The sequence below is a fragment of the Syngnathus scovelli genome, chromosome 11, assembly GCF_024217435.2.
Source record: "Syngnathus scovelli strain Florida chromosome 11, RoL_Ssco_1.2, whole genome shotgun sequence".
Taxonomy (NCBI): Eukaryota; Metazoa; Chordata; class Actinopteri; order Syngnathiformes; family Syngnathidae; genus Syngnathus; species Syngnathus scovelli.
Window position 1 is genome coordinate 2662245 of NC_090857.1, and position 144179 is coordinate 2806423.

Here is a 144179-nt window from a genome sequence, read left to right on the forward strand (position 1 = left end):
CCATCCCAAATGATGTTCCCTGACACGGTAGCATGCAAGAAAATGGCCGAGCATGCTTCTAAAATGAACCGGAATGAAGTCAAAAGGGAGCGGCGAGAAAACCACACCGTTTCATCCGTGTCCGACCTTGCGATGCGGCAGAGCCGTGAATCTATTTAGAGCGTATGGATCATCACGCAGCAAGAAAATAGCGGATAGTTACGAAAAGAAACAGAGCGACAAAGCATCCCTGCTTTCCAATTCTTCAGAAAGTCACCGATAAATTTATTGCGCAACTCTACTCTTTGAAGTGTTGATATAGGGCTAAAGACCAGGATCACGTCTCGTAACGTTGGGAATATACAAAACTAAACACTTTGAACAAATGAACGCCAAAGTCCAAAGGCTTTCGTGGTGCCTTTCAATTAGCATTGTGTGTTTGGGCGCCTTAAGACATGACATTTTCCATCCGCAAAAACACGGGATAATGACTTCCTCAAGCCACAACTGTTCTTCTTCCATCATCACTCAATCATGCGTCCACTCCTGCACGGAATGCGCCAAGCCGAACAAAGCAAATTCCTTCAATCTATTATTTCTCGACTTTAATCTTCTACATTTCCACTGCGGAAATTCCTCCCCCTCCCCGTCCCCCTCAACAAGCCCCCTCTTATCGTACATGTTTGTGAAGAAATTAGGCTCAGAAACTAATTATAAAAATTACAACACTGAATTGTATTTTTAAAACGATGAAGTAATCACTCTAACAGAATTAAACTCAGAAAGGTTTAATTATCGCTTGACTCGGACTACCGACTGTCACTGTGAAATTCAAGACCCGAAGCTTTCCCCGTGAAATGGATCGACAAAAGGACTCCTTGTGCGTGTGTGTTTGCGGGGTGTTTCGCAACACTCGCTTCTTGGTTGTGTATGGAATGTTTGGACTTAATTACCCGAGTAGAAGCGGGCTCACCTCTCTGGGCGAGATGCACCTGGGATCAAATTAGCCAATTTAATTAGCGACTCTCATGGGTTTAATGGAGAGCGTGTGCGTGTGGGCACGTGTGTGGGCCTCTGGCACTGTGCAGTGGTATTTGGCTAATTTGAGGCACGGGATGAAAGGTACTGTCGGAATATTGATTTGGTTCTATTTTTAGACAGTAGTGAGTGTCGTTAAGTCGTGATCGCCGGTCAGTTGTTTCTGGTACAGGTACATTTCTTCATGACAAATGTTAATGCAGTCTAATTGGCATTCAATGTCATAAAAAAAATTAAAAAAATCATGCTTTGGAAAGTTAGGGTGGAAAAAAAATGCTCCTGGCATGAGTTTGACTGAATCCCAAGGGGCGCCCCGGGGAAATTCAGCCAAATGAGCTGCAATCAGATGTCACGATTCAAGACAGATGGGTGACAATAAATGCCATTTTATTTAGCTAAAGGCCAACATTTGATGATCATTTTGAGGATTTGCCATAAAAAAGCTCTGCATCACTTTTTGCAGATTTAATTGACCTGTTTTCTATTCAAATAAAATGGCAATCAATATTGAAGGTATTACCAAATGAGCTTTCTTTTTCTTGCTGATCATAAATGAATCACTCATACACTGTTCATCTATTTATTTACAATTAGCCTAATAATCACGTTAATATGATTAGATGTTGAGTTTGCAGAGTGAGTCTCATTCCTGCGTGATAGCGGTGGCGTGTGCGTTTCACCTGGAAAATCAGCTGCGGGCGACATTCATCGCAGCTTCATTAAAGCTACTTTGTCAGTCGTGGAGGATTAAAAAGGTATACATGATTCAGCTTTTGTTTGGCTTGATCATTTATCAGTAGAGCATGATCCGTTGCTAGCACGGCAGTGGGGGAATTGGTTTCACTGGTTGTGGCAGCGCACAAGAATATCAATGATGATATCAAATGAGTGACGACCGATGAAACGGTTCACGGCTGTTTGTCGGCAAGCCTTAGCTACCAATCAAATTTCTAGCCAAGCGTACGTGATGTTTATGCCACAACATGATTAGTGATTAATCGTATACCTGTCAGTGCAGAGGTACGAGGTGTCGACTCCTAGCTTTCTTCTTACTTTCCTTATTTCATTTCAGACAAGTCAAATTTACAAATCAACCTCCCATTTAAGATTTGAGTGGTTAGTAATAGAAGCAAAATGGCTTCTAAAAAAGGTAAACAAATGTCCGGTGGCAGCCATCCGCCAGCGGGATTTGACCAGGTCAACCTTGCAGGCTTACAGCCATCTGCCTCCAAATTTCATCCCCAATCCGCTGATTAACTTGCGCCATGTCGACTAAGTGACAGACGGAGGCATCTGAGTGAACATCTGACCTCTTTTTGGGACGTGGATAAATGTTTATCTCTCATAGTCTGGTGGTTGTGGCCACGTTTTCACCGGGACCACCTTGCCGACATCTGGGTCAATCGAGAATATCTCAATATGCACTTGATTGAAGCCCACCGGTCGGCTTTTGTCTCATTGTGCAGAAAATTGCGGCTAATCCCAGGCCTCACTGCAATGTGCTCCCCACTGGCACATGTGTGAGTCTTGAACCCAGCTAACCATCGCCCAAACACAAGCCCCCCCCTCCCCCATGCATAATATCCTTGCACTTCTGCTTCTGATAGATATGTCTTGTAATCTCTTTGAAAATGAGCATTTGCAACATGTAAGAACCTCAAAGCTGCAGGCCTCAGGAAAGCCACTGAGAAAATGACTCACCCCTGACAAAAAAAAAAACAAAACATGCCTTTATTGCAGGTTTAACACCAATTGGTATTAATTTCTTTAAAAGCAATTATGTAAACATTCGTGACGTAAAACGAGCACTTTCTCTATGATCACATTCTGAAGATGATGCTCAGACATCCAAATTGTCTCAGCCCCTCCTCTTTGTTGAACTGCTCACCCCTCCCCTCTCTGTACAGTTGTGCTGACCTCTCCATTGCCGATGACTTTTTGGGGCAAAAGCAGCGTTCACAGATGCTCGTCACGTTCCGCAGCCGCAACGGTACATTTTCTTTCTGCTTAAACCTTTCTTGGCGGCCAAATGAAAGCCATTTGGATGGCCTAACGAGGAGAATTAGAAAGGGCTCCGATTACCTGAGAAATTAAACGTCTTTAGATTACGGGGAGGTCATTTGCATTCTCTGCAAAAGACACATTTACATTGATATTCCGAACGACGCAGCTGCCGATAAGAGCCAATTTCAATGCTGCACATTTGTCTAGTAATTCACTCAGAGCTGTCCGTGGCTTCTTCGACGCCCGTGGAGTGCATTGAAAAGAGACGCACGCGGCGACGTGCTGACGTCACACACATCACTCACACGAGCAAAATGCTCTCTTCTGCACCACTCATAGAAATTACTAAAAGGCTTTTGTGCACTCTGGTCAAAAATAGCCCAGGTTGGGTTAAAAAGACGGACGGGCCCTCTACTCAGGTCTCGTTGACCAATTTTTTGGGGTTGTGTTAATGGAAGAATCCGATTTGACACAATAAGCCTTAGGACTAGTCTTGGTTCCTGAAAAGATTTTTTTCTTCCCTAAATAAAAACATAGAGGACATTATGCCGTCATCTATTTTTTACATGATGTCTTTTCTCTACAGTTTTTAGGGGTGTCAATCTGCAATATGAGTGGAAAGCTCTCTCCCACAAACTCAAAATGTTTGGGACGCCCGATTCTACAAAGTAGCGGAATCCCCGTGGAGCAGCCATAAATGCGTGCTTCGGCAGTCCAAGGACAAACCTATGATGACAAAAAAGACAAAGTTGTGCGACATGTCATTTCCTTGGATCAAAAAATAAAAAAGCCAGCGGCTATTTCAAGTTTATTGATTGCTGCTCACGGTGGAGGAGGAAGCGCACGGAAGCCATTTCTGCCACGGCGGCATGTACAGGTCCGTTACCCCAGAAAATTGCTGTTGACACTACCCACCGGGGATGTGTGACGGCACGTTAGTACCGACCGACCCCGGCCAATTGGCGAGGGGAGGGCGGGTCACGTGGGAGTCCTTTGGGTTCTTGTTGGTGCCAATACACCCGTGCATCAAACAGCCGCTGCCTCTGGTGAAATTCACTTCTTGTTGACAAGCTTCCAATGGCTAGAGCGGCCGAAAACAGCATTTGGTGGGGGGGAGGGGGGGGGGGGGGGGTTGACGTGTACTTGAAGGTCTCTTTGGGTCACACCTTTGCCAATCAATATATCTTTATTACCTTGATATATTGACTCAGCTTCCCTAAGAATGGAAATCCAAAGGCTTTATTCGTTCGTCTTCATACTTTGGATGCAGAAATTGGATTTTAGAGGCAGATGGCTGACTCGATACCTCATTACCTTGACGCTTTCGAGAAATGCGTCTATTGCAAAATAGAGGAGCAAACATTGCTCGCCTGGGTCTTGCTACAGTAGGCTTTGAAATCTTCTCTATGACAACGTTGATTTAAAAGGCACCGTATAGAAATCAAGGTCAAAAGAACCAAGACTGGAAGGACGTGAGCTTTCCAAAAGATTTCTTTTGACACTTATTTCACCATTTTTTAGATGCAAGTGCATGCAAAAGAATGTGTCAGCGCTTGCATTTTTCATATTCAATTGAAAAAAAATTGCCGATGGTCATTTTTCCTCCTAATACTGCCGAGATGCCAGAATTGAGAGAATTTGGAGAGGACATTACTGCCTGTGGCGCCTCACTTCATTCTGTTCAGGACCACAAAATAATAAATTTGGAGTTCAGTTTCAACATCAGCTGCCTCGTTTCAACAAAAGGCAAAAGAAAAAAAAGGCAGCAGAAGGTGAGGTTCCCAGAAAAACAGCCTCAAGTGCAAGTCCACCACTCCAATCGATGTGGTTGATGTAAAAAGCATACCTTCAAATTTTTCATTTAAAATTTCAATTCTCTGGCAACCTGTTTAACCAGCTGGGCTTGAATTAATCACCCGCCTTGATCGGAGATTGAAGGTCACTCGAATCCGGAATGGCGTCGGACCTCCGCTTACAATTCCATTCATTTGATTCTTTTGCCATTGAATGGGCGTGTCTTCGGCCTGGAGCGTCACAGCTGCAAGCCAGCCTCATATAACTAATTGGTCAAATATGTAAATGTCAGAACTTTTTCTTGGATATACGAACAGGTGGCATTTGAAAACGTGAGTGGCATTCACATGACAATCTTTGCTGCTCAGCCTTTCAAGCTTGATTGCGCATTACAGGAACTGTTGCTTGGAGCCAAAGAGGTTTGCCGCATGACGTCAGCTTGGCGGTATTTCTTGGAAAGTCCTGGCATGGTGAAAGCACCGTCGGACCATTAGTGACACATGCTCTTCCAGTCATTTCTATTATGCCGTCACCAAGATGACTAAAATGTGTTTTGTGAAATATTGCAGATGATTTCTAAGGCTTTATGAAACATCTATTGCAGCAGGTAATCACTCTCTAAAGTGCTTTGTTGCAGCTACAGCTCTTGTGAAAGCAAGATTCAAAGAAAGTGTAGAGTAATTAATAATATTTATCGAGCCCTTTTTTACTCAGAAATGAGTTGGTTCTGGGTTCTGTCAACGTCTACCTAATAATTTGGAAGGCACAGGTAAGAACTACCTGCTTGGCGTTTCAACGGGGTGACTGCAGGGTCATCAGCCGGGAGTGGTGGAGTATCGCAAAAGAATAGAAGACCCAAAGGCAGGGAGGCAAATAGGGAAAGCAAAATGAATCTCTCCCTCAAACTATTTATTTTGAAAAACAAAAAGACAAAATACTAAATAAACCAAGTCCCAAAATCATCCCATTTCAAAATAATCAAACATCAGGAAGCCAAACACTCAAGATGACAAGACAGACAAAGATGGACAGCCAAATTGAAAAAAGCAGGGAAATAAATGCAAGTAAGCTGACAACGAGGCGCACATGGACAAGACACGCCTCCCCCCAGTTTTTTTGTTTTCAATTGTCAAAGTGATATAAGGCCAAATACTTACTGACTGTTTTGCATATGTACTACGTATATTTAAATGATCCTGCATTGTTGCAGTTTTTGTTTTGTCCCCTTCGGGCAACACTAAATCGTTTTAATGGACAGAATTAGAGCGGGTCCAATCCAGGCTGGCGATTACCAACGCAAATGTGTGAAATAAAAGGGAAACGACGGTGCGTCTGTGTGAAGGGGCGGAGAAGGAACGGGAGGAGGAGGAGGAGGAGCGGGATGGAGAGGAGGAGGGTTGGGATGAGAGAGAGAGAGAGAGAGAGAGAGAGAGAGCGGCTGCTCCATCCGAACCTCTTGTGTTGTCACTGCTGCGCGGCTCCGCTCGCCTCGGCCGCCTTTTGTTTGAAGCGGACTCACACCGGGGACCACAACCAGTTCTTTTTTTGCCCCCCTTCTCTTTTCCGTCGTTTCCCCCCTCCTCCCCGCGACACCGTGCGTGCTCGCATCCGTGCGCAACTTGTGCGCGCTCTCATCCTCCCGCCTGCCTGCCTGCCTGCCTGCACTTGGACTTGCATCATGACCATTAGTTCGAGTTCGGGGGCACCTTGCAGCCGCGTACCTCTGGAATGGTGGGCACTGCACGGCCGCGTCATCCAGGGGAGCATGTAAACGCCAGAGGAGTTTGGGATTTAACGCAACAAAGGAGCAATGATGAGCGTCTTCTCGCTGTGCTTGCTCCTGTGCGCGGATCTACTGGATTTAGCCGTGGGTAAGTGACAAGCCCCCATGTTCCCCAACCCACACACATGGATGCATGAATTATAAAAAAATGCCGGTCCAAGCTGCACAAAAGCTTAACTGTGCACGAGGGGGGTGGGGTGGGGGGGGGGGGGCACAGTGGAGGTCAACTTTTCCGGACCCACCTAACTCCCTCTGCAGGTGCACTTGGGAAATTAAAAAAATGTTGCAGCATCACCTTACAGGCTAAAAAATTAGATGCAGTTCCAGCAATAAGAAAATCACGAATTTGGAGTGTGACGCTATGCAGCTCCCCCTTCCTGTCACTGTCATGCATCAGTTCATGCCCAAAAATATTAAGGCATTTGCCTTATGGCAGATGGAGCCGAATACATCATTTGTATCTTTTTTTTTTTTTTTTTTTATGGGGGGGAAGGGGCGAGGTTGCTGTGATTTGTCACTGAGGCTTGTCATGGCAGTCAAGCAATGACGTTGGCATGAAGACTTTAGACATGAGCAGTGGAGCAAAAGCGAAACAGTCAGTGAAACAGTCCTATTTTTATTCACGATAAGCTGTGGTAGGCTATCTGCATAAAAGTGTCTTTCTGCAGCACAAAAAGATCAACTTGTGTTGTCAAGACAAGCACAACAAGAATGCTGTGTCCGACTTGACATGATATGAAGCGTTCTGACCTTTGCATCTTCGGAGCTTATTCAAGCGCATGAAATGATTTTTTTTTTGGCATCACACAAGTGGCTGGGTGATTGGAAAAAAAAAGCTTCAGGATTGAATGGCTTATTCACGTCCAGCTCCGGTTTCCGAGCTGTCACTCACATCAGCACACATGTTGACTCATAATGTCCGTGCATGGCGCTGGGCAAGAAAAAACACCACACTGGGCCTCGTCCAGCGCTATTTTTGAATGGTTTAACAAATATATGAAAACAAACAAAACAAGCAAGAGCCTTTTATAAATATATTCTGACAACACACACTGACAATTTGGGCCCAATTTTGATGTTTTCTCAGAGGGGTGTGCAAGCTCACTTTTGTTACCTGCAGTTTCGATATAATTGGCTGTGAGTTTAGTTCTTTTGAGGGGACGCTACAGTTTCTTCTGTTCCAAGGTTTGCACAGATTGCAAATCACCCCTTTACCGTATTTTGTGTTTTAGTAGTGCTGACGTGTTTCTGTTGTGATGTATCGGCACACCGGGGCTGTTTTCAGTCTTTTTTTTTTTTTCCTTTTGTCCAATTGACTTCTTCAGCAAGAGCCAAGTAGGCGTTATGATGAGGATTGATCTCAGCTCTTCCGCTGTAGGTCAAATGTTCATTAAGAGGAACCCGATTCTATTCAGGTTGACAGATGGATTATATCGGCTGTGGTGGAGTTTTTTTCTTGAGTTGCCCAGGGCATCTTTGGGAACTTGAAGCCACGAGAGCACGAATTAAACGTGTTTGGTGAAGAGATGCACAGCAAAACTACCTGGAGGACCTGAGACTCGATGTCGCTGTTATGTGATCTTTAATTAGCAATCTTGTTGAGTGGCTCAAGAGCAACCACCGGTGGTTGCAGCCATGGAGTGCGCTCAACTACATCTGCAACCACCATCCGATGAATCTTTATTTTTTCTTTCTGACCTTGCTCGCATTCTCTCCAAGCAATGACAAAGCTCCATTTTTTTCTTAGTTTTTTTCTCAAGAGATGTATTGAATGGTAAAATTGAAATTTAAAGAAGACAATTACAACAGGTTGTTTTTGTACTTGATTTTCCAGAGAGTCCTACTTGAGTTATCTCAACAACCAATCATTTATTAAATGTGGCGACCTTGTAAATTCATATGAAATCTTTTGAGAATGTTCTCAAATGTCTATTGTGGTCATTCCCTCACACATTGTTGAGACTCTTTGTTTCTTGAGGGTCAAATTGGAATGACTGGATGGCTTAGCGAGGGCTTTCCAGTGTTCAATATGTCAATTTCCGCGGCAGAAAACCTGTGACCACGCGAGTGAGTCACGGATGCCCGAGGCTCAGCGGTGCGCGAGAGGGAGTAAAGGCTGAGGCGTCCGGTTCGATGCCGCAGAAAAAACTGCCGTGGCAGAATGAAGTCGAGGCGAGCTGGCAGAGGTTGAGTGATGCTCTCGGCCGGCGTTGTTCTTACTCGGGTACCTCGCCCTTCCTAAACAACGTCCCCGACGAGCCCGGTGTGCCAAAGGGATTCCCCTATTAAATTGATTTCTCTCGGCAGGATGAGGCTGAATTGCTTCGTCATGATTTGTGAGCAGTTGACTTTGGCAGCGTTTGGAAAACTCTTGTTTGTGCAGTCATCAATCAGAACCATGCAAGAGGGATTCAAGCAACTGCAGGTCCAGAATAGATCTTTGAACTTTTCTCGCAACAAAAAAAAAAGAATAATTTGCCAATGAGCATGTGATTTTTCTTCAGCCAACAAACGTTACATCTACCAGGGATTGAAGTTTGACTCGAGTCACAATCAGAAGAGTAAATGTGCAATGAAGACATTTAATTGAAAAGATCCAAGATTTGCAAAGTTGATCCCAAACCCCTTCAGTCCAGCAGATAAAAACGTAAAAAGAAATAATCTGGCACACGTGAAGGTTTGCTTCGAAGATGGATGATACGTGGAAGCAAGCCGGCGGATCTCTTTGGGCTCTGATGGTTGGCGTCGCAGCGTGACTGTCTGCTGCTGACACACTGACAAGATAGCGGCTGACGGGAAGGGCTTGCACTGGTGATGCTACTATCTAGCAAAGCACCTCCAGGCTTTGCTTCAGTGCTCTTCACATCATTTCAACCTGTCGCTTTGGGCTCCGGTGGCCTCACCCACAGACACGAAGCAGACTCCGGCATTTACGGCTAAATGCTAAAAAGATGGCAGACTGATGGCTGGAGGAGTCGGCTGGCCTTTCGTCTGACATCCAAACACTCTTGGAAATGAAGTGTTCAAAACAACACAATTTGGGTGAAAATTGGAAAGTTGGGTCAAATTGGTTTGGACAAAACAGTCAATATTTTGGACAATTATTTTTTTTTTTGCAAAACTTGGGTCAAACTTCTTGGGTCGGTCCAATTTTTAACCCAGTAGTTTTAAGGGTCAACAGAAAAAAAACACGGCACGATTTTTAGATTCATAAAGTGAAGCAGCACTGCTTTATCACTCTTGACTCTGTATCATCAAAAGACATTTGATGTTTTGTGTAAATAAAAATAAGAATTCCACAGGTTAGCGAGATGGTATAGTTTACCTGGTGTATGTGCGGCTCGGAACATTTATGTTTTCTTCATTTCTTGCCGAACTGAACGCTAGTATGCTGACATGATGGCGGCTCGAACATTTAAGACACTTTTTAAGCAGTACAAGTGCACCTTTTCATGCTGTCTGGCAGTCTGTTCAAATGAGGATGATATCCTATGCACAAGCCTTTCGGGAGCTAGACTAGTTATGCAAGAAACCTTTTACACGCCCCCCCGCAAGCACTTTTGCCAAAGCTCCTGCGAGGCATTTTTACATCCACACCCCACAATCTAGTTTGAGAAAAGCGAGTATGCCGCACAGCTCAGCAATGCCCATTAGTCCTTCACTCTATTATGTATTCTACTGATAGCTCTAATGCGACAGTCTAACGCCGTGGCTGTGTGCTTGGGAGAAATACACAACGTTTAACCTTGTAATAGCAAGTGATTTAATCAAAGAATAGAGGCGTCGTCGTGGAGCAACCTAAAAGCACTCAATGGTTGACCCAGGTGGACTGGAATGAAATCGAGCAGCATTTGATGGGGGGAAAAAAAGAAGTACTTTTCTTTACGCAGAGATCTCCTGAAATAAAGGATTATTTGTGCCTTTCTGAGTAAACTCTTGTGGCTCAAACTCCCACTTAATGAAATGAGATAAGAGTGCATGAAAACCCGAATCAGGTTGGCGATCGAAAAAAGGATGGCTTTTGTTGAACAGCCGCGGCAGCTCTGCGCACTTTGGCCCACGTGCTAATAGCCTCTGGGAAAGCCTCAAAAAAGTTCAGTCGCCGTGCTTAACGGCGCGTAGGCCGCGCATGCGCGACGTGAGGCCATTTGTCGCTTCTTGATGTGACTGTTAGGGGCTTTGCTCTAACGACTTCAAGCGAAGCTCAACTGTAAGCAAGCAAATCTGTGGGCGTGATTTGAGCGAGGGAGGGATTGTCTTAAATCCGGCAGATTTTATTGGATTGCTCAAAAGTAGGACAAAAAGCAAAGGTGATTCTAAGAGGCTTATACCAAGCAAGCTTTGGCCCACCTGAAAGTTAAAGTCTGCTGCGACTGGGAGCACTCACATTTTTTTCTCAAGTGGTGGACCTGACATGATTGGTTGCACATGTACAAAAATGATTTTGTATATATATGTATATAGATATAAATTTGTGGATAATTTCACATATAAGTCGCCCCCCACCCAAACTATGAAAAAAACGCGACTTATAGTCCGAAAAATACGATACCTACTATATATCAATGTAGCATAAAACATACATGACTTGGAAAAAGACTCAACTCGACTTGGACAGTGAACACAAAACAACAAAGCGACAAGGGCAGAAACCAAAAGACTTGTACAAGCAAGCGATGAGGCAATAAGGAACACTTGTGCAAAACACAAGATGGCTGCTGGTTTAGTAGAAGAGTCATGAACAAAAAAAAAAAAAAGTCACTCAAGGAAAACAGGAGAAAACAACAATTTGCAAAAAGGATTATTTGGTTTATTTTATTGGCATGTCGGTTCCCATTTTTTCCTAAACTCATTTTGACTACAGGGCCTCTTTAATTCCGTCAAAGAACAGTGGGCTGAGCACACAATGGCAAAACGGTGTGTTTTTAATAGCTTCAAAGAAAAGGGCACCAACGAGCAGCGCAAAATGTCTTTGACGGCATTAAGCTGCAGGTTGGAGGATATGGCCGCATTAGCATTGGTGGCGGCGGCTAGGAGCCTGTCAGGCAAAACGCGCAAAACGCAATCATGCAGTTGACATTTGCGACACAACAAAGTGGCATGTTTGCACTCAGCTCGACGCCGGGAAACAATGAAGATATTTTCAGCGTGGTATTTGCATTCAAGAGGATGCGATGCCCTCAGTGTGAGCCGTGGGGGGATAGTTGGGGGGGGTAGTGGGGGTCCGCAATGCAAACAATGCAAAAGAATAGGTAAACCCGATGACAATTCTTTCCACTGTGCCTGCATGTAAAAGAGGAGCATGAAGAAAACAGATTTTTTTTTTTTATTATCCCAAATCCCCCCACTTCCCACCCCCACCCAAGTTCTAAGCACGCTTAGAATGATCAAATAAGACAGTTTGTGATGAGCCGAGACAACTCGGGGCAAAATCAGTGAAGTAACTTACGTTTCTCCAAGTCCTCCATTGGCAGATGTAAGGCTTCCCGCTTGGCTGGCGTGGGAGTTAGAAGTAAGTCGGGTTCCCCATGCAGCCACGGAACGAGAGCCTGCCCCCTCGCCACACTTGAGACCACCTGTCATCTTCAGTGGCACAATTGGATCACTGACTCTTTTCCCTTTTCGCACACAAAAGATGGATAAGCTGCATTTTTACGTTTGAATTGATCTCATTTAAGATAGGCGGCCGCTTTTTCTGGGTCAATTTTACAATATTTACGTTGCCTGCATTTCATCGTAACGTTTAGTGAATATTCTCTACTTGACTCGCCGCTGTGCCAGACAATTTAGCAGCCCCACAAATCACATCTGACAACACCTGGAGATTTATTATGTCTTCTTTCTCCACTCTCAAAAATTGCTTTCATGCAATTTGCAATGTGATCAATAACTGGCTAAGAATGTCATTTTGTTACATAGTCACCCCTACGTGCTAATCGGAAGTTGGATTGCTCCGTAAACGCAGCATGGCAGCAGTTTGAGATTAAACGCAAAAACACGGAAGGCCCGGACGGAAAAGGGAATGAGATGGGAGAGGAAGCCCGGGGGGGGGGCTGACGTGGGGGGAGGGCGGGTTGATAATCTGCGTACTTGACGTCACTGGATGCTGTGCAGATAGTCCAGGAAGGGAGGAGAGGATTGTGTGGCTTGTGCATGCATGCTGGCAGATTATTCCCACTTTATGCATGCTGACTTGCTCCATTTGTGCCATTGGGGATTTTGATTTTGTTGCCCCGGGGCACAACATCCCTCGCATTAAAAATACTCGCCTACTACTAATAAAAGCCATCAATCTGTCACGGCACAAGCAGGTCCTGCCAACGAGGATGGGACATTCCAGAACGTACGTCTGCCTCCCGCGATAACATTCATCAGCAAACCTTTGAGTCACTTGATGCAAATTGGGAATTCACCCCCTCCCCATCCCCAACATTCAAAAGTCAAATGACGGCCGCGGATGTTTTCACATCAGTCAATGATGCTAAGGTAACGCAGAGGTTGTTAGGCCGCATCTTTACACAAGCGAAAAATGATATAATTTATTCCCGCCTAGTCAAACTGTCAGTGTTGATTGCGGGCTAAAGTGAAGATGGCGGAAACCTTCCACAGCTGCATCTCGCTCACTTTTTGACTGTTGTCCGAACACATCTTGCGAAGGGTCATGGCTGTAATCTTTGGTAGGCACGTCAGCGCAAACTTTTTCAAGAAGGCCAGGACGTCCAATGACACTGTGGAAACTACAGCAGTCCTTTTTTTTGTCTTGAAGGATGTTTGTCAAAACCCAACAAGCCCTTTTGTTGTTACCACACAAATGTATTCAGCCAGCATCCAAAGCAGACGCTAGCACATCACTGAAGATTTAAAGACTTCCAAAACAGCCACTTTCTATCTGTCGTTGAAAGTCATGCATTATTCACATCAAGCCCTTGCCAAAATGAAAAAAAAAAAAAAATCTTCGCTTTTAACAGGACTGAAAAGACATTTTTGAATATGCACCAAAATGTATTTTTTGTGCCTTGGCGCTGTCAGCCTGCTAAATGAATGTGTTCTTCTCTCCATTGTTTGCGTGTGCCGCCAGGGCACGTAAGGGGAGCAGAACCACTCGACATGCTGATGCTTCACTATCGCCGGGCAAAGAACGTTTTTACATTATTGGCCTCTACATGTCGTCGCCCAACATGCATATTAACAAAACACGAGCACGCACACGGAACTGTACTTAGCAAACATACGTCTTTTTTAATTGCGTCTCCTCCGTTGAGACTTTTAATGGGGGCCTCGTTGCGGCCGCCTCCATTTTGCTTCACTTTTATGCGAGTCGCTATTTCCTTCCCTGAGCACAATCTCCGATATGAAACGGCCATGCCTCGCGTCTGAAATGACTCACAATTAATTTTAGTGCTGCTTGAGAAGCCGTTCTATTAAATACAGTGTGAGCCAACGCAAGCGGCTGGGCGGTCACCCGCAGGATGTTACGGCGAGATGATATTAAGCAATTAATAAACAGTGTGGAAACATTGTGGTCGTAAAGATTCATTCAGGTGTCGTTGCAATGAGCGTTTGTTCAGCGCCGAGCGCTTTACGGCTCACCGCTTTGGACGTTTTGATATTATGGCGTCGCACTTGGGATTAGAATGGCGTTCGCCGATTGAAACCTAAAATTAACAATTCTTGGTGATCGCGTTCCACATTTGGAGACTGGGTCGACCAAATTTTAACACCAGATCTTCCATATCCTTGTCCGGACTATTCATACTTCACAAACAACAGTGTCGACATCCTCTTTCCATGAATGATACAATAAATATGAGTCGACAAATCACTTTTGTCAGCGCAAGATTGATCGATTCCATCACGGCGATCCATTTAGAACACAACAGGCCAAATGTATCTGACGTATTTTAGCTAGTTTCACTTATTGTCCAACCAACTTCAAGAATTCCAATCTTGAGGCAACATAATTCGAACAATGTATTGTCAAAGATTATATTTTGCAGTTGCGATGATAAAAAAAAAAACGAGATTAGTTTGAAAATAGCAGCTCTCAGCAACAATCGCTCCGGTGACACTTTTCCCGCAAAGTTTGGAAAACCGCATGCTTCAGCCGCCTCCGTTATTGTTGTCGCCGTCATATGCCATCTTCATCTCTCCGTTGCGAATGAAAGTGTAAATCCTGTAATCTTGCATCTCTCGTGTTGATTACGATCCCGGGGTGACCGTGCCGTCGGAGCTCAGAAACTCATCCGTCCCGCGTGATATTAGACCTTTCGACGCAGGCCGGATCCAATCCCGTTTGCAATGAATGTGATTAGCGGCAAACAATGAAGTCGTGTCGGGGGGAAGTGGAGGGGAATGATGCCATTTGAATGAAGTGTTGATTCAAAACAGAGTCACAATATTGACACTGGCATTGGAACCAAAGTCACAATTCTTAACCAATCTTCAAACTGTGATGAATTTTCAAAGCTCGTCGCTGTTAAATGAGATTTTAGGGATAAACGCGGCACGTCATCGTGATGACCTCACCGTCGGACATTATTTTCATCAGATCTTCTGCAAGATTATTGTTCTTTCACCGCCGTGGCTACACAAGAGCAATTATGGATACATAAAAGCAAAAGTCGTGAGTGGAGTGTCGCTTGGTGTAACAGCGATCCAAATAATATTTAGTATGTTGCAATAAATATTTCGACCAGCATCATTATGCCCAAAGTTGTTTTGTTAAATATAACGGAGAAAATGTATTGCGTTACTGCCCACTTCTGGTCTGAGCTGAGCACAAAATGTTTTTTTTTTTTTAATGTGTTTGCTTTTACTCTTGAAGATAAACATTTTGGAATGTCCCGGAGAAGAAATAAACTACGGATGTGCTGTGTTTCTTTTCCTCCATAGATTTATGTATGGCAATAATGTGACTTTCTATTCATCGTCACCTTTTTTGCTCCCAAGGCAGCCCAGGAAGTGAAAGCATCTAAACTGCTTATCTTGGAACTCAGATTTGCATCTTGCTCAACCTTCTTTTTTTATTCTAGTTATTTCCACAGTTTTTTAAATCACCTCATGATAACAACATGATGACTTCCACACACACAGACTAGATGCTTGAATTTCCTGTTTTTGTTGTTCAGAAAAACAATTACACTACTTTTTGTTACACTCATAAAATTTTGTCCCAACACCGGCTGTTTAATGCCTCAATCGATGGCTTGGGCTCATGACTGCGTGAAACTCATTTATTGTATTCATCATTTATGCTCAGTCAAGTCATCTGCTGACTTTAAAGAAACCTTGGCAGCAACATTGGCAGAAGTTGCAAATCTATGACAACATTTGAAAGAAAACTTTTTTAGGTGCAGTATATTTGCTGATGCAACGGCAAATGCCCAAATGCGTCTCGACTTTTCCGTCTGTTGTGTTCACATTAAAGAAAATGGCTGGCCATCACCTTGCATTTGTATAGCCATTTGCAGCCTGCGTTGCCACGGCGCCCGTTTGGCAAAAGAGGCCTCCCTGTTAAATTGAAATACTTTGCTGTCATTTTATTCGCCTCGATAAATGCCCCTACCCGGCCGCCGTCATTTCCTCATCCGAGGCATTTGTGTAAAGATCCTCTGCCATTATCCAAGGTGCTTCCAACTCCACGCAAATCTGCAAGACGCCGCCGATAGCTATCAGCATGCTAATCTCCCAGTTGTCAGCACAGAGGACTGCATAATTCCAGCCCTTTCACCATTTCATCTCAAGCTACACACGAGTTTCTATTAATCCCATTGTCAGAGCTGCACTTGCAAGCAGACGACGGGAGGATTAGAAGACAGCCGGCCGGGAAGGAAGACTTTGAAAGCCCCGCGTTGGTTTTCTTTGATTGAGGGCGCAGTGGAAACCGCAAGGCCACCAGGCCTCGGTGGGGTGCCGTGTGCCGACGCCTTGCCGCTTAATAAACAAAGCAGCACGCTTAGGATAAAAAAAAAAAAAAAACTGACAACATTGCTTGCAGGTGTGTGAGCCTGATACACGGGGGCATTTTGCACAATCACTAGCTAGGAAAAAGCAGCCTGTTGTTTCTCAAAACACCCACTTGATGAATTCACTTGAGCATTTCCTTTCTGATACAATCAAAATAATGCCAAGCATGGTCAGAATATCAACATGTGACCAAAAGCGTTTACTCGCCACAAATCCCTCAGCAGATTAAATGCATTTAGAAAATGGCGGCTGTCGTCATAAAGGCAGGCTCGGATGAGTTTGTTTTTGTTTCACGGGATTCGAGTTTGAAGTCTTTCTTTACCTTGGCGGCTTTTGCTCCGTCTTTGTTGGCTCTTTGCTTCTGTAAACTTTACTTTTCATTTTGTTACCGTCAGGACTGTTTATACTTTAATCTACTTGCTGACAGCTTTGTAGTTGACTCCATTTTAAGTGATAGCTGTTTGGTTTCCTGCAAGATGCTTTGGCCTTGAAGCGTGGAAGAAACATTGTCGATTCTTTACGTCTTGGCCGCTTGGATGTCAGAAAATAAAGCAAAGCCGTACTGGCATAGCCAAGGCGAGCCCCACAGTCGAGGACAGTGTGGTCCACAACACTGCCTGCTTTCACCAGAGTGGTGCTGCAATTCTTCATCTTTAGAATATGTTGCATATGATATCAATGCACCTGGGAACTGTTTTTATTTCTGGGAAATGGCATACACATGTCTCCTTTCAGAATAAACCATCTCCTCTGGCTAGCACAAAAAGTGGCACATGAGAGAGCTGCGAGCTATTTGATATTCTCAAAGGCTCGGCGGCCGCTCCGGATGGAACTCTCTGAGTCGCCGTTGTCCTTTGTCAGTGAGGGCGGGACATTGACAACACACTTCAGAAACTGAGTGTTAGCTTGCTGGCTTTTGCACAAAACACATATCTACTCAAAGTGCTTCCCTGGAGTTTATACTTTGTGACTTGATTTGGACAGAAGTGGCGAATGTAGAGCGTAAAAGGTCATCGGAAAAACAATACAGCATTTTGATATCATTTGGAAGCATTCAATTATTATCTACGCAGTGTGTTCAATCTAAATATGTTATTTGCCCAAACATTTCAAAATAACACATTTTAGATCTGTAATTGCAATACCGTGAATCCAGAATATTTTGTGCTCACGGTTATGACATCATCAGAATCTGATACCAGAGCAGGCCTACTCTGGAACTATCTGTTCCGATACTGTCACGCTCAGAGGTTTGCAGTCCACTCGTCCGTGCCTTTGAAAGGCTCCTCCATCACCACGTGTATTTGTGCTTTGGGCAGCACTCTGACAGAATCAAGCGCTTGCCAAACGCTCAGCTGCAAAGCGTCAGCAAAAGGTAATCAATAGAGATTTGCAGGGGGAACTTTTCCCCGCCATCAGCTGCGACACGGAGGCCCGCCCGCCGCTCGATTGTACAAACAACGAGGCTCAGCTGCAGGCCTTGTGTCGTTTTCAAGGGTTTGGCCACGTTTGGAATCACAACAGGGGGGGTCGCTCGCTGAGCACCTGTGCCGGGTCAACTCCAAAGGTTCTGCTCATGTACCGTCCTTTTCATACTGTCCTTTGGCGGAGAACTAAAATCTAATTTCTGCAATATGGGGCATGTGTTCATACAGATTCACCTAAGAGCGTGAAATTTGGTAGGCATATCTATCATTAGTAGACCCTCGAAAAAAAAAAAGTCTTCATGCCCACAAAAACAAGAATTTGAATTCTGTCTCACACTCAGACATCCTGTCACAAGCTTGGCGACTCTGCCTTGCCAAAATGTGAGTAAGACATAAGTTAAGTCTCAGCAGTGCTTGCGCCCTGAAATGTTTTAAAACGGCAACCCCCGAAGGCAATTTGATTTTGGCGTGTAAAATTTGTTTGACATGAGTAAACCCGCCCCAACAAAATTCTCAAGAAGCCATGCCCAAAAAGATCCAGCAAGTGAGTCTACCACGGAACAGACAGGCTTGTCGAGAATCGAGTAACCTACAAAGTCTTGCTATCCGCCTTGAAATGTCTTCAGCACCTCACGCCAGCTTCACTTAGAAGTGCAAAATATGCTCAACTTGTTTATCAAGTGTAAAAAAAAAAATCTCAAAGAGCTTTGCCTAAAAAGGCACAGGAAGTTAGCCATTTTGATTTATTGTTGTTATTTTGGAATCACTCATATATATCATAATAGACGTAAAATGTGTATGTTTATTCAAAATGAGAGCAAGGATACTTGTTTTTATTTATCGAAAGGCTCAAGGATAATTTGGGATTCTTTTTTTTCCGCACCGCTGTATGCAGTGAGTTGATGAAACGCTTGATTAAACGCAAGGCGGAGGAGGAGTGCACACGTGTCTTCCAAAACATATGCAAATATTTTTTTCCTTTTCCACATTCTTGCCTTTCATGCATTTTCACACGCAAGGCTTGCTCATGCATATTCACACGAACACTGGGTCGGGCCGGGCTAGGCTGGCCACAACAAGAATGCAGGAGCCATGTGAGCCAGAAGAATTGCGTCGGCACATTTTGAGTCGAGTGAGTTGTGTTCAAAGCCACATTTGGAGCCGAGCCTTCCACAGTCAACTGAACACACATTTTCAGCCTAACGGCTTCATGTACGAGATTCGGCAAGTTGACAGTTTCATGATTTCCAGGAGCAGATTCATATGTGTAGCAGTCTAAGGTTTCAAATCTCCATTCTTCATGTTGACTATAAAAAAATGAATTACACATAAGCCTACTTGTGCCTTGAATAAAAAAAAAAACATGCCAGTTTCATTATGGCCTCATGGTGGGTATTACAAGTGGATCCTTTATAAGGAGTCTGCATTTCACGCCGAGAGGGCTGATTTATCCCTCTTGATGACCATTCATTGCTAATTTTGTCGTGAAGCTTGCAAACAAAATAATTTCAATGCGTCGTTTAGTGATTTGTTTGAGAAATGTGTTTTCTTTTCACAGCATTTGGGGGCGAAACTTAATTAAAATAAATTATTTTACAATGGAAAATACTCGATAGATTTTAGACAGCACTTGGCAAAAAGGTCGAAAAAAACCTAAATATGCTTGTGCGGACAAAACTGCAAAGAAGATGCTGCTTTAAAATGCGCATGAATACTTTGAACAAATGATACTCTCCCGTGAAGGTCCAATTGTTCCATGAGAAAGTTGGCTTGGTAAAGGAGGTTTTTCATCAAAGTCCCAGAGCACGTACACAACACGTAATGCTTTCTGAGAAAGATATACATACATATTTTGTGCCATGCACTAGATGAGAGCCACAATAAAGTGCAACATCTCCCAGGAGGCTTCCGAATAACAATCTGTCCTGCTGCGTCAGCCGTCAAACGCGTCTCATGTTTATCCGGGCAGGAATGCTTTTTTCCCACCAGAAGCTTTGATAAACTAGAATACAGAATGACTTGGATTGAATTCCATTTTGCCTTTTGTTCTTTGATTGGCCAACCCCCTTCATTGTTTCACATCTTCTTTCATAGTCATCATTGGTAATGTTGTAGACAATATATTTGAGCAAGTTTGAATCATGGGCGGGTCTCACTTTTGGCTAAACCCTCCCGAGATCTCCGTTTTGTACGATTTTGTCCAGCAGCTCGATGGTGGCAGCGTGTCAAAGAATTGAAGGTCATTCCATCCACCGAGAGGCCAAGCATGATTCTATTCATCTCTTTTTTGCTCCACTGATGTCTTTACAATTGGATCCGTGCTCGATGCACTTTGACGGAGGCTGAAATAATGCGGATCATCTCGGAATATCTTCAGAGATAGAGAAGGATTTGAGGGAAACGCATCGTTTAATGATTCATTATCACTCCAGGCCAGTGGAAATGGATGAGAGCAAAATTTGATCCTGATTAACAACGCAAATGGTTTTGCCCGTAAAACCAAAGCACACGCAGCGGCTATGCGGCGCGTCTGGCGTTCATATTTGCAACCTGATCACGCATGCGCTAATCCATCACCATTGACAGCCGTCATTAGAATCATAAGCAGAGCACGCTCCCAAAGGAGCTCCCTCTGTGCAAACTGGGGCGACCTTGATGGTGTAAGGAGGCGGCTCGGTCAAATTAATAAATAACACCCAAAAAATTCACAACAGATAACTTTTAATTTGCAAATCATTAATATGGCATGCCACACAACTGAGGTGCCAGACAGTCGCACACTAAGTGTACCGTGTAGGCCCTGATTCAACGGTGACCTAACATAGGTTGACCCAAATCTTCAAACCTACAAAGAAAACACAACACCATAACAAGAACTAATTGCTATCTCGACAAGTAAAGTGCATGCTGTGCACGGCGCGAAAGAAACGGAACAGGCGGAGGCGGGCGGAGGCAAGACAAAGGCCACAGGCCGAGAGGGCTGTGATTTAACTAATGAGCCGCAGGTGAAAACAAGGACAAAATACAAGGCGGAAACGAGCACAACAAACAGACGACGAGCTGTCGTATTTGTAGCGGCCATCCCACGTATCATTCTAAGCGATGTCATTATCGGGGATAGTGAAATGAAGAAATAAATTAAACATCGGCCCTTTTGTCTTGCCACTGTTTGCGTGGGTAAATGAAGCTTCTCGTGACGGAGACGTCTCAAATGACAAGATTTTAATCTTGACTGACTCGTCTTCTGTGGCCAAATGCTCGTAGAATGGACGTCCGTTTGCCATCAAGTTCGAAAAACGACCCCCTGCTTTGATATCAAACCGCACAACGTTAAATGCAAACGATTACCAATACTGACATCTTGTCCTGTCGTATTCCGAATCTATCAGGCTGTTGCTAAAAGACGGTCCGTATGGAAGGTGCTGGCTTATTCACTCAAAGATAAAGAAATGACGCCGTGCTGTGCAAAGCAAATGTACATTTTTACATTGCAGTCAGGAACATGTTCTCCCTTCTTTGCCGTATTTGGGTCGCTACTTGCCTCCAAATCCGCTTTCTTTCCCAAGGTGATTAATCTCCCAGACAAAGCGATGTCGGCACACAAAACTTATCCAAGCGTGCACAAAGGCAAGTTGACGCATTGCCTGCAAAACATCGACGGACAAACCTTTTTTTTTGCCAAGTGCAGAAAATTAGTCAGTGCAACATTTGTTCTTTACAACTGGTAAATCTAATCAAATAGGGGGGGGGGGGGGAAGGATTATGTAATAATTTAGTTTGACGCAGCAAAATGAAAGATTGCCTATATTTACTTTTTTAATTAAAGATGAGTCAGCCTGACTGTCACCCTCCCACTTTCATCAAATCACAATTGAAGACAATCAGCTTGACACATTCTGGTATGGCAGTGCCTTTTTGGAATGTCATTTTCCGTCTCACCAATCTAGGTCTGAATTTGTGCTTGTGTCGGCGGCCCGGTCGTCAGCGTCAACGCGTGTGCTGACCCAGACGAATTATACCGAGGTCCGTCGCTCTCGACGTCGCCACACGCGCTTGAACCTTGGGCTGCGCTTTGATTGATAGCGGGATATTTATATGTGCTCTCATGCTGCCAACTCTCCACGTGTTCCAGCCTATTAGCTTCAGTTAAGAGTGATTTCCTAGGAGACGTGCAGATAGTTTTTTTTTTCTTTATCTTTGGGCAAGTGAACAACCACATTAAATGACTCAATTCATCAATCCCAAAGTTTAATTGAGACTATTTTAGGCCTTGTTTTTTTTCCTCAAAGCTCCTCATCATGCTTACTTTCACACCTGAAAATGTAATGCGAATGAATCGGTCGCTCGCTGCAGTGGTCCAGACCTTTACCTACAGACTTGTGTTCAGAATAACAGAAATGTGTTTAAAAAAATTCTAGTTAAGCTCTAAATCTGTCAATTGTCCTGGGTCAGTACCTGGCAAGTGTATTTTAACATCATGAGTTTCCACATTTGAAAAGGAAGGACTTGACCAGACTGGGATTCCACTCTTTGTTCGGGTTTTAAAAGGTGAAACAAACCTGTAAAACACATACAAAAAAAAAATAGATGAGTTTAAACAAAAGGTACAATTTTCTTCCAAATAAACAATGCAGATAAAGTTCAGTTCGTTTTACAAAAAGAAAGAGAAGAAAAGGTTAGTTATTCTTTCAAACAAAGGTTAGTACACAACTTAATGCTTGTCATATAGATTAAACAAAATGAGTCCAGTTGAGAACTGTGAGCTCACCTTTGGTCTCCTCTTCCCATGAGTTTTTTCCTTTCTCCGTGGAGCTCAGTGCGATTCGTTGCTACTGCTACTCACTGGACAAGAGGACTGAGCTGTTTGCTGCTTATAAACCCTGCTGTGTGCATGCTCCCAATAAGGATAGATTGCGCTCAGCTGTTGAGGTCAAACCCCTGCAGTGACCCCTTGTGGTCACATGCACCCACAGACAGGTGTGCACCTCCCAGGTCGCCGCAAAAGTCCCAGCACTTGGTTGGAGATGAAAAGGTTCTCAGTATCGGCGCTTCCCCCACTGTGTTGTCTTCTACTGTACTGTCCGGAAACCCAGTGAAGGAATCCATTAGCCGTCGGATTCAGAGTGCGGCGTCTCTCCGGCTGACTGCTCTGCAAAAAGCACTTCTCTGCATCCAATGTCAGCTCTAAGTGATTGGAGCCCAATGATCTGTTCTTTACTCATTACATTCGCCCATTTAGATGGAAAGCAGGTGAACACCGGAGCAAAACTGAGCGCGTTGTAAATGTAGTGTGGGAACCCAATGACGACCTGTGGACTTGTGTTAACGCACTACCATGCCTCGCACTCTGATCATTAAAAAAAAAAAGAGCACAAGCCACCGCATTTTAAAAGGACTCTTTTTAGTGGGTATCATTTTTATAGTTGGTGGGGGACCAGTCGTACCTCAGTGCTAACTCAGTCTGACCGGCGCAAGGAGCCCAATCACCTCTTAAATGTTGATTTATTTTCTGATGGTGTGTAACAGTACCCCAAGTTCTTATGAATATTCAACAACAGCTCATGCATATTTATTTCCAAATCTCTTTGTACCACCAACTGTGTCTTCTAAAGGGCTCATCAAGCAAACATTTACTCATTAGAAAAAAAAGTCTTTACTTCTGTCCTCCTGAATGAGCCCCCCCCTCCCCCTCATCCTTGAATATTGCTGAATATGCTTTATAGACTCGTGTGAGGATAAAATCTTTCAGCTTCTGTCCGTTTCGATGGGGCCTCTTGTTCGTAAAAAGGACTGCATTCATGACGACAGCTTTGAGGATAATTGGCTGCATGATTTAGGACCTCGGAGGGCTCTTTAGTCCATGGAGGCTTTAGCAGCAGGCACCCCCTACCGCCAGGATGGAGATGTTATTGGAGCTTCCAGTGGAGGGGCGTGAAGCGGCCTCTCAGGTCCATTCATCTTCCTCGCAGCACGCCGGCTTTTTCCCGCTCATTAGAGCTCGACTTACGCTCTAATGAGGAAGCAGGCGGGGTGTTGGCAACGGGGCGGAGACACTCAGCGGTCAATTTATTTTTGTTTGAAGGTGACCACGCCGTTTAATAGAGGGCGAGTGCTCGCTTCACGTGCGTCCCCGGAGTTGCGCGACTCCTCCCGCTCAACTTGTTTGTCTCCTCGTCTTTCTTCCGCCCTGGCAGAGGAGGCGCTATTCCTATCGTGAATAATGCGTGTCAAGCGCAGAGGTCAAATGGAATGGGTTGAGGGAAATAATGACTGGAGCCAGGCTTGCTCGGCCCGCCACCAGATTGTGGAGCGAGCGGCTAAGCTCGTCATAAAAAGACGGGAGGGGTAGGCCGCCGCTGTCGAATGCTCGCCATGTCCTTTAAGCGTTATGAATATTGGAGAGGCAATGTCAAAATGTCCCCCTGCCCCTTTCACCCCATTCTGGCATCGACGATCCTGATGTCATTTTCACCCGGGCTTGGGGGAATATAACCCCACAGTTCATCCACGGGTCACACGGGCATGTTTGTTGGCTGCAAAGTCAATCCTTGACAGAGTGACAGTCGCGCCGAACGACTTTGTGCCATCATCCTGCATCACCCTCCGCTCAAAGATAATATTTATTGTGTCTGTCTTCTCGTCATTGAACGACTTTGATGCACTGAAAAAAAAAAAACTTCCTATAACGTCTATGAACAACCCTTGGCATTAAAATGTAAATAGATGAATTTGTGAAGAGCAAACTGGTTACAATTTAAGAGCCGTAAAAACACAAATATGACAAGTCAGAGACCAGCAGCATGAGCCCACGGCCTGTCCTCCCTCCTTCGCCGTTGCGAGCTCACAGTCAACGAACCACAGTAGCATTATGTCGTCAAGTTAACTGACAGGCGGCGCACAAAATAAGCCATTAAATGTCACTGGCGGGTTTTAGCGCATGGGCGTACAAAAGCCGAGATGTTGTTATTTGGAACATAACATGTCACCTGTCTGACAGAGACAGAGGGGGGGACATCATCGGGGTGTCATTTGGAACGTAAGTCAACTTTCACCGTGACTTTGAAAACTTCACAAAGAAGTGATGAAGACACAATGGCATGGCTCTCCCTCGCTTGCGTCACAATTTGCTTCATGGCTCGAGTTTTATTTGTTTTTACGTGTCTTGAGGAGCATTAGTTTGCATTGTTGGTCTTCATTTCCTTTGCTTGTGTTTAACAATGGTACTCTCAAATAAAAAGCATTTTTTTCCAAAAACTGCGTCATTAATTTGATATGCAAAGTAAAAGAAAAAGTGTGATTGCTCCGTCACTTGCAAAAGACTGCCTACTGTATTTGTTTTGTTTGGATTCTTTTAGAAATGGCACTTGTTAAATCAACATGTTGGTTTGCTTTATTGCTTTTTTTTTTTTTTTGGGGTGAGAACGTTGAATTGTCAAAGTCAAAGTCAGCTTTATTGTCAATTTCTCCACATGCCAAAGAAACACAAAGAAACCAAAATTTCGTTCCCCCCTATCCCACGGTGACAAGAGATGGCTCACAACAGACAAACAAGTAAACAAGTATAACAACAGCGTGCTGAATAAATAATGAATAAATAACACAACAAATAAATAAATAAATAAATAAGAAGAGAAAAAAAAAAAAAGGAGCAAGTGAGCGTACAGCAGACATTTGCTCTGGCTGCTTTGGAATATAAAAAAAAAGAAAACGACAAAATATCACAAAACAAATTGCGTTCAAAGGTACTTGAGCTAACAAAAAGTCCTTGAAACGCTTGATTATTTAGCCAACATGAATGCCTGAGTGAAAGCCTCTGCATTATTGTCAGATGGGCTCAAAGTGCACGGATCAGTTTGTTTGTACTGTCGTCTATGTAGCATGATGGAAAATAAACACTTATGTTCTTCATTGTAAACTGTCAATTTAAGCAATTGCAAATACATTGCAGTATATATGTATAAAAGCTCTTATCAGGCTGTCCTTGTTTTGTTTGAGCCAATTCCGTGTAAAGTGTGGCAGATTCAAGTTCCTTGTCAAGGTTTGGATATATTCATCACAATTGCCATGATTTTGCAAAGATTTCTGAAACAAGAGTCTCTCCAAAACAAGGTCAAAAAGTTGACTCTTTTGAGCAATGGCCAACCTGCTTGCTCTTGAACAGCTGCGGCTTCTTGGCAGCCGCTGATAATTGTTTGCAAATGTCAGTACTTCAAAGTGATTCACGGTTATGGCGGTAAAAATCTCAACACCCTGACTCCATTTCCAGTTTAGCTTTGCTTTTTTTCTTCCTTCCAAACATCTCACTCGCTCATGTTTAGGAGACACCTGCTCGGTACAATTTGGCAAACAACCACACATTTGCGCCTTTGTGCCTGCTTAATATCTCAGCGTCCGGAACGGGCGGGATGAAGATGGCGGTTGATTAATATCACATCTGCCCATGCATTGAAGTGCTGAAATAATTTAAGCCCTGAATTATTGGCTCTGAAATTATATATGAGATTTTTCATTCTGAGGAATGGCCCGGTCCTTCACCGGCCCGGCCAGCTCCTGAATTAGAGGCTCTCTTTAGCAGCGACGTTCACACCCGATTGCTCGTCCCCCTGATGGCGATAACCCAATGTCCCCGTGTGGCTAGCCGACCTTGTGGGTAGGTTCACGGTTTTGCCAAGGATGACGCTCGCCTTTCTTACTAAGAAGGGGAAGTAGAGACGGATGAGCCTCGCCGGTCATGGAGGGGTGGCGGAGGAGGACGTCCTCCATCTTGGAGCTTGATGTGATCACTCAGCCATCGCTCAAAACGGCTACGATGCACATTTCGGCCCATCGTGCGTACCGCCGGTGCCTTCCTGATTTACAATCAAAATGCAAACCGGCAGTCCATCACACGCAGACTACAGACACTCGTCTGGAACAAGTAAAATGTTTATTTTGGCGACAGTCCAAATTCCAATCTTATAATTTACGCCATTGACAAAGCTTTAGTTAGTATTCTTTTTTGTAGTACTTCCGGTTCGCTACATTTTGGTCCACATTTTGCCTCCATATCACAAGTTTATGTTCTCTCCCCATGCTTGTGTGGGAGAATGACTGACTAAAGCCACGATTCCTCCCGTCAATTACGATGTATGAACGTATACTGACTGAGGCTGTGTGTTTAATTTGAGATAATTATCACCGTTGTTTGATTGCGTTGTATATTTCCTGGCAGCTGGCGCGGTGCCGTATGTATAAGCCGCCCGTCGTCTCAGACAAATTCAATTATTTTTGACACGGAAAGAAAACAGAAACAATGGCTGGCACGTCGTCCAATAAAATGAAGGGGCGAGCGAGCGGAGAAAGTATCCGAGCGTTTAGCAGCCCGCATCGGTGTGACACGTGTTACCTGTCGGCAGTTGCCCGAGCGCCCACGCGCCGTTGGCTGCACACAATTATTGCCTCCTCACAGGCTTGAAAGGAGCTGTCAAAAATAATATTGTCTCTCTCCGACTTGCGGTAAATAAAAACTTTTAAGCTCTTTTCTATCGAGCTGCCGCTTTTTCTCACATCATCACACGACAATTGGATTCAAATGACGTCAGTGGAAGCATCGCGGCCATCGGCTCTTTTGGGATCTTAAACCTATACAAAAGGTTTCAAGATGGAATTGGGTTGTTCTTCTGGGAAAACTGCAGATTCTGGAGGCTCGGTCAATCAATCAAGATGACTGACAGAATGAAGAGTGATCAGCATCAGCAACCGTGGTGGACCCACAAAAACGTGTGGGACGAAGCAAAGGCCACTTCCTGTAAAGCCATCTTCTTATGTGGCTACTGGCAAGCGTCAGACAACGTTTTATAACTTATTGATCCTTCTTCTGTGGAGGACTTTGCTAAGGATCAGTTATCTGCTCTGTAACATGAAAAGCTGGAGTTGAAGGAAGGATCTGTGATAGATTGTTTCTTGTCTGAAATCACTGAGCTCCTGCCACATCCTTCTTTTCCACTGTAGGCAGAAAACTCTGTACGTAGCATTTTGCATTTGAGAAAATAACCTCCTTGCCTGCTTTGCTTTTCGTTCCAAGTTTAGCTTTTTTTTTTTGGGTGGCGGGAGGGTTCATTACTCAATTAAGTACTTTTCAACACCTTGCTTTTTTTTCTTTGTATTGACAGCTCCTTTTTTTCCCTCTTTTTTAAATGCTCACAGGGGCAAATTACTGCCTCTGTGTTAAGTGGACGTGTCCATCAAATACAAACAGCTCTGAACTTCTTTTGTTCACTACCAATACCATCTACCAATATGGAAGGAGTGCACGAGTTGGTTATAGAAATTGAGCACAATAACTGTCTGTGTGGTTTGTGGGCCAATATTCTATTCCTCCTTAAGGCTTGTAAAGCTATGTGGTGAACATTGGAGATGGTCCTGAAGTCCAGAGTTACAGGGCGATCTTTCATTTGGCTGCCATGACCAGGGACTAAGATGCTGCAGAGCGAACGTGGTCTTTGCTACCTGAACCTGCCAGATGTAATCTATCTATGCCTGCTTACATTAATTTGCCTTCCTTTCCCTAATGCGCTTTGGCCCAATTAACACAGTGGCTCTTTTAGCAGTGGAGCTTGGTGGGGTGGGCTTGGGGGTTTATGGGTGGGTGGCGCATGTGTCAGAGTTGCACTTGGCTGCATCCTCACTCCGAGTGCCTTCCCAAACGGAGGGCCAGCTGTGAATACCAATGCTTGCCGCTTCCTGCAAAGAGTGATAGGATACGTATTCCCACCGTTTGGCTTCCCCGAGCGAGACATTTTAGAAATGCATCAACTCCCGAAGGTTAAAGAAGGTGAAAGAAGAAAAGCCCTTAAAGGCACGCAAGAGTGCACAATTAGAGGAGTGCAATGGTGGGGGGTGAATGGATTTGTGTCGTTTGGAAAAGGTGCTGCTGCTTTATGTACTTTTACAAGGAACATCAGAGTCATTTGCTTCCATTCTCACTCATCACTGCCATCTTTGCAAAAACTAAGACCATCATTAAGCATCAGTGTTTTGTTCTGATTTAATGCACCACATAGCAGTTCAACAAGTACAATGATATACTTGACACACAATATACATGCGGGAATACACAACAATCCAGCTAATTGGAATTAGCCACAGGACATGACACATGTCCTATTGATCACTGTAAATGTCGCCACAGTAGGCAACAAAGGTGCTGAACGCTGAGAACCTGTGATTAGCAGAATACAATGCCCTTTTAGTAGTTCAATCAGAACATATTTCATCAGCCCCAAATATGAAATTTGGTTCAGAGACAGCTCGGTACTTGTCAGTCTTGCATGAATTGTGAAATGGTTTGACTGCGTCAGAAAATGAGCAAAAGAAGCAGCGCACAGCAGGAACCAATCATTCCTCAAGTGTTAAAAGGTTGAGTGAAATGCACTGCGAGGGTTGGCTCATCGTCTCCCATCCCATTAAAAATAATGCCTTCCAAAAACATTCATGATGCTTAATTTTGCCAAACGTCAATCAAGGAAATGTAATCCGGTGCGGTGCAGGTTTCATTACAGCGCTAATATGCTAATAATTAATTAGGGAAATGTTTGCAATGCCACCATACAGCGTGGTTGTACAACATAAGCGAGGTGCAGCCAAGTGAAGAAATTACAATACATTTCTGTCAATTACACTTCACAGTAAAGATAATTGACCTTAATTGACTTCCAACAGGAGGATATGAGTTGTACAGGACGGTACAGGACCTCACTAAAGTTTGTCCCATCTCTGTTACCCCATGCAAAAGCGAAATCTCTGATGTTTTTGACCTTATTTCATGATTTTAATCAGGACACCGACGCCCTCTCGAGCACGTAATCGGCTTTGGGCGTGTCTCTCCTCGTTCTCCTTTGTTTGACGGTAAATGCTGGAGGAGCCTTTGCTTGACTCGCCAATATGCCGTCACTTTTTTCGAGAGTTGCCTCGCCGTGGAGGACTTTGATGACTCCGTCGAAGCGTGCATCTTAAGAGGGCTGAAACAAAGCATGTCGGCAGCGGGCTGGCGATGCAGGCGGCAGGGGGTCTGGCAGGACTTTAATCCGGGCCGCAGCGCTGATGAATAGCCGCCAGAGTTTCATTCTTACCGCTGCGCTTGGCTGCTGAACGCTGATGGAAATCCTGCGTACCCATAAGGTCCTTTTGATGCTATAGCCAAGCAAGGATCATGGCCCCCGGCGCCAGGCCTGTTTGGGGGCCAAACTGTTGGCCAAGTAGGTGCTTGGTGTCAGGGTCCAGGTAGTTTTGAGCCAGTGTTTCCAAACTCGTGGTCACATTAGGCCACAACAAAGGCATCTAACTGCTGCTGTATTAACACAGACACTCATTGAAAGAGAGTTTCCAGTTTCCCGTTGATCTCCGCTCGCTTGACACCATCTTGTCATACCGAATCATTGAGGCTCAAGATTTGCAGAGGGAAAATCTCAAGATGAAACCATGTAGAACAAATGTCCCTGAAAGCTAAGATTGGATTTCACAAAGGGCAAGAAAGCCTCCAGGGACAGTTCGGACATGCCTTGCTCAAGGGCAGCTCCTTAAGGTCACCATGCAGTCGAATGTAATGCGGGTGAAATTCAATTAAGACGCACGTCCTGTCCTTGGGTTTTGGGCCTCTGCGCCACACTTCATTTTTCCAAAGTGCGTCGCCTCCATGCCTGTGAGTCGCGTGATGATTGGGCTCTAACATTCTGACTCGGTCGTGCTAAATAGCAAAGCGTGCGGGACTTGAGTCACAATTTTAGGACTTGGGACTATTGGCTAAAACTGAAGACTTGACTTTGACTTGATATAATTACGGAGACGCGACTTGAGTTAGACTTCAACATTGCGTAACTTGACAGTAGGAATCTGCTAGCTAGAACACACGAGACACGAGTGTAACTGATGTAACTTCTTAAATAGTTGCCCCCCCTCTCCTTTCTCTGATGTCAAGGCCAACCAGGTCTCCAACTTGTACCTCTGAAAGCCTTTGAATGTGCAGCAAGAGTGACGCAGGAGACATACAGCGTCTCAACTTCACCCTTGCTGAATTTTGACATTCAGAGCAGCCATTTTCTCCACGCCACCTTCCCTCATTTATCGCCAGCGCTCGTGACCCGCGCTCAGGCGAAACTTCACTCGCAGAATGCAAAAACGGCGATGGACCGAGCTACTCGCTGCCCCCCCCACCTCCTTCAGCGTTACCACGACAACTTGCTGCTTCTGAGACCCTTTGTTAATATGCCACCTGAGTCTTGTGTTGCTTATTAAAGACACAATAGAACATCTCCTTTGTAAATACAAACAGACACTTTGTAAATGGGGAACCCGAGGTGAAAATAACATGCAGACACTGTTTATCCCAAATGGTATTTCCGTGTAAAACAATGATTCCGCTGCAAGCAGGCTTGTGCGCAAATCAGAATATAAAGTAGCATAGAAGAAGATAAACTGCTATTTGGAAGATTGCTTTTTTTGGTGGACGGTAATCAACTCGGAGCATTTGGTGGGGAGGGTGGTTTGTATTGGCCTAGCGCAGGTGTCCATTTTGCTTTACAAGGCAAACAAATAACCCGTCTGAGCAGAACAGACAAGTTCTGACACGGCCCGAATGTATTTGTGTCTGCCGCCGATTTGGCGAATTACACGCCCGTCCGACGTTATCTACTTGGCCAGCGCTTCATTTGTATTCCGGGCTTTTGTGCGGACGTTCAAATGTGAGAACCTATAACATTTAGCTAACAGGCTCTCATTTATCTCCCTGAAAGTACCGCAAGAAGAAAGCTTTGTATTCATTCAGTGGTTTTTACACTCTTTGACACTCAACGGAGGTCAATTGTTAATGTGACGGGCTTTAGAAGAAGCTTCATTATTTTGCAGTGACAATAAAATAGATATGGTGAGGGTGAAGCGAGTGAAGCCACGACTTTCTCTGATTGGCAGAAGTCTCAGTCTCTAAGATGACTTATTTGTCATCTTTGGCTGAGAAAAGCCTCTTCCGACCCCCATCATCTCCGCCCGACCTTCAAGTGTCAGCGCAGATATCGCAAATTCACCCCGCAGTCGATGATGACAAGATGTTTTTGAAATGCACTTAGCAAGGAGCCAGATGGCTGAGTTATTTCTACATGACTGACAGGAGGGATGCAATTACGGCTTTCTTCCCAATGAATCCACCCAGTTATGTCAAAATGATCCTTTTTATAACATCTAAACGGATATCAATGAATAATAAACACACACGGATCAGGAAACCTTTAAGGTAGGACATAATGCATCCTCGAGTGGAAGTAATAGTAATCAAAGTCATCTGTGTTATAAGATTCATGAGCTTTATGGAAATTTAACAGGGGAGCATGCTACACGTGATCTGATCATTTCTTGGTGAAGCAGCATGTGGTTCTTTGCTCGAGGATATTCCTGAAAAGCAGTATGTGTGGATTCCGAGATACGAGCTGTTGTCCATTTTTGCTCGTCATATAGTTCTTCCAAAGAACATCTTCAAGGTGTTTATTGCCACAACCAGTTTACCGTCAAACTGAAAATTCTATGTTGTGTATTTAAATCACATTTTCCTGAAAGTCAGCTAGCTTAATATAATAAAATCATAACCAGGCTACCAGTTAGCGTACGTGCCTCAGTCTTAATAAGCGGACATACAGTATATGATGGGAATACTCAAAGGCATGTTTTCTTTATCCTCTGAGAAAAATGACGACTATTACTGTTTATATTATACCTCACCCGCAGCAAATGCACAATGACCAATGACTGAAACTACTCCAGGATAATACGTCAAGACAGCTGCGACGTTTACCGTTTTGAAGTATGCTTCCACTTACTGCAGGCTGCTTCATCGTTTTGAATGAGGTTCATAATGCCCCCCCTTCCTCAAAAAAGCATCAAAAAGCCAAAGAAAAATGCAAAAGCAGGCCTAGAGTTAATCCTTTCATGAGAGTTTCACATTTGAAATTCAGTCGACATCTTAAGAAGCTTTACTGGCAACAGTGTTTCGCTTTGCGTCTTGTGTTGGCACCTCCCACCTCTTCTGCCCTGATTATTTAAGTCTTCACAAGTCTCCTGAGGAAACACACACGCTCGCTAACGATGCATTTATCTTCCTCACATCAGCGATCGTGGCCAGCTCGCCGATTCACGTTTTATCTTTCTGTGGCCGTGAAATGCCCATGGTTCGTATTCTCGGGAGGCCGCTTCCCTGAACCTCCTCTTGTAGTCTCACCTCGTTTGTGTGTTTGTGTTTTAACGCTTTTAGAGATCAAAGACTCATCTGGCATCTTTAATGGATTTTGATTTATTCCGAATAATTAATAGGATTTTACGGATTGTAGTTACTTGTGGTCCTGCTAGTTGTGAAACTGGCCGACTGTCAAATCGATTCTAATTTGGATTGACTACAAATTCAATCCCCTCTTCTGCATATGTGCCTGAATTTGGTCATTAAAATGCATGCATAAATGCATTTTAAAATAGAAATATTCCAAAGATATGGATTTTCTTGACAAAACCTCAAGAAAAAGAAGCCTTCGGTCGCTGCGTGCATTCAAAGTTCCAAAGTTGTAACGCATTGGAACTCATTTGCTGCCACGACTTGATTTTACTGGTACGTGTGCACACCTTGCCGCCAGTCTTAAAAAGAACCACCAGCAGACTCCATTTTAGGGAAATGGTCTATTTTCAGTCCTTGATCGTTTTGATGAATAATGTATTCAAACTTAAATAAGCCTTTTTGAGGGCCGGCGAGGGAGGATGATTCGTCAAATATTCATTTGGACTGAATATTGGCTGTAAATGTACCATTTTGTTTGCCTGAATAAGTGCAATACTATGAAACATTTTTGAAAATGCATTTATCAATTTAACTTGACCGTTGGAAAAAAACCTTGAGCGGCGTATGTTTGCAAACCATGCTTGGAAAGCCGAGCCATGTAACAAAGCCGACCGATGACAAACGAACACTTTCCTGTCAGGTTGCAACAAAGGTGGTCATAAATCACAGCGCCCCGCAGCAAGCGACACACATGGGTGGCGCTTCGTCGGCGGATGTCTTTTGTTTGTCCCGCGTGCATTTTGGCAAATTGCTATTATTAGTGCGACAAAGACGAGCACGGCGCCCTCATTAGATGGTGTCGTTCCCGCGGCTGAAAACAAGCCGGAGCCCTGCCAGTCGCTAATATGTGCCAATTAAACACGTGACCGCACCGCACAAATGGACTTAGGTTGAAGACAAATGGATTTTTCTTTGTCTCTTCAGCTACACTAATAAATTGCAATTTCAGTGTCATTAAAAGTGATGCAAGGCATCCGTTGCTTGTTGCCATCTGCACAAATGATCACAATTCACCACCAGGGAGGTTTGGTGCTACAACACGGGCCTCTTAATGAGAAAGACACATCCCGCCCTCGCCACTGCGAGGAAAACTGATATGACCTTTGGTGCGATTCGTGGCACGCACATGGAGGCCCGTTCTAGCCTGGACATATGGAGAGACAGGGCCGGTTTGGCAAGAAGGCAGCGCGTGAAATTCATGACGGGATCACGACTGGCTTGCATGGAAATGTTGAGTTTGCGCAAAGCAGAGTGGGCTGCGACTCCTCCAGACGTGAAGCGCCCTGACGAGTGCATCATCCGTGGAATTTGCTCTTTTGAAAACTCCCCATCCTTTCCTGCATGGTTTCCTCCAATGGAAAATCGTCATTCCCCCACCCGTATGTTGCACTGAATTGCCCATAATGCCTTTCTGCACCAACAGGAATGAACCATTAGACCTTTTAAAAACACACATATACACATATATATATATTTACTTATATATTCTTTATATTTATATATGAGTGGTTAACAGAGGTTAGTATCAGGTTCAGCGTTGGAATCTGGGTTCCAACACTCCTCTGTAGAAAGCAAAGTCAGCATTATCATCTTCAAGCTGTCACGCTGAGCACCTCTGCTGTCAATGCAACAAGACAAACGTTCATGACTCCAGACTGCTGTGTATGTGGCTTTGTGTCAAGTGCGTATGTGGCTTTGTATCAAGTGTTAGGGATTTTCTCAAAGCGGAGGATAAGCGAAGGTTTAGTCATTCAACTTGACTCTGGAGACAAGAGCCCTCCAACACCGCTGATTTGATTAGCATTTGTTAATGAGCACGTTAAGAATGCACTCATGTGACAGTATGTCAATGCGTGTCTTTCTGCACCGTATCGGGTTGTTGTTACCTTGTTTTCCTTGGCCTTAGCTGGAATACAAAATGGAACAATTCCACTCGATAAAATAGTTTCGAGTCTCGCTATGATACGGATTCTCACGGATTGTAACTTGATGCGAGGTTGGCTAATTTGGATTCTCAATCATTCATCACACACCAATTAGCTTAGGCTAGAAATAATGCACTTTCGATACATTTCCAATCTTTTTTTTCATGACAGAACATAGATGGAAAGATAGCAGGTCTCAGGCCTCACAAATGACAAATAAAATCTCTTTCAGAAGTTTCTCCTGGAAGAGCGAAAGGGGGTGTAATTCAAATCTTTTCTTCCATTTCTCACCCCCTGAGGTTCTCATGTCATTTCATAGTAGTCGTGCTGCTGTTGACATGCATCAGTGGAGACCGAAGACGGACACCAACAACATATAAAGCAGGGGTCACTGACCTTTTGGAAACTGAAAAGTACTTCTTGGCTAATGCGAAGGAAACCCATTTCTAAAAAGCACTTTTGTTAGGCAAATGATAAATATCCGCATGCAACGCTTTACAGCTATAAGCCATCAGATAATTATTGATCTTATGCCAGCTGTACCAAATTCGGCTATGTAAGCCATTCAACTACTCGAGGTCCTTCCTGAGATGTTTATTTGCTAAAAGGCAAGCTGTCCGTTCTTTGCAGCTCGCAGAAACATTATACACACCAGGAGGACTGTCGTTCGCAACCATTATGAAGGATGACTTGAGACATCTTTGCGCGCAGGTGGCAAAACTTTACCAGATGGGACGGAATTTAAGTCATTAGCTGCGTCTTTTTCTGCTTTACACACTTAAAATCCATGAACATCTTGTGGTTTTTCCTTCAAGTTCCACATTAAAGTGTCCTTCATCCCCCTCCCTGCGCGTGTCTTGGCAGGATATTTGACTGTTACCATCGAGCCGCTGCCTCCTGTAGTGGTGGGTGAGACCGTGACCCTCAAGTGCAACTTCAAGACCGACGGGAGGCTCCGGGAAATCGTTTGGTATCGGGTAAGTGCAGCAGTGCTTCTGTCATTCGCTTTATTCTGACAACACATAAAAGAGTGAGGTGTCAAATCAAGTTAATTTATATAGCCCTTAAATCACAACAAGACGCAAAAGGGCTTCACATGTGCAAAATTGGCAATTATTCTCAACATACCTTGATCTTAACTCCCAGGAGGGCAAGGAAAAACTCCAGGATGATCAGGCTACGATGGATGCAGAGAGGCCACATAGAACACATCATGTAAAACAATCCAAATAAAAAGTAGACGTCCATATTCAAAGTGACGAGCTGCCGGAAGGTGCCCAAGAAATCCAGCCATTTTCAGTTTGGGTGTCACCTAAATTGGGGCAGGGCAGAGAACACAAACTCCAGCCGGATCAGCCAACACAGGTTAATTAAATGCCATAGCATAAAAATGTGTCTTTAATCGTGTCTTGAATGTTTCTACTGAGACAGAAGGTGCATTCTTTTTCAGTTGTAATTATGAGCGAATATTAGAAGCATCAAAATGATTCGATTCATCGACAACTAGTCAATTATCAAAATAAAGGGCAACTAACAATATAACAACAATAAACCCTAATCATGGGTGAGATGGTTTAGTAATACAAGTTAATGCAAAAAGAAAACTTGATGGACTAGTCGATAGAATAATCAAATCTAACAATATTCGACAGTGATATTCCCAGTTGAAACGGTTTCAATCACAAATAAATGGTGCCAACACAAAACTAGCATTTAATTAATTTTCCGAGATACCTTTAGTGAAACCCCTGAAGCCCAAGGTAACTAGTCAGTTCAAGATGTGCCCGCTACAAGTAAGCCTGCAAGTGGATGATAGATTTTCAACACCTGGTTAGTCACACCTTCTGGCTCTGATTGGTTGTTTTCCCTCGGGTGCGGGTGTTTCTTGCAAATCCAATTGGAGTCACAAGCTGGGGTCAGGAAAGGGATGATGTTTATTTACAAAGCATTTTAATCATGTACTATTGACTCATACCAACCGTTCAAACAAATGCAACAAAAAATGATTTGATCAGACTGAACCATTTCATCAGGACCTTTATTGTGACGCAGCAACTCCGTCTCCCATGTGCGCAGTTCCTCTGTCATGTCAAACTTGAGACTTTTACTTTAGCCAGCTGTTCGGAGGCGTCCCTGACTGTCACCGCCGTTGCTTAATAGTTCACAGCTGGCGATTCGACGGTTATTAAAGTCCCGAGCGGTTTACTATGCCGCGTAACTGCTGCCAGTAATTAAATTTCTGTTGGGCAGATGAAGAAGAAAAAAAAAAAAAACACAGTGTATGCCTGTAGGAGTTTATTTTGGGCCATAAAACCACTGCATGAAATTAATACGCGTGTGTTGGCTGATTTGCGGCCTCACATTCTTGCCTTTATAGCTTCAACTGCTCAATAACACCAACATGGATTATCTTTGTCAAAACAGGAGGAGTCTTAATGAGGCTTGCGCGTGCTTCACGCCAAATAAGACGATTGTCGTCGTCAGACTGTGCTTTACTCTGTTGTCTTATTTTTTACACTTGGGATTTAAAATATTGCCCGATGTGGGTCATGCAGCTAGGTCACCTGGTTCTGAATACAAAGCTCAGCTGTATTATTTGTTTCCTCTTCTAAATTGAGGTGGGTGTTATCATAGTTACCATGGTTACGGTAACCTTTTTTTTTATGGCTACGGCACAAACCTTAATCTATGTTTTGGACAAAAGTCTCCCCGCAATTGCTCTCGCAGCAAACAACAATCAGCCGCTGTGGAAGTCTGAAAGCACAAAACCAATTTGGACTTGCAGCTGGAAAGGAGGGCACAGCTGCACCCCACCCCACCCCACCCCATCCCCCTCCTTGCAACACCCATGTTGGGCTCAGCTATTCACCTGTTGACCTCATTCATTGTAAACGCATCCTTGAAGTATTTTTGTGTATTTCCTTTTTTACAACATGCTACATTTCAAATCAACGAGACTGCTTTGAACGGGCCAATTGGCGTTTGACCTCATCAGGATAAGTGACAGCAAAGTGTCAAAGGATGGCATGTGAATGAAATGTTTCCGTTGTTGGCTGACCAGCGAGCGTCCCACCCCTGTGGCACAATGCCGTGGTCTTGTTGTGACAGAGGAAGCAATACTCTACACTTGTCCACTAACACTATGATTATGCGGATGATTCAGCTTGCTCACATCAGTACCGGGATCATGCTTTGCCGTACGACAGTCACAGTGTCACTCGAGGGCTGAGTCATAGTGACAGAAGAATTCCAACAGTCATTTATCATCACTCTTTTCATAGTTAAGAATGCGACAATAAAATAGGTTGGATGCTAAATCTACGACCCAAAACTCTTTTTGATTATCTACTTCAGAAACTGTGCTTATATGACTACGATACTAAAAAAAAATTGGCAGTCCAACTAGTAATATTGATTTTTCCGAGCAGAGTAAAAGCTACCATTGTATTCAATAACACAAACAACAACATTGTTAAGCCGAAAATGAATGTTTGTTAAGTCATACTGTGAGATAGTAATAAATTCAAATACAGCCAAATACTGCATTCAGGTTGTCTAAGCTGGAGATCAGCCCATCAACACATCAACCAGAGTACATCACTAAGACAGTTTGTACTTTCTTCTGTCTGCAATCATTTGAGAATCGGCCTCGTCAAGGTCAGAAAGAAGTCACGACTATACCACTGATGACATTCCTTTATGCCATGCCGTACATCATTTCATCAGACGGCGAGAAAATCGTGTCCAGTTTATGAAGACGGCCGCATCAGAAGGCTGCGTTCTCACGAGGAATGCGAAGAGGTGGTTGCAAAAAGCGGCCCCGTCGTCTCTCGGGTGGCCTCGACTCAGCATAACCATTGCTAAATTATAAATCAGCGGCTCCGGCTCGGCTGCCAAACTTTCTTTTAGTCTCAGCCTTTTATTTGACTAAATAGTGTTGACTTCTCGTTTTACCTCCGGTTCCAGAGGAACCCGGGCTGACACTCACCTGGGGAATACTTCTGTCTAATCGAAGCTCAGCCAATCAGCCCGACTTGCGCTCAGACGGAATATTTCATCGCCGGCGGCTTCCGCATTCTGACATATTCTGTTTGAGGATTTTCAATGCTTCCAGACTGCGGTCGGAATAAACGAGCGTGCGCGTCAAGATAAAGATGATCGCTTTAGAGAACCTTTTAAGCCACAATTAATCACAACGCTCTTCAACTTTATGTGCGGAACAAGAGAGATAACACTAAAGGATTTGGGTCCCTTTCACATTCAACACTTTTCCATTTTGTTCCCAGTGGGCGTATGAGGTTTTTTTTTTTTTTTTTTGCAAAGTGAAATGTGAGGACTTTCAAACTTGACGCCTGCCTTTTCAACAAATTGAGATTCAAATTTGACAAAATAATTTGTGCACTTTTCAGTCTGCAGTATTAGAGATAAAATGCTCATAAATAAAACCTTGGACCTTAATAACTCGGCGCCGAGGTTAAATTAGTTTGTGTAATGTTTGACAAAGTGCGACGTTTCAAGTTTTGTGGAGCGGCTTCCACCACAGTGCGGAAACAGATTGCAGCCATTAGTCACTTTGTAGGCGTTGCGCTCTCCAAATGCGGCGTTTGCCGCCGTTCCTCCCTGCCGACTTCTTTGCCGTGATCCTGTCAGCTCACAAACGTTACCCACGTGCATTTATAGCCTCGCCGCCCAGCTGTGTACGGACACGGGCCATCTGTCTTAATTGCTCGGAGAACAACACAAGGATTATATTTGGAAACATTTCCACGCGCTGACCTGAGTGTAAGTGCAAGCACAGCGTCAACATCAAGACAAAAAATAAAAACAAACGGACAGTGGGATGAGACACTTGATGCCCACACACAGGCTCAGTGCATCTTCTTTGGTCCACAAATTTCCTTTTGGCCCAGATTTGGACAAATCCAATTAAGGATGTTTACAGACAGGGTCCAAGCTCAATCTCGCATCCATGCAAATGACTTGTCCGCTGACTGCCAAGAAGCACATGAGTTACCTGAGGCCAGTGTCACGCTGGCTTGCTGTCCCTCGACTGACTTTCAAATGTGTTGTTTGGTTAGTTTTTTGAAATGCCGCCACACAGTTCAGCTAAGAAGAAAAAAGTGTCTATGACGAAGAAGTAAGAAATTCAAATGATAGGAAAAGCAACCCAGAAAATCTAATTCAAATTTTACTGCTATAAACGTGCATCGCTGATTTGAGATGCAAGTGGTACGATTTACTTAAAATTTTGCACATTACGGTGGCAGGAAACTGATCGTCCTTAACGACACATTTCGGAGTATACGTCCTCGCCTTAGGTATTTAATCCAGCTTTTACTCGAAATTTCAGGTCATTGGATTTATCCTATTTCAAAGGGGCTCGCTGTACTTTCAGATACAGGAGTTGTTTGTTTTTCCTAATCCTGTTTCTCACTTTGTGGAGAGACGCAGGCGTAGGCCCACTTCGAAGCCAAGTTCAAAATCTGCAAGAAAGGGTTGCCCAGGCAACAGTCAGCTCGCTCACCACTCTCCTGTGGCGCCAGTTTGGGGGTCCAACTTGGCGCCGATGCTTCGCCCTGGGTAGAATTGAGTGGGAAGCGTCTCCTGCACACTGAGTGAGTCATGTGACACAACTCTTCAAAATATATTTTCCACATCTGTTTGGCAAATAGGAGAAAATGACCAACCAGACTGCATTATAGATCCATTTCTAAAGATTCGTGCAAAATTGAAAGGAGTGAAGTGTTTTCACTTTAGTGGTGATATATAGCGGACAGGCAAAATGAATACAGTATATCAAATATGTTTATTATATAAGAGCAGCAAAGACGCACGACTCGACGGCGAATATGGAGCCCCGAAGAGGAGACGCAGTGATGCGGATCATTGCATCGCCACCTCCCTCCCGGGAGGCAGTTAAGCAGCCTGCTCTACACGGATGATAATTACACATTTCATGTCAGCAAAAGAGGACAGCGGGCCTCCTTTTCATCCCCAAATGCTAATAGCAACAAGGAGAGCGGTCGTGGGCCACTAATGGATGCCACTGATGTGAAAATGGGATGCTTTCTTGCTCGTGCCACCCAGACTAAATAATGTCTTCTTTGTTCCTGCCATCTCCAAGTACAAAGCGCATCCCCTCCGACTAATTAACGAGATCATTTGACTTTTCCTAATGACGCTTTTTCTCTTCAGCTCATAGCAGCAAATAATAGTTTACGCAGGATTAGCATATGAAATATAAACAAATCTCCTCAGTGTGTTAGGTGAAATCCTAGTGAGGTACTCGATGAAATAGTGAAAATCTGAAACATTCTAGTACTTTTGTGATTGATAACGTGACTATTAATATCAGTAGATTGAATTAAATTAAATGTCTCGCAAGCAGTTGCATTTCGTTATATGTATATATAAATAATATTTTAGAAACATTTTGGCACCATTCGATTCAATGGCGAGAATTCCAACTAACTTATTGCAAGTGTCCCAAGGATTTTCATGAATTAATCACCTACCACACTGCTGTTGTTTTGATTCTTTTCTTTTTCTAAGCTCCGTCTTCTTCCAAATTTATAATCCTCAAACCCAAATCATCCCGGCTTTCAAAAATCCATTCTTATCACTACAGAAGGACCAAACAGAAAAGTGATTACTTGGTGATTAGGAGTGGATCAGAGCACTTTTTGTGGCATTTGCATTGGATGTGGACATCATCTCCATGCCAGATGAGCTTCAGAACACTGTTCCCATGGTTAGTTTTTTTTTTTTTTTTTGTAATGAGCCAACGACTGGCTCTGTGAAGACTCCCTTCTTGTGTTCAAGATGATTCTTCACACAAATTAATCACCTTTTTCCAGACCCAAGCGGATCAAAAACCCACAAAATATTTCAGAGCTTTGTGACTCACTCAGTAGCGCCCTTGGAAAGTTGGAAAAAAATATATTAATCACAAAGACTGCATGAAATTAGTCAATTTTGGATAAAGTTTGTTTTGCCTATGCAATGGCGTCAGAGTTTGGCAATCACTGCGAGGAGTCACCTTGAAAAAAATGGAATGTATTAATTCAGACTTGCACTTCAACTTCTCTTCATGTGTTTATTTAAGAGAAGATAAAATCTCCTTTATTGAACCCTGAAGCGAAAATTAAGTGAAACAACAGCACAGATCAAGGCAGCACACAGCAGAAAACAAAAACAATCAAAACAAACAAAGAAACAATACAAATATCTATTAATAAGAACTACAAACATTCAAAGGGAAGTATTTAATGGGCCTGCTCGCTGCTGTGCTGCAGTCCAAAAATTGCCTTTATTTCCGAAAAGGAAATAAATTGAACCGGTCAGACAGTCGAGCAATTTCTCTTTCATTTGGAAAATACAGAAATTTGGGTTTGGGGTGACGATTATGGGTCCCGCTCAGACGTTGAGCAAAGGATGTCGTGATGCAGCAGATGGCCAATGCTTGGTCCGTGTTTCTTAACAGTTGAAAAATGAGCGGCTTTGCAAAGATCAAATCTGAAATGTTACGTAATTAGCGGCTTTTAAGTGAATGTCTCAGCAATCCGGGGATTATCTTGCAAGAAACAGTCGTCAGGCTGATAAGTCACTGATTAATTTCAAGCAAATAAAAAAAAAATTGAAATCATTCTTACGCGACTTCAAATCAAAATTAAAAAATAGCCCCCCGTTGGTTTCAATTTGATTTTCAAACAGAGCCATGACGCTGATACGAATCAAAAGGCGGCTTTTAGTTGGAAGAAGCGAGAGTTGATTCGTGAATTAGGCACTGGGTACGCATGGCGGCGGCTTTGAAAATGATGTAATCGCACATTTATGTGATCCAGTCACGCAATTGCATCAGCGGGAAATATTAACAGTCCATGATGCAACATTTGTGCAGCAGCAGAAAGCTTTTTCCTCGAAACGACGGAGCCTTTGTATTTTATGAGCCCAAATAACGGATCAACGTTATCAACTGATCCAAATGTTTGCGTATTCAAGGACATCAGCTGGCGGCCTCTGATCCACACGTTGGGTGGGCCAACCTCGCTATCAGCGGTCTGATCACTTATCAGCACCTGCTAAAGACCGCCGGTTAATAAGCATCGATCGGGGAACGTACGTCGCATCTTCATTCACACGCCAAGATGGTAAATATCTGAAACAACTTGATGTTGTTTGACTTTACGCTCGTCTTTGAAAATCCTGATTTGCAAATCGTTGCGTTGAATTGTGAAGCACGTATCTGTCGGTATTCCCAAATGTCTCGGGGATAACCCCCGCTCCATCTTTGTTTTCATCTTTGTTTTCATCTTTGTTGTTGTTGCAGCTTTTGATGCCATTGAGAAATGGCTTCGGGCTAAGATGGCCTTCTCGAAAAGGACTCGCTTGATTCTGTTCACGCATCAAAACACACTCTTTGCACCGACACTCAACTTTCTGGCACCCGCAAGAGTCGATTGATCCAATAACAATGTGCCTTAGAATCATGTGTGCCTTTTACATGGATGTCAAATTGAAGTCTGACTCATTTTCTAGACTTGTTTGTTCATGTGAAGTCATGCACCTTAAAACCCTGGATTGACATTTTCCCAAACTGATGTGTTTCTTGAAACTTCCCTTTATAATCCGTAAAATACGGTAGTTGGATGGTTTTCATTGAACCATTAATTTCGACAAGAAACGGTTCATTAATTGACCACCGTTTGTTTCTGTTTCATCCTAAAAAGCAACTGCTACAGAATATAATTCTGCCATGTCACTGTTACGGGAGTGTGCGAGAACAAGCGCTCAAGACTTCTCTTGAAATTGATGTCTTTTGAGTCTTCTCAAATGACCACTTCTCACGCAAAGCACTTTACGCTCCGACTTGCCGCTCTGCGACATGCGCACGACCCGATGCTTTTGAACGTGACATTGTTTTGAAATGGCTTTTTACCAAGCACATTTCGCAATCTCCCGTGACATCTGCTTGAGTGTTTGTGCTAATTTAGCTGAAATTCCAACTAAAAGTGTCACTTTGCATTTTGTTCACTTTGCTCAAACATCATTGGAGTTTAAAAAGTCACGTGAGTTGACAATACGTTTATTCTAGTTTGATAGATTCCAAAACGTCTGGGCATTGATTTCATGTTGAATCAGACAAAGCGACTCCATTCCAGATTAACAGCACAAGACTACCAACATTGCCACACTATCCCGAGTAACGCACGACCCCTTCACTAATTACACTAATAATGGCGAGAAGGTCCACTGGCACTGCGAGAAGCGGGCCGATTTTGCAGCCAAGAAAAAAAACAATTAGCGAGAAGCTTCTCCTCCCCAGTGAATTTAATGCGAGTGCAGAGAGATAGCTTTTCTAATAGATTTTGGTCGGTGTAAAATGAGACGCTGACCTCGAGGTTTGAGACTCTTAACTGCATCAGAGGAGTGGGCCCCAGCGGGGGGCCCAAAGGATATTCATCCAGGACATCACAAAATTGCTCCTCGTGGTCATTAACGCCGAGCGCCTCCGAAGGTTCCAGATTGCATCACTCCAGTCGAGTTCCTTTTTTTTTTTTTACAAAAACATAGCGAGGGCCCCCCAGACATGAGCGCGAGGCTCTGCGCTTTTAATCACTTCAGCTTGTCACGTACTTTCTTATTTTTACGCTGGAGTCAGGACTGAACAAATGGCGCTGCGAGTTCATTGCCCTCCTCATCAGCTCGCCACTTTGCACAAGTGCACTTGTTCTGTCAGCCAATGAGCAATTTGGTCACCTGGAAGAACGCTAGAGATCACTTAAAGCAGCGGTCAACACTTCATTTCCTACCCTGATGGCTTTTCACGACGTAGATTGTACAGTCGAGGAAAACGGGTAAAATCAGCTTGGATCGAAAACCGAGTCGTGGTTCACTTTACACAGTTGAAGTATGAAAATCAAATTTATATTTCCTAAAGTTTTTGTAGTCAAAATTCATACACAGTTAAATGTCTTATATTCATCCGAGCCATTGCATGTATCAACATTTTCCATTTCAGAGAAGCAAATCGAGTCCGATGGTTGTCAAGGCCCTGTCAGTTTCAAAAATTAGCATTTTACAAAGGGACCTAGACTCATAATAACCCTCTTCACATTTTCAGGCTTTCAAAACAACAGGTGGTGCATGCGAGAACACTGTCACACAAGAAGCCTCTAAGTGGTACAAAAAATGGCTTTTCTGCAAAAACATGTTTTTATAGTCCAACAAAGACATCACGGGAAATGTCAGCCAAGCTTCAGCAGTTCCGGCAACTTTAATTGGTCAGGACTGGCAAGGCTTTCTTTGTTGACCTGGACATGATCCGAACCGCCCACATACATGAACAACTATTTGTTCCATAAAATTGTCCTGATTTATTGGCCAGCAGGACACATTTTTCTCCTTGATCAAAACCGCTGTGACTTTACGAAAATCATAAAAGTCAACCAAAATCCTGGAATTGAGAGAGAAGACTCACAACATCCCAAATAACCTTCAGGTCACATAGAAACTACAAATTGTAAATATTGATACAAAGCTGCTCTAAGTTAAGGAACAGCTGAATCTTGCGCTTGATGTATGATAAATGAACGTCGCTTTGAGGCGTCCTAGTTAAGATAAAAGCATTTTGTTTGCGTCTTGATTTAGAGCGGCAGCAACAAGTCTCAAATCTCGATGTTGTCGGGGAGAAAACGCTGTTTGGTATGGAAGCGACAAGGCTTGCATTGCTCTTATGAAATATAGATATCGTGTCTGGAGATATTTTTATTTCACACGTTACTGCTGTGACTGTTCATTCAGAATCCCAAAGCAGCGCCGCTGTTAGTTTTGAAAGGTGTTTGGTCTCTCGACTTTATCACAGAGCCATAAATTGCTATTTAGATGATAAATGTCAAGTGAGTTTGCTTTCTAGGGGTAGAAGAACAAGCGCTGCTGTATTTCACATTGTTGATGAACTTTTCAGCCGTCTGAAATCCGCAAGGTGGTTAATCCAGACGGCGCCATCAGCAATGTCGATGACTGCTTTATCTTTGTAAGTCATAAGTGGTTAGCATTTTACTTATTTTGACAGACAATGAAAGACTAGGTCGGAAAACACTCATGGTTGACACGTCAGTAAAACCACCATGAGCAAATGCACGAGGGCATGTCGTCAAACTTACTCAAAAAGCTGGAGAGGCGATATGAAATCCTCCATTTTTTTACGAGTGGATAAAAAGGCGCTATAAAAGCATATGCTATGCTAATTAGGTCTCCATGATTTGCATTTTGATTTGTGGCATTAGCAGTCATTTACCAACAAAATGGCTTACTCTGGCTTAGCCATGTTGACAAAGTAACAGTTGAGCGAGCGCCACTCGTTCAGCACCGTGTACACAAATCCAAAGCACATTGGAAAAATGCTCCTCACTCCACGCTCTCATAAACCTGCATTATAGAAATATTCTCCAAATCTAAATGATTGCCAGTAGAGGGACATGGAGAGCAGGATGATTTATTTATAGTCGGCGCAAAGTGAGAAAAGGTTTGCATCTGCCAGCATGCTCTCGCAAGGAAGTCCCCAATTAAAAACTACATGTTGTAATCTAGCTGGATATAAGCCCGACATAAGTGTCCTGACGTGAGCAGCCGAGCGGAAAATCACTCGCGGATAGATTTCCGCAGTGCCCTTGACCTCGCAAACATATTATGTTCACAAAGTGGCGTCTACATTGTTACTCTATTATTATTTGAACGTGAGAAGCGACAACACCGATTGGGTGCTCTATTTTTTCCCGATGTGGGTATTGTAGTGAATTTTGTGAGTACAGGGAGAAGCGTAAGGTTGAAAGGGCAAGGCTGAAAACAATGCCCATGCGGCAGAGTTGCAGATCTGGCATCCAAAGTGTCTTGTTTACAGCTCTAATTACACCATTCAAATGGACACATAAAAGGCCCGGCTAGGCGGAAAAGCAGTCACGATTTACAGCGTCAGATAAATCTGTCGCTCGGCTTTCGCAATGCATCCTTCGAAAGCTGCGCGGCTATCTCCGACGCAAGCTGTCGCCTCAGCACTATCGGAGCCGGAATGGCGCCCGAACGTACAGCTCAAATTAATTTTGAGGATAAATAGAGTTGGTTTAGCGGTGGCGCTAGTGATAAACTGATAAAGTGAATTGTAAAGTGGCCGAGATGCGCCGATAGGCTTCTGGCTTGCCGGCATCCCCGCTGGTGACAAGACACAAAGTATGATTGGATCTGTTCATATCAAACCTGCTTCAAATTTATTCACTTTCACAACTTTAGGCACATGTAAAAAATATTCAGCTTTCACAAAAACTCACGCTCAACCTTGAGTGACACTTTACAATTTCTTTGCAGGATTGTGTTGATTCAATTCTCTACATGAATTTCTCATTACTTGATGCAAAACAAAAATGTAATGTTAGTTGAGAACTCAAGTGCAGGGAAGTATTTAAAGTGAGACACGAATACAGGAGGTTCTCAAACAAAATAGAAATAAAAAAAAAGTAATTAAGACTCAGGAAAAAATTTAACAAAGTCTAACATAATGCAAAAGTATGAAGGAATCAAAAAGCACACACGACACTACAGGGTGGCACTTCAACAGATTTGCAAACATTTAACCGACGGGCAACAAGGAACACCTGCCTAGCCGAGGACTGCATTGACGAGCACAACACATCCAGAAAAAAAAAAAAAAAAAAAAAAAAACCACGAGATAAAAATGAGATCAAATCTAAATGGGACAACATAGGACAGTTTCTGCAAAGGGAAATGACATTTGCAGTCCAATGCAAATAAAAGTTGTGTTTCCAGAGTATGTGTTGACATTGGCTGGAAAACTTTTACGTCTGACATTAACAAGTCAAATAAGAGGAATTCATATGAAATGCTTGGTTTCTTAGCTTAGCAGAACGCCGTGCCCGAGTCATCCTCATAACAGTTAATTATAAGAGCCTGCCGCTCCAATTGACATCAAGCATGTCTTATTAAAAATGGAAAAGGGCCCATGCCACATTAAGGAATTGAGAATTTTACTCATGCATGAAATGAGCCCGATGCCGAGTGTCGAGCGGACAGCAAAATGCCAAGACAAAGCAAAACGCAGACTTGTCGTTTCTAACCGGCATAATCGTGTCGCTCGGTTGAGACTTTTTCACACATGCAGTCATCATTTTTTTAGGTAGAAATCATAAACTCATTTTGTAATAAGTTTGGATGTACTGAACAAGAAACAAACTCCATTTCAAGGGGCGACATGCTACCCAAGTTGACCGGTAATTGCTCTTATTAAAATGAAACTCCATTTTAATGGATTTGTTCTCCTCAATTGGGCTATTTCAACTTCATCCCACACAAAAACTTCAATATTTTATTCCCCAAGGGTAAATTAAATTACCCCTGTGGCTTATTGCATTTACCTTTTTTACCTTCAAAGAATTTTTTTCTTTCAGATGATACTTGTCTGAGAATTGTCCCAGTGATGAATATCCCCACAATGGGAACAAGGATGACACTTTATCATAATAAACTCAATTACACAATTTAAAGAAGGAGGGAAAATGGTCTATTTTAGTATGGCGACGCTCTCCCCAGCTGCTTTTGTGATGAATGGCTCGAAGAGCGCTCCTCGCGCATTCGTCAAGCAGCACTTGCAGGTAGCGGCTGCGGGGGAGAAAAAAATAGGCAGGCTGCAAACATTCGCGGACTCGTCTCGCCCGTAAAGGCCCTCGGTGCCTTTTCGGAGCATTTGCGTTGCACTCCAAATGACCTCTTTTGAGCTCATTTGATGTATGAAGGAGAAAATGGCAAATGCGACATTCTCAAAACTGCATTGCTAGCAAAATCAAAATGAAAAACATATACAGGCAAAACTTTAAATTGGGTGCACTGCGTTTTTAAAGTCCATTAAAAACATTGAGGGGAGTCAACGCAAACCATTGAAGTGCTATCAATGACCTCAGTGACGTTCCATTAAGTTCACCAGAACGGCGGCTCGTAAACAGGGCTAATGGAGCTTGAGAAATGTTTTCAAAAGTGCATTCTTAAATCATCTAAATTTAATCACCTTCACATTCTAATGAGATCCAACCCAAAAGTTGAACAAATTGAAACCAACTTTTGAGCAGCAACGTTTGGCTCTAAACTTTGTCACCCATATTAAAAGCAAATTTTCATCATCTATCACTTGAGGATACCTGCTTGTGATTGGATCTTATTGAGGCAAATTCTCCAGAAGGAGCCTTGGGATTTGCACCAAAACCAAAACATCTGACTTCTTGTCCAATTTTGTACATGGATCCTTTCAAATGTCATGATGTACCCAATTTTGTGATGAATTGTGAAATTACTTCCTAGGTATAATAAACACAATGATTCCAATCTTAGGCAATTATTAATTCTCCAACGTTGTCAGGATGCAATTCTACAATGGAGCAACCCTGCTACTGCAGCCCAGACTGATAAATACTTATGATTCAGGAAAAACAAAAACTATGTAAATGCTAATATAATGGCCCCTAGACTGCAGGTGTACCTAATGATGTGGATTGTACGTGCTCTTTATAACAAGCAACACGGAGAAGCCGACCTAGTTTGCTGCGCTCTTCACCTCCTTGCAGCTGACGGCCCGTCTCGCTCACAATGACTGCTATAATAAGCACGCCTGCATGTCTCAGATGGCGTTCAATAACTCGCTTGCATAACAGCTAAATGCCCGAATGATACCTCCAACACGGCCTCCGTCTTCCCCTCGGTGGCACACGTAACCTGCGAACGTTATCTGGAAGGTCTGCCTCAACCTTTTTCCTGCTCTAATATCACGTCGGAAACATTGACGCTCAGAAAATCTATTTTCCCTATCTGGAGAGGCGAAACTGGGTCTGCACTGATTTCTGACGGCCCCCCCCACTCGCCAGGTGTGGCCCCATCTCTCCTCGTGATGGGTAAAAAAAAATCCTTGGTACTACTGGCAATGATAAGGGCACACTAATAAAAGTATTTAAATGAGTTCTGTGTCAGTGATTAATAGACAACCATTTTGAAGTCACAAATCATTATTTGACAAGTGTTCCCATAAGTGGCTTCGACTGGGATTAGTATTTGAAAAGTGGTAGGACAGCTCTTATGTCATAAATCAAAGCACTTACAATGTTTTTACGACGTGAAATTTTTATGTGATATATCCAATGTTTTGATAATTTAATCCTACATGATAATAAAATGAGAGAGACCCCCACAGATTTGCTCTCACTTCCTCACTCCACATCCAGACTTGAAGGTCTAAATGTTACGAAGAATTCCAGCCTTTGATTTGTTCTTCTGCGTACGGCAATTATCACCATTTTACCAAAAGACAATGCCCCCCTTTGCGCCTTGCCACCCTTTACACGCTCCCCCCCCTCGCCTGTTTCAAAAAGACCCATAATGTGATAATACCATTAGGCAAATTGGCGTGGATGGGACAAAAAAAGTAGCAAGCTGCTGCATGACAAAGCTCTGATCATCTCCTTTGTCGCGGCATGTCGCAGGCTGCTAATGAGCGGCTCAATAGGAATAAATCTCATTAAGACTTTTTTGTTTCATAATTATTTTTAAGAGTGAAGCAGCTTCTCATTGGCATTCGCGACCAGATTTAGAGATCACAAAGAAAATCGTGTCAAACCGTGATTCCCTCATGCAAATTCAATGTACACTTAAAGAGTTGCTAATTGTGGGTCTCCTTAGGAATATTTCCGGTTCACTATAATAATAGACTTTTGCTATTTGCGGCATCTAGCCGTGGATGACTCGACCGTATTAGGCCTCAGTGTGGTCTCGTGGCCTGCGGTGATGGTAATGCAAAAATTCAGGTTGAATCTCTCTCAGTCGTCCTGTGGCGAATCGGGCCCGATTTCCTCCAGCGGCTGCCCGTGCTGCGGCTTTAAATAGCGTGTGGCCAGACGGGCAGCCGGAGGAAGCTTTGTGTTAACGTGCGGCGTCAAAGCAAAAGCCGAGCCGCTGCGTCTGGAGAGATCTCATGCAGGTCTACCTCATTCTCAGCCACCTGTGGCAGCCTCCCCTCTCAACCCCGAATGCGTTATCTGCCGCCGTCCAGAACAGAGAAGGTGACGCCGCTCTTGCGTGTCGGGGAGGCGGCGTGCATTGTGTGCACGCCGTGGCCTAGATTCTGCGAAACAATCGCAGAGAAGCTTTCCGCTCCTCAACTGATGCTACTTTACGGCAATCAAATGCTATTCTTTGTCGCCGCACGCCCTTCCCGATCGAATTTCCGTCCGCCCACGCACATCCCAATCTGGAGCCTCTTTGCAAGCAATTGGAATCGGGGCAGAGGGCAGACGCAGACAGCCCCCCCCCAAAAGAAAACAGTTATGTAATTATATTTCATAATGCAGTGCTACTATCCGTTGTATTTGGGGATGCTGGAGTAGATGATCAGCATTTTAATTAATATTGATTAACACTGCTTTGTTATGAATTAAGGTAGCACTGTATTTGGCCTCAGGATAGGAAGAAGCAATTTCATGAGGGCCACTACTTCCTTGTTGACATCAAAAACGACCTTGTGGAGCCGTTACAATTGTCATTGCAAAATATTCAAGGACGATGCAAGTTCATGTGTACTATTTTTAGTCTGCGACTCAGCTTCCGTGCTAAGCGTTGCTCTGCTATAACGATTCCTCTGAAGATGTATAAAGATTGCATGATTTAACCGTGGTGCAATCAGGCGATGATATTGGTAATGGCCTACTTTGGTTAACATATGAGCTTCGGAACATATGAAATGTGATTGGCCGTGGACCCACTTATCCCCCAGTTCGCAGCCACCATTATTGTTACCTTCACTTAGCGCCCGCTTCTATTTCTGACACTGGCAAAATGTCACTCTGTGCCATTTTGCACCGGTGCCATTTGACAGCTCGCTCATTCGCTCGCTCCGGTGAACGAGCGTTCACAGACATTGTCGGGAAAGGCTGAACGCCATTGGCCGCTTTGGCTCGCCTGCTGTCAAACTGAGCACGTGCATGCACGTCCGTTCAAATAAATGTGATTTTGGAAATAGCCATGATACAAAAAAAACAAACATGTGATGTGTGAATGCATTTCCAAAAGGGCACTGCCGACTGAGATGCATCCTAGTCCAGAGGTTCAAGATGTAAAGGTTGCACAATTTCAAACAATTTCAAAACACGATTTGCTTTTATTGTTGGGCTGTGTTTTGCTTGCCAAAAGGAAGCCTTCAGTCACTTCTTCCTGGCGACTGTCATGAAGCTAATTTACCGCAAATGGAAACTCAAGCCAATGTGACTCGGACTTGCGTTGACTCGAATCACTGTTTTGATCACTTGACAGGAACTAGGAGACTTGAAACTTGATCAATACTTGGGAGTAAAAGACGTGGGACATGACTTCAGACGAAATGATTTGGTTGAAAGGTATAAAAGAAAATAGAAAATTGATTCTAATATGCCAGCATTGCGAATGACAAGATGTCAAGATTGTGAAGACCGTCAGTCAAGCCCTCAAAAGAGTCGACTCAAACCTTACTTGACTTGGGACGTGCTGAAATTGGAGACTTTGTTGAAACTTGGTCCCATCTCTGTAATTTACATCCAACATCCTACTTTTCGTTTTTGCTTGCTAAACCCTGAGCCAATGATTTTTCTCCAGAGGTAAGCGGTTCTCCGTAAAACATTTGGTTTCTCTTGGAAATATGATTTGTCTTTGTGCGTACACTATAAGGGCTAATCAAGACATTATTTACCCGAGAAAAGAGGATTGGCTTGAAGTGAAGGATACCTTCTAAACTAGAAAAAGGCAAAGATGGCTTGCTTCCAGGCCCACCAAACAATTTTCTTCTTCAAAGCGGCATTAGCGGCTCCATTAAAATCCTGTCAGCCTTTTTTTTCCTTTTATGGCAGCTTGGAGCTTTCGGGTAAGAGAAGAAATCACTGTCATTCACATGCTAAGTGACCTTAGCAATCTTGTGGATGTTAGTGGAATGAAAAAAAAATAAGGATGAGAGCAGCCTTTAGAATATCTTCCTCGGAAAGCCATTATTTGTGCAGAATGCAACACTCAATGCCAATCGTGTCTGCAAGTTCAACCGTGTACACACTAGAGAGACTCCCGGATGCCATCCAATAAACAGATGTTGGATGGGCCGGTGTTGCTCCGATCTCTACGGACGTATCATTCCAGAACATTAATCAATGAGGCAATTACACTCTTCCACTTTGGGCCCCGTGGACAACAGGTTGTGTGCCGGCAAAGCTCAAGGTGCAAAAAGGTTGGCCCCGCCCCATCCATCAGCAAATGAATCACAGGTGTCCTGTCCTTTCTCCCTTTTTTTCTCGCTTCACAGGTCACGGACGGAGGCACCATAAAGCAGAAAATCTTCACCTACGACGCCATGTTTAACACCAACTACTCTCACATGGAGGACTACCGCAGGCGTGAGGACCTGGTCTACCAGTCCACCGTCCGGTAAGCCTCATTTCAACAGTACTTACCCTCCAATATCTAGCTCGACGAGTTTTCTGCACAGAAATACGATACCCCATGAAAAAGTGGACTTCAAAAACCACCAGAAAAAAAATAATAAATGCACATATACCATACGGATACGCTCCACGTAAAGACGAACACTGGCGGATTTTGTCGGATCCACATTTACTGACGCAAATGGCCCTTTTGGAATCTTTTTCAGTGAGATGCTGTCGTATAACTTCAACTTTGCGTGCATTCAGCCCACTTGCACTGTTTGTTAAGAGCATACTGTCGACTCCAGTGAATACATTTGCATAAAAATAGTGAGAATGAGGCATATAGAAAGGCATTTCACGTCACGACTCGGTCGGGCCTGATATTCTTGCCGACCTGCGGCTGAAATTCCATCAGTAATGAGGACATTGTGCTTGGGTAAACACTAATTACAGACTCTGTTGAAGATAGAGGCTTCAACCTTCAGGAATTAGCAAAACATCTGGCCCCGGTGTTCTCTTAGTGGTACTTAAATCCTTGTTAAGGTCCGCACTGCATACTCATGAACATGTTTCTATGCGAGTGAGTTCAAGTTAGACAAAGAGAAAGTGGGTGTCATCTCCTTGGAAACATGTTGTACACAGATTTCAGGGTTGTCTTGGGTTTCAAAGCAATGGCCGACATCTGCTTGAATGTCTACTCGTTTTGAGATCCTGCTGCTTTGGTCCACCCATGCTTTGGTCTGCATTTGAATCTGGCTTTCTGTTCTAACAACACCCCTCGTCATTATGTTTCATCTTTAATGGTGATTGTGTTTACGTCTCTCTCGAGTGTGTTTTCTGGAATTGTATTCACAATCTTGTTTGGTGCAGTTGCCCAAGTGAGGATGATTTATCTGGACAAGCCTACTCTCCCTTTGCATGATTACAATGAAAACGCACACAGAGTGAAAAGAAGTTAGATTTCAAAATAGACATGTAGATAGCAACCAGGCTGCACTGACATTTTCATTTTCACATTTTAGGCAGCGCATTTTGCCTGTGCGGTCAGTTCGGGAAATTGATTTTGCAGCTGTCAACCATTCCACGCAATCGTTCAAAGCTACTGTGGATGTTTTTCGCTCTCTGTTCACGTGCCGGCGTCCAGATTAGTTATTGGAAAGATAACAGCGCTGGCGTAGCGCAGATGACACTCAAGGTTTAGAGGACCTTTTGTGGTTAATCTCAGATTAGGACACAGGAAGTATACGTGGCTCATATAAAATTTTAAAATCACTGTGCGAGTTTTTACGCCCACAAGAAACAATTTCAAAACGGCTCACTGCATTTTGCTTATGTATTCAATGCAGGTGTTCACACTTCATGACTTCATACAACAAATAGTAGCCAACCAGGAAATTTTACATGTCATTTGGCAATTGGTTTATGCACACTTTCAATTTGAACGGGAAATGAACAAGAATGCAAATTGAAAAATGGCTGTCGTCAACAGACCAGTCAAAAGCCTGAATTGTCAACCCCTGTGATTCCGATTGCTCCCCTGACGAAAAGGTTTTCCTTTATCTCCACGCTCATTGCTGTTGTGTCTACATGTGTCTGAGTGACGGGATTGAATTAAGATTTACAAGGTAAAAGAATCACTGAAATTGTGGTGTTAATGATTCCCCCACTCCATCCAACAACAATTTTATCCCCTGCATTCGTGCAGGAATTGAAGCTCCGAATGCACCGCTTAGGCTAGCAAACAACAGAGCCGAAGCTTTGTGGCGAAGGAACAGAGGGACGAGCCACATCAGCGCTTCGTCTAATCTAAATCAAACCAATCACACATCCCTCAGCGATTGCTTTCATTATCCTCACCGGTTTTGTTTTGCGTTCTTCCCTCTGGTAGACACACCTGCTGTTTACACCCCTCTCGATGCATGTTGGCGCTAACCTGCATGGGCTGCTTTTCCATCCATGAAGCTTAAGGCCAGAAAAAATATCTGACACCGTGCTTGTTATTTTGATGGAGGGATTGAGTGAAGGAGCCGCTCTTTTTCATGCTCCATTTAGTCAGCCCCATATGCTTGCATTAGCGGGCGGCCGAGGGACTCGTGCGGACAGGCCTCCTAAATAGAAAAGAGCTTTCCAATACAACCCCTGGGGAAAATCGATCCCCCTTTGCAGTGTTCTGTGCACGGTTCACCCAGAAAGGATTTTTTTGCTTTTATTCAATACCTTTTCACACCTCGCCAAACCAAAATATTAGCACATGGAGACTGACGTGTTGAATTTGTTCTGTCTCTAGGTTATCTTATCCTTGATTAAATCGTGATTATTGGGTTGATCATGTGTGGAAGCACTTGTGGCGAAAGCCAAACTTTGGGGGAGTTTTTATGATCTGGATTCCCTACCTCAAACGGAATCAAAACCATCAATCACAGTATTTATTCTGATTTTGGGTGGGTTGGTCATCTTCATAGCCCCAAAACTCGTACATTTGTTCGACTGAAGACTGCATGTCAGGTGATTGCAGCAGTCAGTGAGTCATGGGTTCAGGTTAGGAGACTTTTGTAGCTGCCTCTGAGTCGAGCAAGTCCGGTCCTCGGGAGCAGCTGTCCTCCCTATTTTAGAAGTGGCCCTCCTAAACACAGCTCATCAGCAAGATTGGTAGAAGTTTGCCAACAACCCCGATCATTTGAATCAGGTGCATTGAGGGAACGAGCAGAAGTTTGTTAAACAGGTCCCACAGCGATGCTTGAGGACCCGACTTGAGGGTTGACGGTTAGGGCTTTGAGTTCATCTCTTGAAACCCTTGCCCTAACTTTTAACTCAAGGAATGTGCCGACACTGAAATTAAAGCTCAGTTAAATCTATTCATCCATCAACCAATAGAGTCTCATCGCCATTCATCTAACACATGCAATATCTGGCATCATAACTCATGTAAAGAAAACTCGATAAAATTGTACAATATTTATCAAGGTCCTGATTCTCACCGGCAAATTCGTGGAGTGCACCGATCAGTCTGTCTGAACTCTGAGTGCCCTTTGCGGTCTTCTCGCCATTCTTCTGGCACCTCCTCACCTTGATTTCGTCCATCTCTTCTTTCTTGTCTCAGTTTGAATCTATGAATGCGGCAGTCATGCAGGACCGTGGATTCCAGATCGGGCTTTGTGTGTAAAAACAAAGCAACGGGCTACATCAGCGTTTACTTGGATGTAGCCAGCCAAGACAAAGCCAATTAGCTCCCCTCCGGAGAGACTCACAGTGCTATGCTCATCGTTTTATACGATGGCGAGAGCGAGGAAAAAAGAGACTATTTTATACTTATCCCTCGAGGAAGAGGTTGATACAATCTCACTTCATGTCTTGCGGTGCTCACTCTTTGGAATATAGCTACTTTAGTTTTTCAAACATTTGTTCATCATTTCAATAAGTATTTGCTTTTAGCGAGTCTTATCTCATCTATGATGCTTTGTGTTGTCTTAGCACAGATGGATGGAGGCATTGAAGAATTTGGAAGGACGGGAATTTGCTTGAGAGGTTGAGACAGACCTCTTTTTAACTGATATGGCCTCGAGTAAGTCTGTTGGGTCTTAACAGATCATATCAAATAGCGTATCTTCAGAAGGAACGTATGATCCAAAGGAATGCAAGAACAAACGAGAAACAAAATTGAAATACTAGCAGTGTGTAAAAGGTTACTGAGTCGTTTTCCAAGTATTAGAAACTCAAGCAACAGGATCGTTCAAAATTGGAGTAAACTGGGAACAGTTTTGGACTCTCCCATTTGGGTTTCTCATCGGGATTGAGGCGATTGTGCAAAACCATCAGAACTATCCTTTCGGCTGCCCATTCCTACACTCTACGTATTCTGTTCAGCGTTGTGATGACGCCGGAGCAACTCATCCCATCTGTCTTTGAGCGAGTAGCGCTCAAATTCGACTAAGTGTAATTGATTCACTCCTGATGATTGCCGTCCGTGGATGAATGAAAAGCAGCGGCATGAAGGTCGTACATTTTGATAGCAGACAGCAGATGTTGCTGAGGGACGTCTGGATTTTTGAAGTTTGGAATGAGACTGCTTGGAATTCATTCGATGTCTTCTTTGACTCTGATGTGCTATTTTCATTACCGCTACTGCTATTGCACCGAGGCAGTCTAATTAGCATTTCTAGCCCTTGGTAAGATGTTGAGGGAGCGGACAATGCATCCTAACAGTGACAAGTATTGCGTTGGGGGAGTCCTTCTGCCGGTAAATACACGCATTCCGTTGCAAACAAACCAGAACGAGTATTGTTTCCAGTCGCTCTGTCCTTGAACAACCGCGGGTGAGTCACCACAGTACTGAAAGCTGTGGTGGACCAGCAGCAGCTGCGGCAACAAGGCCGAGATAACATCGAGTCACTGCGGATGACCTTGTCGTTATTACTAAATATTTATGTCCTGCGCGGGAGCTCAGAGACAGTGTCCTGTTCCATTTTGGAATAACTAAGATGAAGACACGCTGTATCTGTTGTCAATGCTGATTATGAAATATATTTATCCGTGTGTCCCTCCAAACAGCCCAGTACTCTTGAGACTACATTCACTTTTTGCAAACAAACAAAAAAGCTGGAAGCAAAAGCTGGTTTCATTACAAAGTGCAGATAAGCTTGGAAAAAGCTTGGCTGGAAAATGCGAAATTTCAGGTGGCTTGTCATGGTTTTGTGGACTCCATGACAATTCTTGATCAGGGAATTATTGAGGAGGAATTGACATGCCCTCCTTGTGCTTGTTTTTTTTTACTTCCAGATATTCCAGCATCCTCCCCTACTCCAAGATCAAACATGTATTGTCTAACTGGATTAATATGAATGGAGTCGTTTGGAAAACCAAAGACTGGCTTTAACTCACAATGTTTTCCCAGGCTCCCGGAGGTTCGCATCTTGGACAACGGACCATACGAATGCCATGTGGGCATCTACGACCGGGCAACTAGGGAGAAGGTCGTGCTGGCATCAGGGAATGTTTTCCTCACCGTCATGTGTGAGTACTACTCTTTGTTGTCCTCTTACATCCTTTTATTCTTGGTTCACAATTGGTTCACAATTTAGCCCCCCCTCCCCAGATCTTATTCTCAAGATGATTGGACAAGCCAAGACAAGCTTGCTGGCCATCTTTCAAATGTCGGGACTATATGTGATGTCAGTCTTACGTGCCCAGATGAGAGCTGAGCTACTTATGCGAATACTAGCTTGAGCATATGCCTACCGGACTCAAGTTAGATCCCAACACTTCTTGTCAAAGTGGTGGCCAAGGGTCTCCTTCTGATACCTGCGTCGGACGTAAAGGAATTAGAGATGCAGTCGCTTGGACAACTGAAGCATCCCCCGGCTTTTCTTTAAATTAGCTCTCTCCTTGAGACGAAGACAAATGGCCTCTGGCATGGTGGCTAATTGCCGTCTAAACTGAAACAGAATTATTCATAACCTATTAGTGTGTCAAGTTCAATAGGAAGTAAAAGAGCGGAGGAGGCAGGCAAGAAACCAGAAAGAGCCAGGCGAAGGGAAGGGAAAAAAAGTTTAATTAATAGCAAGCAATACACAGAGAGTATTTTAATTTTTTAAGGGGATTCATAAATAAGAGTTATCATTATAATGAATGCCCCTGCCAAGACATGCAGTCATCCAATTTGAAAAGGCTAAACCCTGAACTGTTTCCACCTTCTCCTGCCGCCCTTCATTGCCCGCAAAGTTGGAAAAGACCTTGCTTCGCTTCTCCACTGTTGACTCCACTAACAACTCATTCACCTTAAATGAAATCAAATAAGTCACCTCGCTATCGTGCACAATTGCACCTTCAGCCATAACAATGATTCCTCCAGTGCAATAATGTATAGACCTTAAAATGTAAAGTAATTAAGATTATATTGGATTTTTTAAAAGCACAGTAATACCCCCAGACAGTTCCAGCGACATAATTATGAACATCATTTTTCTACAATGCGCTGTACGCCCATAAGTACCGCCAGCTATTACTCGCTTTTGCGGCGCATGAATATAAATGAAGCGCAGCAAAGCATTTATTTTCAACTTCCACAAGCGTTCATTCTTACCAAACACAAGCAAGTGGTGACCTAGCAAAGCAAGTTCATCTACCTTTTCTTAATTATACTTTATTTTATTATGAAAACAATGAAACATGACAGCATTGATAGTCTGATTTTTTTTTTCTCTCTCCTGATTCCTATGATCATATTTCATTAACGCCAACATCCGAACCCTGGCGGGCGCCAAACGAGATCGCTCGGAGAGCAGATTCTTAGTTTGCATGCAAATGAAGTCACTCGGTGAAATATAGTTCCATCTGTGAGCGCAATGTGAAAAGTATTGGCATATTTTTAAATAGGTGGAAAAGATGAACTGCACTCTGTTTACAAAGTATCAAGTATAAAGTGGTTCGGTAGTCACTGACAACTTTGATTTGATTTTCGCTGAAAACACTGTTTCCAAGCGGGTTTGCCGCCAGGTTTCTTGTATGGCGTAATGAGAGCCTTGCAGGAGTATTGTGAACTGTGACTTACCAAGGTCAGGTTTTCATTCCGATGGTCTCTTTGTACTGATGTGTAAATAGAATCTGTATTCCCGTTAGTCGAGCTTATCGAGCGGCATTGCAAGATTTGGCCACAGAGAGTCGGTAGCATTATGCACCCAGGTTATCTTGACGTTAATACATATTGAGAACTTAAAAATGGGCTTTGGCTTTGCCACACACATAAAAAAAAAGCACTCAAATTTGAATTACCACCGTGCATGTACCATTTCACACCAAGTAATCGTGTTGAACTTTTGACTCGACTCAAGTGTGTGTCAATGAACGATGCCATGGTCTTAAGTTTGCCTTTCTCGACGTATGTAGCCACGCTTGTCTGTGGCGCCTTTAATTTCGGCGGGATCGACGTCTCAAAAGGACATTATGGTGGCATTTCAGTATATTGTGATTCAATTACGTCGGGGTGAGAGTTCTGACCCGTCACCAATCACCTCAAATAGATATTTCATCGTGCAGACAGAGACATATCCATCTTTATGAAGCTAAGGTCATAATTTCAGGCTTTGCAGCTGAGAGGAATCAATATGTCTTTTGCCAGTGTTGAAGATTGGGTCATTATTTGTTATTACCCAAAGTGATTCCTATGCTACATTGCAAAACTGACAAGGAATGGTCATTTGTCTCCCCGTTCTCCAGTTTGACCTTGAGAACCCCGTTGTCTGCTGACCGCCCTTTTTCTTTTTTTTTTAAACATAATCTTTTCACAACACAGAGAAGATAATACTTTGGTGTTTATAAGCAGACGGGGAGGAGTGCTACGGTGTGGAGAGGCTAATTACCTGCTCATCGCATAAAAGTGGGATTTGCTTGAATAATTGATGCCCAACTTTAATCAAGAGCTGTGAATATTTCTCCGCTTGTCTATAAATCGCCAAGATTAATGGCGTCAGAGTTAGCTCGTATGCGGACGAGGCTACATACGGGTCTTGATGGATTGCCAGGGAAAGAACGTGAGGAGAACATGTCGGCCGCCATCGACCCAACGACGGTGGCCTGATTTTTTTTTCGTTCAGTCGAGCTCTTTGCTCAAGGCGTTCTGATTTGTGTAACTTTGTCACTTAGTCGGTTTCTTACCTTTTTTGTCAATGTCTCAAAGTGTGCCAGCAGGATTCAAGTGCTCTGTTTACTTTGTACGGCTCATGCGGAAGGCAACGACGTGACAGTAAGCGTCAAGATGATGCAGCTACAAGCGATGTGCCCTAATTTTATTGTTCGCTTGTCCTCCGGCATCAATTCATCTCCATACGATCAACAAGCCCTCCCCCCCTCCCTCACTCATTTTTGGGGCGATGGGTTAAAAGAAGAAACATACGCCAGTGTGTTTCATTACAGCTCTTGACATTCACTTTAAATGACTGGGTAAAGTGACAGCGCCAATATAACTGCTGCCTCAAAGCCCCGTGGGGGGCACAAGCAAGAATGAGCAGATGAATTATTAAATGTTTGTCTTTGAGCTAAACCCTGGGGTGATGAGTGAAGCAGAAAATAAACAGTTCACAAGCTTCCTGAAGTCTGGGCTTCCTTGGCTGTGGTTAAGACTTTGCAGACTTCAACTGATATTTATTATTCAACAAAAACAAGAAGTGAAGGCTTAATCAGCGCAACCTCTTTGTGTCGTTTTGTCAAAACTGACCTAGAGTCATTTGGAAACGTTTGTCGCCATCAGCGAGGCAACGATGTGTACGGCCGTGGCGACTGCCTTTTTAGTCACTGCTTGTATAGCAAAGAGGAAACAGGCGGTGGATGCTTACATCATCTGCTCCTCAGTTTCTAATCTGTTGCTTTTTTTGAGGAGGGGCGAGCACAGCCTTGCATGCAGAGATTTGCATTTTAGACAAAATTAGGTCTTGAAAATTCCCATACCAAAATGGGCAAAACCAGAAAAAGTGCTCACTGACACCATTTGATGGAGGTATATATATTTTGATACAAAGTATGCTATCAACTTTTGGCATGTCTGAGTACACGAGGCTTCTTCTAAAGTGGTATTAATTGCATCAAGTCTTGACACGCCAGTGTTGGATACCGTGTCTTGATTTTCAACGTTTGAACTGGAAATTGAAATGTTCAGTGCCGTGGAATCTGTCTGAATGAATTTCTGAATATTGGTTCCAGGACATGACTAACTTGTAATTTGTTGGAATGTCGGAGCAACTTTCCACATTACTAAAATTATGGCAACAAAATGAATTTGGTGCAGGCTCAAAGTGGCAAACATTTTAATTGTCGTGACAGCTACAAAAAGGAGTTGAGTGACTAATTTAGTGTGGTGAACGCAGCACACTTTACCTGCCAGTCAAGTGTAAAATAAATAAATAAATAAATATGTCAAAAGAAATGGTCCCCAATGAAAGCATCATAACAGATGAAATTGGATCGCATAAAGACCTGATGGCAAAGCAATCGCTGCCCCGGAGGAGAGTCACTTCACATTTTCAGCTCATCAAACATGGCTAATTTTGCCGTCTTACCGTGTCATCTCTTCCTGACTCTTTGCCTCTCATTTGAAACCTCAACCTGCTGCTCCTGTCACTCGCTGGCGTTGATCTTGAAGAGTTTGGAAGAGTGAGTGTGAGCGTTTGCAGCAGACAAACTGCATTGAGCGCTTGTGACATTGAGAGATATTTATTAAACACCTGTAGGGCGGCGCCGCGGCGGCCGTCTGACGCGTTAATCATCTGGTGCCTCAAGAGTGAGACAAATTTCAAAATTCCTGTCCAAACTACACTGATACAATGAAGTCATGCTAACAAGATCGATGCACAAGTGACCGTGAAGTGATACTTGATTCAAATCTTTTAAAACTGCAAACTCTCTTTTAGCATATGAATCCTATTGGGACTCTTTTTCTTGGGCACAGTGTATGCTACTTTTCCAGATCCAAAACAGGCCAAAACATTTCAGCTTGCCTGCCGGCGTCTGGTGTATTTATCAGACAATTGCTTTGAACGCAGTGGCATGGGACAATTGAGATGTCACGATTCCCTCTCCCATATAGAAAGAACTTTTCCTGGTACGGTTCTGATACGTCCGCCAATTGCCTGTCGGACGTTTCCCTCATCGCCCGTGCTGCTCCCTTTTCACACGGAACAAGTGACATGGAAAAGTCGGAGGAATGACCAAAGTTGCTTTTCGTGCAAACTTGTTGGGCCTACTGTGAGCAAATCAGCACAATTTCGGACAAAAAAAAAAAAAGAGTTAAAAACATAAAAGAATACACCTTCAAAGTGTTCCCAGAGTCTTTTAGCGCATCACTTTAGAATAACCTTGTCTCGTCTTTCATGATTCCTTTCATGGCTCCCTCGCTCATCCTGAGACGTGGATGTCTGATATGGAGCACAACTACTCCCCTGATGTCTCCTTTTTTGTTCTCTGCACACTGTGAAGTGGAAGCTTGGTTTCTCACCCCCCCCTCCCCCCTTTCGGATGTCTTCACTCGCTCCCCCTACCAGGTCCCTCCTCTCCATCAAGGGAGCCCACAGAGGAGAAGCAGATTAAAGTCCCTCGACCATTTACCTCACTATCACCTTCGCTTGATACCTCGTCTTTTTGCCGTGCCGAGCGATAGCCGTAAAAATAGTCTGGCTTTCACAAGTTTGACAAAACTTATCAGACGGTCTTATCATATTGCTCTTGTGACAGGGAATAGCTTCATCATCTTGAAGAGCTTGTGTGGATTTTTTTTTTATATATATTTTTTTCTAAATTTAATTAAACTTTCAAGAGACTAACTCAAGGGCATCTGTGACGTGAAGAATGTCAGCTAAAAAGTGCGGCAAAGGATGAAAGAAGGCCTGTGCAACTCGCGCAGGCTTTAATAGCATTTCCACGGGATGATTTGATATATTTTTATCTGTTCCCGCTGTCTGTTGGAACTTTTTTTTTTTTTAATTATAACAAAATATGATATGAAATCACCTGTCTGCTGTTTATAGCCAGCTTTGTGATGAATTTCCAGCTGCTCGCGGTCAATATCTTTTCGCTGTGCTTGCTTATCAGTACTTTTGATTCTCTCTTCCATTGAAGCAGAGATCTTTTATTAAAACAGCAACACATGGACAAAAATGTGAAACGGTACTATTATACTGGGATATATTGTTCTGGTTGAGGTCAGTCAGTGATTCTTTTCTGTGTACTTCAGGTCAATGTGACTTGTTGGAGTCGATTATCATCAGAGTGTTGATGTCTTTCGAGAAGTATGTTATTATTTTCACAAGGATTAGATATAGTCTAGTCATCTCCCAGATGGGGGCACATAAATGTCACTTTGCTTTAGCCTCCCAACACACTTGAGGTGTGAAAAATGTCAGACATTTCCAAAAGAGTTTATGTCACTGCGGTCTTAGCTCTTTGAGATTTGACACTAATCTTTGATGCACAAAAGGATTTGGAGACATTCAGAAAAAAAAACAAAAAACGAATAAATAAATTTAAAAATTGGCCTTCAACAAAGATGAAGACGTTTTGTTGCCAGGGTCAAAGAAATCTGCCACAATCAGTTCTGCAGACCTTGTAGCATCAAATAAATGTCGATCAAACGATTGTTTCAACCAATTATATTTTGAGTTGGCGACACCAAGGCCCTCTAGCAGGCGTACGGAAACATGAGCGTATTCACACACTTTGATTGGATAGTCAGAGAGTGTACTCTCCAGAGCTAGCAAACTGCATCTGCACAAGCAAAGATATTGTTGTGTTTATTTAATAGCTGTTTTGTCGACCCACAATGGCTGAAGGAGGAGAAGAAATGGATTTGGTTGCAGATTTACCGTCAAAGCCATTTTCAAGACGGACATCCCCGTGTCCACTGCTTCTGTTGAACGGACATTTTCAGCTCTAAAGCAAATTAAAACTTATGCCAGAAATACGACAGGGCAGGCTCGACTTTCAGCAGAAAAGCACTTCTTGATGGAACTAAAAGGCACGGATAATCTGAGTAATTGAAATCTTCTTGAGGAAAGAAAGGAGGATGGATTTTGTGTACAAATAATCAGGATTTTTGATGAGTAAAATGTTGCTTTATGCCTAAATAATATTGCAATTTTATCAGGTTATTTTTAATGCTTTTTTATGTGTGTTGCAGCTGTACCTGCTGTAGAAGTTTTATAGCCATAAAATACTTATTGAGGGTTGGATCGATTCAGACGAAGCACTACTTAAGGCCTCGATATGATTCGCATGACCCGCTACTGATTTCTACACATGAATAGCAATAAAACGAATCATTTAAATGGAAAATGGCAATTATTTTTCAGCTTCAATACTGTAAGTCAAAAGTCAACAAATTGGCATAAAGAAAAAGAGAAAACTTGAATGCAATAAAACCTAATCCTTTCATGGGAAAAGTTGTACACAACTTGTATTCACAACTATCGACTTCTTTGCTGAGGCAAATTATACCACATGTAATCTTTTCCCCTCATATTTGCCATATGCTGCCGCAGTGTGACTTTGGCCGCCACCATGCTGCAACTTAATTGACTGCTGTGTCGACCCGATGAGCCCTCGGAGGGACTGGCGCGGCACGCCGGGGAGTAATGCAGCAAGAATTCAAAATAGCATCAAAAAAGGCGAAAGACTTTCCCCAGTAAAAGACTGGAACCAAATTGTTGACTCATGTTCATCCAGTCTGCCTACAGGAACCCCTGACGATTCACTATTCAGAAAAATAAAAAGAATAAATAAATGAATAAAAAAAATACAAGAAAAAGAATAACTCAAACATTACAAAATAAATCAACGGTATCACACCATACAGTTTGTACTGAAGCATTGAATATCAATGAACTAAACATCTAATTAAATGAAGTAAAAAAAATACAGCATCGTTTATCTTCTGCACAGAGGCAGACACTGAATTACAATAACAAGAACGATACAATAAATATACAATAATAAGTAAATAAATCAACACTATTCGATATAGCTCGCTACATAAAAGCTGACACTGACAAAACTCCGTAATAAAGTGAAGTTGTAAAAAAAAGCAAAATCAACATCATCAAATAGTGTCTAGAGAAGCATTCTGTGGGTATGCAAGGGAAACCAATTAAATTAAAAGTTAGACATAATTAATATAATGTGTAATGTGCCAACTCATTGACGGTGTGAATGTGATTGTTTTGTCTTTCTCGTGTTCCCTGCAACTGACTGGCGATCAATCCAGTGTGTACTTTTTTCTTTTCACCCAAAGTTAGTTGGCATAGGCTCTAGCTTCTTAAAGTACATAGAAAATGAATAAATTCATTTAATACTAGCGAATAGCAGTGGGCTAAGATATGAATCTTGGGGAACACCATTACACGCAATAGTATTCAAAAATAATTTGAGTTTTGTTCTGGCATTGTAACCTTTTGTATAATAAAACCCAGTGGAGTGATTTTTATTTCATGGAAGAATGTGCAGAGCTAAAGTGTAAAGTGGGAGTAGGTGCAGCGATATACAGTTTGCAGCTTCATGTGTGCCAAAGTCAATATGTTTGTCAGATTGCCCCCAACCACGGTAAGCGTGCCCTGTAAATGATTCCTTATTTTCCATATAATGAACTTTCTTTCCTTCTCTCTGCACTGGCTGCCCGCCCGCTGCATGTGACATTGCCTCCAAGCACATTCACACTTTTTTTCTTATCATGACTGAATATCTGCGGAATCAAAACGGGCCTGATTTGCAACTAGAGCCGAGATATTTCAATCGTTTTTCTTTTCCTTTTTTTCCTCGTTTGCTTTCATGAATTTGAACACGTCGCATTTGTTAGCTCACTCAAAATGATGCTTCGGCCATTACTTTTCATCACATCATTTAGCGAGTGCTTTGTCCAAAGCCCTTTACAATAATACCTTTCATCTCTCTCATAATTTCATATTAGGTTGTCTGTGCTGCATATGTTGCGCTCGGAAGTTTCACAGGTGCAGATGGCCGCTGAATCAAATCTTTTTTGTTACTGACGCCCATTACATTTCCAAAAGATTGACATCTTTACAGCAATGGACTTGTTTTTGGATATTTCCTTGCAGCGCTCACCTATGGGTTCGAAGCACTACAATTTTCATATTATACAATGGAACATATTATGACTTTAAACTCTTGGGTGGCTCGAAGCGGCGCCTCCTTTGCGCCGGTAAGAATTGCCAATAATCATTGCAGTGAGAAGAAAACCCGGCAATTTCTCAGTGACTCCAAACTACGCCGCCTATTTGCATTCGCACGTCTGTCAGGGAAATGGAGAAGTGCGCTTTTGCATGGAAATGTGCTCAGACAAATAACCAACGTACAGACTGCATTCTAACACTCCCGCCTTGTTTTGTGTTTTTTTTTTTTTTTTTTTTCCCCATTGATTAGCACATGTCACTCAGGTCCTTAAAACAAAAAGCCTCACAGCACGGCCGCTTCCAGACTCACTGGGAGTCTTAAATGCAATTGCTGCTGCATTATTTTACCATTTAAAACAGCTCATCAAAAAGTCTGAGCTCGAAGTAGTATGAATTATTTTGCCAGTGTCGGAAAATCGTCAATGTTAAAAATCGACATTTCTTGGCACTAGCTGTGAACTGACAACAACGTAGACTCGCTCATGCTAATGCGGTCCTCGCTTTTTGACAGATGCTACATTGGATTTTATATACTGTATGTTTTACTTTATTAGCCTATCTCCCTGCAACAAAGAGCCTTAAACATGACATTTACGGGCTCTCTTCTATTATGCATCATTTTCATTTGTGCCGCTAAAACGTTAAGGTCAAGGCTATATAGTAGCAAATAAAGAGGTCACATTTAGCTTAATGCCAGTAAAATGTTAAGATCAAGGTGATAAGTCATGATACCATCGTTGGGAGAATGCCAAAAAGTCACTTGTGGCTTCTGCATGTTGCCTGCATTGGAATGGAGGAGTTGCTTCAACTCTGTACTCTCAATATGACTTTTTTTCACATCGCAATTATTTGTAAATCCTTTCATCCTTTGCGAGCAATGCGGTCGACAGCTCTTCAAAAGTTGGTTTTTGATTCCTGCTTGATTCATGCGATAAAGGTGTGCATGAGGTCGGTTAAGAGGTCAGTTATACATGGAACACAAAAACACGGTCCGAAATCAAAAGACGCGATGGTTCTCGTCTTTGTTTCGCATGAGCTTAAAGGCGTATTGGGTAGCAACCTTTTTCCAAGGTCACTTTAGGTTGTACCTTTTATTTAGTTTGAAAGCATCAGTTCGCTGAGACCCATCAACCTTTGAAAACTCGTTGGGATTTCCAACTATTAGGCAATTAATTCTAGCCTTGAAATTTTCAAAGCAAAGGCCTCACATCTAATTGAGAATGTTTGCCAGCCTGCCGAGTGTGAAATGGTTCAAGTACAAAATGTGATTTCTGGCCAGAGTAATTCTCAAGGCTGCCTTAGTCAAAGATTCATTTTGTCAGAAGAGAAATTTAAAAGAAATGGACTAGCTTTAATTCGCTGACGATGGATGCTGCCAAAAAGTATGTGTGTGTGTGTGTGTGGGGGGGGGGGTTCATAAAACATTCAGCCCTGGCTACTGGCTTGCCAACAGCTCACAGTACGATGAGTCTCCTGAAGAATGTTTTCAATGCGGAAAGAGCTGTTTTGTTGTTTTGCTAACGTGCAAGCCACAGACGTACGCAAAATCAACACCAGTTTGTTCATGAATGTTTAGCAGGTGGAGATGAAATCACACTTACGAAACCATTTCCATGCAATTTTTTTTTTTTTTACTTGTGTGGCACATGTAGACAACTGCTGAGATGACGTTACATGCCTGTCTTAACGTATCCTTGTCGTATCGTCTTTTATTGAAGGTAATGTCAAAATGCAAAACAACGCCTTATACAAGTACATCTCGACATCACGTATGCAAAGTGGTGTCTTATACCTTCATCTTCTGGATAAATCCATCTCATCAAAGTTCCCACAACGATAATGAACTGTAAACCGTAAGCACTTATGTTTAAGTGCTTTGCAAACAAAACGAGATCATCCAAAGAGTCATCTGGCACTTGTGACTAAACGGGTGGGAGAGTTTGCACCAAGAGAAAATTGCCGCAATGTGTTTAAAGTCGTTGTGAGGGGGGAAGTTTGTTCCAATATTTGCTAGGTAAATGTCGGAAATGAAAGTTAGCAGAATGCAGCTGCACCACGTCTGTCTCTTTGAATGCAATTTATGGAATATAACTTTTGTTGTAATCAAAATTCACCAACATGACCCTTTTTTTTTTTTAAATGTAATACATTTTTAACAGTCATTTTAAGAGGGCAGGGATAATTTAACAAAAGCTTTTAAATAAGGAATTTGCCATTTTGGGGTAATTTACCAATTTACCAAAAAACACTCTTAATTCATTCATGAGGATTTTTGTTCAACACAATCATCCACAACAGCACATTATGACAAGCTACTCTGAGTGGCCGATATTTTTTCTGGCGAGGGAGACGTCGTTTTACATCCGTTTGAGGCCGCTGCATGAATGGACACTGGCATTTCTGCTTAATAATTGAGTGTGACACAATAGAAGAGTGACTTGAGGCCAATCCTGCAACACAGTGCCGCTCTGTCTGTTTAGTGTACAGCGGGAAGCCGCAAGATAATATTAGCCGTGACTGCAGTGAGTGGCGCTCGCTCACATAAAATATTTGCCAAACATAAACACAGCGGGAAATGCAGTCATTGGTCGCGATTGCCACTTTGTATCAGTCAAATGCATTTGAGTCGGACACTTCAAGCACATCCCTGAGGAAATTCACGGACATTGCGAAGAAAAGTGCTCATCTGCATTTTGTTTCTTCATCGAGCGTCTTTTAAGATGTTACTCGTGCAGTTATTGGAGGTGCTTCAAAGACAACACGCTGTTCCAGCCCAGTGGAAAAATGGTAAACAGCCACCTCGGGGATTTAGCATTAGCCTTAGCGCGTTTCATCATTATTGCAACGTGGACCTGCATTGCATTTGGAATAAAATATCACATCGGTCCAATAAAAGGCCTCACTCGTGCAGGAACCTGAAAAGTCCCAAGATGCTGGATGAACTCCACAAAATTGAAAGAAAAAATGATTCACCATCTAATTACCGCTGGACTTAATTATGCGAGATAAGCATCTCTTTTTGATTTACGTCATCAAAAGGTGAAGGTAATCAATGTCATTCTGGTGTATTAAATAACATAAAAACTCAAATCGCTCTTCCACGGTCCGCAATTTGTCTTTGTCATCATGTCCCCATCAACAACCTTTGCGTGTCAGCTTGAAATATGAATTCGGCCCGTGTTATTTCGATGTTTGCCGAGCTGAAGGCGTTTGATGTAAATTCTCCCAGCTCGCCCTCGAAAATTAGGGGTTGTTAAAAATCGCAATCAACATGTCGCATGTGCGGCCAAGCCTCGCTGACACCAGAAATGTGTTAGAGACCCCGCCCCCGGCCATATTGGAGCTACCTTCGTAATGTACATCGACTCGGCTGCCAAGAAGATGGCAGAGGCACGCGTGTGCGGTGTGTTTTGGGTCGGGGCTTGAGTGTGTTTTGGAGAAGAGGAAAGGTAAACAGGCCAAACAGGGACAGATTGCTTACCCTAAAGCCGGCGTCCTTGGGCAAAACCAAATGGACTTAAGGGAGGAAGGTGCCAGCCACAACATAATTAATGCCAGCCAGTATGCAGGGTGAGTCCCATCTGCTCGCATGGAGGCAGAGAAAGAAATAAACAAACAGCTTTTTTGTCCGCTCTCAGCCTTCAAAGTGGCATTTGTCCCCCTCGTCCTCATTGCAAAAAGGTTAGGGACTCGAGTCATGTGACTTGACTCAATCTTGAGTATTTCAGAACACCGGAGTAGCTGAGCTAAAAATAATACAAGACTTGACTTTTAGACTTGGAGAAGACTCGACAAGTCTTTCCTTTTGACAGTACATTTGAAAAGCGTCATTTTCAAAGAAGGGTGCCGCTTGCTTTGTTTTTTTGGAGCAATTATTTTTCTTTGTGTGGAGCGCAAGCAAACCTGGCAAGCCACCAGTATGCACCCAATTAGGCAAGTAACACATTTGGGTTCAAGGATTATGCTTTTGAGAAAATCGGGAAAAGGAGAATGGCACCGTTTCAGGTATTCAGTTCAAGACACATCGTCGAACATCCTGTCACCATCAAACCCACATAGACAGATAAGCTACGTTAACTTTGCAATTTAGAGAACTGGTCAAACAATAACAAACTTTATATTGAGGAAGACAATGGTCTTGTTTTGGAAGCATAAAAAAACAATGTGATTATCGATATAATAGAAGAGTTTAATTCAGGGGTGTCAAACTCATTTCACATTGTGGGCCACATACGGCCTCGGTAGATGTCTAGTGGACCGGACCATTAAAATACCATACTATGTTATAAATAACCAAAATATCACGTGTTTTCCTTTTTTTTTGGGGGTGTAAAGAAGCACAAGAACATTAAGAAAATGTTGAAATTTAATGAACGCCATATTTTTCGTTGTGAAGAGTCTAATAGTGGCGTTGAATATTATATTCCTTCAATACCGAAACTTGTTGCAAACACACCAAGCACAAAGGTTTTCCGTGCTTATCTATAAATAAATAGGATGTGGTCCATTTTTCATTGAAACTTCTACAAGTCAAGTTTATTTATATAGCCCTAAATCACAAACAAGTCTCAAAGAGCTTCACGTATACATAAAATTATTCTCAAACATCCCCTGATCTTAAACTCCCAGGAGGGCAGGGGAAAAAAAAAAAAACATATCTACAATCTACACTCGTATCTGCTTTTCTCCGTTTCGATAATGACATTTTGGCTAATGAGGGTGTAGGGGAGGGGTAGAGACCAGGGCGGAAACGTCATAACAAGCAGCAATTGGTGCATTGCTGCCGTCTGCTGTGTTGGGTCTGACTTCTCTGATCAAAACAATGTTGTCTTCTACTCTGATCAAAACAGTGTGCCCCAGAGCGGATAATCCATAAATTGCATATTATTAAAAATATAAATTCCGTGTTTTTATGCATTTTAAATTATCCTGCTGCCCTGATCGAACGCGGGGCGGATCGACCCTCCGTATGTTTGACACCCCTGGTTTAATTCCTTTTGTGACGACGGGAAGTCGTCATTTCCCTACGAACCAGCAGCATTTGCGGACTAGCGTTGCACGCGAGCGCCGCGAGTGTCCTAAAATGATGTCCACTTGAGGGAAGCGAAGCAGCTGCCGTGGCTCAGTGACGCCTCGGTGCCACCATATGCTGTCCTATATGAACACATGGACGCTTTTCTTCAAGAGTAAAATCCAAAGCACACAGGCGCGTTGCTCGCAAGCTCACTGGAATTCCACGACCGTAGTCAATTCACATGCAAGTCACTCGTTATATGTAACCCAAGCGGCCGGTGGTCCTTAAATTGCTATTTGAGGCTTTGACCTATGGGAAACAATATCCCCTGAAGTCGGAGCTGTTTAAGATGAGGTCTGTTGACGTCTATTGTATCTCAGGCTTTCAATGTTCAGATTCCAGCGTCTGCCCTCCCAGAATCTGCGACAGAAGCCTCTCGGCTGTGGCTTTTGTTTTGCTCAGATTAATGGGATTTGGAGCCTGACTGCGTCTTGAGCGTTCCTCCGTCGAGTAATTAGCATGTAGCCGAACGTCAGGGAGCAGCCGTATGGCCCGTAGCCGCCTTCCCCAACTCCTCACATCCTCCGGCCTGTGAGATTTTGCGGGATCATACAACTGGCTCAAGATTCAAGCAATTAACTTTGAATGGATTAGGTGAAAGAGTCAATTAACTTGCCAATTTGAATTTCTAATTGCTTAATGTGCAGTAATGGATATTTCTCTTTCCGCTCGACACCCTGACCCCATCTATTCGCTTTTGTGTCTGCAATTTTCATCTGGCAAAGGAAAGAGAATCTCCAAAGTTTCCAATTCCCCTCCAACCTTTGATTATCGTACGTAGGAACCACAAAGAAGCACAAATTGGGTGTGGAGGTAGTGTTGTGACTGAAGGACACTGAAGACTGCCCAGGTCCTTTGTCTCTTAGCATCAGCGTCGCCAAGCTCGGCAGGTAATGGCATCCGTGGCGAGCGCTTGCCAAGTGTGATCGCGTCCCCACTCCTGATGCCTCTGCGGACAGGCGACACACCTCTTTGGTCTCACGCCTAGAGGGACAACATAAAACCGCTGCCATGTCACTAAAAAAGATAAATACGCCTGCATCCATTCGGGGATACAGTGCTGATGCTTCTACGCACTCCAGGGTTGAGCTGGTTCTGTTCTTTAATCTGCCTCACCAAATATTTACAAAGACAGACTTCCGGGTTTGCCGCCGGTGAGTGACGAAGATCTCGGAGGCGCTTGCCACTGTGTGACTGATATTAAATATTTTACACACACATTTCAACTTGACTTTTTGTTTTCCCTGATTTATGAATGATCTAGCCCCATCTATATTTCATTCATGGATGACTATTTCTGCTAGCCGCTTTGAATGAAGCCCCAGAGACGTAGACTACAGGCCAGGCTTTTCGTACAAGGGGGATGTTGGGAGTGTTTCTTGCGAGTCCAGCTGTCTCTGGAGCTTTAAGCCCCTAATTACGAGTCCAGAGGAAGCTCTCTCGAGGGAGCAATAAATGTTCTCTTGTTCCCATCCCATTTGCCACGTGCTTCCCCCACCCTCCACCCCCCTCCCTCTTTTCATGCCGATTGATGTCAGGGTAAAAGAGCAAAAGGACGAAGAAGAGGAGGTGAAAAGGGTCATGGAAGGGAGCGAGCGGAATGGATGCCGCGTTTGTGAGCGTCGAGTGGCCCACGCAGCCGCATGAAAGCCGACAGACTTATAGAAACCAAGTGGCCGCTGTGTATTTACTTAAACTTGAATGAGGGTTGACACCATCAGGATTTTCACCATCACTGATCAATGAGTTAAATAAAGAAAAATAGAACTGACTCCAACTGAAATGCATTGGGGCCAAGGCTAATCTGACCCAAAAGACCAAAAGAGAAAAAATGAAATAAAATGAAAGCTTAAGAGATACAAAAGATGTAAAAATATCTTGCAAATATTTTTTGATATGTTGAATGTGATGATAGCTTTCTCTCACTTGACACCAATTTCATCTTTCTTATTAGCCACGGCCATTTTATGACATTAGATGAATCCACGACATATAAATCCACAACTATCTGAATGTTAAGCAAGCAGCTGAGAATGACCTGCGCAGAAATAAATAGGAACTAACATAAATTGCAAACCAAAACTTGACAGACCTTGTCATCACATGAATAAATAAAGTTCTCAGCTTTCTGTATCCAAGGTCCTTTGAGTAGGCGCATGAAAGAAGACATGTGATCACAGCATATATTTCGTTTTCTTACAAAGAACATTGTTTTCACCGATGGCCTCGATCCACGTGCTGCTTTGCAGAGTGCAACTATGAGCTTCCAAGAACATCCCGTCTGCTTTGCTCCATTTTTGCGGGGAAACCATCATTTGAATCCCAAGCCAGAACTAATCATCTCAGCAGCACCGTGCCCATATGCTCTCATTTAAGAATATAAGATGGGCAGCCGGATTTATTGGCGTTAATGAAAACATAGCCGGTGCTTCTCATCTACCCAAATCACATCAGCTGCACCTGCGCACCCAAAGCCGGCGTGCAGTTGCAGAGGATTCCCTCGATGAGGCGTGGCTGGTAATTGGCGGCAACATGCACGCAAGCTGTCGCTGGCGTGCACCTTCCCAAAAGAATACGAGATGCAACAAGTCGCCCCCAGCGTGTCTATTGGCGTGATATAGATAAGATACAGTTGTTGTTTCGATGCCCCTTCCACACAATAAACACAGTTTATTGTGAGACAGATAGCAAGGACACAAATAGTTGAATTGAAGTTCCAAACCAGTGTAATGGTTTAAGGACAAAAATGTACTGTAACTGAGACATTGTGACAGTCTTGAATAAATTCTGTCATGAAGCCAACAGCGAGGACAAATGAATGTCATATCCGCAGGCGGCGTCACAAGAGCTTACCTGATGCGAGTCAACGTGATTAACAATTCACGGCAAAATATCAGAAGCAAAGACAATTGCGATTCCAGCCGAGATGTTTCTGCCTCTGCGCTGCATGAAAGCCGAGCTGCTTTCATTATGTCGGCGGAAGGCGAGAGTTGGGATTTTTAAATTCGCGCTTCAATGTTTAAAGATTTATTTTTCCCAAAAGTTTCTGGCCTTTTGAAATTTCCCTTTCTTAGAGAAGTTTTTATCTTGTTTTGCACAGCTGGCCCTGCTGCTTGAACATGTCGGTTGCGTTCTGACTGAGATGCGAGTTGAGTGCATGACTTGCTGAGGAACCGACCCGATGCAGGCAAGAACGCAGTCGCAGAGCTGAAGGAGCGACTCGGACAAACGCCAGAATCTACGTCCGGGCTATTATTCTGCCGGCCCCGCTCGGCCTCGTGTGGTGGGAAACAAGAGCGTGTCGTGATCAATTATTCATTCCTGCAGTTTATGCGGCAACAAGTCAAGAGCGCTGATTGTGGAGGCTTGCTGGCAAAGGTACTTGTCAGGGGATTAGAAATGATTATCTGGCCTGCCAAGGCTGAGATTTGATAGTTATTGTTGGTATTATGAATATTAATATCAAATTCATGAGAAAACTCTTTCCTCTTAAGAGCCAAATAGATTGTAATGTGCCGTTTTGCATCCAGTACAGTATGGAAGGAATTTAAGGTGAGCTTTCAACCTGGGTTGGGCTTTCGAGACTGGATTATGTTTTGAAACAAGGCTTGAGGTTTCAAACCAAGGTTTTCAGTCACGGCACATGGTTTCAAAATAAGACTTCAAGGCAAGGAGCCAATGTTGTGTCTCTATTTGCGTTAAGTATATTTTGTCGGTGGGTCGCGCTACGCCAGGTTGGCAGGAAGCTAATGGAGTGTCCTAAGGTTAATTTACAAGGATATGAATGCCATCAATAAGCAATTAAGGGGTGCGGCCGCATGAGGCATGCGGCCCAGCGGCCAAATCCCCAAACTGTCTTTAATCAATTCATTGCTGTGACATGTCTCCTTAAAAGCACCTGATAGATTTACGCATTAAAGCCGCCATCGTGACCTTTTCTCGTTCTCCCGCGGGGGCCGCCGGATGGTCGTCTCTGACGAGAAAGCCAAAGAACCTGAGTCACTTCATCAAACCTTTCAAATTTGAGTTTCAAGACAGCCTGACTAGGGTTAAGCTTTCAGATTGCAATTTTAAAGTAGCTTGGATTTGTGTCTCAAATGAAGGTTTAAATCTTAGTTCACTGTTTCATGACGGCGTAGTTTTATCAGATGAGAGCTTTTCTGAGTGACTGCGTCAACCTTCCGAATGAGGGAGGCTTCAATGATCCGCTCGATAAAATTGAAGCAAAAAAAAAAGCTCATAAAATCCGAAGGATGCTTTTTATTTATGCGCCCGCCTTCTCGAGCCCCCTCTCTCCCCACTGCGCAAATAAACTCTCGGCCCTTGACTCTCGGTAGATATTTCCCTGAATCAGCTCTGAAATATTCATGTTGCCATTTAAGCAGCCTCGGCGGGTGTGAGGCTTTCAAATTGGTTTATTCAAGAAGCTTCATGGTATGGGTACAAGCTAGAACCAGGCTGTCAATTTTGGGTTCCAACATTTTCATATGTGGAATTTATGTGTGCGCTTGTTGTTTGTGTTCCTTCAGCTCCTCCAAACAACATCTCAGTGGTGGCCGAGAACACGCCGGCGCCGTTCAGTCGATATCAAGCCCAGAACTTCACACTGGTCTGCACCGCCAAGGGAGGGAAGCCCGCACCCTCCGTGAGTTGTCAATGCTGCTGATGCTCAAGAGTCCATTTTGTTAGAACGTAAAGGTCCGACCCCGCAATACGCTGACAGCAAAGACGATGTTGCAAAGATGTCTTAGGAAGGTGAAAGGCGGTAGTGGAAAAAAAAAATGCTCTTGTAAGACATCATCAGACCTTGGAATCGATTCTGTGCGTGCATTGGAATGTGTTATGACAAAGAAGTAAGTATACGGAACTGAAAGGAAGCTTGATGTCAAAGAAGGTAGATTGAATAAATGCTCACATAGCTTGCTTTAATAATTTGACTTTAAGAAAAAAAGAGGTGCAATCATCCACATGCTACGCTGACTTCTAAAAAGGAATTGAGTGGTTGCCATGGCGACCACAAAAATAATTCTGTGATGTGAGTGGACTAAAAGAATTGCTGGACCAGGTGTGAAAGGAACTCACATTCACAGTTTTGGTAAAGCGAAGCAAATAATTACGGTTTCCTGGTTTCCAGGTCTTGATGAGAGTTTTGGGTTTTCAATCAAGGCTTCAAGCCAAGGTTGGAGTTTCACGAGTATCAACCTTTAGTGTTTGAATGACCGTTTCTTAAAGCGTTGTAAGATTCTAATGTTATTGGCATTTTCTTTAACGGTTAGCATTAAGCTAGCTGAGATTTTATTGCTTTTGAGTTATATCCAGTGCAATGCGACAGACAGGTGACTGATTTCAAAAGGTTTAGTTTTAGTAACTCATGTTCATCAAACTTTCAAGGCTTACGTCAAAGTGGAACCATGATGAGTTTGAGCAATACAAAAGCCTGAATTCTCGTTTTGCGAGTTCTCTCCAAAAAAACAAAAATCTAGGGAGAGCAATTACTGCTTGTGCATAAGTGCAGGGGCGAGAAGTAGATATCTACTGCTTGCTACTTGCTGATTGAACAAGGAGCATGCTCAATCACTTGCCATAGAAATAACAACACATCACCATTTTCTGCTTTTCCAAGCAATTGTGCTATCAGCGTTCTTCCAAAGTGTGCGTGCACGCCCACGGATTATAAATAGTGTGCGTTGCAACTTCGCAAAAGTCAGCCAACTTCATCGAGTGTTTTTGTCAGAAAAACATGTTGTTCACTCCAGCGGATGTGGCCCGTGCACGCACGTACTAAATCGCGAGAAGAGGTTTAATCAACCAGCATGAGCGAGAACACCTGTGGGTGAAGGACTCGCTGTGCCTCTCGAGAGGAAGTCAAAGTTTGTGAGAGAGTGTGTTTTACATTTTCATTGACGTCTTAATATTTCCCTCATCACATCTCCTCCATGTTTGCGTTGGAATGATGCTTGAAATCAAGCATGAATGAAAAGCACTTGGTTTTTCTTTGAAAATGAGGTTTTCTATGCCAGTAACAAATATTGCAAATCATTCATGACACGCTTTAAATGTGGACGCTTGTTCACAGAACCTGCCCATAAGAGCAGCAGCAGAATGGGTTGCGGTAATTCAACGTGTAATTTGTCATCGACAAATCCTTTTAACACTTCAGAAAGAACTGAAGCCACGTAATTGCTGGTTTTGTGCCATTCAGACCACATGCTTTGAGATAACGCAAACTTTGTTTTGACGCAGCCTGATTTTCATTTATAACTATAAACTACAGCGGGTCTTAAGCATGCCACCGAAAAAAGGACAGCCGGCTGAACCAAACCCGGAAATCTCCATGGCGTCCCTCATAAATCTGCTCGTATCTCACCGAACTGAGATCTCTGATGACTTCAAGCAAACCCTTTCAGCTCTTGAGAACAAGCTGGGCTGGGTCATAAGGACAGTGGAAGATCATGAAGAGAGAGTGGAGTCACTCAAGTGTGAGGGCATATATATATATATATATTTATTAATTTATTTTTTCCCCTCGCCAAGCGGAAAGTGGAAGTGAGAAACTCTTTAGTTGCTTTTTCATTTTTCTTCCCCGGTTGTTTTATTATATGTAGGTTGTCATGGTTTCTGTCCGTCTGTGTACTCGCCCCTCCCTTCCTGTGTCAACTCACAATCAATGTACTAATCACAGTCACCTACCTCTCGTTACCTGTCTCGTATTTAAGTCCTGTCTGCGTGTCACTCCCCTTTCGGATCATTGTTGATGTCTTCATGTCTTTTTGTTTCACGTCTTTGTCGGTCAGTCCTGTTGTTGGTTTTGTTAGTAAGTTATGTCAGTCTGCCGAGTCTGTTAGTTGTTCCTTTCAATAAACCCTGGTCCAAGCTGCACTTGGTCGCCTTGCTCCATCTGATCCGTGACAACCTTCTCTCTTTTTTTTCCTCTTTTTTTCTAAAGGACATTTGCGAAATAATAGCGAAGACCGCAGTTTGCTACAATGTGACTGTGCTTTCACTTGTGTGTGTTAAGTGTGTGTGTATACGTTTGTGTGAATGGGTGTTCTGTGTGACTCCAGTTAACTACTACACAGATATTGTGTGGAACTACTCAACATTGAAGGATATAATTTACATATTAAGAACAGATCCAATAGGACAGGTGGAGGGGTTTGTTAAAAACACTCCAAGTAAAGATGTGCGATCTCACTTTTGAAGATGAACATCGTGAGTCTATTTTTATAGAGATCAAGAATAATGAAAAATCTGTAATTGCTGGTGTTATCTGTCACCCTCCAGACTCTCCTCTAAATACCTTCTGTTCCAAGCTGAATGATCTCTTGCACAAAGTAAACAACCTGAAAAAAAGGCGGCATCCTCCTTGGTGATCTCAATATTGACATATCTAAACAAGCTAAACAAGACTTCATTAGCACAAGTCACTCTTTCTTCCCCACTATTAATTGCTTTACTCGTGTGACCAAGTCATCAAAAACAATCATTGATAATTTTAGAACAAACATACAAAGTACTAAATTGGCAACAGCAGATTTACAGACCAGATCATTTTCCCATTGTATTATTTTGGGGCTCAGGTAAGCGGTCTTCACCTCAGATTTGGAACAAAATGGATGAAGCCTTAAAGGTCATGACCTCTACCTCCAATTTTAAAAGACATATTTTTAGTTATCTTTTACAAACCTATAATTAAATCCACAGTTAGCTGGGTTGAGAGTGTGTATGTGTGTTTAATGAGTGTCTCCGTCTGTCCGTCCATCTGATTGTCTGGGCCTCGTTATATGAGCTTATACTTAGCTTCACTCGGGGACCCTTTTCCTCATGCTATTGAAATGTCATGTTATATGTATATGAAAGAAATATTAATGTTGGTGTGAAGAAATAAAGTTTCATTAATTAATGGAGGACAGACATACTTAAAATAGCGGCTTTGACAAGAGACAAGAATCTAATGTTCAAATCTCCTATTCAAATAAATAAATAAATAAAATATTTCGCATGAAAGCTAACTTTTTCTGTTGCGGCAAACGAGCTTGTTTGCCTTCCTATGAAAATGATCCCTTGTTGCTAGGCGACCTTTCATTGCATCTCAATTTACAGAAAGCTTCGCGTCCTTTTGATGAAAATCATGATTAGTATTTTCCATGACTGCAACATGGTGATGTCACTCGGGTCACGTGAATACTTTTCACACCCTGAACACGTGTCGACTCCACCATCAACCCCCCCCCCCCAAAGAAAAGAGAGAGCGCTTACCTTGCTGTGTGAATTCAAAGCAGGTCGGCTGTGTTCATTCTTTGAAACGTGTTGCCATGATGATGATGGTAATGATGATGTCAGCGCTAATGGCCTCCCAGTGCCTCTGATTAGCACATTCTCAGCGCAAAAGTATGCGCTGATTGAAAACGATGGCCGATAAAGATGCTCATTAATATGAAAGAAAACTGATGAAGTTGTTGCGAGGAGCCTTTTCACCGCCTATTGAATCTCAGAGCTGCTCTGCGGAGGTCTTCACTTTCGGCAAGCTCTTTAAAACTATCGGAAATTCAGCAAATGATCCCTGATCAGCTGATAATCATGCGATCGGATCGGGACAGAAGATGCTCTGTGAGCCGGTGCTTTGCGTCCAAAGACTGAGATGAGTCCAAACTTCATCAACTTATCGTGCCCTCACTGTGGCATCGTCCTTTGTCCGCATTCCGCAGACAAATAATTATCATGCAAGACAACGCACCAACCCGCACTGCAGAAAATACCATCGGAACTGCAGCTGCTGTAGGTAGAAAGGGAGAAAAACTCTGAGTGTTGCCGCTGTCATCCCCCCGAGCGTCCCATTTGAAAGGCGAGCCCGGCGTGAGTTTAATGTCTGCCGACTGTTCCCGAGAATTGAACATGTGACGATGCTGGCGTGGACCTGCTGATCGCAGGCGCATGCTGCAGAGTAACAAGACGATGGTGGATGTTGATAACCGTGACAGTAAACGTGATCAACAGCACAGAGGCCCGGCTGGCTGTACTGAGCCCGCTCCTCTGTTTCAATAAGAAAGAAAGAAATAGCATTCCAAGAGCCATCCCTCACACTTTATGAACATCACCCTGCAGTCATATTTAGCGTCACTGCTGCTTTTGTTTTGATTTGGGTTATGCAAGTCATGAGTCAAGACGTCGAAGCTCAGTCACGGGTTCGCTACTTTGTACTTGCAGCTGTACATGCAAACTCATGACTTTATTTTTCATGGTCCCACACAAGTTTCTAAGTTGTCTAGACTTTGTTTTTACTAACCGTTGCTTCAAATCAGCCAACCAGATGACTAAGTGTAATCATTTTTCGTTCCCGGTCCCCGGTTTGCAATGAGTTTTCGTCAAACATTAGACAATCTCTCTCTCTATCCACCTTTAAAAGTCGTCTTAACACCTATCTTTATTTTGGGCTTGTGACTCAGGATGAGAATTCGCATTGTTTTAGTGTTTTATTGTGTTGTTAGGTTTTAACTGTCTGTGTGTTTATGTCTCATTTTTATTTTGGGCACTTTATATGCTGCTGTGCTTGTTTTTAAAGTGCTCTATAAATACAGCTGAGTTGCGTTATTGCCTTCTCAATTAAATGCATAACCGACGAGAAGCTTAAAGTCTCCGGAAAGTGAAAATAACATTTCTTGTCATTTCAACACCACAAAGAAAAATATTGTTAACAACCTGCCTGTTTTAAATGATTAGAAGAATTGTCGAGTATTTTTGCGGATGGTTGGATTAGGATAATCAGGCTTTTTTTTTTTTTTTTTTTACCTCTCTCGACTCCCTTCTCTCCGTGATGTGCATGCAGGTATAGCCAACAATGAGGCGCTCTAAAGTGAAACCCCAGTTCATATTTTAGGGGTGGATGACTGATTCAAACAGGCTTTTTTTTCTGGCTGATAGCATCAATGCTATTAGCACAGAACCAAAGCATACAATTCTGCCGCCCAGCAGGTAGGGGAACGGGCTACGTTGTTATCTGCAATTTTCTATTTTCAGCAGCAAGTTAATGAGACATGTCTGGTTGTTTGCAGTTTTCTTTTTGTTTTTCCCATGATAAATTGCATGCTGAATGTCGGCCGGGGCACAGCGATGTGCCCGTGTCACTGTGGGAAATGTAATGTTTATTTTTTTGACACATATCACAGTGAGCGACATCCGCTGGCAGCTACATAATCACTTGAGGAAAATTAATCTGTGTTTGTGTTTCCATTTGAAGACCTTTCAGTGTTTTGTTGTTGTTTTTGTTGTTATCAAGACCTTGTCAAACTGAGCCACATATTGAGAAAATTACATTTTAACAGTTCGAAGGAATGAACACAACGTGAACAGGTTATTGGATGGACTTGGAATGATGTCAATATATTTAAAGTACACAGTATGGTGTCTTTTTTGCTGGAAAGACTCATAGGTTGACAATTTCATGAACAATCCTCTGAAAATGCGTTGATTTTGATTTCCGCTGTCTGTTTTGACATCAAGGTTAGCCCAAAATGCTACACAAAAATGTCTCCACTGAGATTCTGACTAAAGATGTGGCAAAGGAAATCAATGACAGATATAAACACAGCATCCACAATTCCCAAAAGTTCATATAATCCACACGGAGTGCACTTAACACACATCTATTTTGGTCACAAGCGACATTTTCATCCCGTAGAGTTCTCTTCGTAAATAAAGAGTGTGAAGAACGGCAGGGGTAACAACAACACTGGCAGAAAAGCTTTTTTTAGTTGAAAGCTGTCAATCCTCCTGTTTAAGTGCTTAGGGACAGTTTTGAGAAATGTTGAAAATGAAAGAGAAATACTTTCTATTTCCCATTGGTAATAACCTTTATGGAGAGCACGGGTAATATTTCTAGCAATATTTTTGGTACCTCCACAGATTCATCGCCGCGAAGTGGTGGCAGTAACCGCCGCAATTGTTGGCCATTCAATATTTGATGAGTTTAGAGATCAGTCACTGAATGACTCAAATACTCAAGTCAAGCCGCACCGGTGCCTTTTTGGTCATACAAGTTTAAAAATATATTACCTACTTTGAAGGTTCTATAATAGATGAGTGAAGGACTATTTTTTGAAACGATCATATCACACAAGCAAAACCAGAAGCTAGTTATAACTCCCACTCTGCTAACGGCACATCTCACTGATTTCCCCGAGTGGCTCGTCTCATTTCATGTCTTTGACACGTTTCCCCATGATGTCTTGTTGACAAATCCATTTCCGTTTAGACCGCCTGATCTCCTTGCAGAGACCTACCCTGTCTAAAAAGCATTATGGTGACTGTTAATAATGAATATCTGAAGGAATTTAGTGGGACACATCCCAGGGGTTACAACTACTCCAGAAGACAACCCATGACATTAATGGGGGATTAATAAAGTCTGTTATACAATAAAAGATGTCAAGAAACCTTGTCATATATGTGTATTGGAAGAAAGTGATTATCTACTTGGTCTGAAAGAAAGTTGTATAGCAGCGTCCCTCCAGAATTTATGTAGCCGCTAGCGACACTTGGCACCTTAAGGGTCGCTACCTTGAGTGTGAAAACAGCAATAATGAGTGCAAACAAATATGAATATCGCCCGGCCTTTAAGGAATTGCTGCAGAAGATATGTTTACATTCACATAGGGGGCAGCGTGTGCGGTCCCCGCTATGCAATCTGAGCAGACTTTGTGGCCAATGAGTCTTCTTTAATGTGACAACTTGTTTCTCCCCTTCGGCAGTGTCGCGACTCTCGCAAGTGTAGTTGAGCTTACGAGTACCCCGATCCATATGTACAGTCAGAGAACCTGCAATCCACCTATGGTAATACAGGCAATTTATTTTTAGCCAACACGATACTTTTTACCCATCTTGTCACTGAGGTCGTGTTTGCTGCCACGAAAGCAACATCATTAGCTTGGAGCCGAGCGGTACGTGTGCTGGCTCAAAGGCGCTGGCTCGATAGCGCACGCTCGGCGTTGGTGGCTGCGTTTCCATGGATACCAGTAACCCCATTATTATTTGCGCATGAGGGTTTCTTGAATGAATGGAGCAGGGCGAGCAAATGCAGCTTGGGCCAGGGTTTATTGAAGGGAAGGGAGGTTGTCGGATAGAGACACAGACAGGAAGAGGCTCACAGTGGGCAGGGACAACTCAGACCAGGAACTGATACACAAAAACAGGTACTGACCGTAAGCCTTCATCAGGGTCTGTAGCAAGTATTTGTGAAACCTTTTAAGTGGTTGTGTACGGGCAGCTAGAGTGCCTGCCAACTGTGAAATGCGACAACCACATACAAGGACTGTATATCTTGTTTTATCCGCCTATTTCTGAATATATGCCTGTGAGCAAGCTCCTGTTCCGCTCATAATGATGTAATACAACATCTCGATAGAACCTGGTTTTCCAACCAAGCTGGTTGAAGATTCATAAGGTTCAAGTAACTTTTGATTTGGTGTTCCAAATGTAGCTACTCTTCACTCTATCCCTAATTGTCATGGGAACGAAATCCATACTTGTTGCTGGCTTAGATTTACTTGAAGCACCATAAGGTCTGGCTCACTCTCATGAGATCAGGCTGCCTCCTTAAAAGTTGCTCAACAGACGAAAAGTTCTTCTTCAGTTGTCCTTGATCCTTACAGTGCTCTGATGCGAGAATGTCGCTTGTATGAAGACAGCTAGTCACGCTTTTGAATGTGTGCCACTCACTTATGTGTTAGGCACTTTTCTGAACATAACAATAACTCTAAAATGATGGTTTGAACAACAGGCAAGAGTCAAGTTCTTTTGAAAGCAGTTACATGAAAGTGGAAAATAACAGCACAATGCTTTTGTCCATGCTAAATTGCATCACCATTTAAAAGCTGACTATAATTACGGACAGATCTAGAAAGCAGATGTAAGCCGGCGATAAATACGTAGCTTTGCACATGAATAGGTGCCTCCAACTGCAAGAGATAAATTATTTGCGTATTCTTTTACAGACTTGGTTCATAAAGATGATTCTGACTCGGTCAGTTGAGATAGGCTTCGTCCACTCCGGACCCCGTACAGGATAAGCAAAAACAGAAATAGGTGAATGGGCCAAATGTTTGGACCAGTCGTCTACCACATTTAGAGAAACTTATTTAGGCCAGATCCAAATGAGCGCTGACCAGCCTCATTGGTCTTGTCCCCCGTTCGGTTCCAAACGAGTCGTGCTGTCTGTCCCTTCACGCTGTTTACTGTTTTGATCAATTTTCACCATATGTTTGTCAGGTAGCCAGAAGCTCCAGACAAGTGTGGTTTTGTTTGGAGCCGCTGGCGTCCTTTCCTCAGTCAGTGGTCCAAAATGTGATTAAGGACCGAGCACCAAGTGGGCTTGGAATTATTGTATTAATTATGAGTGTTCGTACAAATGAATTGATGGTTTGAGGGCCTGAACAAGTTCAAAATCAAAACATTTTGCAAACACTTGTATTCTAGGGAGAACGTATCGTGTTATATACAAAGTGGCAATTATTGAACCCTGTTCTCCATGTTGTGTCTAAGGTGTACTTCAAGCGGGACGGTGAGCTGATCGAGGTGATCTCATACGTTCAGCCATCAGCCGGCGATCAGGGCGGTGGCTCAGCGGGCTTCCGAGGAGCCAGGCCGCTCATCAGCCGGGACCTGGACGAGACCAAGCTGCAGCGCTCGCTCTCCCTGCTGGACCCTGAGAGCCCTTCGGCGCGTTTGTATACGGAACGGCCGCAGCGTGTCCACACTCAGGGCCTGCAGGCCTCGGAGCCCAGCCCCGCCACCGAGGTCATCCCGGAGACGGTGGTGAGCCGAGAGTTCCCCCGCTGGGTCCACAGCACGGACCCCCTGTACTACTTCAGCCACACGCACATCCCGCAAAGCGACGGCTCGGTGGTGGTGCAGGCGCGGCTCACGTGGACCCTCAACCCGCAGCTGGACAACGACGCCCTTTTCAGCTGCGAGGTCAAGCACCCAGCGCTCTCAATGCCGATGCAGACGGAGGTCACATTGGGTAGGATGCTTTGTTTTGCTTTTATACTTCCATTTCTCCAGAGCCCCAGGTCAGGGGTAGGCAAGTCCGGTCATAGGGTAAGGGTTAGTGTGTGGAACGGAAAGGAAACTTCCAAAAACCTTGGGTCCTACACCATATCTCTTAATCTCTTGCTTACGACTGCTTCTTTGTTCACCTTCAGAACTGTGATTTAAAACCGACAAAGATTGCAGATTGGGAGTTTAAGGGTGAGAACGCAAAAACCCGACAGTGACTGGCAGGCCAATTCTCGGCACCGTCTGCCGTCAGTTTCACTTAACGCACCGGCGACAAGATGAATTGGAAAGGTGGGATGACGATTCAGAGACACAATGCACAAGGTTCTGTGAACAATATGCGTGCGTCACTGAAGCTCTTAGTCTTCTTTTAAACATCAATTAAATTTCACCAGACGGAACAATAGCAGTGGGGTATTTCTGTGCAGATTAAAATATCAAAAAGAATAAATCCAATGAAGCAAACAAAAGTCTAACTTTGGGGGTAAAGTCTTGTTTTTGTGTGAGGTGAACGCACAACCCCCCTCTGTATTTTTCGTATAAACTAAAAACAAAGATGGCTCCCAGCATTTCCAATTAACACTTCAAAGGCGAAACATTGGCGTCATTCTTCTGCAGACGAGCATCGTGATCCACGAGGAGCACTCATAATCGTGCACAAAGAAACCTGCACTGAAGAGATGCTTTTGTGCTGTCCAAAATCAATAATAACAATGGAATAAATGTTGATGCCTGTTAATATTGTTTCGTTTTACCGACTGAGCGCTTGCGGTAACATCTGTTCTCGTTGCCGCACTCCCGGGTCCAATGTTGTTTTTGAAGCGGGTTGACTTTTTTTGTGCGCCAGGAAGATTTCTTGCCAGAACCCACATGTCACGTACCTGGCTAATTAGGCCGAGTCTACAGAGTTTCAATTAGAGCTCCTTTCTGTTGTCGACGGTAAATCAGTCCACACTGACGGCACTTATTAGTGTTCAGTTTGATGCTCCGTTTATAATCTGCTTGGTCACTTTTGATTCAAAATGATGGATATTTTGGGTTGCTGAAGTTCACTTGGGTCTAATTGTTCCATTATTTTCCCATGCTGCCAATCTGTGCCAGCTTTGAAATCACACCTCTAATGGGTTGATGTGATTTTTTTTTTTGGGGGGGTTCTGACAGCAAGAGAGATTTTATCGCAGAATAATTCCTGACGGAGCGCAGTAGCTGTCGCCGACCCGTCCTCCCAGAGCGCAGAAATGTAGTTTATCACATGCGAAACTGAGTCAGCAGCGTCAGTTAGAGCGCCGACGACATGAGCGGTCTTCATCAGACTGAAGCGCAGCGTTGTAAATATTTCAATAGTTGGCCCCCTCCAACATGGATGATTAAAGCCACGACAAGCTCGCGGAGGGACGACAAGACGGGTAGAAACTCTTGCTAAATGTCAACGTCGCTTTTGTTTTGACAAGTTGTTTGAAGTCGCTCGTTTATCACTATCATGTTCCTCATCAGACATTTGATTTTCATTTTGAGAAGAAAAGAGAATAGAAGATGAGCCATTGAGTCAGAGCGCATTTGGAATGCCGAACACTCCTCAGCACAAAACAAAACACTTCAGTCACAAAAGAGTCAAATCTCCTCAGTCAAGACTGCGGGCGTATGGATTGATTCACTTCAGACATTGTGTTGTGGAAAAATGGCTTCTTAATGACTTGCATACAAAAACGGTGGTGCCGGCCTTATAGGAAATCAACCAGCCAAGTCAATCTTTAGTTTTGTGCCTATTACTAAAATATTCTTTTGACAATTTTCTTCTGAATGTCTGCCGGTGGAGCTAACTTATAATGACGCAATTTAGCTTGTCCGCACACATTGTTCTGAATTGTGAAGAAAATGCAGACAATCTACTTTTTAGTGACAACTTACCCGTCATATCCGTGATAAGTGCACAACGCGTGTGCTTTTTCACTCCGCAAGCTGCTCTTGGTCAGGAAATGAATAGCTGGTCCTTTCCGTGCCCATAAGCGCTAAATCTTTCAGCGATTTAATATCGTCACACGAGCCAGAGCTGACAATCTGACAATCGAACCAGTGTTGTATTACACGACTTGAATATTCATGAAGGGCAACGCGCTTGCCATATATTAAATGGGACGAGAGGCTGACGCCGGTTGGGCCTCGGGGGTGTTGGAAAAGAGCGCTCCTCTCCCGTCGAATTGTCACGCTCGCTCCTGGAGTCTGTCCAGGAGAGTCCGGGTCGGTGCCTGAATATTTAAAAGGTGCCTTTTTGGGTCTGGGCGAGCAAAGGTGCCCAACGGAAATAGTGTTACACTGGCAGTGCAAGCGCCGGGTTCAACTTTACCTCACGTCACCATTGCTTTGCCAGTCGGGGATAATCAAAGAGCAGATGCTCGGCTCCAGATGGCATTGGCATCTGAATAGACGATGGGAGTGTGTGTGTGTGTGTGTGTGTGTGTGTGCACGTGCAGTTATTTGTGTTAGTGTTGGCCGCTCATCAATACGTCTTATCTGGTGGCTTTAGTGTTCCTGCTCAGACCCGTGCAAGGAATTACATGGTCGGATTCACCTGGATGGAGCTGCCGCCTGATCCGACCGTCAGCCCTTTTTAAAATATGCTTCACGCGTTTTCTTTAACCAAGCCGCTCATCCAGTAAATGCGCCAGTCTGCCCTCAACTTTTCCGGTCTGAGGTGCAGCTGGCCGCACCTGTTGATGTCCGAGCACACCTGATGCACGGCCAAAAAGTTGTCTTTTGGGCACGCGTGAGCTACCATGCCCATAAAGCCGATTAAAAACACTATGTTGTAGAATTATGTTTATTTTACAAGCTCAAGGTCAATAGGAGGAGTTGTGAGGACCATGTAGTGGGTACAAAAATCAAAAGTGAATTTTAGTGAATTATTTATTCTTTTTGTTTCAATTGCTTAAGTTTGGCCTGTCAATCGAGAATTTAGAGAGCTGATCACTGATTGGTAAGCCTGGATTGGAGCGCCCCACCTCGGCCCTATCTCTTGTATTGAGGAGATTATACTGCCCAAATATAACAAGAGTAAAAAACAAGGTATGGATTTGTGAGCCCCAGCATTAAACTACATCATAGAGATAAACAAAACAAGTTTCCTCATTAGAAACTATACACCATTTTTTTTTTTTTTTTGCTCTTCTAAAAATATATATACCTGATCTGATTAAACTCGATCTTGTTTTATGTTTTGTCATGTTTTCCCATAGTTTTATTTTGAAGCATACATTGTCACTGTTCGTTTTGTATTTGCTCATCAGGTTTCTTTTTCCAACTATTTCATTTTGTCTCTACCAATCAGCTCCTCGTGTCTTGTTCAGGTAGACCTCGTTGTCTGATCAATTATTTTGTACTATTTAGTTGTCTGTTTTGCCAGGTTGGCTCTCCGATGTTCCTGTCATGAGTCAAGTTATGCTTCCTTTCGTCAGGTGTTGATCGCCTCTTATTTTGAACCTTGTTGAACATTTTTAATATTGTATTTTGAGTGTTCCTACGGACTTGTTTTGTCTCATACTTTGGGAGAAAACAAACACTTTTGTTTTTAGATGATCGTCCCACCCATGAAAATACATAGAGTAGTTTACAATATTTTATTCTAATATTTTCTTTACTTAATCGGTATTCAAGTCGATTCAGTGCGGCAAAAGCAGAGCACCCTTTATTGACCATCTGCTACCAAGTCCAAATGCCCAGTCCGAGGGGGTTCTGCATCACTCCCTGGTGGGAGCTGTTTGGCCTCAAGTCCATTTGAGCGCCCGATGCCCTAATCAAGGGTGGCTGACGTTGAACACCAACTGTCGCCACTGGACCGAATCCCAGAAATCGGCAATCATCTTTTTATAACGGCCATATGCACGACGCGTTCCGTGTGTGACACCATGAAAAGCAAGAAGCTCCTCCGATCACGCTGGCTGTTGCCAGAAGTAGCCTGTGAACCGCCATCCGTCCTGGGCATGAGAAGACACGCCAGGCCGTGTCACACGTGCTTCGTCTTTGCCAAGGGAAGCATGGTGATGTTTTCTCTCATTTTGAAAATGTCAGATTTATCACTTTTTATCGGCCAATGTCGCTGTCCTACTTTAGGAGCCATTTTGCTGATGCAGTTTCATCTGTGCAGGGATTTAAAATAATGTAATGAATGAGGATGTAGAGTGAACCCTCTCTGATTTGTGGTTCTACACAGATTCATATTTTATTTATCCACGTTTTACTCACCCTTAACTAAAAGCCGAAAAACCGACCTGTTTGTGTAGTTTTTGTGTGCGTGCATTCGATAAAATGCCAAGGACCTGTCAAGTCGTGGTTTGGTGTTGGGCAGGTTAATATTCAAGACGTGTCTCTGAGCAAGGCCTTCAGATTTTGTGCCCCACTGTGGGGCAGGATTTCAGAGTTAGCTTCATAGACATGTTTCCAGAAATGGGCTGATAACAAAACATTGATTTGGTGGTTATTGTCTTACTTGATGCATGCCAGACGTGCAACTATCCGTCCACAAGCACTAAAAAGAATATTTTGCATAATATGGCCCCACCTCTGGAACCCTACCTGCCACCAACCCAAAATTGATTAGCACTTGAGATGCTTTTTTGGATGTAGACTTGACATTTATGTTTAGCCACGTGCGTGCTCTGTTTTATTACAAGTAAAAGTGTGTCATTTATCTTTTTTATGCCTTGTAGTCTTACAAATGCATTCATTCATTTGCCTCCAAGGCCAGATAAATAGCCGTCCAATGATTTCATTTATTTGCTTGTATTTATTTGTCTCTTAGTTTCCCCTCATCAATGAAACTAAGCGTCTAATGTGATTTATATTAAGAGTTAAAAGCGGCAAATTGATGGAGAACAAGCGGTGTTATTGATAGCGGGCCCTTAGCTCGACGCTCATCCCTGCTTAATTAGTTCATTTGTCTAAAACCGCATTGCCGCCGCTCAGCGTGTGGCGCCCGCCGTTAACTTTGTTCATCGGATCACATGACGCAGGAGCTTCTTAGACGGGCCTGAAAGGATATCTTATGGTTACCGGATCTGCATGAAAATGACCCTTTTTGCTTTGCGAATATTATGCAAATCACTTTTTTTCATATCAGGACTCAGCACATAAGGGAATAACCCGACCCTGTATAATCTCGGGATATTAGAAGCTCCGTGCTCCCCGTGCCACATTGTTTCAGCGGGTCCAAATGAAAGGCGCCGAGGGCCGGTTGTCCACAGCCAGACAAGGGAATTAGCTCCATGAGTGTCCCTTATCTGGCCGCCTCCACACTCCACCCGACGTGCTCCCATTCTCCTCCAGTAATGAGCATCCACCCAATTTAGTCCCTTTTTCTCTCTAAAGGGGAATAAATCCAGCGTCGTCGTTCTGATAAAGGGACCTGCGAGGTCCCCTGCCTTTTTCCCACCGACCTTAATTGACAGGAAATTGTATTTGTCACTCTTCTCCCTTGACAGAACAGGTGCTTCTTTTAGCCACGCGCTGTGTGATGACCTTTTGTCTCTGTTTCTTTTTTTTTTTTAATCTCCCTCCAGCTGCCCCAAAAGGCCCGAAGCTCTTTATGACCCCCAGCAGGGCCAAAGTCGGGGACACGGTGCGCATCACTGTGCAAGGATTCCAGGTAGGAGCTCGCGGGGTAAGTGCATGCCGATACGGGGAAACAATTCAATCTAATGTGTGATGGCAATAAACCATTTGAATGAATTGTTATTTTCTTGTTAAATGTTGATGGAAGGAACAAACCAGATTGCCGATCCAACCACAAACCATTTAACAATCGCCCAATCAAGCACAGGCAGCCCATTTCGGCAGTTAGTCCTAAATTGTTTCTATCCTCTGCCAATTGGAGTAAAATCCATTTTGTTTCTTGCCCAGCGTGACATCATCGACACAAACATTAGATTGCTCAAATCCAGTGTGAGCGACAAAAATTAGTCCGTTCAAATTCTCCCCATTCATGTTTCAGCACATACAACTGAGCTAGTGTGTGTGCGTGTGTGTGTGTGAGAATCACAGACGCTGTCTTGTATATCTCCTCCAACACAGTGACACGCGTCAAAATCTGCTCCGTGCTGTTATTTTTAGTCATGTTTACTGGAGGGTTAAGAACTGCGAGGGGAATAAACTGTTGTAAACTGAAGTGTGGATTATTAATGCATGTTGTTAACTCGAGATTGAATCAGTAGGGGGATCGGCTGTATTATTCATGTATCTTTTGCCCTTAATCTCTTTCCCTGCTACGGCCCCGCCCATTCCTCTATTCCATTTGAATTTAGAACGAGGTGTTCCCAGAGCCTCTCTTCACCTGGACTCGCGTGGGGGGGCGTCTCCTGGATGGCAGCACCGAGCGAGAGGGCAAGGATCTGATCCTGGAACGGGTTCCGGCCGAGCTCAACGGCTCCATGTACCGCTGCACGGCCCAGAATCCTCTGGGGTCCACAGACACGCACACCCGCCTCATAGTCTTTGGTACGTTTTGCCATGAAGATGAAACAAATCCGGTTCGACCACCCAAACCTAACCCAATCAGCTGGAATGCACACGGAAAAAAAAAAAAAAAATCTCACCAAAATGTTTTATCTACACTAACTCTGAGATAGATACCTTTGAGATTTATGCCACCACTTTTGTCGATAAATCATTGTTACTGCGCGATTCCGATTAATAAAAGATTGTGCCCCTAATTGTCTCAACAACACTTTCTTTTTAAGACGGCACTTAGAGGGATGACTATTCTCTTAACGAGGGTTTTAGTCCATCAATGGCGAGCGTTGTAGCAGTGCTCTTGCACAAGCCCCAACAGACGACAACCATTCGAGTCGACACGATTTCAAGGAAAAGATTGGAGTTATGACATCAAAATCCCAGTAGAACCTTCACATACATTTGATTTGCTTGGACCTTGGTTGTGTGTTTCATGGAACATCATCAAACCAACCACACACAATCATGTCTGGTCCTCGAGAGTCCCTTTCCAAAAATGCATTTTTTTTTTTTATTTTATTACTCAGTGCCTCAACTCTTTTGATGGTCTGTAAAATGGCTGCAAACAAGGATTGAAATGTCAGACCTTATTGAAATACAACTTCTAGGAAGAAATGCCAAGGAGGCATAACCTTGATGTCTACTGACCACCTGGTGCACCTGTGTTCATAACATCTGATAGATGAAAACGAATCTCAGCAAATCCAAACATTTCTTTGTCTTTTGGATTGTCTCTCCTGAGAAGTCAACCTAATAAAATGGTTGCATGTTAGAAAAAGCCGCAACGTTTCTTGCGGCATGCATCCAGGTGACGCATCACGCTCTTAGCATCCCAAAATAGCTGTGTTGCTTTTACCCTCTTTCTCCTCGCATTGCAATCACTTGACATCCTGCTTATAAAAGTCATTTACTCCAATCTCACTTGTTGTGATGCACCATGTTCCGCAACTCCATTACGAGACAATGGTCTTTCTCATTGGGGAAGACAGCAGTGCCAGTAATAACTTTTTTTTTTTTTTGTGTGTGTTTCCTACAGAAAATCCAAGCATGATGAAAAACACGCAGGGCCAGAACAGTAAGTTTTCCAACCACGCAAATGACTAAGCTATGAGTGCCACTGAACTGTTTGAACTGGGGGGGCAGTTTGTAACAAAATAACTGTGACGATTGCAGGAGTGCCTAAATGTAAAAATTCAAAGCACAAGCAAATAACCCTTTCTGGATTCTTCACAGAACTAAAGTGCGGAAATAAATCATAACACCGTTCATGAAATAAATAATAACCAAGTAACCTTCTCTGGGTTGTTCACAGAAATAAATCCAGGAAAGAAACAGCACTATTTATGAAATAAATCATTACCAAATAACCCTCTCTGGGTTCTTCACAGAAAAAAAGTCCATGGAACATAAACTTTCTGTTGTGCCATGCACAATCTTAACAGGACCAAATTTAGCTTAGTTGACAGAGCAGAATCTCTTACTTAAATGAGCAGGCTCTCAAAGTTCTTGATTCCTTATAATCCTTTTCCAGTAGGCTTAATTTGCAAAAGTCCAACTTTATCATTAAATACAAATACACATGTAGGAAAAAAAAATCAAAATGCTCTCTGGTATTGTTCAGGGGGCCGGACCAAATGTGGAGGTGGGCCGTATTCGGCCCACGAGCCGTAGTTTGGGGACCGGTGACTCAGCCTATTGTACTCATTGTAATCATTGTGTGCAGATCTCAAGTAGTCCACAAAATTTACTTTACAGTGGTCGTCCTTGTATGCCAAAGTTGTTCAATGAGTGGGCTGAATTGTTTTTCTAGTGAGGAGAGACTGTACCAGTCCACCAAGCTTATGGTGGATATGAAGGATATTGAATATTAGCTCAAACAGCTTTCCATAAATCTGTGACAATGAGCCTTCAATCTGTTTCTACACTTTTGCCCTCCTCTTCCTCTCCAATGACAATTGTTTTGCAGCAGCGCCGCATCTATTTTTAAATTTAGCTGGGTGAGAGACGCCGATGACGATTTTTGAAGAGGGAGCACAAATTATCCTCTAGAGCCCAAAAGACCAAATCCTGGATAAACATCCGGGATTTGGCATCCTTTGTGAGGTGTCTTACTGCGTCGACAGTCGGTCAAATGGAGATAAAATCCAGAGGAGTGAATTTGATTTATAAGATCAGTCACTTGGGGGGAATTTGATTGGCTCTCTGCCAGTAGAGGGCGTCAATGAAAAGCTTTAGGACATGACCTTCACACGACATTAGGTTAAACTTGGAACTTGTGGAGCTGTGCTCGTAGACTACTATGCTCCCCTACACACAAATATTTAATTAGCCCTAATATTTTTTTAGCCCATCTGTTAAGTATCTGTGCCTCATAATTGCCAGCAATCGTACAAAATTGGTCTGAGTTTGTCTTTGAAAGCTATCCGGAAGTGTCCGTAAATGACCCCAAAATGTTGGCTGACTTGTATCTTTTTGGGGATGGCTTTGTGACACACTTTTTTTGCGCCTACTCATGATAGATAGTAGGTCTACCAAATTTCATGGCCCTCAGTTAAACTCGCTTCAGGCGATGGATTTGACACATTTAATATCTACCCGGCAAAATCTCAAACTCGTTTATGAAGTTCCACTGGAAATGGGCTTATAATGCCCAACTTGCTGACTTTTTTTTTTTTTTTTCATGCATAGCTTCTCAGGACTTTTTTGTGGGTCTGCTTATAATAGACCTGACTACCAAATCCAGCATAGTCGGCTGGATTCTTATCATTTTGAGAACCATCAGACAAAACCTTCAGGACTTCATTTTTGAAGAACCCTGCTTGACTTCCTGTCTAATCAAGCGTGACTTTTGAGACCTTTTTGTGGGTCTCCTCCATGATGCTTACCAAATGTTTTTAAATAAACCTTGCTCGGGGATCTGGAGTTTTTTATGAAACCTCTTGGAAAAGTTTGCTTTTTGAAGGACTCCCTAAAAGTGACGGCTTTGAACCAAAATGACAAGACTTCCTGAAGGACTTTTTGCAGGTCTCATAATGATAGACATGTCTGAAAATGTCATGTTGCTCTGTGATAACTGGCTTCAGGTGTTTGCCTGGGGGAACTGTGGATGATGTGTGAGCACAGATCAGTTGGATTAATATTCAGCTCCAAACCACGTTGGCGTCAGTAAACAAAAGCATGTCCAAGCTCCCACTCTCTGGCAGAAAAGATGTGGATGCCACGTCCTTGTTAGAAAAAGGGGAACATTTGAGTATTTTCTGTAAAATTGCTTGAATGAGATCCAATTTTCAGGGAAGTGCGCCTCCTTACTCGTGCAAATCAATCTCCGCATGGTATCTTCATCTGGCACCGTTATCCACCTTTGATGTTTGCGTGTTGTCGAACATTGAGCAACAACAGGTTCTCTGCTGTGACTATTCCATAAGCGCGTTCATCCAACCGCGAGGGCGTCCTCTGTGGTCCACATGAAGTTGACCGGCACGCACACGCAAGTCATGCGGCCATCTGTTGGTTTTCACACTCTACCCCGACCGCGTTGAGATTCCGCCAGCCTGCTTGTGGGAGTGGTTTCGCTCTGCCAATGTGTGCATCACAAAACAAGAAATGATGACCTCAGAAGAATTTTATTTATCACATTTTTGCTTAAATTGTGTTGGTATTACGAGGAAGCCCTTGAAAAAAATGGCAAAAAGTTGACCTAGATTTTAGGGCAACGCTAAATCCCGAATTTAGTTAGTTAGTTTTTTTTTGGCTCCATAATTGTAGTCCTGCCATGCTGACAAACTGAATCATTTCGAAGGGCTGCTATGAGAAAGATGGTGCGAGGCCATTGGCAGCATCCTGAGGAGAAAAGCCGACGTGAGTCCTGACAAAGCAAGCATCGTTTTACTTGGCAACTGCAGGAAATTGTTGGCGGGAAGCAATGGCAGAGGAGCCCAAGATTGAGCTATTGGCCGAGTGGGCACGTCCACGCTGACCTCCCGGGGCCTTGTAGGCCAGTTTAACTTGCGTTAAGGTGCGCACGCGCAGTTTTGTGTGCGAGTATGACCCGATTCTGTCCTTGCTGTGACGCACCTGCTCCCGCACTCATCCTGCCATTTGAATATTCAAATCTGTATCCCCAAGCCACAGCTTGAGGGCAGAAAATGCAATGAAGAGCAAATAAAGGACAGAGACTGGATGTAGATGACAACAATTTTAAGTAGACCTAATTAATGTCAGGCAGCACGTTGGGCCAAACCGGTTGCAGTACACATACATGAATTCAAATGTACACTTAGAGTAATCCCTCGTTTATTGACTTTTAAATGTTTTTTTAATTTGGAAAAAAAAGTGAAGCCACGATAAACGAAACGCGAAGTAGCGAGGGATTACTGTATACCACAGGTGTCAAACTCAAGGCCCGGGGGCCAGATTTGGCCCGCCACATCATTTTATGTGGCCCGCAAAGACAAATTGCTCATCAAATTTGTGTGTCATTACTAGAATTGCAAATTGTCTTCACTTTTAATAATATGTATTTGTTTAAATATTTGACCAGTTTTTACTCGTCTGATTTGAAAACGAGTTATTTGTCAGTTTGTTTTGAAGCTTTTACTGTATATATTATGAGGTGCTCATACATTTATTTGGTTCCTGAAGCTATGACTACAATGCGGCCTGCGAAAAAAATAGTTTGAAATCAACGCTGCTGGCGTGAGGTACTCATGGGCAGAATTAAACCTGTAAGCGAGAAATCTTGGTAATTCTATGAGAAGAATATAAAACGTCTGTAAAGCTGAGTCACTTAAGAGTATTTTGTTCAACACTTACAGGATTGTATTCAAGGATCGATCAAAGCTATTAGAACAGTCTGTGAAACTAAGTAGTAAATGTTGCAATAAATTACAGAAACTTAACAAATAATTAGCAACAAAGACTGACAGCATTAATAGCTACGTGTTTGCAATGCGAGTCAATTATTGGCAGATTTACGCTGTTTACGGGTCTGCCAAGTGGCTTTCCCTCACGAGCAGCAGGGGTCCGTTGTGATTCTTCTACAACAGCTACTAAATGACTTTTCTATTTAGACAGGACTTTGGCATTGTCAAGACTAACAGAAAGAGTTTACCAGCAGAGCTGTGCAAAGGTTCCTCAGAGGAAATACGCAAACGGGCAAATTTGTGAAAAAACACAAGGCTTACCCTAAAATGAAAAAAGATACTTTTCACTAGCACGCTGACGTCTGTTCACGGTGTGTGTACGTTCCTTCTCGTCGTCTCGGTTCGCCATCTGCTCGTTAAAGCCGCTCCCACGATGCACAGCGACAAATGTGGCCGTCACACATGTGCAAAAGGGATTATGCTGCGATTACACATTTGGTTCATTAAAATGAATTTGCCACTTCATCGAGTGCTCCTCTCATTAAATGACTGTATGTGTGAGAGCTTACCCTTTCATTTACATTGTTAATGTGTAGTGCCTACTGAGGGTGATTGAACCAACGCTAATGATGCGTAACTGTTGGTTTGTATATGAAAGCAGTTTATTGGGCTTGCTTGCAGGAGATATTAAATGCAAAGTTTGAGCAACATGGCAGGTAAAAAGATATGACGAGGCAACTTTTTCATAGCGTTCCGCCAGTGATTGACGCAGTAAAGATTAATGTATGGGAGGAAATACAGTAATCCCTCGCCACTTCGCGTTTCTCTTCACTACATCGCAAATTAATTTTCCAAATTAAAAAAACATTTAAAAATCAAAATAAAACTTCTAATTTCAGGAAATAGGTGTCTAACCTTTAGGACGATGTAGTATTGCTCCAAATGTTCATTTATATTCCTTTAGAAGTCTGTGTTAGCACGATCGCGAATCGCATGTTTCCGCTAACTTGCTAGCCTGTCCAGTACTTCTTGTTGGTGACCATACTTTGCGGATTTCACTTATCGCGGGTGGTTTTTGGAACCACTTACCCGCGATAAACGAGGGATTACTGTATATACGGTTTGTGCAACTTTTCCATCAGGAAGTAAGCATGGGGAAGAAAATTGTCCCTTGCCATGATGGACATGTTTGAAGCGTCATTTTCCCATCTCTACCAATTACCTGCATTGACCCCAGCAAGTTGCTAATCTATCTGTCTTGTAGACCGTGTGCCTCCGAAGCGTCTATGCTTTTAAGGGTTCCAACTATGCCCGCCCACGAAAATACCAAATGGGAAAAAACACAAAAGGCACGTTCTCGTCACAGTGTCAAAGTAACTTTGCTTCCTTTTTTCCAGGTGGAGTCTCTCACAAGAACGCGATGGGCGGCCTCACGTGGATAGCTCTGGTCCTCACAGTGACTGTGGAACTGACGTGAAAACTCGTACACTCGCACACCGACATATTCTCAAACATATTCTCAAACACACACAGACATTCAAAACAACAAGCAAACATCAGCTTACTTTCCACAACCTTGCGAGTGTTCTCTGGCCGTTAACAAAGCTTCTGTTGAGGCCACGGTGCTGCCACCCATGGGCACTCTTCCCATTTTTTGAAACGAAAATAACCACCATTACGCTATCTAAAGAACATGTTGAACATGACAAGCTCCCTTCTTATTTCCCCAAGTTTTTTCTTTCTTGTCTCACGTCTGCCTGTTGACCAATAAAATTTGTTCAAACTGTTAAGACGGCATTCGGATTTGATTTTTTTTTTTTTTGTTTTGGGGTATTTTTTGGGGGTCAGAGTGTCATTGCTTTTTCCACGTAAATGTGAAAAGTGCCCCCATAAAAAAAGAAAAGCCGCCAGACCCATCTGCTCCATATCTACAAGGGGGCGGAAGGGTGGATGGCGTGGACGGGGGACAATGCAAACGTTTGAACAGAACAATCTACACACTATACAAGTATCTTATTTTTTTATTTTGTTTCTTTTTCATGGCTCAGAATGTACAAAAAGAATTTAAATGCATTGGGAAAAAAGTCTCCTGTTTTTGAGTGTATTTTGTGTACATCCAGTGTAAATAATGCAGATAATTAAAGAAGTTTTATGGGGTCGTGGTAAAGGACGCTTGCCGAGCCGTTTGAACTTCATCCATTAGCGCTAAACATTGGCTGACAGAACAAGAACTGCTTTCAGGTCATTCGATTTTTTTTTTTTCCAGATATATACCAGTCTGACTGGAAGTGTACTCACATATGTCCGATGTGTTCAGGATTGTGATGCATGTGAGTTTAATTTAGTTTTCCTTTCCTGTTTTTTTTTTTCTGCGGCACTACTGCTGCTGTCTCCTTGTGTCATGCTATCTTAAGTGACCTACATTGTGTGCGTGCGTGCGTGTGTGTGTGTGTTACAATTCCTCTCTCTCTCTCTTGCTCTGTCTCTCTCTCACGGATGTTTGCCGAGATTAGTCGCGTCACGCTAGCCGCCGTTTTCTCCCCACGCCGGACTGATAAAACAGGGTTGTTTGCATTTGTTTCATTTCACCTGTATTAAAGTGGAGAGATTATTAAACTGACACGCCTTGGCTTTACTTATGACGTGCTTGTGTGTGTTTCGAATAATCGTTACTTCTCTAAGGGTGTATTCAGATCAGAAAAGTATTTTTGTCCGATTTATGCTGTTTGTATTCACACCTGAAGTTTGGAAGCAAACCGATACTACCCTAAAAAGTGGGTCTCGGTCCGGTTCTTTAATCTGCATCAGGATTCGCTTGTGTGTATTCACACCTGCATAAAAAGTCCGAACCAGAGTTAGAATCGAACCCTGGTCGTTTTGATGTGGACCAAACAGTCAGGTCTGAATACACCCTAAGTCAACACAAGAAATGATGCATTTGTTCTGATAAGCTAACTGTACCTAAATTAAGCAAAATCATGAACTAGTGACGTTCTAAGAAATGTTTGTCTGCTAGAAACAGTCACGTTGCAAAAGTCACGTTGCAAAAGTACAACGCCGCAAAATGGACCCGTGAGGTGGAGAGCTGCTTTCCAACATAATTACAGCCAAATTAAGAGGCCTGAGCTCTGAGAGGAGTGCACTGGTTGCATCTCATCATAACTTGTCAATTGCGTTTGAATTCAAGAGGCACTTATGGTGCTTCATAAGAAAAATAGAAAATTGAGGCAGCCTCAATTGCATTCGCGGATGTGGAAAATTATGTTTATCGTGTGTTTTATTAAGTCCTATATGATTCCTTATGAGCACATCATGTGACTTCTTTCTTGATCAAAGCTACTCAGGACCTAAAAGCCTATTTGTTTCTTCAGTGGTGACATAATTCCTAGAGGCAAATGGTTTGTTTTGGGTTCTATTTATTCCGGGAGCAAAGCAAACAAAGGTTTACTTCTGTAGCTTGATTACAAAATGCTCAGGCAACAATTTGTCCAGTCCCAAATGAAGCCCCAACAATGACGTCGGTTTTGGGAGGGCAGGTTTTAGCCAAGTGTGGCATAACAAATATACCTCTATTTATATTACATTTATATGTGCAATTCTAGGGTTCTTTTCGTTAAAGGCATAACAATAATTGTTTGAAAAAATCCCCAATAAATGCTAAGTTACATTTATTCAGGTTGTGTGAGTCGTAAAGCTTTTCATGATGTAACAATCACGGACTTGTGTAGTCAAAAAGTTACTCAGCCGGGGTATTAAAGTCACAGGCGGCTTATGGAGGTTATGTGAGGTATCTTCATACACATGGGGCAAAACGAGCATGCGCAGTCAAACAACCACCCTAAAGCAAGATTATGTGACTCATGGTAAAGCTACGTGTGGCATAACAATCATACTGACTCTCAAAGTGTCGTATAAATCGCCCACTCTTACAAATGGAGGAATGGAAGAAATGCAGGAGCATGTCGAAACTGCAAAACGTCTAGATGTGGAAGGGTACGTCATTATAAAATTCCATTATTTCTTCGGATAAGATGGATGTTAGATACAAATGTGAATGAAATTGAAATGTTCTTTTGTAGCAAACAAAAATTGACCTAAAAAAATGGAATCCCAACATGTTTATGATGCGTAATCAATCATTATGAGAAGGAGGAGAAAGTAGCAGCCTCTCAAGCAGACAATCCCGTCGTCCTCATCTTGGTTCGAACTGCTGATCCGAGCGAAGGACAAAGATCAAGACAATCAGCAGAATGTCACAAAGGGCCTACCTGTGAATTATTCACAAGTCAAACTGGGCTTGACGACTTTAGTTTCCTTGATGTGCTTATCTAAAAACGATCACATGACAAAACAGTGCCCATCTGGAATGGCTTTCCACTTCAACCATTTAGAAAGTACTACATTTGATCTTTTGGGGCAACTAAACAACTTTTACAAGCTCTTGCGTGATCATCCTCAATTTCCGGTTACAGACCGGACTCAGGCTTCAATTTCCAACGATTTTATTGAGAGTCTTTTAAGAGGCCATGGCCTCCCCGCAGAGTCAAGTTAAAGGCAGGACTTTTCCCCGTGGACTACAACCTCACTCGAGCACATCAGCGTGGCACGTGATAGTCTGACGGTGGCTGAGCTCTCTTGTGGAGCTCTATGTACTACAGCTTCTGGAAATTGATCCAGCTGTCAGTTTTCCCTGGGAACACTTGCTCCATCGAAGTTCTGCATGATTGTTATACCATCTCATTTTTTTCTGACAGAGCCCACTGTGGAAAGAAAAGGTTTTGATCGGTGAGCATAACTGTGCAAATAAATGTATCCTGGTCCTAAGTATTTGATACACCCCATATTTAAATATGCAGCTCAAGCTGTGCACGGGACAATGATGTTGGTGATAAAACACGAAATGCTTACACGGCAAGTAAAATCTACAACAAAAATAACACCAAGATCTTTTTCTCTTGTTTTATGGAGGAACATAAACGAATGTCTCAACCAAATATTTATTGAATGTGTGCTCCATTGTGTTGAATCAGCATCTGACTCACTACAGGTGTTGCGTGACCGGCCTGAGCTCCGCCCCCAATGAAATGCAAATGTTCCACGACAGGTTTCATTTTACACCCGGAGGCAAAGAGCGGCAGTCATCAAATCATCTGAGCTGTTTTGCAATGGAAACCAGACAATATAGAGTTGTCAGTTGAGCTGTGTCGACAAAAGGATCAGTCAACCGCTCATTGGCGCCGTCGCTCCTACTGCTGCCATGGCTATCATAGACCTTCTTGGAGTCCAATTCAACATGCAGCTGCTGCTGAAAATCAGTCTTTCTGTGGCGACAGTGCTTCTTGTGTCATTGGCCTACAGGTTCTACAGCTCCAGGAGCATGGAGGAAAGTCCCGTCAGAGAACAGCAGACTTGCCAGAGATGCAAGACAACCCTGCAGTCGAGTGAGACTGATAATAATCGACTCGGACCTACCCTCACCGATGAACCGTTATCCAACGGCAAAGAAAGAACGAGAGAAATTAATCCCACCCAGGAGGTGAGTAGCTTGTCGCACAACGATCAACATTTTAGCGAAGAAGCAAAGATATCTTCATCGAGTGACACTGCTATGGACTTTCCCGAACCAGCAAAATGTGGATTAGTGACTACAAAAGAAAGACGATCTCCTCGGGTTTTAAAAAAGTTGGACGGAGGTTTGGGTGTGGGAAGGGAACTAAGGCAGGACTTGGAGCGACATGGTGTCTACTCCAGCTTTCTCTCCAAGGCAGAGGTGAAGGTGGAGGATGCTAAGCTGGTGCCGAACAGTTCGGGAGACCAGGTAGTGCGTGGAAAGATTTATGACTACTATGTGGAATCTTCGTCTCACTTTAGCACAGACCCAAACGTTATTTTGGTGCAGAATGAAAGAAAGTCACAACAAACAGAGATTGGAAGTTTCTTAACAGAGTCTCCTCCTTTTGTGGACCCTAACATTACTGAGGAAGCATTTGTTCTTGAGAACACAAAGCAGAAGGATTCCATGACATCCAGACCCCTACGAAAACAGAGCTATCTAGCTGCTGCAGAGCAGTTGGAGCTGCCGAGTCTAGGTCCACCCACTTATTGCTCAACCAACACTGGTGCCTCCAGACCTTCCGCAAACAATGTGAGCAAATGGTCTCATCTAGATGCAGGGAATCCCTTGGTACATCATTCAGATGTGGAAAGTCTAAAAAATCAACTGAATCTTGGCAACTGCTTGGAGACCCTTTTTCTGGCCAAAAAACATGGTCAGAGGTCAGTAGCGCAGGCAGCCATTGAAGTGATGTCCGACAACTACCTGCTGGTACTCCTGGATCCTGACCTTCACGGGCGACTTACTGAGGCTGAGCGGGAACTAATCAGGAAGCTGAGAACAAGAGGGAGAAAATTCATCATGTTGACAGACATGGACCCTCTCGACTGCTCAGGGAACAGCGGGGTGCCGAGAAGGAACCCGAGTGCTGTGCATTACTATGATGACTGCGGAGACACCTGGCACAAACTTTGCTCCATTCCAGAAGAAGTCATCAGCAAAGCCTGTGCTGTGTGCACAATGGATAACTACCTTTTTGTTGCCGTGGGCTGCCAAGGCACCGAAAGTCAACTGAGACCTTCCAAGCAAGTGTTTTGCTACAATCCTCTCACAGCGATTTGGAAGGAGATCAGTCCCATGAATGAAGCCAGGCCCCGTTGCAAACTAGCCGCCCTGGATGGCTACATCTACGCCATTGGTGGGGAGTGCCTCTCCTCTGTGGAGCGCTACGACCCACGATCAAACACATGGTCTTTTGTGGCCCCTCTCCCCAACGATACATTCGCCGTGGCCCATCACGCGACGGTTTGCAACGGGGAACTGTTTGTGTCCGGAGGTAGCCTTCGCTACATGCTGTTGCGCTACAACCCCAAGAGCGACACCTGGAGGGGGAGTCTGCTGGCGGGTGCCAAAGACAGGACGGTAGACTTAGTGGCCGTGGGACCCTTTCTTTATCGCTTCGAAGTCAACCCTCTGCTGGGGGTCAGCGTGTACCGCTACCACACCGTAGCCCGACTGTGGTACGAGTGCGCCACCAAGCGGCTAATTCGATGCCCCGCTTTCCGGTGCGTGGCAATGGACGACAGCGTCTACTGCGTCAGCCGTCACTTCACCTTGAGATTTGAGGCTGACGAGATCTCACCGGCTTTTGCCGATGATGATTTGAGCGTGGCCCCTGCGGCCAAGGGCCTGCTTTTCCCCTTTGTCCTGTCGCTCCCCGATAAGAGGCCTCTGCAAACCAGCGTGTAGCACAAAATCACTCAAGAATGATGACAACGTTGTGCCTGCCAGCTTACTCCAGCTCTCCTTCAGCTTACTTTTAGACCGTGGCCATTATAAGCTTTCAGTTTTACCCCTTTCGTCATTTATGTCGCTTTCACGCTGAAGCTGCGAAAATGTTTTTTTTTTTTTTTCATGCTAAATCCAAAATGTATATCCTAAAAGTATGTGTGCTGTCCTAAATTTTATTTTACATAAAGACATTATTATCTTAATGTGTGTGTTTTGTGCAAGTGTTTCTGGCAAACATGCAAAGCACACCCACCATGCTATACTGTTATTGCAATTACCGCCCTTTTATTAGTAATCTCTGACCATAAATGTGAAACATTAGCAGCTTAATGGTCTCCTGACCACTATTTGCTTAGATTAACGGAGGATGCGCTGCCTCGCAAACAGTTTGCTCCACGAGATATGCTCCCATGCCTTGCCATTAAGTGACTTTTACATCATTTGGGATGTTCGGCTTCTCCCACTCATGAATATGTGTCGCAGTCAGTGTACATTATACAAATGAGGCAATACGGCCACAATTCATCACCGAGCATGCATGCGGGGCGCAAAAAATAACCGGCACAGTGACCTGGAGAGGACGCAATTATCTGCGAGCGTGTGTAAATACAAGGCATGTAAATAGAGGTGTCATGCAATATAAATAGCTGCGCTTCTGGAAGCATCTGGTGCAGGCGGGGTCGCTCTGCTTTGGTGGCCAGAAAATGTGACAAGAGTTTTTGTTTGCACTAGTTTGTTGTCCTCGAAAACATCTGAAGATGTTGACAGACTTGACATTCTGTGCATGTGCGAGGTATTCCAGCGTGGGTCATTATGTATCGTGCAAAAAAAAATGAGCAGCACTGTGAGTGATGTAAATATTCATCGTTGGGGGCTCGTTGAACGACTGACAGCATCCCCGGAGAGATGTGTTGCTACAGCACCATCATGTGGTTCAGGCAGCGAGCAGCGCTCGGAGCTTGACGGGCTGCTCCGGAACGGCATCTCCCTCAGCATCATCCCGGGAGAGCGGCAGCACAGCCGAGCGACGAGGTCGCCGCTTGCTCGCAGATGGTTGACCATCAAACATAAGCTTCTTTGATTCTTCCTAATTAAACTATTTGATTCCATGTAATTAAGCTCCTAATGGGATGAGAGTTACACGTATCCCTGCAGACGTCGACTTGGATGACTCGGGTCAGTTCCGGCATCAACACGTGTTTCTTTTTTTTTTTCTCTCTCTCTGCAAGTTGGCTGGGAATACTAACGGCAAGCACTGTGATGGAGAGAAGGAGGAATTTGCATCTCATTATCTTCTGGAAGCGTAGACATAATGTATGCCCGTACCCTCTGACATGAATGTGATAATGAACCTGAGAAGATTGAAAACAATTGGACGGAACAGCAGCATAAAAAGGAGCATCTTCTTCAATGGTAAAATCAAATTAAAACAACAAAGTAGCACCTCGCTAAATATGAACCAACGGTTGAAGCAAGGCAAACAGGCAAATGCCCGGGGCTGTCTCTGAACTTGTCCGCACAGCAGCATTCAAGTAATTAAATATAGATTTGTGTTGGTCCACATGGTAGCCAACTTCAGTTCCACTTTGGATGGGCTTCAAACATAACAATGTTCCCGGGACGTGAAAATGTTTTTCGTTTGCATCCTCCTTTCTAGTAATAATCATATTTTTTTTAATTTCTGCACGGGTTAGATGACATTGGCAGATACGTGTTTCCTATCGAGGCTCATTTGGTCAAAAGCCTAAATTGGGTTTCCTCAAAGTACCCAAAATATGCCCAGTATGACGTTTTCAAATCCAAATGTTTCACTTGAAAAACTTTTCTGTGCTTGTGATGAGTACTTTAATGATGTTACTTCCCAATATGAAATAAACATATTCCCTTTGAAATGTTTCAACGCCATCGAAGCAATTTACTTTTTTTTTTATTCCCATTCATTGTTGAGCATTGTTTTACATTGCCATGAATTTTCCAAACTCGGGCGGGGTGTGACTGCTGCTTTGCGGACGAGAGCAAGGCGTGATTGGTTGGAAGGGCCATAAAGGAAGTCGCCGCAGACTTTAACGTCTCTGCAACAATAAAACGGGCATCTGGGTGGACACACTTTTCATTGTTCACGAGCACAACTGCTGCATGCATATCAAATATACAACCCCGAGGTGTGTTTTGCTCATCACCAGGGCAGGGCACGGCTTTAATTTTTAATTCCTCATGTATAATGATGTTTGGTTTACTCTTGCGCAAACTCTGGTGTTGTCTTGCTGACTCAGTCGGCCCTTTTCACGCGGACGCGTAACAGGCGAGTCTTGGAAGCTTGATGACCAGCGTCAAGTGATTTCAACAAGACGTGAGAGGAGGAAGCTATAGTGTCCTGAATTAACCTTCAATTTTTTAATCCAGTTGTGTGTTCAACGCATTGATTCGATCATCTGTCATTTAAAAAAAGAAAAGAAAATCAGTCTAGTATCATAAAGAAGTGATTTCATTCAGACTTTTGATATAATCGACATTTTGAGCAGGTTTTGGTGTTCCAAAATGTAAATAACGAGAATATGACATCTTCATTGAAAAATCATTTGCAATTGAATTTATTTGAAGGGCAAAATTTAGATATTCATGCTTCACACCAATAATTATATTCTATAATTACAAATACAATCTCAGTCAAAAAGCTTTTCAACGGTAGTATTTGAACCATTACAGAAGCAATACAAAATTAATTGGTAATTTCCAGTGCTGTTAATTTTAGGGGAGCTTCGGCATAAAGTTGATTTAACAGGGGCTGTCCTCAGGCTGCCTGAAAGTCACTTGTCTATGGCAAGCTATTTGAGCATGTATTGTCTGATATCAAGGATATGGAATAAACGCGCAAATGGCTTGCCATACTTGTCGTCTTAATATTGTTCCCCGCTAAGCGGTGGAGAGCATGACCTCGTCTTTTCTAATACTCTTCAAGAGGCTCGCAATGTGATGGCAGCAAGTGATGATTTGACGGGCACTCCAGAAATATCTTCCCCTAATGACTCTTTATCTCGGCTATCAGTGTAACGCTGGAATTAAAAGCCTGACTTGCCGTGTGGTGACAGCGTGTTAAAGCCTTGAAGGAGTGGTTGGAGGGCGCAGCAGGGCAGCTCTCGCCTCAAACTCAAAGTCCCGGTGGGGCGGGTCAGCTGGCCGCCTGCCGCTGTCGTTAGCTTTCGAGTCAACTGTGTCAAACAGAATGAACACTCAAACGGCTGGGGGGTTGGGGTGCAGCGACGTGCATAGCACGAGGATTAGTCACTATCGATCGTCACCCTGCTACGATTCCATGGGCATTTCTCTGTTCAGATCTTGATCCATGCATCCGGGCTGTAGCGGAACCTCCCCATCGAGCCAATAAGTCTTCATTTGGAACAATAATCCATCGACCCTTTTTCTTTTAACTCTGCTTTCACCTACTAATTGCATGTTGAGGCACCCTTCCGACGTATTCTCATTTCTTATGAACCACAGGACATCACTTAGCTCCCTGGTTGGAGACCAGTCAAATGTAAATTGTGGGTTATTCTTTGCAAATTCTTTTTTTTATCTTTTGAAGCCAACAGAGCACACATTTTCAGGCTCACCTACTTTTGTGTGCTTAAAATATGCCGCCGTTAAACCACCGCCATCGGCAAATGTTCCACCTTTGCGGAGCATGCCGGCTAAAACAACAAGACAAGACTCGAAGACACCTTACGGCTCCTTGTTTGCTCATGATGGAAGCTCTCTATTCACTTCTATTTACCCAGCTCTATTGCGATCCGATGCACTGCGACGTGGTTAGCGACTCAAACAGACGACGCCTCGTGGTCTCAGTATGACACGGGTGAGCTGAGAGGCACGGTTAAGGAAACCTGAAGAAGCTTTGCATCCGGAGTGCAATATAGTATACGTACACGTTTGGCTCAATGAAATGCAGTGCACATTGATAAACGCTTAGACTACAAATTGTGTCCTCAGGCTACTTCCTCAGATGTAGCCAGTGAAGTTGTGTGAGAAATCGAAAGTAGAAAGACCAACAGGCCATTAAACGATCTGGCGTGTGCCCCTCGTTTAACAGCACAGTGCCGACCGAGCTTCAGATGGATGTACTTGCCAGCCGAGCAACAGTCGTATTTCCAGGAGTTGCTCAGCCGGGTTCAGAAACCCTCTTCCGGGGATTTCAGTGGAGTCTCCTCTCCACCTGTCAAGCAGACACAGAAGCACACAGATACTTGCAAGGATCATTCTTTAGAAGCCACCCCGCATGGCTACAGTCTCTTATTTGTGGTTCACAAATGTCCCGTATCCAATTTGGATCTCCTCAAGGAGCCGATTATCCAGGGGTGTCAGGGATGAATTGGATCTGGAAAAAAAATCTGTTCTGATTGGACAGTTTGTAGACAAAGCTAGAAAAAGAAATACAGTAGAGATAGAGTAGAGATACAGATAAAAATAGTGGATATATCAGTGGAAAGTTGGTGAAAATTGAGCTGCCAGGTAGAAGGCCCTGAGGAAGACCAAAGAGGAGATTTATGGATGCGGTGAGGGTCGACTTGGTGTAGTTGGAGTTGCAGCAGAGGATAAGGAAAGATGAAAGCAGATTCGCCGTGGTCATGAAGAAGCCGATTATTGTGACACCACCGTCCCGTCGGGATCCGGGGATTAACAAATTGATAACCAGAACTTGCAGCTGTGAAGGCGAAACATGCTCAAGCCAGATGTCTTATATTATTGTGCGACTGCAGAGTGCTGGTACCAAAATCCCTCTTGAACACTTCAGTCCTTAAACCTCAATCTACAGTTTAAGGATGCATTAAGGTGTCCTCTCCAGTGTTGTTTTATTGCGCCTCACACTCAGCAACTGTCCACTCCAAACTCCGCCACAGAGAGGAAGTGACAACTCTGTGGTTAACATGTCAGCCCAGGCACGGCACTCAGGGCCCAATTAGAACCCGGGAGAGAAAATACGGGACACTTTGACGCATGTGTTGCTTTTCGACATGACCAAATAAGAATGAAAACAAACAACACGCAGAAGGCTTGGTTGCGAGTGTCAACGTGAACGTTCTCCCTCTCAAGAAGCCACGTTTGAAAAGCGGCGGCGAGCTTGGCTTTCATTACACGTTTCACAGATTTCATTTCTTATCACAGCTCTCTCTGTAGAATATCAGCGGCCGCAGGAAAGCAATGAACCCGCGTCTGATTTTCCAATAGCCTCCTCCCCAAAAAAGGTCAAAGAATATGAAATTGTGTTGTTCTGCATCATTCTTGGCTTTTTTTAGCTGTGTATACGCAAACAGGCTTTACTTCGACAGTTGAGATTTATTGTACCCTTCACATTCCAGCAAAATTAGATTTTATGAAAACTTCTATATGCCAATATATGGCCCACAAATGCGGAAAGCTCTCATCACCAGGTTTTATTTACAGAATGAATACATGTCATTTGTTGCAAACTAATTTTTGCCTTGTTGCTACAAGTGAGCTTGTTCCCCCTGTTTGAAAAGCATCGCTCTCAAACATACAGAGCTCCGTACATATCTGGCATCTTTGCAAGTGGCTCAACATAGAATAAATTAGTGACGTACAAAATATGCCAAGGGGATGGAGAATTTAAATAAAAAAAAAAACGGTGATAAAAAGAATGAAGCGTGTCATCTAACAAGCAGTGCCAATTAAGCCGTTGATGCTCCACCACAGCCGCCAAGGTAACAAGCAAGCCCGGCAAGCATTTTGCGAGCTCTGCTTCAATCCTCAGCCCGCCAGGGACGTCTAAATTAGCTCCAGTACATGAGACCAATTAGCAGACGGAAAGAAAAAAGGCCTGCTTGTTGTCTGTTCATGTTCCATGATGACGCCACAGTCTCTCCGTGTTTGACCGTGTGGATGTTTGGCTTACCTTGAGCTGAGTGGAGGCCGGCATAAAAAATAATCATCCTTAATGGTGCTCATTATATCCTGGAAACGAGGAGGGATGCATTTTTTTTCCTGAACCCTTTCATAACGTACTGTTTGAGACCACAAATGAACCAAATGAAAAAAAAATCTGTCATTATTTCAACCTGAAGTCTCATGAATATTTTTCTTGTGTGACCCGAAATACACAAAAAGTAGTATTTTATTTACAAATGATGCAAACTTTATGCACATTGAGACTCTTCTGGTTCATATTTGACCTTTTATGTGACTTTTCATTACCGTTAATAATGTATACATGTGGGAGGGGCGGGGGGGTTGGAGAGAGAGAGTCTTATCTGAACTTTTCCATCTGATCTGTAGATGGCAGTGATGGCATATTTATTAATACACATAAACTGACTGCATGCTTTCTATGCTTGTTTTTAGAAAATATATTTGAGCCCCCCCACAAAAAAATGGTATAGTCAAAAAAAGGTCGGTAGTGTGGCGTATGACCAAACATACATTTGCGGACACTGGCAGGCACAACAACGATTTACTCCCAAATTATTTATTTTAATGTACTTTCAATTATCTGTACTCGACACCTCTGCTATTGAATGTAGTCTCAACAAATAAATGACTTAAAATAAATTTTACATTCAATTAACTAATGGCACAAGTCTTGTTGTGGAGTCCCTTCGGTGTATTTCATCTGACCCCTGAGGTGACCGCTGGGTGTTTGACTCCCTATCTTTTTTTTTTTGCATTTTGCTCACCTGATAAGCTAAATCAATTTGTAATTAGCTTATTAAATAGTGCATCTATCAGTGAAGATAAACTCACTTTTTTTGCACCCTGGAGAGCAGTGAAGTGACAACTTTTTGGAGGCCCTCTACACCAGTGTCAATCAGGATTACTGTCCCCCCACCCCCCACCCCAAATCGTCCTCCTCTCCACCCCTCCTCCTGCTCCTTTGCAGACTGCCCTCGGCTCGTCTCCACGCTCCACGTTCGGCGGGAGGCGCGCGTATATAAAAGCGGCGCACGGCGGCTCGTGGAGCGCACAAGAGTTTGGTGCGTGGGCTTCGAGGCGGGATGAGCTAGCAAAGCGGCGACGTCATCAAGTTTGGACGCGAGTTTTTGCCGTTTCTCCTCAAAGTACGCATGATCGAGGGCGGCAGGTGAAACTTTGGAAAGAAAAGTGCAGCCTAACCAAGACTTTTCGCCGGCATGGAGCTGAGGAGCGCGTGTCGGGTGCTCCTCTTCCCGGTTCAAGTGCTCTTCTACGTCGTGCGCTCCGCGGTGCGCTGGCTGGTGCCGAGCAGACGCAAGCAGCTGAGCGACGATGTGGTCTTGATCACGGGAGGGGGACGCGGCATTGGACGCCACCTGGCCAAGGAGTTTGCCAACCAGGGCGCCAGGAAGGTAACCCAAATAGCAGCGACTTGTTCCACTTGTGCACGCTTGTTGTTGTGTCTGCGCAACGTGGAGTGTTACACAACAGCTGGGGTCACGCAGAGGTTTCATGGCCGACAGCGGCGGAGCTGTCGTGACGCGTGTTGTGGGAAGTGCTGAGATGGGATTGACATGTCGAGAAGGCAGTAGGCGCACTACGAAAACCCATGTGAAGGAGTCATCCAGAGGACACGTTATTATTGTCTGCAAACCGATCCAAAACAAGAGCTGCATGCAAATGAGTGCCCGATGCTTTACTTTTGATTGACACTGATTATCCGAGAAGCAAAACATCTCTCATGCAAACTATGTCCACAATATTCAACATTTTCTTATACTTCTCCAAAAGTGTCAATCACAGATGAGCACACTTTGATTTCATCATATGGTAGCTGACTGAATAGAATAATTCAATTTAATTTTTTTGTCAAACACATTTTTTATATGTTCAAAAGTGACTAATGGCAACCTCAAGTCCCCCATCAGTGGAAAGTATTCTCATGCAATTGGTCATGTTCAAGTACCTCAAGCCTCCCAAGGAGCTGCCGCTTGGGCCTCCAAATCTCCAGAGGCCTTTGGGAGTCCTCGTCATTATTATCGTCATAATTTCTCCCTCCCACTTTATTTGGTGTCTGCCCTGTGATCATAATATTTAGCATTATCAGTGATTTTATTTTTTTTTGCATATTGAATTAGTGGCGGGACTGATGATTCCAATGCACTTAAGTTATCAATATGTCCAGAAAAAGGAAGGTTACAAAAAAAGGAAGAAGGAATTCAGAGTGTTTTTTCAAAAGTCTTTTTCAGGGTGCAGCTGCACAACAAAAGCTGTCGTCCCGCTTTTCAGCGCCTCATTGTTGGGCTGCCACAAAGGTGCGAAGGCAATGAAAACAACACCTGCGCTAATGTGCGCGACAAACTTGTAGATGCTAAGAGGAAACAGCGGGGCCATTTTGAATGAGGCTAACCTCTGATGTGAACCGGCGCCAACCCCCCCACTGTCCCTCCTTTGTGATTGTCAGGCCAGAATTTCCTTTTTCCTCTTTGCGAACTTCCACGCTGCATGAAAGGCAAACTGCAGAGTTGATGAATGAATCCTCAGAGATGGGCTTTGCGGAGAACTCTTGCAGAAGGATGCTCCGAAACAATAAACCGAAGAATTTTGTAGGGATGGCTTCCAAAAAGAGAAACCTCTCAGCAGAGGTGTCTAAAATACTCACTCAAGTAGAAACACACATACATGGGTTGAAAAAACTCACAAAAGTTAGGTTGTTGAGATTTTTCCAAATTCACAATATGTTTTAGGCAGGCAGAAATATCTGCCACAAATCAGCACAGCATGCTTAATTTGCTTATTATGTTACATCACCATCATTAAATGTGCCCAGATTCTCATTCTTCTATCTCACTGCTGTCCTTGTTTTTCACTCTTTAGGGTTCATCGTAAAGATTGAAAACATAAAAAGCCATTTTTGACCATGTGAGGAGGAGGATGTACATGCATATTAGTTTTCAGATTTAAGGAATGAAAAGTGTTAGGAAAATTCTTACTCAGCTATTGTACTGATGCCTACTAGGTCCAGTAACAAAGTATTGCTTCATTGCCTAAAAATGTGCATTGGTTGGAACCCAAAGTGGTGACAACAGGTTTGTGTGTCTGTGTGTGTGTGTTTGTGAGTGTGTGCATGGAGGCGGGAAGCACACCACTCCCAGCTGGGTATTGCCCTGCAAGTGACCTTGCTGTCTCTGCAGTAATTAGACAGCGGCAGGCGACTGCCTCCTGAACTCCCGCTGCCCCCTCTACCTCCTCTGTAGCCCTTTAGTGTGGCGGGTGTGAAATTGAAAAGGGGTCGGGACGGGGGGGGTGTAACATGCGACTGTCGTCAAGTTGCGAAGGGCTCTCCTTCGAGATTTCGTTTCAAGCTGTGCAACATCCCCAATACTCACGAAACATCCACTTTAACTTTTACAATTGAACCAAATTTCCTTTTTTTGACATTGTGACACCAACAGGAGGCTTCAAACGGGTTCTCGGAGCGGCTCCTGAGATTAAAGTCACAGAGTATGGTCCGAAGGTTCCAAAAGAGCCAAAGAGGGGTCATGCACTACAAGTGGACGTGGTTGTCATGGTTCAAACACCTGTTGTGGATTTTACTGTTCAACAAAATGGACTGAATGTGCTGACATTGAACATTTGGACATACTGCAAGTTCTCCTGCACTTGAGTGCAGTTCAAGTTCATCCTTAAATGTCAGGCTAACATCCCAAACTTGGATTTCAATCACAAACATTAAATTCTAAAGCGTACACTGAAGATGTTTTTTTTCCCGACGATACATTTCAGTCTAAATTTCCATGTCTCTTTGGAGAGTCCATTTTGCTCAACTGATTGAGAAGCGGCTGCTACGGGCGTTAATTAAAACGGCTTTCCGACTGTTTCCTTTCAATTTTGCTAATCCTTGTTTGCTTTGAGCTTGTTTGTGTCGCGACGGCCGATGAACCTTAATCAATCAAATGTGCTTTTTTTTTAACAGGTGAGTGCAGTTAGAAGGATGCCATTTAATGAGATTTTGGGGGGGAGGTGTGAGGCTTCTTTGTCAGCATTGTTTGCAAGAAGCCAATCCCATTAAAAGCTCTCACGTATTCATCAGAACCTGTCTGCTTTGCTCTTATCTCTCTTGGCCTGGCAAACAAAAAACGAATCGAGTTAGCCGCTGGTGTCAAATTTCCATGTTTGCTGAGGCTCCGACTGTCGCCCACTGCCAATCAGCAACGGTAACGGCCAATCATGCAAAGATGCAAAGGCCCACGTAAAATATTTATTCTGGGAGGCTTGAACTTTTACAGTTCTTTTTTGGGAGAAATGGCCAAAATCCAAATGTCAGTTTGAATAGAAATAGAAGAACCTGCTGGTGCCGCCTGTGGTGACAATGAAAAGCATGGCTTGTATTTTCACTCACAGAGGCAGAACTTCACTCTCTAAGTAACCGAAATACCCTTGCCAATAAATACCACGCAATGCAGTCCCACCCCATTTGTCTTTAAAGTGAGAGAAAATAACAATCGAAACTCAAAGTGCAAAGTGGAGACGATGTCATCAATAGGCCCGTACGGTCTTAGCCAGCGGCGCTCACCTCCCGCACTTTCCCCCTCAGATATTATCCCGAGCGGCGGGCACGCAGCCAAATGGCACACTCGCGCCCTCAGCACTTTGCGCACGTTTTCAGGCTTCCTGAGCACAAGTGAGCGAGCGGGCTCATCTGCTCAAAAGGCCGTGTAATCTCTTTGAGAATTTGTGTTTGGAGAAATGAGGAGGGCTCACCCCCTGATTTCATTACCTTTCCCTGACCCCGGAGACTGACAGATCTAATTGCCCAATCACTAGTACACCCACCCCCCACCCAGCTTCGCACCCCCATGTCCCAGCCCACCGCTACCCCCGCTCAGATGGATGACTGGGCCTTCGTTTGGTCTCGGGCTGGATGAAGAGACGTTTCATTCACACGGCAGCTAAACACACAATTAATCCGCCTGACAACTATTTGTCGGAGTCAAAATGGCCTCTCAATGAAGAGTGCAAAGGCACACGCACTTTTTTGTTGGGCATGACTAACGACCAAATTGCATGTTTGCTTCCGTTTTAAAGTCCTGACCTTTGTTGCAGGTGATCCTGTGGGGCCGCACGGAGAAGTGCCTCAAAGAGACGGCGGCAGAGATCTCGCAGTCGGGAACCGAGTGCCACTACTTCCTTTGCGACGTGGCCAATCGTGAAGAGGTCTACAATCAAGCCAAGGTTGTTCGAGAGAAGGTACTCCACCTCCGAGCCGCTTCATCGCTCCCATCTGGTGTAGAGATTTATACTTCAAGTGAAATGTCAAACTAAGAGCGAAGAATGTTGATGACAGCTCCGGTGGCGCAAAGTGCATTATCTCATCGAAGCAGACGTGGTGAGCTTGCCAATGTCTTTTTCCCTCTCTTGGCTCTCAGGTTGGAGATGTTACGATATTAGTGAACAACGCAGCTGTGGTCCACGGCAAAAGTCTGATGGACAGCGACGACGATGCCCTACTGAAATCGCAACACATCAACACCATGGGACAGTTTTGGGTAAGTCAGATGATTGAGTTTTTGCTTGGTTTGTGTTTTTCTTCAAGAAATTTGACCTTAATGGATCAAAAATTATTACAACTTTAGTATAATACATCTTTATTTATATAACGCTTTAACAACGGCCTTGGCCATAGCAAAGCGCTTTACAAAAACAGCAATTCATCAAAAAATAGCACATCAAATATTGGCAATAGTTCAGAGAAAATGAAAAATGTTGTTGATGAAGGTGCAAAAGTTCCTGGTGTTAGTCAAAATTACTTTTCCTTGCAAATGTCACGAAGCTGGCGATATTAAAATAAGAAAGAGTAGATTGGAAGGATATAAAAGGCTCAACGGGGGATTTTGAGAATCCCTCATTGCGAGCCTTCAAACTTGTCAAGCTTGACAAGTTCGGAGGTGCAGGTTAAGCGGAATGCTTCTGAAGGCTTCATTTCCTGAAACATTCCGAGGGGGCCTGTGGAAGTCGTGGCATCATTATTCTAAATGGAGATCTGAAGACGGAAATATGCAGACGGAAATTCAATTACCCTTTCAATAGAAATGGAAAAATAATCTGCGGCTTGACTCTTGGCCGGTTCCTGGCTATAATTCATTCCCGTCATAACATCTCTTCCCTCCCTCACTCCCTCCGTTCTGGTGTCAGACCACAAAGGCCTTCCTGCCTCGGATGCTGGAGCTTCAGCACGGTCACGTGGTCTGCATCAATTCCATCCTGTCCCAGTCGCCTATCCCCGGGGCCGTGGACTACTGCACCTCCAAGGCTTCGTCTCTGGCCTTCATGGAGAGCTTGACGCTGGGCCTGCTGGACTGTCCGGGCGTTGGCTGCACCACAGTTCTTCCCTTCCACACCAACACGGAAATGTTCCAGGGCATGAGAGTCAGGTGGGAAACCAAACCCCTTGACATTTGCGGAGGCTCCTGATTTGGTCTTCATGTGATCTTAATTCATGTTTTGGCAGATTCCCTCAGCTATTTCCACCTCTGAGGCCGGAGGCGGTTGCCCAAAAAACTGTGGATGCGGTTCGAGCAGATGTGGCTTTTCTCTACCTGCCTTGGACCATGCATGCGCTTGTCGTTCTCAAAAGGTGAGCTCGGGTCCCGACGTGCGTTTCTTTCAGTCTCGCTTCAACTTTCTAATCTTCCCGTTCTCAACTTCCCAGCTTCATGCCACAAGGTGCACTTGAAGAAATCCACAAGTTTACGGGGAGCTATACTTGCATGAACACGTTCAAAGGACGGACATGAGCTTGGATGCGGGTGACCCCGCCAATTCTGAGTTGAAAAAGGGAACTATGGACCTCGTGGTACTTGGAGGTGGTGAAGACGCCATCGCGGAGGGACCGTTGCTTCTGCAGGGTGGAATATACGTGATGAAGGACTGACGTTAAGATTTGTAAATAATGGACAGAGATGGAAGTCTGTACCTGCGCCCCTTGTTTTAGTCAGATCTTTTTTAACTCCTTGTTTTTATTTGCATAAAATACAGATAATAAAATGCAGTTCTAGAGATGACCTCTTTCGTGTGCGGGTCGGGATTTTAATGGCTGTCGCAGCGTAATGGCGGTTTTGAAATTTACGCCCCACGTGTGTTCGGTGAACGCGACTATTATCTTGTTAAAGACATAAAACGAGGAGGCGGAGGGCGTTATCTACGGTGGGTGGAATTCTCCCGAAACACGACGAGGGAATCCATCAATGTCTCAGATGATCTAAGACGTATTCGGTGGTACTTGGCGTGGCCACCGTGTCTGACCCCCATCTCATGCACCACATAAAATGGCCATGAATGCTCTTTTATAGGGGGACGAAAAGTCAATGTCGCACATTAAATGGATGGCGCACTAGCTGTGAGTCAGCAGAAGCGCAATGCTTTCATTTGAGCTGACACGTTCATTTGAGTGTGCAGTGATTTAATACACATTATCACTGTAACGTAATTTGTCAATAGTGGTTTCAGTTTTTTTTCAATGCAACAGATACTCTTGATGATGTAATGGTTGGTGGGCGGGGATTATTTGACCCACGGGCTATTGTTTGCTCACTTTGCTTTACGAGTACGCTTGTAATCGACCTGCCCGCCTCTTCCTTGAGCTACGCATCGTGTTCGGGAGGTGACCCCTACTGCGGGCCCTGTTTCTCATTGTCAGGCTGAGCTGTTGCGAAAGCCGAGCGGGACGGAACGGCTCCTCGCGATGGAAATAGGTCTGGGAGGCTGCCGTATGTGGAAGAGGAGAACTAAAATGGTTTTGAAATCTCCCGAGGCAGGTTCAGTGCAGGGTTAGCCAAATAGTGAATAAATCAAAGCGGACTTGGAAGGCCCTTTTCCCTCAGCGCCAGGGTGACTGACCCAACGCAGGTGGAAGCAGATGATTTTTTATTTTTTTCTTCTGTCAAGAAATTCAGAGTCAGTTGTGACCAGATGCCACAATGTTTATACTTGGAATTTATTTATTTATTTTTATTGTTTTATTTTATAAGTGGTCAGTGAGCAGCTGTTATAGCAAAGCTTGGACTTCCAATAATTCCCCGACACAGCCAATTGCTACGTGAAAACGTCTAAATTGACCCCAATAAGCCGGGATGATTCCCTGTTGTCATGTGACTCGTCTGTGTTGCCAGGTCTCACGTGCGACTGGCAAGCACAGGGGTCAACCAGGTGTGGCATAGTAGGGCTGCACCTAAAACAGGCTGTGGTGCCCTTGAAGACCGGACTTGGTGACCCCCAGGTGTGTTGAATTTAGTCAGCAGTCACACACGTTCTCATTCTGATCACTTTTAAGAGGTGTGCACACCTAAAATGTGGGACTGTTTGGCTTTTGTCCTCCTGAGTGTTGCTAGCCCCTGACCACGAACTTGAGCTCAAAGGAATTTGACTCTTTTAGACTGTAATGTTTCCTGCATGCTTTCTATTTTTAAGTTTTAATCTGACTTTAAGGGAAGGAGAATGCTGTTTTATTATTATTAGATGGCAAATCTGGATTTAGTGGGCTTTCCGCGCAGGGATCTGGCATGTTTTAAATGCAAAAGACTTCATGCAAAAGCACCTTATTTGCTCCTGATTTAATATTTTGAGCGTTTTCCATTTTCTGCAAGTAAATACAAAATTTGTCTAGAACTTGGGACTTCTGGGATGTCGGTAGTTTGTTACCTTCTCGGCACTCGAGGCACTATCGGACACCGGTTAAAGATGGACTATCACCTGCAATAAAGCACGCAGACAGGTGGACCTTGTCCTGAGGTTGCGCAAAGGCGAGGCAACGAGGTGGCGCCTCTTTCGACACCTCGGCCACCTCTCTCCCCACCGCCGGCCTGCTCGCCACTCGGGGTTCATCCATCACGGGGCGACTAGCGTGATAAAAAGAGCCGGGCCTAACCCACGGCAAGGGGCCGGCCGTGACGCCTCAGTCCACCTGTCAAAGGGCCAGATTTATTGTACACATTGGTGTTAAAGGTCGAGGGGAGCAACAAGCCCAGAGCCTGTCAGTCAAAACACACACACACACAAGCATGGCAGATAAATGTAGTCAAGGCATAAAGAAATTTTCCAGCGTGGGGTAGGCAAATAACGTTTGTTCTGAAATAAATCCTAATCTTTCGTGGCTGCACGCACAGCGCTCGTGTCGCGCCGCCTGGGGCTCGTTAAGAACATCGTATCGAGGCAAAAAAATAAGAACAGCGGCAGCTCAGCGAGCAATAAAGATGACAAAAAAGTTCTTATTCTCTGGTAAACGCTGAGAGATATCCACTGAGAGAAACGAGATGGGGCCTGGCAATTAAGTCACAGCATCTCCAGATCATTCAAATACTGTGTTCACCGCTTTGACTAGGGTAGCATGCCACTTGAAGAAACGGGAAGTTTGGAAACTCTTTGTTGAATTGTTTAAGATTGTCAACCTTGTTGAGCCCGCCAGAAAAATTGTAATCATTTGTGGCAAGAATGAAAATACGCAAGAGGGGCTTCACACCCATCGAAATTTCAAAAGAAGAAGCAAGTCCATTTTCTGAGCACGTATTTAAAAAAAGAAAAGACAAAAGTCTTTCTGGGTCATGAGGCTGTGTTTCACATGTGCTTTCCAGTGTTGTGTTCTACAGTTAGCGGCGCAAAAGTGGGAGGCGAGCCCTGAGGGACAAACAAAGCCAAGTGAAGGCTGCTTTTCAGAAGGCAACGACACTCGCAGGGGAAGGGCGTGGGAGGGTCAAGCGAAGTTCTCCTTGCAGCATTTGGTAAACTCGCCGGGCACCCGAGCGGGACAGCGCTACCAAAAAGTCTTCTTTCTCACACACTTGTCGGCGATTTAGTTATTAGAATCGTGCAAGACTGTTGCGCTTGAACTCGGTGACCCACCTTTGTTTTTGCTCGCGACCTGGTCTTGTTCAAGGTGAGTCGCATGTGGGTCACGCGACATGGAGTGTGGACGTGGAGGTCAAGCAGCAGTCTAGGTAGCAAGGAGACCTGCAGCGGTTCAGGCTCGGTGGGCTACGGCAAGACGTCGCTTCTCTTTCTCTCTCAGGTTCTTTTGACACATAAGCCGCAATGAGATGGCGGAGCTCAATTACACAAACAAAGGCCTACCGCCCGAGCGCGGCGCCTGGATGCGGCTCACGTGGGCAGGCGGCCCGGCCTCGCTGAACTACACCTGAACTTTTAGCTAAATGGAAACAGACCAAACATAAAGTGTGTGCGTCAGGATGAAAGCATCCCTCTAGAGAGTCGTTACTTAGGCCTTAGACGGGGGTTCATAGGAGAACCTTTTTTCCAGAAACGCTCCAGTCAGCACATCTTGTTGATGTCATACGGCAAAAAAACTTTTGTCCTCCAAAGACATGTGGAGGCCTCATTATGACCATTATAAGGAACAGTCTCAGGTTTATTTTGGGGATTTTCCTGAATATAGGGCACACCGGGTTATGGTAAACATTAAATTTCATGGGAGCTGAATCATCACAACTTTTCAGGAGGAAAGTCCTGATGGGATACCTTTTGTGACATTTGTCCTCTTTGTTCATGGTGACCTCAAATCTTTTTTTTGTGGCAATTCAACCTCCTCCAGAGGCTAAAACTCGACTTGAGCGTGCGAGTTTCGTGTAACAGAATAATCCCGGAGACCCGCCCACCGCTCGCTCTGCCACTACTGCGCTGTCGGGCTTGGATGAGCCAGACTGGACTGCGATTGAACTGAGTGGAGGAATTCCAACATCTGGCTTGTATCTGCAGCTTACGGTCATTTGGATGCCGCTGATGATTTCCAGTAGATTCACAAAGGCAGGATTGTTCTGAGCCCGGGCCTTGCGTCTGCCTTGGACTTGGAGGGCGTGGTGCTCTGGCGCCTGACTGCCACAGCTGGGCCTGTCCGTCAAAAGCCTTCCAATGACACATAATCCACGCACGAGAAAAAGAGCGAGAGAGAGAGAGAGAGAAAGAGAGAGAGAGAGAGAGAGAGAGAGAGAGAGAGAGAGAGAGAGAGAGAGAGAGAGGTGGCCAGAGCTTGAAAAGGACAGGACAGGCAAATTAGCTGCAGTTTATGAAGTCACGACACTTTAGAAAACGACAGAAACTTTAACCTCGGCCTGCCAAAACGCTGAACTCTGCTCCCCCCGCCGGCAAAGTCCCGAGCTCGGCGGCAAGTTTGACAATTGGGTTCAACAGCGGGTCAAGCTCTGGGTTTGACAATGGGCCAAGCCGTCTTCAATGGGAATCAAGCGGACAGCTTTCCCACAAAGAGCTCAGTCACGCCGAGGGGAATCTGGCTTAGTGGCCTCTCCTCTTTAAAAGCACACTGAGTGGAATTAAAGAAACTCTCCCTGGCTGCGGTTTGCGACGCGCCGTCGACGGGCCGCTGTATGGCTTTCCCGTATTTACATTGAGCGTGCCTCCTCGGCATAAACTTTGCAGGCGCCGGTGTGAAAACAAAACGTCACTCATAGCATATGCAAACTGACAGACTGTTTGCTGAAAGCCAAAAGGCCCGAGCACATTTCTTCAGCGCTCCTTGCTTATTGGAGGTGTGCGCACTCGTTTGTGTGTGCGTGCTGCATGGCAGAGCGACACGGCGAGTGTGTGAACTCTGGCTGAACCCCCGGGTGTACTGTTTCAGGCACGCTCTGACAACCTCGCCCCAATGACCCGGCTCGCGACTGCACAGTTCATGGGGAGGTCCTCTACTCATGAACAGAAACCAAACCCACACACCCCCTCGTGCCCCCCTCCAACCTCCCCCCTCCCCCTCCCTCTCAACTTCTCTCAACCTCTCCCTTCATGCTGTTTACTTGGCCCGTCCCGCCCCGCCTGCTTTCTCTTCCTCGCTCTCCATTTCTATCACACTCTTGTCAACAAGACACTCTGTCTGCTGGCATCTGCCCGCCAACATCGAGACAAAGCGTCTTTAAATTCCAGACGTCTCGAACATGCTTATCGGGCTCTTGGAAATGACCACGTTGTTTTCTTTCACACATACAAAATACTAATTAAGATGGAATCGTAGAAGGGGGAAAGGAACGCTGACTTGGAAAAGAACCGTGCGGCCTTATCAGTTAAATGGATTTGGGTTGTAGCCGTGGACTGGTCAAGTGGTTGCCTGGTAGTTGGAAAGTTTTGATGAGAATCTCATTAGCTGCACAGAAGCTGCATGGGGAATGATTTCTGTTTGTTTTATGTTCTATATATTTGGGGTCCAACTTTGGTCCTCGAGGGTCCTGCATACTTCAACATAGCTGATTCAAAGAATCAGCTCATCAGCATTTTAAAAGTTGTGCTCAAAATAAGATGTTTTTCCATTTTAATGAGTCACGGGCCCTTTCTTCACTTCCTTTTCTGATTTGGGGGTGTTTATTATTCCAATTTTGTCATTCTGTTCAGAGAAATAAATCGGAGCTTAGTGAGTCATCAGTTCCAATAAATTTGGTGTCACCGCAAACTGGCGCCCCAAATAAACAAACTCCTCCCTTGACTGTAGAAAGCAAAAAATGTCACGGGGGCTTCGAAGCCCACCAGTCGGCGTGTCATTAAGCTCGCACTCGGGCTTAGGCTTGACATTATGGGAGGGACCACTTATCCACTCAAAGGCCCCATGCTGGGCGCCGTGTGCAAATTGCCTGATGAGTTGGCCACCCCGGGCTTGCTGTTTGCTCTGCGATTATCCACTGAGAGATTGGACCCCATTTGACATTTTGGGGGCCTATTCTGAAAGCCGCATGATCATTTATAGCCACTTTACATCCATAAAGTTGTTTTTAAAATATACATAACAATGGCGTGGAACAACAAAATGCTACATTTAATATTAGTTTATTTATTACAGGTTGTTTGAGTGTGTATGTCTAATTTTTTTTATTTTTTTTCAACTGCAAAGTGGAAAGGGCCGAGTCGTCTGCCAGGGGATATTTATCAGCAGGCGGAGGTGCGTCTCCTGCAGCCTCGGAATGACCCGCATGTAAGTACAGCTCCCACCACCAGCGCACACTCGACAGAACTCCTGCTGGAAATGGGTTTGTGTTACCGAGCCCCCGGGGGGGCTGGCAGCGGGGGCTGGAGGCCGTCAAGAGCAGGCCCCCTCAGCCATGGACAGCTCCTCCGCTCTCGCAGAGTCAGCGAGGGAAAGACCTGAACTTGGAATGACCCCACCAAGCAAAGTCCCCGATGGGTTCATCCGCAGGCCACAGCTCCGGTTCCCCTCACCCCTAAATTTTCCTTCTCTTCTTTTTTTTTTTTTTTTTGGGAGGGGGGTGTTTTTACAATTCCACCAATACATTTTCCAGAGCACAATAATACTCGTGAAGAGGAAAGGCCTGTTTGCTTCCGATGCCCGGTCCTCTTTACACCTGCCAGTGAGACCTGATGCTCTTTTAGCGGTCAAAACAACAAATTTGATGGTTTGACTTTTAGCACATCCTCCTCACAGTTCAGAGGCTTGATTCCACCTCCAGCCCTCCCTGAGTGGAGTTTGCATGTTCTCCCCGTGCCTGTGTGGGTTTTCTCCGGGCACTCCGATTTCCAAAAACATGCTTGGTAAGCTGATTGAGCACTCCAAATTGCCCATAGGTGTGAGTGTGGATGGTTGTTTGTCTCTGTATGCCCTGCGATTGGCTGGCAACCGGTTCAGGGTGTCCCCCGCCTACTGCCTGATGGCTGCTGGGATAGGCTCCAGCACGCCCGCGAGCCCCGTGGGGACAAGAAGGACAGAAAATGGATGGATGTTATTTTTGGATTGTTGTAAATTATCCCCCACTCCACTAGAGGGACTCTTGTGCGCATTGCACTGGGAACCTATAAATCTCGTGGTGAATTTGGACACCGGTGGAATTGACAGGTGTGTGCAATTCCGAGAAAATAGCAGTGTTTTCTTAGCCTTATGGTATGAGTTATTTACCGTGTTGAATGCTCAGGAAAGCAAACCTGCAAGTATTATTCAGATCTTAACCAACAGAACTGTTTTTATTTTGTATTTTTAATTGCAAGGCACGCGTCCTAACACTCAGTTTATCAGCCCCGGGAAGCGACTACATCAGATGTGGTCACTTCAGTGTTTACTTTGTTTGTTTTTTAGTATTAAGCAGACAGACATGACTTGTTTGGCTTTTCAAATCATGTTTTTATATGTGTGTTAAGTTTATGCATTCTGATTTCTCAACCTTCTTATTGATTTGGCTTCCTAGGAAAAGCGATAATTGTTTTGACCTGAGCTTGTCAGATGAAACAAAACAAATATCCGATTGATATGAATGATTATTTGTACTTACAAATTGTGGGAGAACTGCTTGCATGCAATTGTACATTTGCTGCAATTAGTTTTCATACTCAATGTTTGATTCGGTGTATTTGTACAGGTACCGTGCTACTTAAAAAAAAGAAAATGACAAACTCATCAGTACATATTCTTTACTTCACAATAGAATGTTGGGAAATCAAACCAAATTCAGAAATGGACATGTGCAAAGAAGCAATCAAAAATGTAACTTGCAAATACAGCTTAGTCCGGACGGTGCGCTACAATGAAGTTCAACTATTAGACAGACTAAGTTGTTTGGTAACACTGACATCTACTGGTGAAATGCAGTTAACGCAGCTAAACCGCCATCCTGTGGTGGTTCTATCTATAGTAATACACGCGCATGCAAATCTATCTATCTATCTATCTATCTATCTATCTATCTATCTATCTATCTATCTATCTATCTATCTATCTATCTATCTATCTATCTATCTATCTATCTATCTATCTATCTATCTATCTATCTATCTATCTATCTATCTATCTATCTATCTATCTATCTGTCCATCCCAAATCTTTGATTGCAGAAATAAACATGTTTAAAGAACTATATTATTATTATTCATATTATTATTATCAATTATTTCTGAACGTCTTAAGTCGTCGTGAGTGTGCATGATCACAGTTTGTCCTCTAGGTGGTGGTGCACAGCTACTTTTCCATTGTTTACAACATTAGAGAAAATTAAAAAGCCTTTTCTTGTCGTTCAAGAAGTCTTCTTCACTTTAAGTGAAGTCAAAGTCAAGTCGAGTCCTCCGCAAGTTTTTTTTTTTTTAATCTGAACTCCTGCTTTCGCCAGTATGATGTACATAAAGATAATACTGCATATTCCATGAAAGCACAGTCATTATTAATGGCATTGTCATGCAATTTTGGAGGTCAAAGTTCTTCAACAACCTTCCAGTCCATAATTATACAGTATGTACATTGTGTGGCATCGCAACGTGAAATAACGAGCTGGTGAGATGACAAGAAGCTCACCGAGGAGGCGGGATGGCGACACGGCCTTCAAACACAGATACATTTTGAATTCACTACCTTCGTGTTTGTGCGTGTGTGTGTGTGCGCGTCTGTGTGGCCATGCGGATGAGTAGGTTTTGATGCGCCGGCGTCTCTATGACAGCGTTGTAGGCAGGGGATGTGACACTCAGTTGTTAGTCATAATCCACCAGGAAGCTGCAGGGACAAAAAAAGAAAAAAAAAACTCAAACATTCTTACAATAAATTGCTTTATTGTTACTATTTGTAAGTTATGACTCATTAGCAATATGCACGCTCATACAGACCAGGGAGCAACATAGTTGAAACGACCTCAGCGTCATCCAGCATGGTGATGACGCAGCGCTGGAAGTCTTTACTGCTGTTGGACTGTAGGTAGCTGAAAAATAAAAAATAAATAATAAAAGACCTCTCAGGGAAATTAAATAAGAAACACTTTGTGCCAACCTCATCCAGGAGAGGCGGTCTCGCCAGAACTCATAAATCACATAGGAAGACTTTCCCGGTACCTTCGGAATGGACACGCTGGCATCAAGAGAGAACATCAAGAGATGCACAAGATTAAATTTCCATCAAATAAGTTGCTCATTTAAGTAACACACACATTCAGTTGTAAGGAAAATGGATTCAAAATGGTAACAAAACTCGATAAGACTACTGAAATGAATCGTCTTTGTGCATTTTATTCAAACATTTGAAATAAGAAAATAAAAATAAATCAGGATACTGACTGCAGGTTGTCTGAGTGGGCCGACGCTGCGTCGACATAGCTCCTGAGAACTTTATGGAAGTTGTCCACATGGTTGTCGTTCACTATCATTTTCCTCTGGACCAGCAGAATGTTCTGCGTGTGTTGAGAGCAAACATGTCAAATATTTCAGGGCCGTTGCGGCCTTCAAAGTGGCAACCGGTGAGTCAGAGTGCCTCCTGCGTTCATAAGCGACAGACATCCACTTGTGTATTCCGCTTGTAATTACTTTCTGTCACCATGGTTACCGATGATGACAACGAACTCACTCATCTTTTCTTATTTTCTTTTCTAATTTTGCTTCTCTAGCAGACTGCAGCCCTGCTGACAGTCGACTTACCTCTGTGGACATGATCGTGTCTTTCAGGGGCTCCAACTTTGGACTCTGATAAAAGAGACAACAATAAATGACAAAAGTACAAGATGAACGGTCTTGCAACCGGGACACGATCTGAATGTTCCACACCTGACACTCCAGTTTATCGAGCAGCTGCTGAAGCCTGCCAAGCTGAGCGTTCCATTCGGCGTCCTCGTCTACACAAAGACAGTGACTGCAAATCGTTGGACGTTCATGACCAGTAATGCTGTTGTTGTGTTCATTTTGAATGTGCATGAATGGAAGACTGATTGTGAAACGCTTGCATAATTCAAATTCCGCTTACCCGTGTTTTGGGAGACTGGGGGGACGTTGTTGGAGACCAGCAGACCAGAGCTCCGCCTACTCGTCTCTACATCTCCTCTGTGACGATGGAAGAAATTATTAATGTGATGAGAAGGCGGTGACCAATGATAAGTTGAAATGTAGAAACCGGAAAAAGTTGGTATCTTTCAAAAAGTGACTTCTACCCTTATTTCTAAGGAAAATTCTTAATTTGCAATATTCAAATTTTCCCAACTTGACTTCCCATAAAAATGCACCAAATACCTTCCAGAAATGTTTTGAAAATTTGAGTGTGCGGAAAGTCACAATCTGTATTTGAACTTGGTCACAGTGCGTCAAATAATCGTCAATGACATCCGCAATACCACAATGGCCTTGACGAATCATTAGAAATAGTGCGCAGAGATTTTTTTAAGAGACCTTCGAATGTTAAAACGCAGCAGAAATGAGTTATACAAGTCACTCACACACGTACACTATATGCACACACACACTAATGTGACCTATATACTGTCGGGCCTATTAGTGAGATATCTGTTTGAACCGGAATTCTCCACATTCCACCATTCCGGGGCCACATAAATTGAAAGAAAAGCAGTCGTAGGTGGCGATCATTAGCCGAGGCTCCTCGCCGCTTGCTCCCGACGTCATCTTCAATGACTTCTGTGGAATAGCGGGGATAGGTTTCTTTTCTCTTCAGTTTGACACAATTAAACAGGAACCTTCTCGACTAGATACTCTTTGACCTCCGTGTTCATTATTTTGCCTACGTTCTAGAGATATTAAAGATATAGACACCGATTGGACGATACATTCAGAATGATATGGGAGCCGGAAAAATGTAGGAAAGGCACCCAAGAACAAAAAAGCAGCTCTGTAATGACATTATAAACTTTGTCAATATATATTTTTAGTAGAGACGATTTGCCATGTGTCAATCTTCCACGGGTTAGCGGAAACTCCTACCACGGATGATGGATTTTTTTTTTTTTGCCTTTAGTATTGGTGGCTGGTATCAGCCCAATACCTGGTATGGGTACTCGCCCAGCCCAGCCCTAATGTTTATGAGGGGTAGATTGAACCTATAGGACCTATAGTATGGTAGTTTTGAACAGATAGAATAAAAAAATAACAACAATAGCAATGGCTAAAAGTGTTAGCGCTGGTACTGACAGATTGCAGGTGCTCTCCTCATCCACAGCCTCCATGGCGCATTGCAGCGACCTCTGTAGGGACAGCAGCTGAGCGGACGTCTCTCGCAAAAGTAAACGAGTCACAAACTGGCCCAGGACGCTGGAGTCCTGGTACTCCTGAAAATAGACGTACAAAAAGCTTGTGGAATGACTAAAAGTGCATTTAAGTCTCTACTGTTTTACTTCTACTTAAGTACAGCAGTTAAAACTACTTTACAAACTATATAAGCACCTCTGCAACGCTACACTTCATTGTCTTGGCACACCCATGACTCATAAACTCCTCCGATGTAGTCGGGCTTTTAATAGACATGATAATTGCCGCTCCTGTCCCTCAACGTAAATGCTGACAGGTAGCGCAACAGTGCGGGGGCCCCTTGTCAAAGCACACGCGAGACACGCACCAAGCGGTTTGCAATTTTCTCGCAACTCGGGCCACCTTTAAAACTGAAGGAAGGTGAGCTCATTAAGACAGCTTAGGTAATTATGCAGCACATATTCTCCCTCCAGTTGTCTCCTCTAATGAGCACACTTGACTCACGGTTCACGGCTCAAGCTATCCTCAGGTCGTTGTGTGGGGCCATGAATTTGGCGAGGAGCTGGATAAAGTTTCCTGAGAAGTGTGTGATTGCCCATTTTTACAATATCAAAAACTTGAACATCGCGACCGCCACAATGAAATCTTACCTCTTTAGTTTTATACATGGCCTTTAAAATAGCCACATTGAGCTTCTCCAGAGCTGAGAGGACGTTCAGGTACTCGCCAAGGTGCTGAGAAAAATAATCTGAGCACAGGAAACAAGTGTCACGTGTTTTTGCATTGGAACTCATCAGTAGTCATACTTAGAATATCTTATGGCCTACTCGGCAACTAAAGTATGGATTTCGCAATCAACATGACAAGATGAGGTTCAGCCCTTAATCCTAATCCTCTGCATAAAATATATTCTGATTTAAAAATCCAAGACAGTTTCTAAACCTGCCATCAACAGGGATTGGTTTGTCATTAGAGTCATTTGAAAAACTAAATTCCTCTTCCTCGCATACCCAAGGAAAATTGTACTCGACAGACATAAAACGGATGAATTATAGCTGGTGGGGAAAAAAAAACGTGCACTGCAGTTCCAATGCACATGACATGAACACCACTCTTTAATGGAGCAGTTGGAAAGCAGATTAATATGAACAAAACAGTCCAAAAAAAACCCGTATATTGCTAATAAATTGGCCAAAACAAAGAGCACCAACCTGATAGCTTGTCAGTGTCCAGATTGCTACACAGGACAGAGTAGGAAAAGGAAATCAGTTACAAAAAATAAATGAACAAGTACAAAGCATCAAGCTACGTGTGTGTGTTTATATTTCTAATTAATTTGAAAGGTTTGGGCCTTAAAAACGTTTGCATGCTATCAAATACAAAAGCTATAGCCGTACAACACCCTATCGAATCCCACTGAATCAAACAGAATCGTTCATTCCTTGAATCGTATTGCACATTGTGATCGAGATACATATTGTCTCTTACAATGCGTATATATGTGACCTTGTCTAAAGTTATCATTGTTAGAGTGTCTTTTAAGGCTGTATCCTTGTAATATTAGGTCCTTGTTAGAAGACTACTTGACAGGTTGGATGCTGGTCTTCGTACGAGTGCATCAATGGTCAAATCAGACTCACTTATTCTGCCGCCCGTCGATGGAGTGAAAAAGCTCCTGCAGCTGCGCCGTTGTCAGAACACCATCAGCAAAGTAAGCGCTGAACTCCTCAAATGACAGCTTGCCGTCATCTGAGGAGACAACAGACAGCTGCTGTCAAGATTTTAGAAAAGAACATCATGGCGTATCATCGTGTTTCCTGAATTCTGTACTTTGAATTCATGCCTGCTGGCAGCTGGTTGCTGGTTGAGGAATAGGTGATAGGATGAGAATAATCGCAAGATGACAAAATGCTGTCTCATTGTTTTTCTGTCCTGCGAGTCCAATATTTTGCCAATAATTGACAAGCCGATGTTGTTGCTGAACAGGAACGCTCCCAATTATCCAGTGATGGTCTGATGGTGTGACAGAAATTGAGCCAATGTTTCAGAAGTAAAAAAATAAAAAGTCATATTGTCATCTGCAAAGAAGCATCACCAACCACCAGTGTCCGTCCGCAGATGAGACACCAGACGCTGACATTTTCAAGCAATTTGAGGGTCAGTCAATTATTTCTAATAAAGAGATGTGATTTCAAAATATATATTTTATAAGTGGTATAGTGAGATACAGATGGAGAGTGTCGGGCAAAAAGCAATGAAAAGCAGTCAGGTGCATCTCCCAACCCGATGAGAGATCCGATAACGATCCTGTCATGAAGTTCCACTGGGCAGACAGAAGGCTCAAGGGCGCCATCTGTTCATCTGAAGACGCTTGTAATTACCTCAGCCCTGAAGCCATGCCTCGACGTGCCGCTTTGCCCCCATAGTTCCTTTAAATCAGCTCCGCCTTACGTAACTATAGCGCTTCCTCGCCCTCCACCAAGCAGATGAAGAAAGTTAGCGCACACTAGAACATTAGCATTAGCATTGCTAAACAAACCCTGTCTGTCCCACCAGATACGAGAGACACTGCAACTGCAGCTGTCTACGTGTCAAGTACGTATATTCATTTGTCGGTATTATGCCAACTGGTGGCCAAGGCGTGCACAGTAGAGGGAGTAGCACAAGGTCCGTTGAAGTGAAGCAAAAAATGTGACAAAACTGATTTATTCTTTACATTCTACTCTCATAACACACCAAAAGGTCACACCTTCATGAATACCTTCTATACTGCCATCATCCAGTCTATCCTCTGCATTTCCATCACTGTCTGGTTTGGATCGGCCACTAAACAAGACAAGCACAGACTGCAATCGGGACTGCGGAGGATTGAGACGACTCTTATTGCAGTACTTTAGAAGCAAGTGTTAATTGTTTTGATGAGGTCTTCACCAGTTCATGATTGCGACACGACTTTGGGATACTTGCACTTCTAATTTGCATCAGAACGCGCCATGATTGATTACGGCTTGCAAAACATCACACTGGTGTGAATGAATAATTGCAAACACACGTCAGAGGTCACAATGTCATCGCCAGCAGGGCTAGAGTGACTCAGTGGCTAGCAGGAACCGCTCAGCTCTTTGAACCTCTACACTGCATGCCAAAATATAAGAAAGTGGAAAAAAAATACCATTTTCTGGCAGTTCCTTTTGTATTGCACATTTTTCTGACATTAGATGCAACGTTGTAATTAATAAAACAACAATTTGCAGCAAAGGACGGGCGCTCTTGATCCCACCACATCGTGTGATGGACACGGCCAGATGGCTAGCGGAGGCGACATTCAGATGCATGGCCAGGTGGAGGATTAGCTTGTTTGATTGCAACTGAGGCACACTTCAATGCTCCGTCTTTCCTTTGTTTGTTTGATTTTCAGCGGCTTTCTCGGCTTTCCGGCTTGGGGGACGGTGCCGCTTATCCGTTTCATCTCCCAGCTCTGCGGTGCTCACTATGGCTTTTATTTCACCAAGATAAATGGTCTGAGCTCACTCATTATGCTGAGGGACAATTTGGCACCAAACATCCCAGTGGTAATCAGGAAAAAAAAAAGAAACTGAACACCAATAATAAAAAAGTAAAGCTCCTCATTGCATTTGGCTGCAATCGAGTTTGAAAATGAATCATGCATGAGAAAAGCGCCCGTGCTGACCAGATGAAGACAGCGCAAATAACTCTTCTTGTTCTTCTCCCTTACGCTAAAAGGAAAGTTTCAAAGGGATCGATATAAACAAGAGCGTGATTGAGCTTTGGAAATAGGAAGGACACACTTTGTAAAAGGTTATTCCCTTTGCAGATGTAGCTTATACATTCTCATTATTTCTTTATTGTAAAATTCCAACGCAACAGGCAAGATACCAGAGGAGATTCTTCTCTTTTAATTATTTTTCTGACAAATAAACATGCTCCACGTGTCAGAAAATAGATTTTTTCAACCATTTGTACTTAACTCAGCAACCCCCTGACCTCACACAAAGACCGAACAGGAAGTTGGCTGTTTTGCTTGGAAACTGACATTTTGGAAATCTACTTTGAACAAAATGCGACTAAGAAATTTGCCAAATGGGAAGAAAGGGTGAATTGCAAATGAAGTTTGTGTCTGTGTTTTTTGTTGTTTCGATTTTATTTTGTTTTATGCCATCAACCATGCTTGTGATTCCATGCACCGCTTTGCATTTATATCCTTTTCAAATCTCCTTTGTATATGATAAAAATCTGGTCTCATTTTAGTCCCGATTTGTTTCAGTGTGCAGTTTTCACCCAATACAAAGCTATTATGCTGCATAAATGGCGACTGGCGAATTGCACTGAAGCAACTGAAGCACATTTAATTGCTCAGCCTTTCTCTGCACGTCAATGCAGGCAGAGATGGATGAACAAAAAGATTGTTGTTTTGCTTCTGCTACGTCTTTGCATCGACCACAACACGAGGGTGTGGTGACACTCTCTCCAGCCGACCATATTATAATAAAATCATCTTCACGAGTACACAATGGACTCGATGCTCCCCCCCTTGTAACAATCCTTTACAGTCGTGGCAGTAATTGCAAATTTGGAAGCATACAGATCACATAGCCTGTAAATGTAACTACGTCCCCGCTGATGCCTGCTGCTTCTTGATTTGTTTTGGCACCTTATTTCAGCCAGACAGAAAATAAATAGAGCAGGGCGTGTGCGGCGGCGCATAGGGAAGAGGAAAGCAGGTCGTTTCCAGTTATTACATCACACGCAGGATTATTTTCAAAAGTATGTTATGGATGAGGCTGACACAAAAGTGGGTTGGTGGAAGCTTCTGGGTCTGCTCATGTCATTTAAAAAGTGTTTTCTTGCAGTTTTCACATCAGTGGTGTCCAAACTGTGGCCTGGGGACCATTTAGTTTTTGATACTGTAGGAAAGACCAAGAAAACAAATTCTTATGATGGACAGCAGACGTAAAGAAACTAGCCTGGAGGAGTGACATAAAAAATAAAGCAAAAATTATGGAGGATGAACACAAAACGGTCAGAGCAGATTGTTACAACACCAAATGTACACTCACCATTTTTGTCCGCTCGACGGAAAATCTAAAGGCGAGACAGAAGACAGAATTAAAGGCAAACATCACTATAGCAGTCGATTGATATTACAAAAATATATATATTTTTTTTAAACAAAACATTGGTTGAATCACATTAAAAAATTGGCGTTAAAAGTTTTTTTTTTTCCCCAAGAGAAAGGGAAGGTAAAGAGGACAACGTCTTCATGACCAAGGTCTGAACAGCTTTGGGTCTTTTCCAGGAAATTTTCTTGGACCTCCGCACATAGCAATGACTCATATTCAGAAAAATATTGTTGCTTTCACTGACTCCTACTCGCGAATGTCACGGTCCCCGAACATCTCATCCAATGGATGGATGAATGGCAGCCTTTGGTTTATAAACAACATACAGATAAATTGAGTTTAGAGCACTTTTAACCTTTGTCGAAAACTGCTTACAAATAGAGACTTGTATGGACACCACAAATGAGCCTTGGGAGGCAACGGTAGCTTCTTTTAACTCCAAGTGTGGCGTTTGCCTTTTTTGGGAGCTGTCACGTCTGTCAGGGAATTAATAACACGGGATGCTGCTTTCATTTTCTGTTTCAACAATGTCAAGGTTGGCCTTTCCCGCCCTCTCCTCATCTTGCAAAGGTGCTTCTTGACAGCTGATATCAAATGAACCCTCCGCTTTTTAGCCGGTGGAACAGAAAGCACATTTCAGATGTTCTGGCTCGTGGGCAACAATGTCAGAGGCTGCTAATGCAGCTTTTTACAGGAGGATACGAAAAGGTCAGCGCTGCATCCCAGAGTGCCGCATGCCCCCTCGTATCATGGCGGCAGATGTCGACTCTGCGGGCGTCGTAGACTTCTTGTTTTATATTCTGACTGGCTGAGACCATGCATGTCTTTGACACGTAAAACCTTTTCTACTCTATGGAAAGGATTTTGAAAATTCAGTTGCTATGGACACCAGATGTTAAAAACCCTCAATTGACTCTTCATAAATTCACCTACAGTATTCAGATGCGGTAAAATGGTATCAAAGTGCAGTAGGAGATTAACAATTATCGTCATGTAAGTTGAAATGATTCATCTTGGCTGTTTAAACAGTTCGCATATCAGGAAGGAGCTAAGTTTAGCCTGGATTGTTGGTGGACGGTATCGAGAGTCTTCATTGCACTTTTACAAATTAAATCATCTGGAAACCCTAAGGGCAATGTCGTAAAATGAAGACAATTATATAGTCATGCATTGGTGGCAGCTGCAACTCTTCATGATGCCCTTTTACAGACCCCCCCAACATGCACACACTTACACCGCACCACATGAGTGGCAGGCATCACACACTTAAACTGTCCTCAAGCCTCTTTGTCATTTGCATGATCACAAAAGCAAATCCACTAAGAGCAACACGTCTATTACCACACCATCTAAGCAGGCATCTTGCTTTCCATCCCAGGAGGACCATGAAAAAGTAACAATTATGATGGATGCAGCACTCACATCATGAAGGATGCTGAGCCCTCGTTCGCTGCTGTGCTGCTTCTGCTGCTGTTGCTGCTGTTGAGCCCGAACATGTTTGCGCTTGGCTGACTGCAGGCACATTGTGATCATCTCCGTGCACGCCAACATGTTAAAGAATGAATCTTCTCGTACTCGGGAGGCTGAGGATGCGGGCGATGTGTTGAGAGGTTTTGTGTCAGGTGTGCAGGTGAGACGCTACTTTTAAGGGCGAGCGGCCCCTGCTGGACGCACTGCGATTGGCCGCTTTGAGTTGTGCGTAAAAGCGCTGCATTAAAAAAAAAAAACCGTATGCATTTAAAAAAGAATACCATAAACTACTGATGTAAAACTGTGATAAAAATATTAGTACAAGTAAAATGGCAGTATGTAATCTGTAAACCCTGTAAAACAAAGGTGGAACAGAATAAAAATATTCGCAAGGACTTGTAGAAAAAATTGAAAAGGTAATCTTATTTCCCCGAGCGACGCATTCACCGTAAGTGAAACGCAGTGAGATAACTTTTGGTTAACATGGCCACCTCCAGGACCAAAAAAGAAGTACAGTAAAATCAAAGGAAGTCTGTTCAGACAAGTGAGAACTGTGAATTCTCAAGAAAATGCTCAATTGGCGTACTTTAATGGTTTATTAGTAGTCTCTGGTACAGTACAACATTGCATAAAATTATATGGGTTAAAAAAAACGCACAAAAATGTAGTGCATCATGAATGAATGGCAAACACCTCAGAGCTTTTTAGCAAAGACCATCATGACAAATATTTCCTCCCCCAAATATTAATAGTTTTAGTTAGGTGGCTGGCGGTGTCAAAAATAAAGCTTTGTGTGGAATCAATTTTAAAAAGCTACAGCAAGTACAGGGTTGAAAAAAAGATGTGTTCACAAGTGAAGGTGAGCAAGACTTTACTTGCATGCTAATAACTCATACTCCTTCCAGCAGTGGTGACAAAAAGTGCTTATTCAATTTTAGAACCTACAACATTTGAATGGAGTTGATTGGCTGTGACATGACACAACAAATTGCACCCAAAAAAAAAATCAGTCTCAAAACGGTAGGCATCACCCAGTTTTTTTCTTCTTTGAGAAGAACCGACCCAGCTTTTAACCAACCCAAACTGAAAGCAAATGACCTAGTTACTGCTCATTGGAGGAATGTGCCAAGTACAGCTGTAAAGAAGCGGCGGACGGTGGAGTAGTGGAAATACGTTTGAAATAACAAGTGCCATTTCTGTACAGCTTAATACAAGAAATTATTGAATAGACGAGGACTCTAACAATCCTTCATTTGGTCTTTGTCCTGATATCAAATACCTTACAAATGTAAATATACACACTTCGTGTCGAATTGGCAGCAAAGGCCACAATATAATTAGAATAACTAGGTCATTGTAACCACCAATAACGGGTACGAAATTGTCAGTTGTGCTGTACAGTAATCCCCCAAATATTTGTGGTTTACTATTCACAAACTAATCTAATAAATATATCTGTATGCTCCACAGAAAAAAAACTAACCCTCTGAAAACAAAACTAAACATTTTTGTGCTCTTTGTGAAACACCTTAAAGAGCCACAAGATGGCAGCAGTTCTTCAAAAGGTCCTTCATTTTTTTTTCTGACAAGGCTCATGGAAAGAGGTCCAGCTTGGGGGCCCACTCCAGGGCGGTGTTGACAACGGCAAGCGCCGCAGCCCCCAAGGCTACCGTCAGGCCCATCACCGCCAAGCGGACAAAGCGGCGGGTCACGGAGGGCCGGGCCACCTTCGAGCGCTCTGCCACCTCCTGCTGCTGCTGTTGCTGCTGTTGCAGTTGCCTCCGCCGGCGGAGGTGGAGCACCGAGTCAGGCCGCTGCTGCGTCGAGGCCAAGTCAAAGTCTTTAAACGTGGTGGTCGCCATGCTTGGGAAGGGGAAAAGGTTACAATTTTAAGCCCTTTTTAATGCTTGTTACGCTTCAATTTCTGGACCTGATTGTAAGGCTGACACCACGTCGGGAAACGGTGGGTGACGGTAACTTACCAGTCGCGAAAGGCAGCCTCTCTGGCCAGTTCGGATGGCGGGAACTGGACAAACAGGTCTCCCGCTCGGCTGATGAGGGTCTCGTAGGGCAGATCCTGAGGAATCTGTGACAGCAGGTGATGGACCATGGCCATGTCACATTCGCAATCCAGCACCTCCTCTTCTCGGTGCAGGACTATCTGTAGCACACACGCATGTCACTCTAAATCACACTATGAAATTTCAATCTCTCCTCTAATACAGTATCCGGCATCGTTCGTTGAAGTACTGGCAGCGAAACCGACTCACCACGGCCGCAAAGTAGATGGGCATCAGCGGATGGCAGGCGAGGAAGAAGTCGTACAACCGCACCACGTGGCGGAAGTCTGCCAGGACGTGGCCGAACCAGGTGATCAGCCAGCTGAGAGCAAAGACGGTGCCCACCTCCGCCCTGGCAAGGACAGACATGCGTCGCTCGAGTGTCCTTTACCACCACAAAATCACCCACTGTGGGTTAATTGTTTAATATCACCGCTTTGTAAGATAACACAAATGATAAATAACGACTGAGCCAATTTTGCCAAGACAACGTTGGTTAACATCACCAGACGTTGTATGGACTTCCTCTCCCTTGTGGAAGCAACGCTTCATCACCGAGCCGCTCGATTACACTCGGTCAATTTAGCGGGGAAAATTTGAGTGGATGAAAGTATGCCTTACTCTTGCATGAAATCATGCACCTCGGGCTTGACCCTCTCGATGATGGGCATTAGGTAGTTGAGGATGTGTTTGGTGTTGTCCATGGTGGGGTCCATGAAGTCCCTAGCCAAAATCACAAAGCAGAAAATTCTAATTTTAGAAACAAAAATACAGAGGGACTTTCATAATACCATTACACAGACACACACATTTGTCAAAGAGGGACACTGATGTCAAAATTTTACCTGAGGTGATGCGTGGAGAGTTTTTCTACAAGGGCTGTTGCCAAGCGCTCGCCCACAACCAGGAGGAAGGTGACGACGATATCGTGGTAACCTTGGTAGTAGTGCAATTGAGGATTACGCTTGAGGACTCGGAGGATGATGTCAATCAGCTCCTCCTGGAGCCCCTCCCGCTGCTCATCCGGCATACCTGGACACGTAGGTGAGCATCATCCATGTTAACCTTTGGCAACATCACAATGTACTTTGTGTTTCTGGGGTACTCACCAGGAGGGAACCTCCGTAGTGAGCGTTGAACGTCCAGTAGCACTTGGTTGTAATCCTTGTTGTTGTCCCGCTCCACCGTTTCTACGCAAAAAGAGTGGGCGATAAATGTGGCAAAAAGATCCACTGTTAAGAACGAGTGTGTTATGGAAGACATGCGCATTACCTGGCTCCTGCTCCAAGATATTGGGCGGGACGTTGAGGAGTCGCGGCCACACCTGACAGCGCATCTCGTCCGTCAGCAGGCCGCCCTCGCTGATGGCCATCCTCCTGAGGGCCGCTACGTCGGCCGGACTCGCCTGCAGGGCCTGGGCGATGTCGGCCATCTTTCTCTGCTGCCGGTCTGACAAAACAGAGTATGCAATCACCCACTATGGCACACATGTGACAAAGTCTCTGTAAATTCCAGTGACAAAGATTGCACTCTCAGTGGAGCTATACAACTTCAACATACTTCCTGAATTAATGTACTACTTTCCTACATAGGCAGCAATTGAGTGTCATCCTATAGCATCTTGGATTGCTTTTGGAAAGTATAAAAACAAAAACTTGTGCTTATTTGCCGGCGCATGATGATGACGTCACATACAATGGCACTGAATTAACATGTCACCCGATCAAGGATATTGATATTATATGCACATCTTTGATCGTACAAGCGCAATTAGCAATCGGGTACTCACTTAAAATTTCAATATTAGGAGTTAAAAAATAAAGCTAAGCAACAATAAATGTCGCCGAATGGGTGGAGGGTTGTTACCGTTATTTTGATTCTCATTTATCAGTGACGAGGCGGTGCCTGATGTCTTCATGTTTCCTTCGCTTTATGGAACTGTTGCCAGCTCTTTCGTCTTCAGACTGACATATCTGTCCACGGTGACTTTTGAGGCCAAGCGTTAGAATTAATTTCCCACGGATGCCATCAGCTCAGTTAGCACGGCAAGCCTATTAGGCTAGCACGGGGCGGCCCTGGTTCGTCCTTCGCTGGCGCGCTACGCTAGTCTTCTCCGGGGCGCCTCCGACGTGAACGTCTCCCCCAAAGTGGACATCATGAGTCGGAGAGCTGAGCCGGGGTGGCGTCATGAAACCGGTGACGTTACATGTTTGTATGGACAACCGGCGGTGTACTGGGACGTCACGGCAAAAGGCGAGTTGAGCGCATGCGCAGCCTGACGGCATAAAAACAACAACTTTATTTATACAATACTGTACACGTAGAGAATAGATTCGTCTCCAATGAGTTCAGACTTGAATACATAATTTTACATAGGTAAATACAAACAATTAAACAAACAAACAAAAATGTTGCTGTCCGTTATATAAAACTTTTAAAATCGTGTAGCGCAGTCATGCGATGAAGTGCAAAAACCAGAAGATGGCAGCGTTGATCAAATCACAACCACCGGTAGTTGGCTGAAACTTGGGGGATAAAAATACAGATTTTTATCAGTCACTGCAATGTCAATGTTTAATTTCAAAAATAAAAAAGAAGAGCGAAAAATTAGCACCAATGACTGATCGCCAACCAATCACAGAGCACATAAAGTCAGCCAGCTATTCATGCCTATAGGCAATTTAGATTCTTTAATGTAGTAAGAAGCCTCAACCTGAGATTGAACCAAGAACTTCAGACGTATTGAGGCAGATGTGCTGAGGACATTTCTAAATTTAGGCATGGATTAATTTGCCAGGTTATTTCACTCGCATGCAGCAAGAGTTAGTGCAATGCTTTACAATGTTCATCTGCAGTATCTTGCTAATAATAAATGGTGTCCCCATTTGCAAAGCAAAATAAACAATGCTGAAATAACTACACCTACTCACTGACTTGCATTTTTCCTTCCTTTTTTTTCTTCTTCCCACTTTACCCTATGATGGATGTGCCCCTGTCATAAAAAGCAGCTTGAATGCAAAAATGGTGGCATTTGCAGAAGGAATGGTGGGGGCAGCACAATTTGCTGTCACAGGACAAGTGTTAAAATTGAGCAAACGTTAAAGGGGGTGTCACTCTCTTCAGTATTTATAGCTTTTAAGCGGCGGCCCGAGAGACGGCAGCACGGAGGGAGCCTCCGTGGAAAAAATGGCAATATCCTACGAGGTGGACGCTCTCGTCGATCATGTCGGATGGCCTTAATGCGTATTATTGCTGGAGCTGCAGCTAGTTGTGCAGTTTAACACAGAAACGCTGCTCAGAAAAAGTGGAAAAAAAAGTCAGTATACCATATGACAAGAATCTGGAGTACGTGACAGCACTCACCGACTGCAAAATTAAACTAAAAAAAGTAATCTTTTGTCATCTACCTATTTCCAAAACGGTGAGTAAGGTGTTATGAATTTTGCTAAACTGTGATGTCACAAGTTACCTAACCACCTTCATGCCCAATCTTTTTATCAATCTTATCCACTATTCATTGTGCTCTTGATGAAATTCCCTGATAGGCCACAGGAGGGCACCAAAGTCCCATCTAATTGGAAAGTAATACATTGATTTCAAGGAAGCATGTTGAAGTGATACAACCTCAAACTTTTTGTTTGTCGGGGGAGAGTTCACTTTAGCCTGGCTTGTTAGTGGAAGAAGTTAGGCTGACATCATCCAGTGCATTTTTTTAAATCATGACATTTACAAGCTGTTTATTTCAAAGCGTAATATTGTAAAAATAATTTGAAGAGACATTAAACTCTGTCAGGATCATAGTTTGTATGCTTTGAGCCATTAATCTAGGAAATTATGGAAATTTTTAGGGCCAACACATTTTTTTCCCCATAATTCACAGCAGAGCCAAGCCCCTACTTCTATAGGTACACTGGAATTTAAGAACTTTTTTCACAAATTGACTTGGATGTTTCTTGGCTTCGGCCTCTCCTAGATTCCCATCCGTGTAATCTTATTTTGAACGCTTGACTCTCAGCTCATTTGAATAAATGTGTGAAATGTTCTTTTGCTCCCATGAACACCTGCAACTTGATTAGCGGCTGACATTAAGTTGTTTTGGTGCAGCGGGCCGCCAAGCGCTGCTCCTGCTTCATAACTCTGGATTTAGCATCCCGCCCCCTGCTCCCGCCCCTCCAACCCTCAATTTTTTTTTTTCTTCTAATACGACACCATATGCGTTTTTATGCATAATAGGCAACCGGCTTTGGCTCAGAGTGAAATACGGCAAGCATAACACTCCAGGCTAATCCATTTTACTCTACCCCTGCCTGGTTGCTTTGACAAAGGTGGTTTATTCCCATTAGCATCCAGGTATGATGATAATAAATATGTATTACGGCATCCCTCTATCAAACAAAGCCCAAATGGACTGTGGGAGTCGCTTCAAACAAACAAACAACGCTCAGACGCGATAGCAGCCCAATGTGTGCAAGACCTCAGACAGGGCCTTAGTCGGCCATTTCTTTTGTCGTCTTGTTTTATTTAGGTGTTGCAAAAGTCATCAATCCTTTGACCACGAGGAGGTGGGGCCAGTTTGAGCTGAGTGTCGAGCTTCTGCGTTTCAGCAGCCTTAATTAAAATTACTGTCATACTATCTGGACGGATGATAGCTGATGGCTACATAATTGCACGTCGTTTGATTATTCATGTAATCTTGATTTGGCTGCATCTTATCCACGGTAGAATGTTCTCTTGGGAATTAGGCATGTCTGTATTTCCAACGTAAAAGTAAAGTGCTGTTATGAACACAAAGTTATTCTATTGGTTAATGAATGTCATAAAAACAATGTGATATAAACATAGAAACCCATCCATCCATTACCTGCAATCTATCCATCTCTCATCTGCAGCATTTACATCGATGGACATCCATTAAGCTATCTCACTACACTTTTAGACGTCTACCTGAGGTTATATTATTTATAGAGTTTTGCTGACCCAGCACATTTTCCCAGCGAGGCATTACAAAAGAGACGGAAAAAGAAAATCCCATGGCTAGCGTTGGTTGAGTGGAACTTTTTCATTTCATTTTTCATTTTCATTATCTGTCAGCTGAAAGTATAAATGCCAGAAGGATTAGAGAAATCAGAAATTACATGGGCTCTCGGCTTTCCCCCGGCTGACCGGGTGCTTATCCTCTCCTCGGTTCCTCTCTCCCCCTCCTGCCTCCCCCTACCTGCTTCCCACGCGGCTCGTCCACGCGCCATCTTTTACCTATCGCGCAAAGTCTCTTTGGCCCTCTTTTTTTTTTTAACTCCAGCTTTTCTCCCACTCCTGAGCCGCATTGTGGCCTTTTCTAATATCCCGCTCTTGCCGTCCCGTCGGCACGGCCCCGGTTCCGCGTGACCGGCACCCTGCTGGTCTTCAGCGATGAGAGGGAAGTGTCTCCAGAAGGGAGCCCTTAATCCCCCAAGATCTATTACAGATAGAAAAGCTGGCCCAGGGGACAAAGATTAGGAGAGCCAAGATACTAGCAACATCGATTGTCTCTCTCATCCCGGGGGCGGCCCGCCAGTTTGCTCCTGTAATGACATTCAACGAGTGGAAAATACTTCTAAAAGCAGGTGTGTTGCCAACAGGGAAAAAAGCCTTATTCGCGTCCACTTCATGTAAACCACGCAAAACGACAGGTGGTTTGACGCCATAGCGATACCTTGAAAAACGAGTTTACATCGTTCCTTAACCTGACTCTTAAATCAGAACACTTCCAGTGATGTTAAATTCCATTCCAGCATACATTATGTCACAAGGAAAAATATCCCATGATCGTTCACTGAGGTAAGAATTCTGTTTTAGTTGAACTATACCGCACTCTGACAAAATGTCCAGTTTAAATAGGTTCTCTCGTGGAAACTGAGGAGAGCAGATCTGCTTTTGTTCCTTGTTGTTGTTGTTGACGATATGCAGTTCTGTAGTCTGTCTCTGCGGCGTTTATATAAGACTGAACAAAACAGTTTCAAGCGCTCCGCTATAGTGAATCAGGACAATGTGTGCATTCAGACAATGTTCTGCAGCGGAAAAATTGCATTTTCTCAGAAAATCAAACAAGACAAACAAGAATAAAGCACCTTTTTTATTTTATTTTTTTTACATATATACAATATGGGCGAGATTCTTTGCCGTGCCTGTTGAGAAACAAACTTGACGTCAGTGGTTGCGAACGTGTCGATCCCAAATGACAAATTTAAAAGCACGTCTGTGATTGAATTGATTAAATACATACAATTAAAGGTTATTTAATTTGTTTCACAAGTGTGTATCAAGCTAGTAGCCCTTCAAATTATTCAAGTCACACTTTTAAAAAGGTCATTGACCCCTACAGTCTCTCTGCATGT

At 43.7% G+C, this 144179-nt stretch overlaps 5 protein-coding genes and 2 long non-coding RNA genes across 10 annotated transcripts; 3 read left to right on the top strand and 4 right to left on the bottom strand.

The window, feature by feature from the left end:
- Window positions 1-6235: 6235 nt before the first annotated feature.
- igsf21a (immunoglobin superfamily, member 21a) lies at window positions 6236-100529 on the top strand. Of its 2 annotated transcripts, none has more exons than XM_049734078.1 (10): window positions 6236-6686; window positions 36130-36242; window positions 53636-53757; window positions 58648-58766; window positions 77024-77139; window positions 86031-86511; window positions 92099-92199; window positions 92840-93032; window positions 94084-94122; window positions 99307-100529. In XM_049734078.1, exons 1-10 carry the CDS (start codon window positions 6626-6628, stop codon window positions 99384-99386), a joined length of 1425 nt encoding a protein of 474 aa, XP_049590035.1. In that variant the 5' UTR covers window positions 6236-6625; the 3' UTR covers window positions 99387-100529. The 2 variants fall into 2 exon arrangements, with proteins under 2 accessions (XP_049590035.1, XP_049590036.1); XM_049734079.2 differs by having other exon boundaries at window positions 92099-92184.
- Window positions 11387-22952, bottom strand: LOC125977524 (uncharacterized). 2 transcript variants are annotated; one of them, XR_007484659.2, is made up of 4 exons: window positions 22760-22952; window positions 22447-22550; window positions 12048-12216; window positions 11387-11881 (listed from the first exon to the last, which is right to left on the bottom strand). It is a non-coding gene; the product is annotated as an uncharacterized lncRNA (long non-coding RNA). The 2 variants fall into 2 exon arrangements; XR_007484658.2 differs by lacking the exons at window positions 11387-11881; window positions 12048-12216 and adding an exon at window positions 20696-21635 and having other exon boundaries at window positions 22760-22938.
- LOC125977525 (uncharacterized) lies at window positions 35845-37624 on the bottom strand. The gene is made up of 3 exons (XR_007484660.2): window positions 37000-37624; window positions 36394-36577; window positions 35845-36277 (listed from the first exon to the last, which is right to left on the bottom strand). It is a non-coding gene; the product is annotated as an uncharacterized lncRNA (long non-coding RNA).
- A 2505-nt stretch (window positions 100530-103034) lies between the features above and the next one.
- Window positions 103035-105457, top strand: klhdc7a (kelch domain containing 7A). Its single transcript, XM_049734077.1, has one exon. It carries the CDS (start codon window positions 103167-103169, stop codon window positions 105210-105212), a length of 2046 nt encoding a protein of 681 aa, XP_049590034.1. The 5' UTR covers window positions 103035-103166; the 3' UTR covers window positions 105213-105457.
- Window positions 105458-112139: 6682 nt separating this feature from the next.
- On the top strand, window positions 112140-118240 carry dhrs3b (dehydrogenase/reductase (SDR family) member 3b). Its single transcript, XM_049734083.2, has 6 exons — window positions 112140-112588; window positions 116283-116426; window positions 116606-116725; window positions 117372-117610; window positions 117688-117813; window positions 117889-118240. Exons 1-6 carry the CDS (start codon window positions 112394-112396, stop codon window positions 117971-117973), a joined length of 909 nt encoding a protein of 302 aa, XP_049590040.1. The 5' UTR covers window positions 112140-112393; the 3' UTR covers window positions 117974-118240.
- A 7348-nt stretch (window positions 118241-125588) lies between these two features.
- necab3 (N-terminal EF-hand calcium binding protein 3) lies at window positions 125589-135921 on the bottom strand. Its single transcript, XM_049734082.2, has 13 exons — window positions 135698-135921; window positions 134213-134237; window positions 130775-130883; window positions 130346-130371; window positions 129785-129882; window positions 129078-129214; window positions 127906-127982; window positions 127710-127777; window positions 127584-127628; window positions 127227-127339; window positions 126943-127020; window positions 126783-126874; window positions 125589-126672 (listed from the first exon to the last, which is right to left on the bottom strand). Exons 1-13 carry the CDS (start codon window positions 135824-135826, stop codon window positions 126644-126646), a joined length of 1026 nt encoding a protein of 341 aa, XP_049590039.1. The 5' UTR covers window positions 135827-135921; the 3' UTR covers window positions 125589-126643.
- Window positions 135922-136327: 406 nt separating this feature from the next.
- Window positions 136328-140075, bottom strand: tbc1d20 (TBC1 domain family, member 20). Of its 2 annotated transcripts, none has more exons than XM_049734081.1 (8): window positions 139672-140075; window positions 139078-139254; window positions 138915-138995; window positions 138651-138837; window positions 138427-138528; window positions 138016-138157; window positions 137728-137902; window positions 136328-137608 (listed from the first exon to the last, which is right to left on the bottom strand). In XM_049734081.1, the coding sequence occupies exons 1-8, from the start codon at window positions 139721-139723 to the stop codon at window positions 137454-137456; spliced, it is 1071 nt and encodes a 356-aa protein (XP_049590038.1). In that variant the 5' UTR covers window positions 139724-140075; the 3' UTR covers window positions 136328-137453. The 2 variants fall into 2 exon arrangements, with proteins under 2 accessions (XP_049590038.1, XP_049590037.1); XM_049734080.1 differs by having other exon boundaries at window positions 137728-137906.
- Window positions 140076-144179: the final 4104 nt, after the last annotated feature.

Bases quoted from the DNA above. Each gene is read 5' to 3' on its own strand.
- tbc1d20 (XM_049734080.1), bottom strand. From the start codon at position 139,723: ATGAAGACATCAGGCACCGCCTCGTCACTGATAAATGAGAATCAAAAT. The intron at 139,255-139,671 runs GTAACAACCCTC...CTGTTTTGTCAG, and splicing joins AAATGAGAATCAAAATAACG to ACCGGCAGCAGAGAAAGATG. The intron at 137,907-138,015 runs GTGAGTCGGTTT...TGTGTGCTACAG, and splicing joins CCATCTACTTTGCGGCCGTG to ATAGTCCTGCACCGAGAAGA.
- igsf21a (XM_049734078.1), top strand. From the start codon at position 6,626: ATGATGAGCGTCTTCTCGCTGTGCTTGCTCCTGTGCGCGGATCTACTG. The intron at 36,243-53,635 runs GTAAGTGCAGCA...CTCGCTTCACAG, and splicing joins GGGAAATCGTTTGGTATCGG to GTCACGGACGGAGGCACCAT. The intron at 94,123-99,306 runs GTAAGTTTTCCA...CCTTTTTTCCAG, and splicing joins AAACACGCAGGGCCAGAACA to GTGGAGTCTCTCACAAGAAC.
- necab3 (XM_049734082.2), bottom strand. From the start codon at position 135,826: ATGTTGGCGTGCACGGAGATGATCACAATGTGCCTGCAGTCAGCCAAG. The intron at 130,884-134,212 runs GTGAGTGTACAT...TTGTCTCCTCAG, and splicing joins CCGTCGAGCGGACAAAAATG to ATGACGGCAAGCTGTCATTT. The intron at 126,875-126,942 runs GTTGGCACAAAG...TTTATTTTTCAG, and splicing joins GACCGCCTCTCCTGGATGAG to CTACCTACAGTCCAACAGCA.
- klhdc7a (XM_049734077.1), top strand. From the start codon at position 103,167: ATGGCTATCATAGACCTTCTTGGAGTCCAATTCAACATGCAGCTGCTG.
- dhrs3b (XM_049734083.2), top strand. From the start codon at position 112,394: ATGGAGCTGAGGAGCGCGTGTCGGGTGCTCCTCTTCCCGGTTCAAGTG. The intron at 112,589-116,282 runs GTAACCCAAATA...CCTTTGTTGCAG, and splicing joins CCAACCAGGGCGCCAGGAAG to GTGATCCTGTGGGGCCGCAC. The intron at 116,427-116,605 runs GTACTCCACCTC...CTTGGCTCTCAG, and splicing joins CCAAGGTTGTTCGAGAGAAG to GTTGGAGATGTTACGATATT.